At 54.8% G+C, this 121,896-nt stretch overlaps 3 protein-coding genes and 3 long non-coding RNA genes across 8 annotated transcripts; 3 read left to right on the top strand and 3 right to left on the bottom strand.

Moving 5' to 3' along the window:
• Positions 1-6,685: 6,685 nt before the first annotated feature.
• LOC306661704 lies at positions 6,686-11,795 on the bottom strand. Its single transcript, XR_013763944.1, has 2 exons — positions 11,692-11,795; positions 6,686-10,944 (listed from the first exon to the last, which is right to left on the bottom strand). It is a non-coding gene; the product is annotated as an uncharacterized lncRNA (long non-coding RNA).
• A 3,339-nt stretch (positions 11,796-15,134) lies between these two features.
• Positions 15,135-39,684, bottom strand: TAB1 (TGF-beta activated kinase 1 (MAP3K7) binding protein 1). The gene is given in 14 exon segments (XM_079140790.1): positions 15,135-15,373; positions 15,375-15,498; positions 16,893-16,906; positions 16,908-17,056; positions 18,185-18,407; positions 20,406-20,550; positions 23,156-23,267; positions 23,854-23,881; positions 23,883-23,968; positions 24,213-24,351; positions 24,792-24,878; positions 25,942-26,095; positions 26,447-26,583; positions 39,397-39,684. Coding segments are annotated over 14 exon segments (1,617 nt in total). The 5' UTR covers positions 39,532-39,684; the 3' UTR covers positions 15,135-15,289.
• A 632-nt stretch (positions 39,685-40,316) lies between these two features.
• On the top strand, positions 40,317-43,171 carry LOC306661699. Its single transcript, XR_013763939.1, has 3 exons — positions 40,317-40,456; positions 40,740-41,621; positions 42,353-43,171. It is a non-coding gene; the product is annotated as an uncharacterized lncRNA (long non-coding RNA).
• Positions 43,172-48,939: 5,768 nt separating this feature from the next.
• Positions 48,940-52,206, top strand: LOC306661890. Its single transcript, XR_013764003.1, has 3 exons — positions 48,940-49,056; positions 50,326-50,385; positions 51,034-52,206. It is a non-coding gene; the product is annotated as an uncharacterized lncRNA (long non-coding RNA).
• An 8,149-nt stretch (positions 52,207-60,355) lies between these two features.
• Positions 60,356-81,828, bottom strand: SYNGR1 (synaptogyrin 1). Of its 3 annotated transcripts, none has more exons than XM_079141194.1 (4): positions 81,652-81,828; positions 67,489-67,726; positions 66,305-66,450; positions 60,356-61,965 (listed from the first exon to the last, which is right to left on the bottom strand). In XM_079141194.1, the coding sequence occupies exons 1-4, from the start codon at positions 81,748-81,750 to the stop codon at positions 61,810-61,812; spliced, it is 639 nt and encodes a 212-aa protein (XP_078997320.1). In that variant the 5' UTR covers positions 81,751-81,828; the 3' UTR covers positions 60,356-61,809. The 3 variants fall into 3 exon arrangements, with proteins under 3 accessions (XP_078997320.1, XP_078997319.1, XP_078997321.1); XM_079141193.1 differs by having other exon boundaries at positions 60,357-62,031; XM_079141195.1 differs by lacking the exon at positions 60,356-61,965 and adding an exon at positions 64,342-65,105 and having other exon boundaries at positions 81,652-81,823.
• Positions 81,829-103,727: 21,899 nt separating this feature from the next.
• RPL3 (ribosomal protein L3) lies at positions 103,728-110,012 on the top strand. The gene is made up of 10 exons (XM_079139224.1): positions 103,728-103,858; positions 104,950-105,142; positions 105,597-105,765; positions 106,378-106,513; positions 107,668-107,854; positions 108,129-108,289; positions 108,763-108,864; positions 109,222-109,317; positions 109,643-109,762; positions 109,918-110,012. The coding sequence occupies exons 1-10, from the start codon at positions 103,856-103,858 to the stop codon at positions 109,960-109,962; spliced, it is 1,212 nt and encodes a 403-aa protein (XP_078995350.1). The 5' UTR covers positions 103,728-103,855; the 3' UTR covers positions 109,963-110,012.
• The last annotated feature ends 11,884 nt before the right edge of the window (positions 110,013-121,896 follow it).

Below are 121,896 nucleotides of genomic sequence, written 5' to 3'. Positions count from 1 at the left end.
ATTGACCAGGTTCCAGCTGTCCCCCAGGCTGGCCTCTGTCCTCTCTGCCCGTGGGGCTACCTGGCCTGTGCAGCAGGGCTAGAGAAGGTTCAGGCCAAGGAACTGTGCCAAGGGCTCAGTGTCTACGGTGGGGCTGCTGGCAAGCTGGCTCAGGCTCTGGTGTCCACCTATGTCAGCAGCACCCCGTCCCACCCACCCCTCGCCCCTCACTCAGAGCTGTTTGACTTCTGCTGGCTCCATACCCAGTCCTACCAGACACCCACCAGAGCCACCAGCATGGTGTTCCCTGGGGATGGAGTCAGACTGGGGTGCTGGAAGGATCAGGAGCCCTCATGCATGGCAGGCAGGAATTCGAACGGTGCTGTGGCCCCGGGGGAAGCCGGTGGCAAACAGAGTCAGCCAGGGAGCCCCAGTCCAGGCCTGCACATGCAACACAGAGAAAGGAAGACAGGGCTGCCCATGTTCACAGCAGCGTTATTCAGACACGGGAAGATGGAGGCCACCTAGCTGTCGATGACGGGGGAGAAGCAAAGGCCTATGTCCACGCGGAGGAATAGCAGCCTTAAAAAGAAGGGCGTCGTCACCCTGCCATGACGTGATGACCCTGAGGACGTGATGCCCAAGTGAAATAAGCCAATCAGAAAGGGCAAATGTGTCTGAGTCCACTTGACGGGGCCCCGAGGGCAGATCCACAGACAGAGAGCAGGATGGCCTTTGCCAGGGACAGGGGACAGTGGTGGGTGGCAGGGGCCTATTGTTGAATGGGTGCAGAGTTTCAGTTTCAGAGGCTGAAAAAGTTCTAAAATGGACGGTGTGACGGCTGCACAATCATGTGAAGGTACCTAACCACTGAGCGGGGCACTTGGAAATGGTACATTCCACTCCATGTATTTAATCGTGATCCTTAAAAAGCGGGCAGGAGCGGGGGCAGGCCCCAGGGACTCCAGTACGATGAACATGGTCATGGTGGTAATCGTGGCCACAAGTTGGTGGCGCTGGCCACCACTGGCTGGCTCTCCCCACACTGAGACACCAGACAGGGACCTGGGCAGAGCGGCCACCAGGGCAGGCTGGCGCTGTGTGGGCCCAAATCCCAAATTCCCCGTGACCTCAGACAAGTTACCTGACCTCTCTGTGCGTATCTCCTGTCTGTTAAGCGATACAGGTGCAGTGGACCCGCCTCTCAGGGCTGTGGGGGTAAGCAGGTCACTGAATGTAGAATGCCTGGCTCAGGGTGAGCTCAGGGTGAGCACGGTCCCCTGCCTTCTCTCGGTTTCTTTAGAGGAGGAAACTGAGGCCCAGAGAAGTTAGATGACTTTCCCAACATGGCACAGCTAACGAGCGTAGAAGCCTGTCACAGCTCCGCAGTCAACCGAGGATGGCCATATGACTTCCTGAGGCTTTCTAAGGGTGGGGGAGAAAGAAGGACCCTCCCATCCTCCCTAGAGAATGTCATTATCTTGGGACTTTTTCTCAGAACCTGTAAGGCCAGGGTGAGGCCAGGGTGGAGCCAGGGTGGGGCCAGAGAAGGAAGTTTCTCAGGGTCAGGGAGGCCCAGGCTGCGGGGCAGGCCAGGGACAACAGCCCTGAGCACCCTCGCCAGCTCTGTGCTCCCATCTAAGCCCAGGCAGGGCCCACTGAGTGTCGTCCCCAACAGGAGGAGCAGGCCCGTCCTCATTCCTCGCTGCGGCCTGGCAAATCACCTAGGTGGACAGGAAGCAGGAAGAGAAAGGCCCCCAGACCTGGGGAGAAGGGCCTGGCCAGGCCAGCTGACCCGGCCAGCCGCTGCAGCGGGCCCTGCCTCCTGGGCGTTCCCGGCACATCAGCCCTGCACCCGCTAGTGACACTCCAGCCCCAGGGTGGGACCTCGGTGGGAGCGTCTGCCAAGGTGGCTGCCGGCCGGTCTTCTGCTGCGGCCACAGCCTGCGCCTCCCGCTCCCTCCCCTGGAATCTGGGCTGGCCTGTGACTTGCCTCAACCAACAGGGGAAGTGACCTGGAAATTCCCAGGCCTGGGCCTCGGGAGACCTCACAGTGTCCCTGTCCCCCAGCATGGAGGCCGGAGGTCGCGGAAGGAATCTGATGGCCTTGGTGCTGGGGAGAGAGGTCACCAAGGAAAGAGCAGCCCTGGAGAGGACAGAGGGAGGACAGGGCCAGTGTCCTGCCCGCGTGCTGCAGATGATGAGCTGACAGACCGGGCCCGGCTGCTCCTCCGCGTGCCTGGGCCAGGTGCCCGCCTCGTGGGACTCCGTTGGCAGCACAGCGGGGCTGGGGGCCAGGGTGCAGAGGACTGAGGGAGGCTGGCAGGACTCAGGAGGGCAGGAGCCACTGTCACTACTATCAGAGGGTGGCCACTGGGCTCCTGGGGATCCCCACCCACGGATGGTGGCCTCTTCCGTCATCGCTCTGCCCAACCATGGCGGGTACTGGCTGCTTTCTGCCCAGCTGACCCAGGCAGGAGTTGGGGAAAGAGGGTCATTTTCTCCACCATCTCAGGGAAGCCATCAACTCCTGGACTTTGGGTCTTCTAAGGTCCATTCTTCAGGGCTGAAGCATGCAGACCCCTTTCCAGTTACAGTCCCCAGGGGGCTACTGCTGAGTGACATCGCCATGTGCCGTGGCTGAGCCTCCGGTGGCCTTGGAGGTGTGGGATGCAGCCCCATAAGAGGAGGTCCAGGTGAGGGACCAGGTGACTTCCCCACAGTCGTGGAACCTGAGCAGAGCTGGGCCCCAGCCAGCCTGGCAGGTCTGGTGGCCCCATGCCTGTCCTCCCTCTACCTGACCTCGGTCCTTTCCTGCTCCAGGGGAGGGAAAGCTGAGCACCTGCCACAGCGAGGAGAGGCGCACTGAGCTGCCCACCTGGCCTCTCTGCCCGCCCGCCCCGCCCGGCAGCCGCGTGCCTGTCACTCTGGCAAGGTGATGGAAGAGCTCAGCTAAAGCAGCCTGTGCTTGGTCGCGGGTGGAGTGGGGGCTGACGCCTTTCCCAGCCGGCAACATTCCTGAGAACCCTCTGAGAACCCGCGTCCGGAACCCAGAAGTGGTGCCACACCCCAGGCCACACAGCAAGAGAACCGCCGCCCGCAGGCCCTCTCCTCGCTGAGTCCCGCTCCCAACCCTCATCTCAGGCTCTCCAGTTTGAGGAACTGCCAGAAGTTTGGGGTGCCCAGTCCACCCAGAGGGTTGTGGAACCAAATTTCTACAAAGGAGGGCTTAGTGGGGTGGGGCCCGTGTCCTGCCTTGGCTAGGACGCCGGTCGTGTCTAAGCCCGAGGTAGGTGTGTCTGAGGCTGATGGGGACTGGAGTCACCAAGGCCACCAGAAACCTCCACGGCTCTGCCAGCACTGCCCTCGCAGGGCCTGCTTTCCACCTGGGGATCTGCACCTCCTCGCACCCGGCTCTGCCCACTCCCTCCCCCACGCCTCGGGCACTGTCCTGCCCCCATCCTTCCTGGCTGGCCTGGACGCTGCTCACTGCCCACATCTCCCTTTATCTTGGTCACCTCTACAGAAGATGGGACCCAAGCAAGACCTGGTCATCCTGAGCAAGGTCCAGAGCAGCCAAGCTGAGGGGCTCCCACCTAGTGACCCCTGAAGGGTGACAGAACATGCCCTCCCCAAAGATGCCATTTGAAGGATTATTTGGGACTTAAGGCACATAAAACAAACAAACAGACGGTACAAGATGCACTCTCTGACCCTCTCTTCTTTCCTCCTGAAAACAGGTGCAATTCCATGTGAGAGATGTCCTCTGTGACCACAAGGAAAGGACCCACGCTTAGCTTCAAGTTAGGGAAATTGAGATCAAGAAAGGTTTTTCCCTTCCAGTGCTGGGGATGGACCCCAGGGCCTTTGTACCTGCTAGGCAAGTGCTCAAGCCTGAGTCACAGCCCCAGCCCTTTTTATTTTAAAGATGAGACAAGGTCTCACCAAGTCGCCCCAGGCTGTCCTCCTACCTCAGCCTCATGAGTTGCAGGGAATGCACCACTGCTGGCTTGTGTGTGTGTATGTGTGTGTGGTGTGTTACTGGAGATGGAACCCAGTGCCTCACGCATGCTCAGCAAGTTACTCCACCACTGAGCCACATTCCCAGTCCCAAGACAGATCCTGTTAAATAATTCTAGTCTTTCCTTCGCCTGCCTGCCCATCTCCTCACTTCCTTGGGTCTTCCTTTCCTCGAGGGCTCCTGTATGTGGTCAAACTTGTATTAAATAGGGCTGGGGAGGTAGCTCAGCCGGTAGAATGCTTGCTTTGTAAGCACGAGGCCCTGGGTTCGATCCCCAGCACCAAACAAACAAAACGTGTATTAAATAAGTGTGCATGCTTTTTTCCTGTCTGTCTCCTGTCAGTTTAATTCTCAGGTCCGGCCAAAAAATCCCTAAGAAGGTAGAGGTAAATTTTTGCTTCTCCTATGACCTTCACTGGCAGGCTGTAATCTGGGGGCTCTACCTCTCTTTCAGAAATAGCAAACAGAGCAGGCGTGGTGGCACACACTTGTAATCCCAGTGGCTCGGGAGGCTGAGGCAGGAGGATCTCGAGTTCAAAGCCAGCCTCAGCAACAGCAAGGTGCTAAGCAACTCAGTGAGCCCCTGTTTCTAAATAAAATGCAAAACAGGGCTGGGGATGCGGCTTGGTGGTCGAGTGCCCCTTAGTTCAATCCCCAGTAACACCCCCCCCCCCCAAAAAAATAAAGAGACAGTAACCAGAGGCCCCAACAGGGTCTGACCTGCCTGTGTCACACAGCAGGAAAGGGCTGAGCCTGGGATCCCACGGGCCTGACTTTCTGATCTGATCTCAGCAGTCCACGGGGAAGGCTTCTCCTTCCCTGGGGCCGAAGGGAGGAGGTGAGGTAGCCCGACTGCTTCCATTTTGGGTGGCCGCCACTCCTCTGCCACCAGGATCGTCACCAACTCTTAAAAACCCTTGTTTTCAGTAGAAGATGGTTTATGGCTCCCCTACCAGGATCTGCTCCACCTTGCACTTGGGAGGGGCCTCCTCCCCGTTGCAGGCTGGGGTGGCCTGGCACGTGCTTGCAGCCAGCCGCCAGGCCCGGGCAAGGGGCGGCCAACTTGGCTTGGAGCAGGGAGTTTCTGCCCGAAGGAAGCCTGGCTCTCTTCCGCCTTGCTGGCCCCCAAGTCTGCTGGCACTGGGTCCTGGGGACAGGAGGAGGCATTGATGATCGCGCAGCAGCCCCTGAAGTCGCAGAACACATCAGGTACTGGACTCCAGCCCATGGGCGATGAATGGGGGTGGGCACCTGCCTCCCCACCCCCACATTTGTGTTCAAGGACAGGAAAGGGACTGTCTATAAATCGGTGTCCCTCCCTGGGCCTCTCCTCCAGCGTCCCGGGAGGATTTGGGATGCCGTGGATTCCTGCTGCGTTTTCTGCTGTCCAAAGCTGAGCGCCTCTTACAGGAGGACAAGCTGCCTCGGAACTAGAAAGTGACCTGCCCGAGATCATGTGCCACCCCATCCTGTACGGGGACTGAGTCCACCCAGAGGCCTGGCCGGGGCAACAGGGCTATGTGCAATATGGCAGCTGACAGCAGGCTGAGAGGTCCCGAGAGTCAGGCTGGACCGGCCGGCATCCCTGAGGGCACAGAGCTGTTACGAGGGCCTTCCTCCCTGCCACCTGTGTCCACTCATTGTGTGTGAAAACTTCACGGCTTCCTGTGTGCTCGGCTTTCTCTCCTGGCACACGCTAGGTGCTCAATGCATATTTGCCAAAGGAGCGAGTGAATGTCCACTGTAGACGGAGGTCAGATGGGGCAAGGATGGCAGAGGGGAGACCCCTGGGGGGTTGCTGGGTGTGGGGAGTCGTGGCTACGGGGGCTGGGGCTAGGGGGCCAGGCTAGAGAGGAGAAAACGCCAACAGGACCAGGCGCTCTGTGGGGGGGCTGGGGGAGGAAGGGATTGGGGGCGCTAACTCTGGGGGCTCTGAAGGACTAGGCTGCCCTGTGGCTGCCCACCCCTCAAACGGGCTCAGAGTCTGGGTTGCAGGTGTGACATAATGGGGACAGAGCCAGGTGCGCTCACACTTCCTTCCTTCCTGGGTCCAGGAAGCCCTCCTGGATTCCCCTCCCCCAGGGCCAGCTCCTCCTGGGGTTCCTGCACTGGCCCACCCCTCCCTGATGACTTCACACAGGAAACTGCCCTGGGGACAGCCCCTGGGGACACAGAGATGACCTTGCTTCAAGGGAGGCAGACCCAGAAGCCAAACCACAGCATTGCTCACAAACCCAGCAATGCTGAGTTTTCTTTGAAAGAACAATTCTCAGGACCCTGGGTTGATCCTCGATCATTTTTAGTATGGTGTTTCTTAAACATGCGCAGACGCTGGGCCAGGTAAAAACTGCTTGTGCGAAAGTCTGCCTCCCACGTTAGACTCAAAGCAAATTTAAATGAACATAGAGAAGGTGACTGACCCAATAAAAATTCCAATTGGCAGCAGGAAGGTGCTCTCACCACTGGCCAGGTCAGGAGCCCAAGAGGGGTTGGGGCTCCAGGGCCAGGTGGCCATGGCCACCATGTAGGGCTCATGGAGGCCTCGCTTCTCCCTGTCCCCTCCTGTGTCCAGCCAACCTGTGAGGTACTGGCTGCAACAGTGCCTGACAATTCACAGCCGTTCCGGGCACCTCGGCTCTCATTGACCTCTAGTGACTACAAAGTCCCTGGTCAACACAAACCCAAACACCCGGAGTAGCAGATTTTTCTTTTCTTTTTTTTTTTCCAATTGTGGTAAACCAGGCAAGTTGGCGCACGCCCGTAATCCCAGCAACTGGGGAGGCTGGGGCAGGAGGATGGCAAGTTCCAGGCCAGTCTCAGCAACTGAGTAAGACCCTGCCTCAAAATAAAAAAAAAAGAAAAAGGCTGGGGATGTGGCTCAGTGGAAAAGGGCCCCTGGGTTCAGTCCCCAGTGCTGGAATAAACACGTACATAAATGAAAAGATCTTGGTTAAACGCACATGGCACGAACACCATGTCGGCCACTTTTGAATGTATAGCTTGAGGGCATTAAGCATGTTCCACTGGTCACTTCCACCATCTCCAAAGCTCCATCTTCTCTCTCCATCTACTTTCTGTGAACTTAACTCTTGGTCACATCTGTGTAGAGCCATATGCTATCTGCCCTTTTGTGACTGGCTTATTTCGCTTAGCGGGGTCTCCAGTTCATCCAGGTGTGGTGTGTGCAGAATCTCCCCCTCCTCAGGCTGCATGCTGTTCCACCATTTGGACAGACACAGCTGGCTTATCCACTCATGCATGGTGTCCATGCCCACCTTTTGGCCATGGTAAACAACAATACCTTGCAAATATCACCACGAGCATCTGCTTGAGTCTTTGCTTTCAAATCTTTGGGGTGTACAGCCCAAGAGGAATTGCTGGGTCAAAAGGGAAGTCTTTTTTATTTAGGGCATTTTTAAGGTGGTTATTTAAATGGACTTAAATGGGATTAGAGCCAATTTGTTCTTATAGACTCAAAGATCCACCAAGTTAAAAAATCTTCACACTCTTCAGATTATGTCCAGAGATTCCAGTTTGAAAGTCTGAAGCTATACCATCGGGTGGGGTGACCTTGAACCACGGAGCCACACAGACCCAGAGGGTGGCCGGTCTTTCGGAAATGTTCTGTACAGGCAGAATATGGCCAGATTCTACAGATTTGGCCAAAGAGAATGTAAGGTCCCCCAGTAACACTCACATGGTTACATGTTGCCCTAGCCCAGGCAACCACTGCTGTTTCCCATCTCTATGGATTTGCCTCTTCTGGACATTTCCTTTAAAAGGAATCTTAGAACACTCGGCCTTTTGCCTCTGGCTTCTCTCACCGAGTATGTTTTTGTTTTGTTTTTTTGGTACCGAGGATTAAACCTGGGAGTTCTCTACCACTGAACTAGATCCCCAGTCTTTTTAATTTTGAGATAGTCTTGCTAAGCTGCTAAGGCTGGTCTACAACTTGGGATCCTCCTGCCTTGAATCGCTGAGAACACAGGTGTGCGCCACCACACCTGGCACTGAGCAGAAGGTTTCTAAAGTTCATTCACAGTGTTAAGGTGTGAAAACGTCCATTCCTTTGCACAGCTGAAAAATATTCCATTGTATGGACATACTGCAATGTGTTTGCCCTTTCATCTGTTGATGGATGTGTGGGCTATTTCTACATTTTGGCTATTGTGGGTGATTGCTGCTGTGAACTTTCTTGTGCAGGTTACGTATGGATGCACTTTTTCATTCCGTAGGAGAACTGAGGCTCATACAGCAATGGCTGGTTCCTTCTGTCTTTTTAACATTCACATTATCTATCAGTTCCAGATACACATCACCAAGGTCAAATTGCTCCGACACTTGTCATCCCTGAGGTGAGATGTGGAGCACTTGCTGGGCATTTCCCATGTCAGTATTTCAGGATGTGTTCCTGGGAAGATCAGATTCTCTAGCAAGTGTCCTTCCAGGAGCATATGGGCCTGGGCTGCCCACTAGTGGCTCAGTTGCTACCCTGAAACACTTGGGATATAGCTTTTTGGTGTCCCTAAGTCAGTTGCCTCTTTACCTCTACTTTCCAGCTTCAAAAATTGTGTGGATGGTCTGGCAGGGTGGCACATGCCTATAATCCCAGTGACTCAGGAGGCTGAGGCAGGAGGATTACAAGTTTGAGGGCCAACCTCAGCAACTGGCAAGACTTGTCTTAAAATAAATAATAAAAAGGACTGGGATGTGGTTCAGTGGTAAAGCCCCTGGCTGTTCAGCTCCCTGGTACAAAAACAAAAATGGGTGTTCTGCTCAGTGCACCCGCCCCCCTCCTTCCATTCTAGAGGGGTTTTGTTCTGTTTCCAGTTCTGGGGAGGAGCCCAAGGCCTTCTTGCAAGCTAGGCAAGTGCTTTACCATTGAGCTATACCCCAGCTCTACTCGTGGGATTATACCAAGAGGGAAGGAAAGAAGGAAGAGAGGGAGGGAGAGGGAGAGAAGGCGCCTGTCCCTTTCTGCAATTTTAATGGGTTTTAGGAGAGAATTCAGCCTGCCATCTGTAGCAGCCTGCTCAGGCCAGGAAGCCCCTATCCTTCAGAAGTGCCCCCCGCCCTGGTGCAGAGCCCAGCTGCTCTGGGAAGCTTCCCAGACCCTGGCAGCTGGAGGGCGCCTCACCGGGCCCGGCCCCGGTGCCCATTCTGAAGGAGCTGCAGGGTCTTCCTTCACCCGTCGCTTTCTCTCCTTTCTTTGCACCCTCCTGGTTGGGGCCACACAGTGCTTGGTGTACTTTGTGCTGGAGAACAAAGGGAGGGCACTTGCGAGAAGACACAGCCTGGGCCAACCTGGGAGGTCAGGAGGCCCTGTGTGGGCCCCACCCTGCCCTCATCTCGGGTCTCTTTTGGTCTGTTCTAGAACCTTTCCCAGACTCCATTCCTGGCCCTAGATGCAGTGGTGGCAGGCTCAGGAAGGCTGGAACCCACAGGCCACCCCACTGAGGACCGGCTTAGGCCCTGCAGGTCTGTGACAGAGCTGTCTCCCTGACCAAGCGCAGAGGTGCGGAGCCTCAGGTGCCTCTACTTTTAGGGAGCCAATGGCAATGTTTTATTTTTTTTTAATCAGAATTTAAAAAATAAACTTTTAGTTCAAAGGAGATTTTAGCTGGGTGCAGTGGCGCACGCCCAGTCCCAGCAAGTGGAGGCTGAGGCAGGAGGATTGCCGTTTGATGCCTGGGTAAATTGGAGAGACTTGGTCTCAAAATAAAAAATAAAAAGGGTTGTGGAAGCAGCTCAGGGGTAGAGCACCCCTGGATTCACTCCCCAGTACAAAAAGAAATTTTAAGGGTTTTAATATATTAATATATTCACCTTTGTACAGCACAAAGTTCAATTTTGAGGACTGGGTCAGTGGAGCAGGAGACTCAGGTCCACCCTGTGGTCTGAGTCCAGGAACTGTCCAGGATGCCTGGGCCCTGGGATCCGAGGAGGGCCTGGGAGGGGGATGCCCGGGAGAGGGAGGTGTCACGGAGCCTCAGCCTGCAGGGCGAGTAGCTCTCAGGATGTGTCAGCAGAGGCACAGCGCAGTGTCCAGGCCAGTCCCAGGCTGAGCGGTGGCCCAGCTGGCCGGAGCGAGGTACAGGGCCTGTTGTTTGGTCAGGGGCTCTTCCTATGCCAGTGGACTCCAGCCCTTCCCAAAATCACAGAACAGCTGGTGCACACGTCCCTTCCTGGGCTCAGTCCAAGGGGTTGGGAACTCTTGGCCAGGACTGGGCAAGACTGGAGATGGCGACCTCCTTCCCACACTCTGCTGCCTGACCACCCCCACCTGCCGAGACCACTCCCTGCTGAGCTCACACGAGCTCCCAGGCCTTGGGAAGGGGACATCCTGACCCCCTGGCCCCGGTGCCCCTCCCACAGGGGGCCGTTTCCCACTCCTTCTTCACCCTGCTGACGCCTTTTCCTTCAAGACGCTTCCCCTGGGGCACCCAGGTCTTGGCTGGACACCTCCAGGACAGGGTCATGACTAATTCTTGCTGGGTCTGCAGTCAGGGGCAGGCCCAGTGCTAGGAAGGGCTTGGTGCCTCCCTCCCCCACTGCAGTGGGCAGTCAAGTAGGTCACAACCTCAGGATGATCTCAGTTCTAGAGGGACCCTCAGGGCAAAAGCTTCCATCCTAAGCTAGAAAAGCTGGGGTGTTCCAGTGGGTTTAGGTGGCTTTGAGAGTTTGTCAAACTCACCTCTCAGGCCTGGAAATCAGGAGGAACCTTATGGCATGTAAAGTTCAGAGCTCAAATCCCTCTCCTGGGTGATCTCAGGTGATCTGTTTAACCTGAGTCCTGGTTTCCTGATCTCCATGGCGAGGCCGTTGATGTAGTCTCTTGGCTGAGACTTGATAAAATACCATGTCTGCTACACGCCTGACACATAGTCAGAACTCATTAAATAGTAGGTTGTTTTAAGGTTTTTCCAAAAAGCTGAGCTGCAAACCTTAGAGATAAGACCCAGGGAAGTTCATGAGCCTCATCTAAGGCCACCCAGCAGTGGACCCTGTGGAAGCACCAAGCCGAGGGCAGGAGCCCACAGCCACACATGGCCTCTCTGGAGGTTCTGATTTGTGAATCCAGGATGGGGCCAGGGAACCTGCACTTTAATAACCGCCCCCTCACTGCCAAAGGACTCAGCCAGGCAGCTGGGCGGGGCACAGCATGACCCCCTCACGGGAGGCCAGCTGGTGCGCTGCTGCTCACACCCAGGGTGACAGGAGGCTCCCTGCCTCCCGCCAGCTCCTGGCAACATCTGCAGGCTGACACGGAGGTGAGCCCTCTCCTGACACTGCTGGTCCTTGCCCTGAGCTAAGGCTCTTGAACACCTGGGGACACCCACACAGCAGAGCAGTCACCCTCTGATTAGGATTACCTGGGTCCCTCAGTCAAGACCCCAGGGGGTCTTCAACACCTGTATGATTTACAGGATACTTTTTTCTGATGCAATGATTTACTTTGATAGTGAGTAATTTGAAGTGTCATTTTTGAAAAAAAAAAAAAAAAGGAATGCTATTTTTGTATTAAAACTAACACAGGGGCAGTCTGAATTTGATCATAAAATCACTGATTCAAAATAAATGACAAGGGCAGGGGGTGAAGTTCTAGGGTGAGTGCTTCCTAGCATGTGTGAGGTTCCCCTCCCTAGCACCCAGACACACACAGGACAAAATAAATGAGAGACATTACTGACCCCAAACCCTGGTGGGCCAGGGTGGCAGCTTCACAGGGGGAAGATCTTCTGTACAAGTCCCCAGCTCTGCTCTGGGTGGCTCACCACCTGTCTGTGGTATTCCCTGGCCGCCATGGGCCCCCGGGCTGGTGGGGGAAGCTGGCAAAGCAGGTGCTGGTAGGAAGGAGGCTGGGCTCAGATGGCTTTGCTGAGGCCACAAGTGCCCGAGCTTCATCTTGGGTGAGTGTGGAAACCAGCCAAGGCTTTGAAGGCCCACCTCCGTCCCTGCCCCAGGCCTATTTTGTGACCTGAGAACAAGGGCAATAAGGGGGGTCTGACAACGGGCCACACAGTCTGGGGTCTCCAGAGGCAGGAATGGAGTCAGCACTGCCCAAACCTGGCTCAGGCAGTGTGTCCTCATGAGGCCACCCAGTCCTGGAAGTGAGTGCCCGTCTGCTCTGAGCTGCACATGCTTGTGCATGGTGTCGCTCTGGGGACTGGTCCCAGGCCCAGGCTCCACAGAGGTAGGGAGGGGATAGACCGAGACTGCTGGACAACCTGAAGAAGTGGGTCATGTCTTCACTGTACAGACGGAAAGGACACGGCTCAGCCCCGGCCACAGGGCCAGTCTTCCTTCCACTCGCTCACCTCACCACTGAGTCACTCAACACCTGTGGCAAAGACCACCAGGGTCCTTGGGGCTGGACCCAATGAAGTAAAGGACACCAAGTCCCTGTCCTCGCAGACCAGTGGGTGAGGGAGACGGCAGATAAAGGAGCAGTAAGGTCAGTGAGTTTCTAGGCAATCGGGGCAGGAGCGGCAGGCAACCTGGGGCGGAGCGGCTCCCACAGGAGGGGGCGTGCGAGGGGTCAGCATGCAGACAGCGCTCCTGAGCTTTCCCCTGTGACACAGGGCAGCCAGAGTCCCCACTCCTGTCCCCTCCCCACTGCCAACAGGGGGATTCCCACCAGAAGGGGCACCTTGGAACCTGCGCTGCACCCTTGAGGAAGGCCAGCTCGGGACAGTGGGAGGCCCAGGCCAGGCCCGGAGCACAGCAGCCAGTGGTGGCCGAGGGTGCCAAGGCGGCCTCCCTCAGAGCCCTCCTGCCTCAGCTGGGACATGCAGTGGCTCCAGGGGCCTGGCTCTCTGGGCTCTGTCAGGCCCAGGCTGCCTTCCAGGGACAGGTTCTGGCTGGTGGACTTCTCTGGTCTCTCCACCTCAGGGAATGAGTGCTCTCTCCCTGAAGCTGCGGGAGGGGGTCAGTGGCAAGAAGACCCTAGACCAGGGCCGGCTGCCTACCACCCATGTCAGACACCAGAAGAGGCTCAGCAGTGACCTGGCCATGGCACAGCTGTCGGGCTGGCAGGACGTTTTCCTAGTGCTGACCCTTGGCTCTGTCCTAAGTCCCCAAAGACTCCCACACTCTCACCTTGTCATCAGCCAAGGGGACCCCGGGCCTCCAGTGTACCCCTCCGTTTGCCCCAGGAGGACTCACACAGAGCTGCAAGATGCAAAGGCAAGGAACAGAGGCATGGACAACAGGGTGTGCCCAGGGCCTTGGGTTGGACGTGGCCATCTGTGGCCAGGGCCATGCCCCAATCTTCCACACCTGTTACTCATCAGAGAACGGCGCCCTCGCCACCTCCCTGGGGGGTGCTCAGGGCCACAGCGGCCATCCAGACGCCAGGGCAAGGCTGGGATTCTGAGGAGGGGACGGACCCGGAGGACCCAGCAGCAAGGCGGTGTGTAGGACCCTCTGACTGCACCAGCAGCCTGCTCTCCAGGGCAGCATTCCGGTCTGCCACACATGCTCTTCTAGAGGGGGCGAGTTGAGGCCCAGAGAGCAGAGCGGTGGGCCAGGGCCTGGTGTTCACAGATAGCCTTCACACCCAAACAAAGCCCCAGAAAGCCACCGAGCCAGAGAGGGCCAGGCCCCTGCCCTGGGGCCCGGGGCCCTGGGCAGTCTCAGCACCACCCACAGGCTCAGGAAGTGAGGCCAGCACAGCAGCCCTGCAGCACCTGGCATGGCCCTGCAGCAGTGCAGCCTGACAGCCCGGCACGCGGCACCTGTGCCCTCTGGGGCCAGATGGGCCTGCATACAGCCAGGAGCTGGCTCAACCCCAGCCCTGCCACGCACCAGCCTGGCTAGCTTGCTTTGCAGCATGCTGGGCAGGACATGAGGAGGCAGCCACCTCCCAGGGTGAGAGTTAGGTGGGACAGATGTGCCAGCACTGACGACGCACCATGTGATGCCACCATGTCCGACTTCACGTCATTAAAACCAGGACTCTATTTCTAGAGACCAAACAGCATTGGAGACATTCTGGGAGAAGTCCCTTTGTTCCAGAGCCCCTATGACTGTTTAAACCTGCTCCCGCAGGACAGATGGAAGGTTTCACAGTGGCGGGCAGTGGGCTGGCTGCTGAGGTCCCCTTTCTCCTCGGCTCAAGCGGTGACCTGTCCCTGGCATAGCACTGGGCTCAGCTCTGCTGCAGAAATGGACTGCGGGATCACGGAGTGAGCAGGGGACTCTGGAGCCGGCCTCCAGCACTGCAGAGAGCAAGGACACTGGGGGCTGGCCGGTGGGGGCGGTCCCTGGCCAGCTGCGGCCGGGACGTCATGGGTCGCAGCACAGGTCTGAGCAGCTCTGCCACTGCAGGTGTGACATGGGCCAGGAGCGAACCTCTCTGCTCCCTCTGGGAACGGGAATGGGGACCCTGCCTGGAGGCCTGGGGGTGTCCCTCCCAGAGGAGACAGACCCTGTGGACAGGCAGCAGTCCAGAGCCTGGCCGGCCAGTCCTTCCTCCTCAGGTTCATCAACATGGCGCACACACTGTAGACATCAACCCCAGGGCAGCAAGGCCTTGGAGAACCCCTCCCTCTTGGAACCAATGTTTGCTCTTTTCACTTTTGGCCAAGCCCTTGTCCTGACCCATGCCCGGTTTGTTAACCAGAGCTACCCCACACTTGTCACCAGGGTAAGGCCACTCCAAATGTGGCCTCCCTAGCACCAGCAGGGAGGATGCAGGGCAGGACCGGCTCAGCCGGACTTGGGCCTCCCTGCCTCTTCACAGCCCCACAGGGCCCAGCCTCACCTCCCTTGCACCTCTTGGGAAAGCCCAGGTGCCCAGTCCACTTCCTTCAGCAGCTCTGGGGCTTCTCTCTGGACCTTTCTACTTGACCTGTCCCTGGCTGGGGAGCATGAGGCTGAGGGGCTGGAGCGGGGAACCACTGCCCAGAGTGAAGGGGCACTAGCAGTGGCCACAAGCTATTGTACTGGAGGTGGTGGCCCTCAGAGTCCAGAGGACAGCCTCTTCCCATGCTGCTGCACGGGCCGAAGGAACCTCAGCAGCCAGCAGGCCAGCTGCAGCTTCCATCCTGGGGTCCTTGCTCCGAGAAATAGTGATGGTCCCGGCCGGCCGAGGCTGCGGTGGGGAGTGGCCTCCAGCCTCCTGTGCGGTGACAAGGCGTGGGCAGGCCCTGCAGCCCGCACGTGCACCTCCACAGCCAGGGGCCAACGTACAGGCTGAGGACGGCGCCCTGCTCCTCCGCAGGAGTCAGGAGGCTGCACCGGGGCTGCGCCTGCCCCTCCAGCTCCACAGTGTGCTCGCCGGTCAGGCTAGGGCGCAGCCAGCACGCTCTGCTCACCGTGGTCCACACTCCAGAGGCGATAGAACTCCGCGAAGTCCACGTAGGGCTCCACAACGGCCGTCCTCGCCGGGCGGGAGCGAGTGCGCAGGCCGCGAGCGGAAGAGGCCGCCGTCGGAGCTGGAGCTGCTGCTCTGGGTGTGCGTGTTGGTGGACTGCAGCGTCAGGGTGGGGCTCTGGCTGCGGGCAGAGGGGAGTGTTGGTGGATGGCAGCGTCAGGGTGGGGCTCTGGCTGCGGGTTGGAGGGGGGTCTGCGAGGGCAGTTGGGGGCCTCAGCTCCTGCACCGGGACAGAGCAGTCCCTGGGTCAAACCTGCTTCTTAAGTTCTGGCCACACACGGCGTTTAAATCAGCAAAGGTTAAGCAGAAGACCCAGTTCAAGTACAGAGACGGCCACTCCTCGGGAGCGACTCCATGGGGCAGGGCAGACACAAGCCCAGCTGTCCTGGAAGGGGAGCTCCACTCCACTCTCCCGCCCGCAGGACCCACGGAGCACAGGCACGGGTCCCTTCCCCACAACCGTCCTCTGCTCCCCTCCCCTTGCTCCCCTCACTGGCCACACGGGGCCTCTCCTGTCCTCCAAGGCCCTGGACACCCCCCGCCAATACCCAGCACACCCAGCTGCGGCTCAGGGACAGCCCTGGTGGGACCCAACTAACTTTCTGAGTCGGGAGGGAAGAGGCTGTGTGCGGTCCAGGGAACCAGAGGCAGAGGATGCTGGTTGTCCTGGGACCACAGCCATCAGGCTCTGCTTTGTGGACACAGCTGGTGGCTTCCTGGGGCAGCCCCACAGGGGTGGAGGAGAGGCCACCATGACCCTGTGCTCCTGCCTGGCAGGCTCCTACCCCCAGTGGTGCTGGGGAAGCAACAGCAAGGACGTGGGGGCAGGGGAAGGAAGGCCCCCTGCGGAGTGGAGAAAGCAGGGCCACTCCCTCCCTGCCAGTACTTCTAATTGGCCACATCCTGCTCAGCCACCCTAGGATGGGTTGGGTGCGGCATCTCTATTATTCTGTGCAGGGCTGGAATGTGGAAACCAGAGCTGTGGCTGGCATTCTGGGGTGGGGTGGGGTGCATATTCCACATTAGTGAAGGGGTATGGACACCAGGCCTGTCAGGCAGGTCTGCACTGGAGGGTGTCACCTGTGTCCCACCCAGGCTGTGACCTCCACCCCTGCCCGTTTTAAACTAGCTGAAATCTGGACATTGCAGCCAAGAGCAGCAGCTGTGCCAAGCCAGGCAATGTCCCCAAGCACAGATGCCCCGGGGGAGCCACTGTACACCACGGGAGAAGAGCAAGAGCATCTTCCCACTGGACAAAAGCCAGGACATGGGCCCTGAGCAGGCAGACTGGCGGACCCTCCTCGCAGCCCTCCCCTTCCTGTGCCTCCTCTGCACCCCAGGTCCAGCTTCATCCAGTTGCTGGAACCAATAGTATGGCCTCTTCCTGTCTCAGGGTCTAAGGAGATCTCCCTCAGCCAGGGTGAGGGTGGGACACTGGAAAGGCCCAGGGCCTCAGGGCCTCTCCTCCCACAAGAGTCCGGGCAGCCAGGATTCTCCCTGGGCACAAGGGCTTACTTGGTGAGGGTGGGGGGTGGCTTCGTCCAGGGTAGAAGCGCTGTGGGCCCCATTGACCATCTGGCCCTGGGAGGGCATGACAAGGGAGAGGGTCACGCTAGTCTTGCTGGTGCTCTGGGCACTGGAGTAGGGCACGGACACGGGGTACACGCGGCCCCCAGCAGCTGTAGGAGGAAGAGAGCGGGGGACACCAGATCAGGAGGTGGGGAGGGCTGCTCTGGGGCCTGACGGGTAGCTGAGGGCTGAGACTCCCCAAGCCTCGGCATAGCCCTCGGCCCTTGGGACAGCCCAAGAGTGTCCCTTGGCAGAGACTCTTCCAGACTGGGTGGGACCTCCCTTCAGCAGGGAAGCCCCTGGTGCTCAAAGCATGAATGGAATCAAGGGCCTGGCTTCCCACGAGCGTCTTGATCCAAAGGGTCAGTCTGCTCCCAGTTGAGCTTGACCCAACGCAAACATGGCGGCAGTAACAAGACAGAGAGAGCCCAGCAACCCGGGATACAGGCCCATCTGTGATGCTTGGGCTCCAAGGTTTCCTTGTTTAAAAAAAGAAAAGGAAACCAGCCCTAAGGGGCTGAAAGTTCAATGCTAAGCTGCTCCCTAAGCTAATCTGCTCAGGAGGGAACAACAAAAGGAATGGCCACCTCCTCTCCAAGTCACTTGTAATTTAAGAATTAAAAACAGAGCCAAACACTGGGGCCTGCCCATCTGTCCACGAACCTAATCTTACCCAGGTCCCTTTGCACTGAAACCCGTTTCTTCTTCCTGTCCTTAGGGCTGTTCACAAGAACTAAAACGAACAATGCGGGTTGTGATCTGGCCTAGCGGGCCCTTGCCTGTCATGTGCTCCTGTGACCCTGCACATGGCTTGTTCACTTGCTGGGTTTGTATGAGGACAGGGCAGGGGGTGCTATCTTTGTTTCAGACAGAAGGAATAAAAACAAGGGGCGTCCAGGCATCTTGGCGCAGGCCTGTAATCCCAGTGGCTTGGGAGCCTGAGGCAGGAGGATCGAGACTTCAAAGCCAGCCTTAGCAGCAGGACCCTAGGCAACTTAGCAAGACACTGTCTGTGTAGATTTGGTTCGGTGGTTAAGAGCCCCGGGGTTCAATCCCAGGTACCAAAAAATAAATAAATAAAACAAACAACAAAGGGCAGCCGAGAGGCTGGGGGTCAGGGGGCCTGAGTTAGAACAGAACACCAGGCTCCACCTGCCCTCTAGGTGCAAGGCCTCAGGTTCAGCTGCCCCACACCCATCTGCAGCCTCTCAGGTGTGCTGTCCACATGGTACACCTACCTGGCGCCTGGGCTGGTGTGGGTTGGCTCATTTCACCCAGCGGGTAGCCGAAGTTCCTCACCAGCAGGGTCATGTCCTCATGCCGTGGGCAGAACTTGGCGCGCTCCCCACCACTGGCAAAGGTGTCACCATGGATGCGCTTCACCCGGTCCACCACAGCCTGGGCCACCGCATCCAACGAAGTCTGCTTGGCAAACTCAGTGTCAATCATGGCAGCAATCTCCTGGGGACAGGACAGTGAGAACCTGGTGAGGAGCCAGGGGTGGACCAGGGACTGGAGACTATACCTCCAGAGCCTTCTTTGAGAGACTTAGGGGTCACCAGCCCAGCAGGTGAAGGAAGTACCTCATTAGCCCAGCCTGCAATCTGAGCTTTTCAAGGCATCCAGGATAATCCTTCTGGAACTTCCTCATTAGTAAAAAAAAAAAACAATTTATATGATCCAAAGAGAAACCAGAGTATTAAGAACTTTCTCATTAGAAAAGGTGTGTGACCGGGGCTGGGGAGATAGCTAAGTCAGCAGAGTGCCTGCCTTGCAAGCACAAGGTCCTGGGTTTGATCCCCAGTACCGCAAGGAAAAAAAAGTGTTTGACCTTTTGTGGTCTCTCTGATTGCTTAAATGGATAATCTCCACCTCGCTGGTCATTATGAGGACTACGTAACACGGAAGTGAAGCACTCTGTAAGGATCCCTTCCTGGAAAGACTTCATGTCAGCTACTATGCTTCAGATCAGGCACTTTATCAGGAATTAGGGACACAGAGCAAAGACACTGTCCTTGTCCTCAGCCAAGTCCCCTGTTCAGCATAATCTAGAACCTAGTAGAAGCCACTAGTAAATTCTATTGAGAAGACCAAACAATGAAAGAAAAAACCACACCGATGAAAACATCAAAAATGGATAAAATCCCATTTTACTCAGGAGTCTGTAAATTCTACTCAGGAGGATTATAAATTTGAGCCAATCTGGGTAACTTAGCAAGGTCCTCAAAATAAATAATAAAAAGGGCTAAGGATACAGCTCAGTGGTAGAGCACTGCTGGGTTCAGTCCCCAGTGCCAAAACATGAAAAATTAAAAGCACAAATCCTCTACATGAAAGCTGGCTACAGCCCTTGCCCTCCGGCTTACTGGGGAGAGCCCAAGGGTGCTCTACCACAGAGCTCCGTCCCCAGACATTATTAGTTTTCATTTTGAGACAGGGTCTCACTAAGTTGCTGAGGCTGGCCTTGAACTTGTGATCCTACTGCCTTGGCCTCCAGAGTTGCTGGATAACAGGTGTGCGCCATCACACCCAGTCTTTGGCTACAGCTTCTTGGAGGCAGGAAGGGAGGGCAAGTAAGGGAAATGACCCAGACCTGGACCTGAGGAACCCAGCTCCACTCCCACCCAGCCATGTCACTTCAGGCAAGATCCTGAACTAAGTAAGCCCCGGCGCCCTCTACGCTACAAGGCTGCTGGAATGAATAATAAGATAAAATGGGTGGAAAACTTTGAAACACAGGATCAGGGACAGTCAGGCACTTAAGATTTTCCTCATGAGTTTTAGTGAAAAAGGATGAGGCAGAAAAGGTAACCGTCCCATCAGAACCCACCGCTGAAGGAGGAACACACCAGAAAACACAGCCCAGCAACCCAAGGTTAGGCAAAGGCGGCTTCCTTCAAGTCCTCCTTAACACCTGCCTGCAAGTGCAGAAGCGAGCCACTCCATGTCCCCAATGTCTGACATCACCATGGGCCTTCAAGGGAGATGTCACCATCCCCACTACAGGAGGGAGGCCCCTCTTGGGAAGGGGGAGCAAGCAGACCCTGTGGCTCGGCAGCAGCCACAGCTCTTTCCGGCTCCCTCCTGGGCCAGGCCTCTCTCCAGCACCCCAGAACAAGGCTGCCAGTGGAACCGCCTGCCATCCCGCCCTGTGCTCAGTCCTGCTGCTCGCCTAGAAGGAGCAGAGCGTAGGGGTGGGAGGGGTGTTTCAGAGCTCTGGGCTTTTCTTTTGGTGTGCTTGGAGGACAGAACCAAGGCCTGGCATGTGCTAGGCAAGTGCTCCACCACATCCCCAGTCCGAGCTCTGGGTCTCCCCCATTCCCTCAGCTCTGAACCCTGGGAAGGGCGTCCGGGACGGCACCTGTGAATCAGAGCGCTGGGTTGCCAAGGGAGGCACACCACCCCTGCAGGCCAGCCACTCATGCCCTGTAGTTACCAGCTCTGTCCCAACCAGCTCACCTGATTGGCCTGCCCAGGCCCATGGGCGGCCTCCAGGGCCTTGTACAGCCCCTCAGACATCAGTACCAGGAAGCCGGTCACCCCGTCCAGAGGCTGTGCACCATGGACTTCTGGCTCTGCGATGATTGGTTTGGATTTGGCAGCACTATGGGGAGAGAGTGGAAGGAGGGCTTTGTGTGGAAAGGTCTCCAGGTGAACGCTGAGTCTGCTGAGGGGAAGAATCTACACCCAGAATGTAAAATAAAGCACAGGAATTGGTGAGGAGGAAAAGAATAGAAGAAAGAGAAGAACAGAACTGTCTTCTAAGCACAGCTGCTAAAATAAAGCTAAGAAGGCCAGGAAAGCTGGCAGGCTGTGGGTCAAGACAGCAAAGGTCCAGTGCTAGCCTCTGGCCCTGCTCCATCCTCCCTCCACAGAGCTCAGTCCAGGCAGTGTGTGGAGCAGAGCAGCAAGAGGCAGCCATACACGGTCTTCTTTTTATACAAGGGATTGAACCCAGGGGCACTTAACCACTGAGCCGCATTCCCAACCCTATCTATCTATCTATCTATCTAATCTATCTATCTATCTATCTATCTATCTATCTATCTATCTATCTATCTATCTATCTATCTATCTATCTATCTATCTATCTATCTATCTATCTAATCTATCTATCTATCTATCTATCTATCTATCTATCTATCTATCTATCTATCTATCTATCTATCTATCTAATCTATCTATCTATCTATCATCTATCTATCTATCTATCTATCTATCTATCTATCTATCTAATCTATCTATCTATCTATCTATCTATCTATCTATCTATCTATCTATCTATCTATCTATCTATCTATCTATCTATCTATCTAATCTATCTATCTATCTATCTATCTATCTATCTATCTATCTATCTATCTATCTATCTATCTAATCTATCTATCTATCTATCTATCTATCTATCTATCTATCTATCTATCTATCTATCTATCTATCGTGCTGGGGATTGAACCCAGGGTCTTGTGCTTGTAAGGTAAGCACTCTACCAGCTGATCTATATCCCAGCCCACCCGTTTTATTTTTTGAGAGTCTCACAAAAAGGCTTAGGGCCTCGCTAATGAGGCTGGATTTGAACTTGTGATCCTCCTGTCTCAGACTCCTGAGGCTGCTGGGATTACAGGCACGCACCACTGCACCTGGCTAGGAATGGCTATCTCTTAAAGTCTGCGTCTCTTGCTATTACTTGGGCTCACCAAAACAGGTACCCATGCCAACTAAGGCCCTAAACACACTCATCTGCATGGGGACCATTTCTGATGTGCAGGTCTTAGATGTCAAAGAACTCCAGTGTGTTTGTGTGTGTGTATGTGTGTGTGCACGAGGATGTGCCTGCTAATAAGACTTGGAAGTGAGAAGCCTAGAAATACCCTGAGGGTCAGTGAGTTGGGGGGTGCTACTCCAGGTAAGGATCCTGGCAGAATTCCAGCAGCCTTCACTGCAGGTGGACAGGAGTGGAGGGGCGTGCATCCTTCGTGAAAACAGAGGGAGCGTGTAAACTTGGCTCTTACCTCAACCAGCTGCACACAGGAAGTAAGTACAGCTTTGGTGTCAATCGGATCTCAGTAAAGGGTGAGATCAGAAGCGCAGGGAGGGCGTGCCAACACTTATGACTTTTAAAAAGGGCTGCCTGCTTCTCAGCTGCCACACCACACACACGTGCAGAGGCACACGTGTGCACACAATGGCACAGACATCTGTGGGCAGGACACGAGGAACCCGCAGGCTCTTTGCTTTCACAGACACACACCCCAGGACCTGTTCAAAGTGCTGTCGACCACGGACCTCCCTTCTCACCCTGTTCTTTTCCTTTTTCCTGTACTGGGATTCTGAGACGGTCTCGCTGAGCTTCGACCGAGTCTGGCCTGGAACTTGCAATCCTTTTGCCTCAGCCCCCCACGTCCCAGGGATTACAGGTGGAGGGCCACTGCACCCAACTACCACAGACCTACTTTCAAATGAAGCAAACAGAACACCACCAACTAGGGACAAGCTTCTAAACTTGACTTCCTAACTCTTTGATGAGTAGGGAGTTCAAACCAAGCCATAAGGCTGCCTGTGGTCGGGGTCTCTGGCAGGACCCCTGCAGCCCTGGCTGTGACTGGCCCTTCACAAGTATGTTTTCCTGTACAGGTCAGTGAGCAGGGGAGGAGACATAGCCTCAGCTGTCACTAGCCCTGTGACTGGCAGGCAGCCTCTAGTTCCTGCCGTGAACACACCTGTGGGGTGAGGAGAGTGAGCACACCCAGAGACGGCGGCTGAGGAGCATGCAGGCTGGGCACAATGAGGCTCGCTGCCACTCCTGCTGCTATCTGCTGCCATGAGTACCTGGGTGACACCCAGAAGGGAAAGGTCTCTGCAGGGAAATGGACGACTGGCCCCAGTCACAGGCAGCACCCACCAACCGCCCATCTCTATCCATGCCAGGTACCTCATGCCACCTCTTGCTTTCCTGCCAGGATCTGGGGCACCACTGCTGCCGTGGGCTTTGGCCCAGCTCTTCACTATGACGCCTTGCCAGTGTGGCCTCGCAGACCCACCTCTGCTGGGCTCAGGTCCCAACCTACGCCAAGCTCTCTGGGAGGAACAGAGCTACCCCCGTGCCCTGAACTGGTTCAACTGCACCCAGCCTTGGAGCCTGAAATCTGCTTCTGCTCCAGGCCCTCTAGTCCTACAAAGAACTGGGGGCAGCTGGGCTGGCCACCTACCTGAGCAGGTCAATGTCAGTGTAGCCGTACTTGACCTTATAATCCCCGATGCGCCTGGTACTCTCCTGCCCACAGATGATCCCCACTTGCTTGATCTTTCCTGCGTCCAAACCTACCAGAGGAGAACAGTGCACCGGTCCCTTCCTTACCGCGAACAAAGACGGGCGGACAGGTTCACGCAGACAAGGAGTGAGGACCCGCCAAGAAGGAAGTGAAGACGGCAGGGCGCAGACAGCAAGCCCCTCATCCCTTGCTGTCCTCAGCCCCACTCCCATCAGAATGCTCAGGCCCCTCCCACACGCCAGCCCCCAACACAGCCGTGCGCCTTGGTGAGCAGCAAGCCACCTCGGCCTCCGTCTGCCAAGGCTCAGGGGAACGAGAGAAAGTCAAGGCAACGAAGGGAATCTCAGGATTTCTTTGGCTTTTCTCAGTTTCCATCAGTAACAGCGAGTACCTACATTAGGAAGCATTTTCAGGCACTGACTCCTAATCCTCGCCACGCCCTGGGGTAGGTGTTACTATTAATCTCATTACAGAGACAAGAAACCAAGGCAGAGAAAACCTGAATATGCTCGGTTACTGGTAGGCTGGTCCCAGGTCTCCGGCTCTTCGCTTGCACCTCTCCCCGCCAGAGGAGGGCTGGGGAGCCCAGGGGCCAGTCCCTCTCCCACTTATCCTTGGCCTGGCGCCCCACTCACCCAGCTGTGAGAGGCGGAAGAGCTCATCCATCGTTCTCTGTCGTGTGGTCCACGTTTAGCTGGGTCACCTGCAACCCGTCCACTGTAGATTTGCACAGAAGTGCCCTGTTCGTGCCTGCAGCGGAATGTGTACAATGGACAAGAGACTTAGCTGAGGCAGAGTGGGACCCACAGCCCGGGGGGAGGCTGGCGTCTCTCGCCTACCCTGTCCGTGTGCTTTTCCATTTGGGACAAGACACATCATGGTGTAATGGCCTCAGGACACTCTGGGTCCTGAGTGTCCTCAGGCATGGAAAGCAGATGACACGCTGACCCTAGACTGACCTACCTCCCCGACCCTGGACGGGTGAGCTGCTCACCTACATTGGCGACGTAGAGTTTGGTGTTGAGAAGGACAGCCACCACGGCCATGGCCCCGCCCGAGGTCTCCCTCTCCAGCACCTTGAGCCTCTCAAGGATCTTCTGATACTGAGGAGGCAGCTGGTGCTGAGGGACACCCTGCAACCCATGGTCAGAGGGTCAGGGCAGGGCTGGTTCTCAGGAACCCCTGACCAACCCTCGCCTGCCCTCAGGAGCCAGGATGTGAGGCCGGAGGAGCGTCTGTGGCATGGTCAGGGTGGAGGCTTCCGCTCCACAGAAGCCTGCACTGACCCAAATCAGTGGGACATGCCAAAGGTGCTGGTGGGTGATGAGGCTGAGGACTGAGGCAGGCCCCAGGACCCGGAAAGGCCTTTCCTCCTGCCCATCGCTGCCTGCCCAAAGCACAGCCTCAGAGTGAGCTACCCACAGCCAGCCAGGGAGGCCCCTTGAGGACGCTCCCTGGCAGCTACCAGGCTCGCCGTCAGGAACACCCCACAACTCCTGCTGCTCCGGCCCCGCTTGAGTGACTCGGTGGAGGAGTCTGAGCCTGATCTCCCCAGGGGCAGAGGGCAAGTCACCTCTGGCAGCTGGGACTGGAGGCTGGCCTTCTCAGCCAGGGCGTCGTCAATGGACTCCAGGAAGCTCCTCTCCACCACATCGAAGGCCTGGACGGACAGGGGAAGGGCAAAGCTGGCTCAAACACTACTGCAACCTGACGCTAAGAATGTCCCTGCCAGTGGCACAAGTTCACTGCAGGTGTCACATGACGGGCTTTGCACACGCAGTTCTGCATCACAAACCGCCAGGCATCCGATGCTTCCTGCAAATCATCTCTGACAGGATGCACAGAGCCATTGCAGAAGGGACAGCAAGACAGGCTCAGGGAGTCAGGACCAGGGCACATGGCCTAGACTCAGACTGGCAGGGTGTGAACTCACAGCCCTGCCACTTCGGGCACCGCAGGTACAGATGCACAGCGAGGTCCTGGAGTGAGACCAGCCTCCCACTGCCCTCCGCACAGCCCCTGGCTCAAAGGAGGGCCTAGGCACAGCTGCTGCAGGAGCAGGTGGCCCTTTTCCAGGGCTTCCACCAAATCCTACTGCTTCCCAGGTTACTGGTGACACTGACACCTTCCCTGGGGTGGGGGTCTGCTGACGATAACCTGCACAGGAGACGCTGAGGAACGAAGAGGATGGGAAAAGGCCAGGGCTGTTCTCATGGACCAGGAGAGCAAAGGGCTCCAAGCTGTGGCTGAAAAGGAGCCAGCCAGGAGGGGCTCCCAGCACAACGGCTGCAGGAAGGCAGCCCAGCAAGCGTGGGAGGCCCCCAGGACATCTGGGGCACTTTCAGCAATCAGAGGTCAATTCGAGCACCTGACCACATCCGAGGAAAGGGGTCTCTCTATGGAGCCTCGTCCTACCAGGCCTGGCTCTGCAGCAACCACACCCTTCTTCCAAGTTGCCAATGCTGGCTTCCTTTCCACAGCACAGCCTCTTCCCCAGCCAGCCAAGTGACAGGAGGGACTGCTGCTCCTGCCCTGCCCTACGCTCCCGGGGGAGCAGGGAGTCCCTGCCACCGGGAAGGGTTTCTGGAGCTGACCCTGGGCAGGACGAAGAAGCCAGTATTCTTCAGAACAATCTTATTACATTTCATAGTCGTGGAACCAGAGTTCTGGGGGACAGGGAGGACATAGTGGGCTAGGTTGCTACGGCAGCCTGGGTCCCATACCTGAAGCAGCACACGCCGCACATCAGTCTCGGTGTGTTCCGCGTTGAGCTGGCCAAGCAGGAGCTCTGCAGACAGCCGCTGGGCAACAAAGTTGGTCACCCGGTTGCCATCGTAGCCATTGAAGACCCCATATAGGAAGCAGTTGTTGTCACTCCTGGCAGAGGCAGGGCACAGGAGGCCTGAGACCAGGGGCTCACAGATGACGGGGGCAAGAGCGAAAGGAACTGGGGAGGCTAAAGACAGACCAGCTGCGGCTTTAGGTCTCACCTAGGTCCCCCCACTTTGGCTACCACTTCACCCTAGCTCTGACCTCTGGGGATGCCCTTCCCCCACCTGTATCAGGACTTGGGCTGAATGAGAAATGGAAGGGACCACAGCAGAGGCCACATCTCACTGGCTAGTCCCACATCCAGAGGATGCCATCCAGAGACAGTGGCAAGACGGGCGTCCTTTCCTGCTTACAAACCAACTTCCTCTGCCAGGAGAGCAATGCCAGCACGCACACCTGAACTTGAGCCAGCTGTCCTCGGGAGGGTGGCCCTCGGTGCCCTTGCCATCAGCAGAGTAGACGCGGTTGGCGGCTGACCCGACCCCAGAGAAGTGGCAGAGCGGCAGGTCGTCTGTCCAACTCGGCTGCTGCTCCTGGAAAAGGACACCAGGAAACCGTGAGGTGCCACCTGCCCAGGGTAGACCCCACCTCACTGTCTTCTTCTTTCTCTCTTTTTTTGGGGAGGATACTGAGGATTGAACCCAGGGGTGTTCAACCACAGGCCACATCTATGGCCTTCTTTAGTTTTTATTTTGAGACAGGGTCTCCCTAAGTTGCTCAGGCCCTCTGAGTTGCTATCCTCCTGCCTCAGCCTCCTGAGCTGCTGGGATCACAGGTGTGCCATGGTACTTGACTTTCTTTTCCAACACTGCCCCTGCCCCCCCCCCCCCCCCCCAGGCATGCAGAGGGTTCCACTTCCTTCTGGAGAACAGTGATGTTTGTGTGAACAGACACCTGCGAGGGGTTTGCTAATCCACAAACTGGTTCCCCGGGAAACCTAACAAAGACAGCAGCATTCCCAAATGCAAGGCAGGACGGTGCCACAGGGAGCACACTCAAATGAGCAAGCACACAGCAGGAAGCTCTCCATGGCCCCTCGTCCCCCTGCCAAGCTTCTGATGTGCGTGTGTTGCACAGGAGTCCCTTGGGCACCAGTTACAGCTGCAGACCATGGAGAGTCTGACCTGGGCACAGCCCTAGATATCTGCCTGGTCAGTAGCTCCCCACATGTGACTCTCACTCAGGTGGCTGGGACCTGGCCTTGAGAAACTCCAACTTACCAGCTGGTCGCAGACCCTCTTGCGAACGCCGGGGCCTCCGATGTGGAGGCACTCCCTCTACACATGGTTCTGTCACCCTGCCTGTCCCTATCTGATTCCCATTCTACTCCACATACTATCAAGCCAGGCTGTTCAGCAGAATCACTGCATTTACACATGCGCACGCACACGCACACAAAGTTGTCCAGGACCAGGCCCACGTATGCTGACTGGATTCCCTATCCCTCGGGGGTGCACCTTGAGTAGCTCTATTTTGACAAGCCCAGAGATGACCCCAAACAAGGCCCAGGTGTGATTCCTGCTTCTTGCTGAGGAGACTCTTGCTTGCACACCTGGCCTCTCACCCGAGCACCCCTGGTTCACGTCAGCATTGCTACTGTGTTGAACTAGAGCAAGCTGAAACAACTGCACAGGGGCTTCTACCACCCAGCCACATCCCCAGCCCTTTTCATGTTTTATTCTGAGACATTTTTTATTCTTGCTAGTTTGTTGAGGGTCTCACTACGTTGCCCAAACTGGTCTCAAACTTTTGATCCTCCTGTCTCAACCTCCTGAGTAGCTGAGATTAAAGGCATGTGCCACCACATCTGGCTCTATGTCTAGCTTTTGCAACTATTTTCATCTTCTGTTTATTTACATACTGAGAGGGAATCACTGATTACCTTTTTTCACTTCAATTGCTTTTATGCTACGTTTAGCGTTTTAGTTCTGCACTTAGAACACTGGAGCGACTTTTGTAGGGTGTAGGAGTCTATTTTATTTTTAAACTAACATGTAGTAAAATGCACTTCAACAGTCCCGATGATAACACACACACAGATCACTGTGACAGTTGGGCAGCAACCTGGCAGGCTGAGACAGGAAGATCCTAAGTTCAAGGCCAGCCTGAGCAACACAGTGAAACCACCAACTCAAAAATTAAACGAGGGCTGAGGATGTAGCTCAGTGGTAGAATCCCTGTCGACCACGTGAGTCCCCAGAACCACAAGGAAAAAACAAAACAAAGCGAGGTGGAGGTGGGATCTGCCGTATACGCACCGCTCCCTTTGCTCCTAGGGACTGATCCCAGGGACACTATCACTGAGCTGACTCCCGGCCCCATTCCTTTTTATTCTTCGAGACAGAGGCTACCACTGAGCTACATTCCCAGCACCACTCCCACTTTTTTTTATTTTGGGACACAGTCTAAGCTGCCGAGGTTGGTCTTGAACTTGCCGTCCTCCATTCTCCTGCCTCAGCCTCCCGAGTGGCTGGGATGAGAGGCACGTGTCGCTGTGCCCAGCAGTATACCCTCTGAGACTGGCTTCCTTCATCTACCCCATGCCCCCGAGACCCCTCTGCATGCCCCTGCACACACCCAGCAGCTCCTGGTGCTGCAGCATGTTCTCCACCACGCTGTGTGGATGTCCATCCACTCATCTGCCAAAGGGCAGGGCTGACTCCAGGTCTGAGCGATCATTCAGAGAACTGCAGTAAACATGCACATTGGTTCTCTAGGGTAAACACCCAAGAGTGGGGCTGCTGGGTCACAGGGCACCCGGACGTTGATCAGGAACAGCCAAGTTGTCCCCAGCACTGACGCTGCCTGCCCCTCCCCATGGCATGCTGCTTAGACCTTCTGGAGGCCGCGGTCTCTCTTCCTGCTGTCCTTTGCACTTCCCTCGTGGTCAATGATGTTGAGTTTCACGTGCTGATTTGCCTACAGATGATCTCTGGTCAAGCTTCTGAGTCTTGCGCCCACTTTAAATGGTGTTATTTCCTTGGCTGTTGAGTTCTGAGGGTTGGATCTGAGTCCTGCGTTGGCTATCTTGATGCATGCCTGTGGACAGCCTTCCGTCTACAGCTGCTCGTTTCATCCACGGAGGAGTGTCTTCTGAGGAGCACACTTTAGCTTTGATGATGTCCATCTTATCAACTTTTTTTCTTTCATGGTTCATGCTTCTGGAGTCCTAGGAACTCTTCACTCAAACCCAGGTCACAAAGATCTTCTGTTTCCTTCTGAAAGTTTTTTGGTTTTACATTTTACATTGAGATCTGTGATCCATTTTGAATTAATTTCTGTAGAAAGGAGCTTGAGGTCAATTTTTTTTCCTGCACATGATATCCAGTTGTTCCAACACCATCTGTTGAAAAGATTAGCCTTTCTCCACTGAATTACCTTTGCAAGTCTGTCAAAAACTAACTGACCATATTGTCTGGGTCTATTGCTGGACTCTACTCTGTTTTACTGATCTATTTGTCTCTCCACCAATATTGCACTTTATTACCTCAGCTTTATTACTGTGGCTTTATGGTAAGTCTTAAAATCACATAATGTGATTCTTCTCATTTTATCCTTTTGCAAAATTGTTTTGGTTGTTCTAGTCCTTTGGCTTTCCACATAAATTGTATTTTAAAAATCTTGTTAGGATTTTGATTAGACCTGTTTTAAATTCATGGATTAACATGGGGAGAACTGGAATCTTCACTGGCTGGTTCTTTTAATTCATCACATGGCATGTCTCCACACTTATGATGTCTTTTTTTTTTTTTTTTTTGGTACTAGGGATTGAACCCAGGGGCACTCAACTACTGAGCCACATCCCCAGCCCTTTTTTGTATTTTATTTAGACACAGAGTCTCACTGAGTTGCTTAGGGCCTTGCCAAGTTGCTGAAGCTGGCTTTGAATTTGCAGTCTTCCTTCCTCAGTCTCCCTAGTGCTGGGAATACAGGTGTGCACCACCGCACGCAGCTTATTATGTCTTCTTTATAAAACATTTACTTATTATTTTTATTCACACAATTTCACAACAGGGCTTAAAGAGCCATTGGTAACTACTAGTAGCTTTTGAGAACAGAAAATATATCTAAGATCTACCAACGGAAATCAAATAGCAATGAGTGGTGAAATCTGCTCAGGTCCCAATGACACCAGGCACTTAACATTTCCAGGTCAAGTACCACAAATGGATGACTACATTCCAGTAACACAGAGTAGTTTCTAGTTCTAATTTTGACCTGTCTCTCTCTTTTTTTTTTTTTTTTTTTTTTTGGTACCAGGGATTGAACCCAGGGTGCTTAAGCACGGAGCCACATCCCCAGCCCTTTATAAAATATTTTATTTAGAGACAGGGTCTCACTGAGTTGTTTAAGTCCTCACTAAACTGCTGAGGCTGGCTTTGAACTGGAGATCCTCCTGCCTCAGCCTCCCAAACCACTGGCATTACAGGTGCACACCATCTGTAAAAGATCTCTCTCTTTTTTTTTTTTTAGATGTTGATGGACCTTTATTTTATTCATATATTTATATGTGGTGCTGAGGATCAAACACAGGGCCTCACACATACTAGGCCAGCTGTCTACCACCGAGCCACAACCCCAGCCCAGACCTGTCTCTTTTTGAAGTAAAATAAATGTCTCTCTTTTTTACATAAATGGGAATTAGGTCTTCAGAACCCACCTATGGTATTGGGTGAGTATAGTATATTCAACTAACATAGTCATTCAACAAACATCTAAGCACTTGCAACAGGCTGCCAGGAGGATCATCAGTTCCAGGGTTTCTGGCAACTTAGTAAAACCTTGTCTCAAAATAGAAAATAAGAGGGGCTGGGTGTAGCTCAGTGGCAGAGCACCCTAGGTTCAATCCTCAGTACCGAAAGATAAAAAAAGGGTGAACTGAACTCATCCTGGAGACGGACAACAAGCACGCTGCCCACGAGGTAGAGGCAAAGCCTGCCGTGGATGCTGCAATCACTGGCTTCCTCTGCCACACTCTAACTCCCACGGGGCAGGAACAGCCTGCAGGGGCTGGATCTTCCCAACAAATCCACACTTTCCAGCAAAAAGTAAATATCATAAAATTTATGGGCCAACTTGACATTAGAGATACACTACGAAAAAGACGAACCAAGTTGTCTAAGGAACGAACTCAGACAGGCAAGTGTGGGACTCGACTCCCTGGTGTATCCTGGCTCAAGGGCAATTCACCTTGGAAGTACTGCGCAAGGGGTGCCCAGGGTGATGCTAGCAGGGGCAGGAAGTTATACTGACAACTAGTCATGTTTGGCTGATGTGGGACTAAAAATTCTCCCAAACTAGAAAACCTACATGCATGACAATAATCAGTGTACTCAGCAGGCACCTTGTTCCTCAGTAAGTCTGCAGAATAGTAAGTCAGACCAATGCCTGGCTACAGCTTCCTTTCTTCCTTTTCTTTGTTTGGTACTGCGGATTGAACCACGGGTGCTTTACCACTGAGTTACATCCCTAACCCTTTTCATGGGCTGGATTTGTCATCTTGATAAAAATAATCAAAACAAAATGACCGATACTTTTTTGGCAGGGGGCAGGGATACTGGGGATTGAACCCAGGAGCACTGTACCACTGAGTTATATCCCTAGTCTGTTTTAACTTTTTATTTTTAAGACAGGGTCTAAGTCACAGAGGCTGGCCTCAAACTTGCCATCCTCCTGCCTCAGCTTTCTGAGTAGCTGGGATTACAGGCATGTACCACCACACCCAGTGAGCAATACTCTTTAAATGTGCTATAAATGTATACTTTAGTCAGTCCCAATGCCAGAATCTTACTTAGTAGGAAAGACAACAGAAGAAGACATTCCCATTACGATAGAAACCCATTATAATCTCTCCCCATTACTTGACACTCAACTGGAGTAACAGCCCAGGCACTTAGACCAGACAAAAGATAAGAGCATAAGAACTGGAGAAGAGGGAGGGGATCTATTTGCAGTTGATATGATAGCATACCTGGAAATCCTGAAGAATTAATGATAGGGCTGGGGCTCAGTGGCAGAGTACTTGCCTAATATGTGTGAGGTACTGGGTTCAATCCTCAATCACATAAAAATAAATAAAATAAAGGCATTCTATCCATCTATAATTACAAAAAAATTTTAAAAAGAATGATAAAACTAACTCAAACAATAAAAGAAATTAGGTGGCAGGATAGAAAATCAACACATGGAAACCAACAGCCTTTGTGTATTTAAATGAAAGGCAGGCAGCTAGCCACCCTGTGAAAATTCCTACTTGCTGTTCACTGAAATAGCAAGGTCTTCCTGTAAGTTCTGGCGTGTCAATGTCCCCCAGCTACTCTTCTGCAGAAAACTTAAAACCTAAACTCGTAAAGGTCGATTCTCCAATGCTCTTACCCCAGCCTTCCAGACTCTTAGCACAGTACTGAACGCTGCCCTCTCAAGCCAACAACCGCACACAGTCGTCTATCGCATGCAGATAAAGCCATCTACGCGGGGTTCCAAATGACTGCTATAAACTGTGACCAGAACAAAACTCCTGGGAAGCTAACTCACTCCTGGCAGGGGGAGTCCCCACCAAACACAGGAGAGAAGTAACATCCCCACCAAACACGCTGCACTCCTTGAAGAGCAGAAAGCAGGAGCTCTGACCCCAGAGGCACGGTCTCGGAGAGATGCACGGTCTTGGAGAGACACACACACTTTAACAACTATCTATGTACATGTCTCTTGCTGAGCAAAGTTCTACTTACTGTATACTGGCATTCTTTAAACATTAAGTTCCTAGCTAGTTTGTCTTGGTTTGCTATTAAAATAAAGAAGAAAAAAAATCATCCAAAGAGCCTACTTAAAAGCACATCTTTCTCGGTCCTATCCAGCTGGTGCCAGGGGCCCACGTTTCCCAAACCTCAATCATCTATGCACCATCGTCAATAAATTATCCACTTTCCATTTTATCTTTAAATTGCCACATTTTTTCTCAAATGATTTCACTTTTGAATGTAAACTTTCCCTGTATTATAAGTGGAAAACCAGTATTATTTGCCATATCTAGAAGATAAAAAAGTCAAAACAAAACAAGGTTATTCCATTCTAGCTGGACCTACTGCCTGCTACAGACCAAGCAGGAGTCCTATTCTGTTTTTTGTTTGGGTTTTTAGTACTGGGCGTTGAACCCAGGGTCTCAAATGTGCCAAGCAAGCGTTCTATCACTGAACTATGTCCACAGAGCTTTTTATTTTATTTTGAGACAGGGTCTCCCTAAGTTGCCCAGGCTGACCTTGAACTTGAGATCTTCCTGCCTCAGCCTCCAGAGTAGCTAGGATTACAAGTGTCACCACGCCCAGCCTATTTTATGTTTTAAAAAAGGGAGAATAGTAAATATCAGAAAAGTGTTAGGAATGTGGTAAGATCAAATCATTCTTTCCCTGGGTAACATCAGAAAATCTGAAGACTGAGAGATGAAGAGCCTCCTTGGTTTGTAAGATCAGTTTTATTCCCTGCCCCTCCAACACACACTGAACCACCTTGTGGAGCACAGAGCTGAAACCCCGGAGCCCCTGCCCTGAGACTCTCTCCCCACAGCCCCGCCTTGGAACTCTGTGGACATTCCACATGGGGCCTCTGGCCACTGTCGGGTTAGAGCCTGGTAGTGTTATTAGCTCCCTTAGTTCGCTGACGTAGGACCTGTGTTTTCCTGGTTTTAGGATGTATGGAGATATACTGCAAGTTAATTGGCATTTTCCCCCAAGCAGTACACTAAAGTACTGATATGCCCTTACAATAATGTGTCTTAGGTCCAATGACCAAAGGGAGATTTCTTATGTCATTTGGGCCCACCTGTAGTGGCAGTCCTGCCTGGAAGGGGTCCCAGAGCACCTCAGACACTGACTCAGTAACAGGTGCCCCAGAATTCCATGGGCCCCACCAATGGGAGACCTGCAGCTGTGGAGCCCACCTTTGCGCTTTCCCATCTCATCCTGGGCAGGGATCACGCATGCCAGGCACCCCAGGGCCTCCATCAGCAAGCCTGCCGAGTCGTCCCCCGGCTTCTGAACCACTTCTAGAAAGGTCATGTGTTTGCTACTCTCAAGCCGCCCACCCCGCCCCACCCTCACTGAGGCATGTTTTCTCCCATGTCCCCAAATGCCAGGCAGTGAGCTCAGGGTGCCAGCCTCCAGGAAGCTGAGAAAGGGTGACTCTTGCTGGCACCCTCAGCGTAGAGCTGTACACACACGACAGCGGGCACAAGGACGTCCACTCCTCTGCAACTCAAAGGAACTGCTCATGAAATTTACAAAAACCATGGTAGAAAAGAAGGCTGCTTTAAAGGGTCAGCTTGGTTTTAAGGGCGATTCCACCTGTTCTATTTTGGCATGAAGAGCTTCTGCTGAGATCCATTTAACCCACGAGGGGCTTCCCCAACACCTGAGCAGGTTTGTTTGAGCACAGGCTCCTCATGTGCATACATGCCTGGGTCACATCAATAGTTGCTACCGCCCATGCTCATCTTCAGCTCCTGGGCAGCACCAGTGGGTAAAGCCCAGCTCCGAGTTCAGGCCTCAGCCTCAAGTCAGATCATGGGATGAAAGGCCAAGGGTTTCTGTGCTGAGGCACTCTGGGAAGATGGTGCAGTTGGGGACAGTGGTTTCTTCTCTCCAGAAGGCCTCGGCCACCTCTGTTCTGCTGAATGACCCATTTCTCCAAGGCCAACTCTCTCCCCACCTCCCCTGCCTCAAGGGTTTCCATCAGAGGCCCTCTGTGCTGCCAACAGCGTCCCTAACACACCTGTAGGGGCACTAATAACTGCCGGGTGCTTATGGGGACCAGGGCAGAAGACAGACTGCATAACTGATTGCTGGTGAAATAGCTACAGGTGACAGTCTAATGAATTTTTTTAATAGATGTTTTTATTTTATTTTATTTAATAGAAAAAATGCATGACCAGCACCTGTGTTTCATAGATGTAACTGCTCAGAACATGCATGTCTAAGTTTTAAAAATTGGTTTCAACATCATTTTCTTGTATTTGTTTAATTTTTAGTTTTTTGAAGACCGGGTGCCACTATGTTGCCCAGGCTGGCCTCAAACTCCTGAGCCCAAATGGTTCTCCTGTCTCAGTGCCCAGAGTGGCACACATCAAGTGCCTGGTCAATTTTTTTTTTTTCTCTCTCAGTACTGGAGATCAAACCCGGGGCCTCATGCATGCTAGGCAAGCACTCCACCACCAAGATACATTCTCAGCCCTTGTCTTAAAATTTTATTTTGAGACAGGGTCTTACTAAGTTGTCCGGGCTGGTCTTAAACTTGTAAACCATGGCCTCAACTTCCCGTGTAGCTAGGAGTACAGGTGGGTGCCATGATTTTCTTTTTATACTTATGTAACAGTCTAGGTAAAATCAAACTCTTGTTCTCCATGCCCCCAAACCATAAAAGGCACTAGTGTTGTTCAAAACTTAACTTTGAAGTCTTTCTTGGCCTTTCTTCCTCTGCCACATACCCAACATCAGCAAAACATACCAGCCTTTCTGCCAAAATACAGCTAGACTGAGACTTTAAACCACTTCTGCCACCAGCTGGCCAAGCCACTGTCCTCGCCCACCTAGGCTATTGTAGAAGCTGCTTGGCAAGTACCAGGTTTCCTTTTTAAAAAATTTTTTTATTTGTTCTAATTAGTTGTACATGACAATAGAATGCATTTATACATTTTGATAGATTATACATAATTGGAGAATAATCCTGTTTTTCTGAGTATACATATTGTAGGGCCACATTGGCCACACAGTCCTATATATACATGAGGTAACATTTTTTTTTTTTTTTTTTTTTTGCGGTGCTGGGGATTGAACCCAGGGCCTTGTGCTTTCCAGGCAAGCACTCTACCAGCTGAGCTATCTCCCCAGCCCGCAAGGTAACATTTTTGCCACTAAAAAGAGGGTCTTTCTCCATCACAAATCATACTACATCAGGCCCCTATTCAAAACCACCCAGAAGCTTCACATCCTGCTTAGGATGGAATCCAAAGGCTATTCCAGTGCCCCCTGAAAGTGAAAGGGCCCAGCTTCCTTGGATGGAGGCGACTCCCTCTCTCACTGAACATGCTGCATTCCAGCCACACGGGCCTCCTTGGGGCTCCCGAAAAGGGCAGGCCTTTGCACCCCCAATTCCCCTTCTCTGTCCCCCACTTTGTCTTACCAGATGTTGAGATGTCATCCCTGACTACCCTGCAAGAATGTCCCTTCCACCCTCGTGTGTGTCTCACAATATCCCTGAGGCTGGACACAGATACTGTGCGGTCATGATCATCTGCACAGCTCACTGCTTACTGCCCGTCTCCCGGGCCAGACGTAAGCTTCACCACAGCAGTGCCCTGTACCTGCAGGTGCCTACCACGGGGTGAGTGCCCAGGGGCACCGGAGGGGTCAAACGGAAGATGTTCACCAGCAGGACCAAAGCTGGAAGTTCACAGCTAGAGTGTGACCATGCCGGGCTGGGGAGTACCGTGTGAGTTCACTAACACCAGCGACACTCCCAGGAACCCTCTTGGTTTGGGGAAACAAACCAAGGCTCAGGGATAAGGGACTTGCCCAAGCCCATGTGGACTCCCACTGTTTTATCAGGCTGAAAGGACTGGGTTCTTTAGAACATATCCAGCTTTTTCTTCAAAAGATGTTTTAAGTACCACACCACCTGGGGAGCAAAGGTGAAACTCCTCAGGCGATGTTCCACCAAGTGCCCTACCGACCACCTGGGAACAGCCTGGCAAGCACCAAATCAGCAAGCCCCCACCCTTTCCCGCAGTCCCAGAGTTCCAGTCACGTGAGGCCACTGCAGAGCTCAACACACAGACTTGGGGTGCCCATTCTATCCTGTGAAGGGCTTTCCAGCCACCTGATGCACACATATTTAAACACACGTCTTTCTGGAATGTCCCTCCTTTCCCCTGCCTGGCAAGCTTGTGTCCTCTAAAGCTCTGCAGTTCTCTGCTACCTGCCCAGGGCTCCTAACTGATCCAGGTCCACGGTGGCCCAAGAGTGCTCACACACTGTGCCAGACTGTGCCAGTGGTATATACTCCTTCACCCAAACTGGACTGCACACAGTGAGGGTGGACACCAGGCCTCACTCATCTCACACTCACAGCCCAGCAGCCACAGAGCAGGTGTCTGAGCTGCTCTTAGCAGACTTGGGTCAGAGGAGGCCAGGTCAGCAAGCCCTACACTCTGGACTGCACACTCAGACCCCCTGTAAGTAGAAATGTCCTGGTTACCATGAGGGCAGGAAGGACCTTGGATAGACAACCCTGTCAGTCAGTCCCTTGCCTTACATCAAGATCCTATTTTTAATGCTATTCTAAATTATTTATTTATTTGGTACCAGAGATTTATTTATTTGTATTATTTGGTACCAGAGATTAAACCTAGGGATGTTTCAACACTGAGCCACATCCCCAGCCTTTTTAAAAAATCATTTTGAATCAGAGTCTCACTAAGTTGCTTAGCACCTCACTAAGTTGCTGAGGCTGGCTTTGAACTTACATTTCTCCTGCCTCAGCCTCCCAAGATGCTGGAATCACAGGCATGTGCCACCATGCCCCACACGCAAATCTTTCTTTAAAAAAAGTCCACCACAGGGCTGGGCATATAGCTCAGTTCACAGAGTGCTTGCCTTGCAAGCACAAGGCCCTTGGTTCAATTCCCAGTACCACCACCAAGAAAAAAAAGTCCACCACAGGGTTGCACATGTAAGGAACTGGGTTTGATCCCCAGCACCACATAAAAGTAAATAAAATAGAGGTATTGAGTCCACCTACAACTAAAAAAAAAAAAATTATTAAAAAAACAGTCCCCCATCATCCAGAGCACATTCTGGAGCTCATAAAGCTGAACTTCTATCTAACTCAGGTCCCTTGGGCCCCATTACACTTAGGAGAAAGGGTAGCTGGCAGCTACCCTGCTTTGTATGATCCAGGTGACTGCTCTCTCCTCAGCAAACCAGCTCAGTCTGCCCCATTTACCACCTCTTCCCAGACCCTCTTTCTCAAGGGCACAATCGAGCTAGTGTTTCCCTGGTGCTTTCTACAATGGGGACATTTATACAAGGGCCCTGCCCTCCAGGAGCTTATAGAGCAGAGGGCCAGACCTCTCTGCTTCCAGAGTCTACACAAAGCCTGTATTAGCATGCAGCAGTGACCGTCATCCCTCATTCCCCAATTCCAATGCTTCAAGACCCTCACAAACAGGACCAATGTAAATCCATATCATGTACAACCCCAAGAATGGGAAGTTATACCCCATGTGTGTATATGTCGAAATACATTCTACTGTCATGTATAACTGAAAAAAAAAAAAAGGGACCCTTACAAAGAGGAGGCCTGCTCATTTCTGTAAAGGAAAGGCTTAACACCAGGCCTGGCTTTACTCATTATTTCACAAATATTGATTGAGAGCCCAGCACACAGGGGTAGTAGGTGGAGACACAAGGGGAAGCAAGAGATCACAGATCCCTGTTTTCCAGGAGTCCATGTTCTTGTTCAGGGGCAAAGAAGTCCACAGGCAATTCCCACAGAGTGCCGTAACTGGGGAGCACTCGGGGACTGGCACCTGCCCTAGCAGGTCAGAAGAGTGGGCCACAGTGCCAACTTATGTGTGCACCTGTGCACCTGCATGTGAGGAACATGCAGGGGGTGGACACCATGAGGGTGACTGGACGAATGGGAGCATCCAGGGCCCCACTCTCACTTAGGCCAAAGGCAAGGTGAGTTATAGGGTGGACCAAGACCCACGGCGCCAGCACTTGTCATTCCTTCAGCACAGCCCAGATCTGGATTAAGGGGGCTTAACCTAAGGGGGGAAAGACTGCCTGATTTTACCCTTTCTGCCACTTACCAGCTGTGTGGCCTGGGGCAAATGACGGCCACTCTGTGCCTCAGTTTCCCCATCTGTAAAACAGGAGTGACTATAGCACCTAACTCCCGAGGCTGTTATGAAAGTTAAATTCACAAACGTAAGACAATTAGCACGCCAGGCCTTGCCAAAGCGGAAGCGGCTACTGTTATTACTGCACGCTCGCTCGGTCCCGCAGCTCGCGATGGGCCGGCTCCGGGGCGCGCCAGTCCCCTTCCGGCTCGCGGACGCCCGCGATGGGCGGACCCCGGCGCCCTTGAGCCCCGGCGGCCTGGCCCGCGGCGCGCACGCGCGGGCCTCGCGGGGCCGAACCTGTCGCGGGTCTCGCGCGCGCTGCACGCCCCGCCGGCCCCGAGAGGGGGTCGAGGGCGGCGGTCACACGCCGCCACCGAGAGGAGCGGTGCCTGCACCCGACAGCCCCCCGCGCTCCCAACCCCCAGTCCGGGAGCGGTCGGTTCCTCACACTCTGCAGCAGGCTCCTCCTCTGCGCCGCCATCTTGGAGGGACCCCCGCGGCGCGCCCGCCGCTGGGCGGAGCAGCGAGTAGGGCGGCTAGAGCGGCTTAAGGAGCCGTGGAGGACCGCGGCGCCGGGGAGCATGCGCACAGTGCCGCCGCCGACCGGAGGAGGGGTGGGGCGCGCGGCCGTGGGCGCAGGCGCGCCGGGCCACTTTTTTTCTGGAGGGACGGAATAGGCGGAGTACGTTACTTAACCCTCCTTACATGATTGTTCCTCGCCGCTTTCTTTTTTTGTACCGGGGATTAAACCCGTGGTGTTTAACCACTGAGCCACATCCCAGCCCTTTTTTATATTTTATTTAGAGACAGGGTCTCGCTGAGTTGCTTAGGGCCTTGCTAATTGCAGAGGCTGGCTTTGAACTGGCTATCCTCCTGCCTCAGCCTCCCGAGCCGCTGGGATTACAGACTGCGCCCCTGCTCGCAGCTCCTCGGCGTCTTTTAAGTGCTCACTTTGTGCAGGATGTCTTTCTGAGGGAGCGCCGAGGGCCCTGGCTAGGGCTCTGTGAACCAGGGGGCCAGGTGGAGTGAATTATTCACTCAGTGAACACATGCTCTTTGTGCCTGGCCCCGTGGTGAATTTCACAGCCAGCAAAAGGGCCTTCGGGAAGCTAACGTTTTAGTTGGGAAGGACAAAATTTACATACCCAAGACATTTCAGGGGTTCTGAAGGCTAGAAAGAAAAGTTTATTAGCGCTGGCACGTGAGTGTGGTGTTGGTGGTGACATGCGCGCAGGCCAGGTGCAGAGGAACTAGGGAGAAGAGCGTGTGGGTTCAAGACGCATGCAGGTCGCAGAGAGCCACCAAGGCGGGACAGAGACGGGGAGAGGATGGAGGGGATGGGGGCCCCAGGCCGGAGCTTGGATCCCTCTTGAAGGCAAAGGCAAGCTGTCAACCCTTGGGAAATCATTGCCCATCCCGTGGGTAGAGTCCTTCGACGACTGTGAACAAAACATATTTCTACGGGAATTGGAATGGGGACAGGAAGACCAATTAAGGGACTCTCATAGGTAAGAGTATTAGCAGTTGTTGACCCATGGCATCGGGTGAATTTTATTTAGGAGGTGAATTGATCGTGGATTGGTTGTGGATGGTTGGTATGGTTTGAATGTGTCCTCCCAAAATTCATATATTGGAAACTTAAACTCCAAATTCATGTGTTGATGGTATTTGGAGGTGGGGCCTTTGGGACTTAATAGGGTTATGTCGATCATGAGGGGTTGCCCCACGATGTCATTAGAGGCAGCGTTATAAGAGGAAGAGACTGGATTAGCACACTTCCTGTCTCAGCAGGTGATGCCCTCCCCCATGGTGTGATGTGGCATGGGCCCTCCCCAGATGCTGCACCAGGATCTGGAACTTCCAGTCTCCAGAACTGTGAGCCAAATAAACTTCTATTCTTCATAAATCACCCAGTCTCAGGTGTTTTGTTACAGCAACAGAAAATGGTCTAGATAGTGGTGGCAAAAAGATGTGTCAAAGATTCTCCCAGACTTCTGGTAGGAGTGGCCAGGTTTGTGGGGAGAGCTAAGGGAATGACCATGAGTTCTCTTTGAACATGTGGAGTTTGAGGTGTTTTCCAGACAAGAAGAGAATTCAAGTTGGTAGTTAGATGGTATAAAGGAGGAAACCCCAATTCAGTGTGTCACCCCACAAATAGGCGTCAGAGTTTGAACCTGGGACTTCTGGCTCCAGGTCTTGCCTGGCACCCTTGTGAGGTGAGTGGACTCTCCAAGGCCCTTCCCGCTCACCTCCAGGTAACTACTTGTCATTTCCCAAAGAGCTACTTTGTTTCCTGTCTCTGCCTGTGGACACAGTGCTGCTCCTGACCCGAATGCCTTTCCCACATGCCCAGAGACTGCACGCTGAACTTCTTCTGCTCTTATTCAAGGTTCTTACCTAATGAAATTCCTTCTTGGAAACTTTTCTTAATCCCACCCCCCCCACCCTCCGCCATATGAGCCCCTCCGTCACGTGTAAATGTTGGCAGTGAACTTCCCTAGAGTAGGAGCTACGCAGACTCAGCACTGGGTTTCTCTACAACCTCCAGGAAGCTGCTTGGGCTGCTTGGCAAATGTTTTGCAGCATCGAATTGGTTAAAGAATCAAAACAAAGCCAGGCCTGGTGGCGCACACCTGTAATCCCAGCTGCTCGGAAGGCTGAGGCAGGAGGATGGTGAGTTCAAAGCAGCCTCAGCAATTTAGCAAGATCGTAAGCTCAGCAAGACCCTGTCTCTAAATAAAATATAAAATGGACTGAGGATGCAGCTCAGGGGTTAAGCACCTCTGGGCTCAATCCTTGGTACCCAAAACAAGGACATCAACAACAAAAAACCACATTGGTAAATGAGGAAACTGAGGCACCAACATCCCCAAGAGATTTAGATTTAGGGGGAACTGGGACTGTAGTGTGGGACTTCTAAACTCCCCTCACGCCTCTTTCCACCCCCATCCCCCTACTCAATATAATCTGGCAGCTTCCCCTCCAAATTTCCTGGGTCAGGTTTTCTAGGAATCTCGGTGGCCAGGTGCCGTGGTGCACGCTTATAACCCCAGCGCTCAGGAGGCTGAGGCAGGAGGATATGGAATTCAAAGTCAGCCTCAGCAGTTTAACAAGGCTCTAAATAACTCACCAAGACCCTGTTTCAAAATAAAATATAAGAAGGGCTGGGATGTGGCTCAGGGTTAAGTGCCCCTGGGGCTCAATTCCTGGTACAAAAAAAGAAGACACCCTGGGCTCAGCTTGGACCTTGGAGAATACACATTTAAGTCAGCACTTCCTGTTTGCAGGGACTGAGCTCAGGGGCTGCGGGGACAGATACAAGGAAGTCTGCTGTGGACGGGCCTCCTTCCCCTCTGGGGACAGTGTGCTTGGAAACCAACTAAAATGGGTCCTTTTCTCCCCAGGACGATCGTATGTGTCACGTTGGAGTTTGCAGTCAGTTCAAGAAATGCTCCTGCCAAGGGAACAAAGACACCACAACACTGGCACTGATAACCACTTAAACAACCAGAAAGGGCTCTGGGCCCTTCATGGGTGTCTGGATGGACAGGCTGGCCGAGTTTGGAAGGCGCACCTGCCTGGAGTATTGGGTGACGGCACTGTGACCTTTCCGGGCCCAGACACCTCTCAGCCATGGGTGCAGTGACTATCTAGGAACTGAGAAGGGTTTTGCAGGGAAGGTGGGGACCACCTCCTAAGTCAGCAGGGAGGATTCCCCCTCCTCCAGCAGCTCCACCCAGCTAGCAGCTTCCCGCTGCTGCAGCCATCTGATTTGCAGACAGTGCCTTGAACAGATGACACACCTACACCAGAGAAGCTCAAGGAAGGTCGTGAAGGGACAGTCAGATTTGCCCCTCGCCGGATCCCCAGCCTCGGCTTCCTCCGCATCGCTCTGACCAGGACTCAGACCCACGCTTTGGCCATCGCCAGATGAGGGCGAGGACCACCGGACCGGGCCCAAGCTTTGTGTCCTGCAGCCCAGTGTCTTGGCATTGACCATTTTAATGGACGCATGGAATTCCTTTGACTGGACACACCATCATTTTGAGATGGTTAGTTAGAAAACTTCTCCCCATTTGGGCGCCATTATAAAGAGCTCGGCAGTGAGGAGTCATCCACGCGTCCAAAAGCTATTTATTGAACTTCTGAGAGGAGCACAGCGAGATACTGGGAGGATTTGTTTTCATGATACTCCAGCGCAGGGAGAAAGAAAAGGGGGCCATGGGAGCCGGGGCGGGATCTTGATCTGGGGGCCTGGGGTGAGGGGCGAGGGGGTTCCTGTTGGCCTCTCTCTTTTTTTGTATATATTTGAAATGTCTCTTAATAAAAAATTAAAAATACAAAATACCCTCTCCTGTCGTGTATAGCTAAAAAGAACAAATAAAAATTCAAAGTAGAAGCATGAACAGTCCCTACCCTCAGGGAGCTCACAGTCTAGTGGGGAAACCAGGAAGCAGGTCCCCTCGGGGCAGTGAGGACTGTTGATGGGGTAGGAGACCCAGCGGGGCCAGTGGGGCCGGCTGACCTTATTTGGAAAAGGTCAATGCAGACGTAATGAGTTGGGATGAGGTCACACTGGGGTAGGCTGTGCCGCTGATCCAACGTGACTGGTGTCCTTGCAAAGAGAGGAAATTTGGACCCAGAGACAGATGCATATGAGGTGAACACCATGCGGACACCAAAGCAGAGACTGGGCTGAAGTACCTCCAAGCCGAGGGACACCAAGGACCATCAGAGCCAGGAGAGACACAGGAGAGCGTCTCCCTCATGCCCTTGGAAGGAACCGACCAGGACACTGCTCTGGGACTTCTAGTTACAGTCCAAACTGCGGCCAAAACAAACGTTGCTCTTCTCACAGCCCTAGTCGGTGGCATTTGTCACAGCCGCCCAATTCAAACAGGTGAGGCACCTTTAGGAGCAGCTACCACAAAGATGTCAGAGGTCTGGGGCTGAGGGGCAGCTCTGGGGTCAGCAGAAGGAGCTCCAGGGCCGGCCCTGGTCTGTGGACTTGCGGGTGGACCTGCTAGGCCCCCGCCACAGGTAGGCATAGAGTCCACAATGCTGTGGGGGTGTTTCCAAAGGTGTCTGAGCTGCAAAGGTGACAGTATTGCAGAGAGGGAAACTGATTCCCAAGGGATGGACGTGACCAGCTGGAGCATGCCATCATTCGAACGGAGTCCCCGGAACCCAGCTGGACTCTACTTCCTGTCTCCCCTGCCAGCTCCCTGGAGAGGGTCAAAGGTGAGGAGGAGAGAGGCAGTTGGCTCGGCAGGAATCTCCCCCTGCCTGTGCAGGCTGGGATCTGTTCCCAGGCCTGGGTCCAGTGTCTCCCCTTGGCCAGCTGCATGCCTGGCCAGTGTGTCCTGGGCAAATCCACTCCACTCACCCAGCCTTCCAGGCAGGCTATCCAGGCAGGGCCACACTTGTGGCCAGTCAGCCTCAGGGCAAGGGCTGGTGTGGCCACCCTCTCACACCCTGCCCTCAGCTCTGTCCATGGAGCCCTGGCTTCTGAGTGGTCTTTCCCAAGGCCAACCTGCAGCTGCCAGGCGCCCATCTGCCAGGCAGGCTGTTCTTCCACCGGGAGGCCCCAGGAGATGAAGCCTGTCCTTTCAGCCACTTCAGACACCTCCCTCAGCCACCTGTCCTCCCCAACCACCTGCCCCCTGCCTACTCCTGGCCCTGGGCCCCAAAGCAAAGGGAATTTGCTAGAAGATGGTCAAGTGTGGACCAAAAGGTGTCTTTCCAGAGCATCCAGAGGGCTGTGGGTAAGGGGAAGTCAGAGTGTAATCCCAGCCGGGTGACTGAGCTGGGTGACACCTCCTTTGCCATCTCTACAGCAGACAGGAGCACCTAGCAGACCATTGCAAGGAGGACCTGTATGCAGCATGGACTGAGTGCACAGATTCTGGACTCAGGAAGACCTGGATCGGGTCTCAAGTCAGCCAGTTACTCATTTTGTGACCTCAGACAGGTTACTCTGCTTCTCTGGGCTTCCTTTGCCTCAACAGTTAAGTGGAAGTAATCTCAGCATCCTCTTTGCAAGATTGCCACATGGGGACAGGGTCTAGCATGCACCCACCACTCAGCAAAGACTCCATAAATGGCTTTGTTACTATGGGAGGTGCTGGAGGTCGAGCCAGAGTAAAGTAGTGTGCCTGCCCTTGAGGAGCAAACAGGTTGAAAGACAAGTGTGACTCAGTCATTCCTGCCCCACACCATGAGTGAGCCACAGAAGAGGCTGGACCGGCTGGGAGTGGGGGAATGAAGAGGATGGAGGGGTGAAAACCCAAGAAGTCTTCCTGGTGGAGGAGGCAGCCTTAGGCACCTCGGCTAACTTCTTTAAGAATCGGGTCAATTGTTCCTTTCTTTTTCCTTCTTTCTTTTTTTACAGTGCTAGGGATTGACCCAGGCCCTTGCAAATGCGATGCAAGTTCTTTACCACTGACTTACACCCCAGCCCTCCTTAAAAAATGAGGCAGGTCTTGCTAATTTGCACAGGCTGGACTCAAACTTGGGATCTTCCTGCCTCAGTCTCCTGAATTGCTGGGATTACAGGCACACCAACACACACTGGTTATTTTCTTTAAAAAGTAACTGAAAGCACCCAGAAAACCACTCTGGACATGGGAACTCATGCAAGAGATTTTATTAAGCAGACAGGCAGAGTGTCTGCCTGCAGGGTGAGAGAGAGAGAGAGAGAGAGAGAGAATGACAGGGGAGCTCTTCTTAAGCTCTTTTTAAGAAGTGAAATTTTGTAGGCTGCTAACAATCTGGACCAATGACTGACCAGGAAGTTTGCAGGCTAGCAATCTAGGTTGTAAAATGGTGTGGGGGAGGCAGAATAATGGCAGCAGCAAAATTGCAGAAAGAAATGATTGCAGTGTTTTTAACCCAGCGTCCCTTCATTCCCCCATTTTTGTTTTTATAAGAAGATTCCCTTTTGAGGGCAGCATATGGGCAAAGATCCATCTTCAGTAACTGCTTCCTGCTGGGCATGGTCTAGTGAACCCACAGGGTTCACTGGAAGATTGGAAGAGATGCACCTGGAAGCAAATTGGAAGAGAGGCACTCCTGATAATTTTGGGGTGATATCTGCCTGCTCCATGGGGATGCTGTTGAAAGTCAAAGAGCTGTTAAAGTCTAGGACGCTAGCCAGGAGATGAGAGAACTCCGCTGTCATGCACATCCAACATCCCTGTGCCATGAGAGGAGTAGTTAAATTGAGTATGTGGCATGTGGTGGTGACTCTGTGTTAAGAGTAGATCCTGTGCGCATTGGCTGTGAATGTACGTGAAGTGGGTAAAACATCCCTGGGGACAGCAGTCCTGCGGGCAATCTGGGAGGGAGAAAATGGCTAGCACCTGGACAGATCTATTGGGGAAAAATCTGATCATCAGGAAAGCATTAGACAGGGCGAGTGGCAGGGGAGGCAAGAATGTAACTGACAGTCAGTCCTCGTGGCTGGGGGTGGTTCTCTGGTGCCTCGGTGTTCTGGTCCTCACCCTCCAGAATGGGAAGAAAGGTGGAGGGCTTGATGGCCTTCAGCTTGAGGCAGGGAGGTCCCCCTGGGGAGGCCAAGTATTGGTTGGAAGAGGGTTAGAAGCTGGAGAGGGGTTTATGGATTGAGAGTAGAGCTTCACCCAAGAAATGTGTAGCCATCCTGGTAAACCTCGCACCTTGACAGCCATTGGCATAGACAGGATCACCATATGGGGTCCCTGTCATTTGGGAGATAGAGGGGCTGTAGCCTCCTGAGGAGGAGAGATAAGAACTTGGCCTCTAATTTGAAGAGGTTGAGCCGGGAGGTCAGACAGGAGTCTAGGCAGGGAGGCATCAGTGTAACCCCACAGGAATGCCCAAATGTGGTTTAGGAGAGGAATGAATATACAGAAGGAAGAGGGGAAGGAAGGGGCAATAACCCCGGGGAAGGACGGAATGACCGTCCATCAGCTCAATGGGCAAGATATTGGCAGCTTTCTTTGGGAGCGAGCAAAGACATAGAAGAGCAAGGGGCAGGAGTTTGACCCCAGTCGAGGTGAATTTCTAAAGAAAGCTTGGTTACGACATTTTTAAGAGTTCGGTTTGTTTGTTCAACTTTTTCTGATGACCTTGGGTGAAAGGGAATGTGGAAATGCCAAGGGACTCCAAGAGCCTTGGCCAGTTGTTAGGAAACTCGGGAGATGAATTCAGGCTCTTTATCTGACTGGAAGGAGGTAGGCACTCCAAAGTGAGGAATGATTTCAGGAAGGGTGAAGGCAGAGACAGTTAGTGCCCTTTTGCTGGAGGTGGGGATGGCTTCAACCCATCCTGAGAAGGCGTCCACCATGACCAAAGGCATTTAGACTTTCTTACTGTGGGCATGTGAGTGAAGTCAAGTTGCAGTCTACCCCTGGAATGGCACCACGGGCCTGGTGAGTCGGAAAAGTGGGGGGTCTGGCAGCTGTAGGACTGGTCAGTAGGCAAACTCCACATGTGGAGGAGAGATCCTTCAGAAATGAGATGTCGGGGAGGAGAGTGCAGATGAGTCTTAGCGAATTGTGAGAGTGAAGAGAGGTCGGGGTGGAATAGACGGTGGAGGTAGGAAAGTCTCTCCCTGTTGGGAGGTGGTGGAGGCGAGGGATCATGGAGATAAGTGTAGATTGTGAGGAATTCTCCCTGTGTGAGGCTGAGGAATTCTCCCTGTGTGAGGCTGAGGAATTCTCCCTGTGTGAGGCTGAGGAATTCTCCCTGTGTGAGGCTGAATGCGCAGGTGAGGGCGACTATATCTGCCTGTTGGTTGGTGGTCCTGACTCTACAACTTTTTCCAGGGAGACAACAGCATGTCCAGTCCATCGGATCCCTTCGTGGATCAAAGAGCTCCCATTAGTGAACCATATGAAAATAGGGTTGTGTAAGGCCCCCTCCTGAACATGGAGGGGCAGGGAAGTAACTTCCAGAATCTCAAGGCAGCTATGGGTTGCTGAAGCATGTATGTCGGAAGGCAGGGTAAGAGAGTGGCTGGATCTAAAGGAGGGCACGTCTTAAAGGAAATGGAAGAGTCCTCAATAAGAGCAGTTTGCAAAGCTAACACCTGACAGGGCGGTAGAGTTTGCAGACCTTATAAGTAAGGAGCTCGGACAGATGATGAGGGAGAGCACTTCAGTGGGAGCCCCAAAGGAAAGTTTCTTTTATTCCTGGGTTAAGACAAATGCTGCGGTCAATACCCTAAGACATGGTGCCAGCCTCTTACGGTGCGGTCTAGCCTTTTTCATAGGTATGCCACTGGGCCGAGCGTGGGACTGAACATGTGCCCTAAGACCCCCAGAGTGAGCCCACTTTTCTCAGAGACAAACAGGTAGAAGGGTCTGGTGATGTCAGGGAGGTGTAGGGCGGGGGGTTGAAGAAGGGCTTTCCTTAGGGTTGAGGAGAGGTTCAGCGGGAGCGCCCTTTGCAGCCTCATACAAGGGGGTCACCAGGATGGAAAAATTTGGGATCCAGGATCATAGCTATCCTGCTGGCCCTAGGAAGGAAAGGATTGCTTCCTTGGTGATGGAGTGGGCATGTCCTGCAGCAATGCTTTTCTCTTACAGTAATGGCCTTAAATCCAGGTGAGAGGCTGACTCCTAAGTAAATAACCTGAGGCTGGGAAAGTTGCACCTTTTCTGTCAGCCAGAAAATACCCCCTGTGAGCCAGAAAATTTAGAAGCTTAACCATGTCCCCTTGGGAGTCCCTGAGAAGACTATGTTGATAGAAGATCATCAACACACTGTAGGAGAGAGGAGGAAACGAAAGTGAGAGGTGAAATCATGAGACAGTGTTTGGCCAAACAGGTGACGGAGGTCCCGAAATCCGTGGGGGAGGACTGTCCAGGTCAGCTGAGAAGAAACCCGAGGGAGAGGGTCAGTCCGGGTGAAGGCAAAGAGATCTCGTGAGTCAGGATGAAGAGGGACAGGGAAAAAGCGTCCTTCAAGTCCAGAGAAGCATGTGGAGGGGGGCCAGAGGAAAGCAGTGTGCGGGGACTGGGTACCGTGGGGAAGATGGGGCAGCTGCCGAGCTGATGATGCGGAGATCTTGCACCAAACGGGAGGATCCATTGGGCTTTTTAACAGCCAAGGGGAGTGTTGTGAGGTGAGTTGGGGGCGCAGGAAGCCTTTCTGCCTTAAATCCTGGATGGCTGGTTGAAGCCCTAAGAGGCTCCTTTGGGGAAGGGGGTATTGGGCCTGGGTTGGGCAGGATGTTGGGTCCTTCAGGTGAATGAGTACAGGTGAGCATGTGGCTACAGTGGGTGTGTGGGTGTCCCAGACCTTGGGGTCCGCTAGGGGGGCGGAAGGGGCTAGGAAGACTCAGGTTGGGTGGAATATTCCTGCAAGGTCGTGAGGAGAGGACAGCAGAGTCTCGGCGGAGGCACATGGTGGTGAGAAGGAAACAGAGGCACCCAACTTGGCTAGGATGTCCCTTCCCAGGAGGGAAATGGGACACATAGGAATTATCAAAAAGGAGTGAATGGAGAAGATCTGTCCTATGTGGCAACTTATTGGAGGGGTTTGTAGGGGGTGGTATGGTTTTCCCACTACCCGACAATGGAGGATTTTGCAGGGGAAGTGGGCCCCCAAAACTCCTGCAGCACTGAGAAGGTGGCTCCAGTGTCTGCAAGGAAAGGGAGCTGCCTGCCACCGTAAGGGTCACCCGGGGTTCCTGGATGGTGATGGTCATCGGGGGTCTGAGCATCAGGGCAAGCCACTGCCCAGTGTCCTGGTCGGCGGCATTTTAGACAAGGACTGGGGGCTGTTGGGGGTTGGGACAGGCTCGTGCCCAGTGGCCCTCTTTTCCACACTTGAGGCATGGCCTGGAGGTCTTCTGGGAGCTAGGGTGACCCTAATAGTGGCTGGCTGGGCAGGTCTAGCTGGCTGAAAGGCTTTGATCAGCCTTTGGTATTTTAGGTTTTGGTTTTTTTTCCCTTTCCTTTCCATATACATCCCAAATGCCACCGCTAGAACCTCTGGTTGTGGGGTGATGGGCTCCCTATCCAACCACCTCAATTTAGTCTTTATGTCTGGATAGCTTGGGGGAAAATAGTAAGTCACGAGTAGCTGCCGTCCCTCTGGAGTTTTGGGGTCCTGGTTAGTATATTTGATCGTGGCCTCAGTGATGAGGCTCAGAAAGGCAGAGGGTTTTCAGTTTGTCCTGTGTTACTTCCTGAAGTTCATCATAAGTAATGGGCTATGGCGGCCTTTCAGAGACCTGCAAGGAGGCAGGTTTGGGGCTCGTCCTCTGCAGATGCCCAGTCCCTGTGTTATACTCCCATTGCAGTTCCCTATCTGATACTGCTTCAGCCCCAATGGGGTGGGTCAGGGTTGATGGTGAACCTCATCTGCATAATTGCACACCTGTTCCCAGACTCCCCTGCGCTCCTCAGGGGTCAAGATGTTGGACATGATCTTATGAATGTCATGCCAGGTAAGGTCATAAGACTGGGTAAGATACTGAAATTCCTTAATGAAGTTTGCAGAGTTGGAGGTGAAGGAGCCTAGTGGCTTCTCTATCTGGGAAAGATTGGACAGCAAGAAAGGAACATGGACTCTGATCACTCCCTCCACTCCAGCCACATCCCATACGGGGGCCAGAACATGTGTGTGGGATCATGTGGCAGGAGGACTGGGCTGAGCAGGGCAGGGGTGGGGCAGAAGCAGAAATAGAACAGGACAAAGGAGATGGAGGAGCAGGGGCCGGAGGGGCCTCTGATTAAGGGACTGGTATGGAGGTGGCTCATCAGTTAGGTCCAAGTCGGAGGAGGAGGAGGAGGGATTAGGAAGGGAAGAAGCCAAAAGGAGGTGTTCGGGTTTGCAGGAGGAGCAAAGATCAGGTTTAGTGTGCAAGAACGTAAAGGCTTGAAGATAAAAAATCTCTTTCCACTTGTCTGCTTGCTCACAGAAGTTGTATAAGTCCCGTAAAATATCGGGGTCCAGGGTGCCATTACTTGGCCGTTTTGATCGACTATCTAAAGGATATTGTGGCCAAATATCATTACACAAGCAAATATGCTTTGGTGGCTCTAGGTCGCAGATTAGGTGAAGGGATTTAAGATTTTCTAGTAAATGTCCCAAGGGTGAATCTGCCGGAATGGAGGACCCAGATCCCACGGTGGAGACTGATGCAGCCGAATCAGCATCCAAGGTGTCCGGAGGTCAGACTGGTCGGCTGGAGACGAGAAGGCAGCACAATGAGGGGGATCGTCACCCCCGTCAGTGAGTGCCGGGCAAAAGCCGAGAGTTGAGGACCTGACGTCAGGATTTTCAAGAAAGAAAGTGAAGAGGAGCCTCAACCCTGAGAGAGAATCCCCACCATAAAGATCGGGGACCCACCGATCAACTAAGGGGGCCAGTGGAAACGTAAAAAGTCGTGACTTTTATGTTAATCTACCAATTTTCAAACATTGGTTCAAAAGGAATGAGCCCATTGTGGGGTGCCAAGGGAGAAGGCGTTGTAAAGGTGCTGAGCTCTACGCTGCCATTTTGAGGTGATGGGCAGCTTTTGCGTTAAAGGGTCAGACAAGGAATCTGTTCTGAGGAGTCCCTCCCTTTGTTCTCCTCAACTGCCTCGCCCCCACTCCCCGCCTTCCTCGAGGGCGCTGGACGATCATCGTCCTGTCTCAGGTCAGCAGAGGAGGGTTTAAGTTGACCTGGGGGTAACTCACCCATCTGAAGCCGGGGTCTGGGTGTGGAGGAGAGCGTCCAGGCGAATGGAAGGTGAGCCCAGCGTCTGGGGCCTGGGTGGCAGATGGAATTCCACCCGCCTAAGTGGCGGTAGAAGAGCCCCTCGGAGTCACAGCACCAATGAAAGCACCCAGAAACCACTCCGGGGAGGGGCCCGGCGAGAGACTGCGCATCTTCCAGTCAGGCAGGCTCCACCACTCTGACGGTTTTTTGTTTTGTTTTGTTTTAATGCCACTGTGACCAAAAAGAACTTGCAAGCACAATTTTAGAGGAGGAAAAGTTTATTTTGACTCACGGTGATACCACCATTTATCGGTGAGGAGTTCTGCTTCCTCAGATGGTGCAGTATAACGCCAGAGAAGCACCTGAGGCGAGCCTACGAAGCAGGCGCCATGTAAAGGTGGTAACACAGACTTCTCCTGGGAGGGAGGCGGGGCCATGGCTGGTGTTCTGGAAGCCCAAGACATGAGCGCGCCCTGAGTCCTGTATCAGTGAGGGCCTCTTTGCTCTTCTGTGCTCCCCACTTACCTCTCTCCTTCTGGCCTGTGTGATGGGACACCAGTGAGATGGCGGGGGAGGGCCACAGGGAGGGTCCAGGCAGGTCGGGCCTGGGGCATTAATTAGCAACTCCCTGCCTCAGCCCTGGGAGGGGCAGTTAGGCAGGTAACCTCGGTGACCCCAAGGGCACTGGAGACACAGACATGCCACTCTCCCAGGGGCGGACTCCAACTTCCCAGACCCTGATGGCCTCCATTCCCCCATTTGACCCGATTTCCTGTTCTACACTAACTGCCTGTCCTCACTTCCAGCTTCAATGGTTTCAGAGGTCCCAGTTCACAAATGGCCAACTCCATCGCTCTGGGCTGGAGGACATCCAGGTGGAAGGGTATGGCGGAGGAAAGCAGCTCGGAACATGGCACCAGGAAGCAAAGAGCGCTCCACTCAGCAGGGACAAAACATATACCCCAAAAGCAGGCCCTCAGTGGTCAGCTCCTCCAGCCACACCCTACCTGTTACCACACAGTTCATCTATCCAATGCACTAGCAGGCGGGTTAGGTTAAGACTCACAACCCCAACATTTCACCTCTAAACTTTCATGCATTGTCTCACTGTGAGGTTTTGGAGGACAGCTCATGTCTAAACTATAACACACCCTGAGCCCCCGCTCCAGCCCAGTGCATCCTTGCTAAACTTGGGCAGCCTCCCCCAGTATCCTCTGGTGTGCAAACAGTGGTTACAATATGGGCATGTGCGAGCGAGCGCACGCACGCATACACACACACACACACACACAAACACACACTTTCCTGCAGATAGCTGTCAACATGTTTTTATTCTTCAACATACCAAGCAACACCGCAGTCTGAAATGCCTTGCTCTGGGCTGCTTCTACCCTCCGGCTGCCTGATGGAGGCCTTTCAAGAACAAAGGGAGGGACTCCTCAGAACAGATTCCTTGTCTGACCCTTTAATGCAAAAGCTGCCCATCACCTTCAAAATGGCAGCGTACAGCTCAGCACCTTTAAGATGCCTTCTCCCATGGCACCTCACAATGGGCTCATTCCTTTTGAACCGATGTTTAAAAATTGGCAGATTAAAAATGGTACTTTGGCCGGGCGTGGTGGCTCACGCCTGTAATCCCAGTGACTCAGGAGGATGAGGCAGGAGGATCACAATCAAGGTCAGCCTCAGCAATTTAGCAAGACCCTAAGCAATTGGGGAAACCCTGTTTCAAAATAAAAAATAAACAGGGGCTGGGGATGTGGCTCAGTGGTAAGTGCCCCTGGTTCAATCCCTAGTGCGCACCCCGCCACACACAAAGAGGTACTTTGATTTGTTTTAGTTTGCATTTCTCCGATTGCTAGAGAAATTGGAATTTTTTGGGTACGTAATGTTGTCCCATCTGTGTTTCCTCCTGTGTGAATTATCTGTTTCAATGACAAGCTTAGACTTCTGTCACTGATGTGTTGGAAGCATTTTCCCCAGGTTTTCATCATCGCTGTATTTATTTCTTGACATACTAACATTTACATCTACGTGGCCAAGTCCGCATTTCCCTTTATGACCTCTGCTCTCTGTGTGATCCTGAGGAAAAAATTCTCCCTACCTTACATTCATGTCAACGCTCATTTAAGTGGCAACCTTGGTTCTTGTCCCGGGTTTTAATGCAATGGAAGGGATACAATTTGGCTTCTGAAGAGAAGAACTAATCTAGGACCACACCTGGGGGTAGCAGGTGGACAAAGGGGAAGGAGGAGGTTTGGTGGGCAGATCCGTTCATTAACCCATCAATCTTTAATTACACAGCTGTCGTGTGTCACGGACGTCAGCATTTGGATAGAGCAATATCCCTGCCCTCTGAGACTTACATTCAGCGAGGACAGACAGACAATAAAGAAATCAACAGTAAACATGTGTCAGATGGTAACAGGTGCTGTGTAGGGAAGTAGAGAGGGACTGCACGTTTAAAGGGCGTGGCCAAGGGAGGGGGTCCCAGCTAAAAGGTGTCATTGAGCAGAGGCGGGGGGGAGGAGGGAGAAAGCACATTCCAGGCAAAGGGAACAGCAAGTGCAAAGGCCCCGAGACAGGAATGTACTAGGTGTGCTCTGGAAGTACCAGGGAGGGAGACAGTGGCAGGACGTGGGACAGCAGGAGCAGCCCCGCAGGTCCCGTGGGGCCTCACAGGCTGTTGTTAAGGCCCCGGCTTCTGCGTAAAGAGGAGAACACTTCTGGGAAATTTTGAGCAGAGGAGGCCGTGAGCCAATCTGTTCGTGTGTGTGTGTGTGTATTTTTGTACTGGAAGTTGAACCCAGGGGCACTTAACCACTGAGCTACATCCCCAGCTCTTTCTTATTTTGAGACAGGATCTCACTAAGTTTCTAAGTCTGGCCTTGAACTTGTGATCCTCCTGCCTCAGCCCCCTGAGTCACTGGATTACAGGTGTGTGGCAGCACGCCTGGCTTTGATTTGTATTGTAAATTCTTTTTTTAAAAGTAGTTTTAAATGAACACAGTGCCTTTATTTTATTTATTTATTTTCATGTGGTGCTGAGGATCCAACCCAGTGCCTCCCCTATGCTAGGTAAGTGCACTACACTGAGCCACAATCCCAGCCCCGGTATTTTACATTCTTTATTTTTAACATTTTTAATATATTTTTAGTTGATGGACCCTTTACTTTATTTATTATTTTTATGTGGTGCTGAGGATCAAACCCAGTTCCTCACACATGCTAGGCAAGCGCTCTACCACTGAGCCACAACCCCAGCCCCTGTATTTTAAATCTTAATGCTTAAAACTTCCCTGGTCTTTGGATCCCAATTCTGCCACCCTCTGGATGAGTGAGCTTGGACAGATTATTTAATTTCTCCCTGCCTTTCATCAACTGTAAAATGGACTCACTCTGTATGGTTATTTGAGGATTAAATAAGGTTAACAGAAGGAAAGTTGATGTCAGGACTGTGTCTGACGCATTCCGAGACTAGATGTGTGAGCAGTTATTATACTAATGCCAACCATCACGCTGCGGCGGTGAGCTCATGCTGGCAAGGGTCAGGGTGGAGACGGGCATCGTTCAAGTGGCTCCTGCCATGGGGCAGAGTGACAGGTGTCATCTGGACCAGGGCGACCGCAGCGGAGCTGGCAGAATCTGTGGACAGATCTGAGCACCACTTCAAGGACTCTGTCCTGAGCTGCCATTTGTTGGGACGGGAGGCTGGGGAAGGACCTGAGAGAGGAACCTCGGAGCCTGGTCTGGAGCGCGTGGACTGGGAGACGTGAACGAGGTGTCTCAGCTGAGGCAGCTGGAGATGTGAGTGTGCAAGGGACGACAGCCAGGACGCGATGAACATGCGATGCTGGGAGACCGGCTGGCAAAGCAGGTGTGGCTGGAGAGGAGGCCCAAGGACGGGCCGGCCTCCGTGTGGAGGCCAGGACTCCACTGCAGCTGCTGGGCAAGGGGCCTCGAGACGGCTTGTGCAGAGGGCTTTCTGTGTTGCCTGACGTCTCTCCAACATTTGAAGAAGCATTTCTAGGACACATGATTGGGACAGGGCTTGGGAAGACACCAGATCTGGGGACGCACAGGGGACAGATGGGTAACCACAGCAATAGCTTTCGCCACTCCAGGAACACGCAGAGCCGGGAGGATTTTCACATTAAAAACAGGCTTTCAGGATGTGAGTTACCAAAAATGTGCAGAACGATTTGACAAAAGACAGCGGAGCGACCAAGAGCGCGGCTTCAAAGCCAGGCACGCTATGGTTTGAGTCGGGCTCTGCCCCGTGTGACCCTGGCTGTGGCACGCGTCCTCGCTGGCCCTGCTTGTCTGTGGAACAGGAGCACCAGGGCGCCCCTATCACAGGTGTTGGAAGCTGTGAACTGGATGACACTTCACAAAGCGCTCCACACAGCTCTAGCCCACGGTCAAGGGGAGCTACCTAAGTTGACAGGGAGACTGGGAGAAGAAAAGACCCAAAATAGAACAAAGGGGAAAGGGGCAGGGCTGGAGTCGGTGTTGAGAGCAGGCTGGATCCTGCGGCGCCACCCTGAGCATCCAGGCTCCACTCTCAGAATAACGCTTTACCTGGGCTGTCGCGGGACACTCCATAGTCTCATCCTTGAACTTGGGTTTTGTAAGCAACTCCAGCCCGCAAGGAAGTATGTGCGGGAGCAGAGAGAATATGCCAGGTGGCATTGAGCAGGTTGAGGCCAGCAGGATTGACTGGCGGTGGGTAGCACGGTGCCCAGCAGTGGCCCTGGCCACCTGGCATGCACCCACATGGTTAGACAGTCTGGAACACTGCGGGGCTGCAAGAAGACGGCAGGGGCCAGAATCTGTGCCCAGACTGGAAGCAGTAGAAGAAACAACAGTGGTGGCAGCCCACCACGCCAAGGCAAGAGAACGGCACAAATCGAGCTCTCCAGCCCCAACATGGGGACAGGTGCCCCAGCACAGGGCGGCAAACTTTGCCATGATATGTGATTTACTAAAATGTAACATGTGAATTATTAAATTCTTATAAAATAAAAGCATCCACCTGGATGTTGCAATAAAACATAACAGAACTGTCAGAATTCTCCAGAGTTTAGAGTCTCTGGTTTTGAAAACTGCTGCAACATTGCAAAGCAAAAATCCTCAGGCTTACACATGGAAATTAAGTAGAAAGATCCTCACATCTTATAGAAAATAATTGTATGTTCATAAGAAGCTTCATTGTTAATGAGGAAGGCAATTTTAAGATATTTTCTTGTAATAGAAGATAAAGCAGGTGAATCACATAAATAGGTTATTAAAATAATACACAAATCACACACGGTGAGGTAGTAGTACACACCTATAATCCCAGCAGCTCAGGAGGCTGAGGCAGGAAGATTGCAAGTTCGAGGCCAGCCTCTGCCAACTGAGTGAAACCTCGTCTCAAAATAAATGAATAAAAAGGGTCAGGGATATAGCTGAGTGGTAGAGTGCCCCTGGGTTCAATCCCCAATACCACCATAAACAAACAAATAAACAAATAATTAAATTTAAAAATCACAGTGTGAACGACTGGTCTGGTCACCCAGAAAGGCTGGCACATTCCACTGGAGCTCCAACTTTTCCAATTTGTCCTCCCCACTATCCATTTTCGGAAGCTCTCAGGGAAACTCCTGCTTCGGAATTGCCCTACTGGGGGCAGATCCGGGTCCCTGGCGGGTAACACAAGTGACAAGTGCTTTGGTGTCTATGAAGGGTGCAGCAATGCTTGAATGACAGCGAGAGGAGGCAATGTGCACGTGGGGGTGGTGTGACCATCAAGCAGGGCGGATGGCCTGGCCATCCCGCGGACCCCAGGGCTTGTTCCCTGAGGCGGGATGCAGCCTCCTGGGCGCGTCTTCCAGGCCCCTGGCCCTGAGGCCTCTTTAAAGGGAAGGGTTAGCGCCTGGGGACCCGGAACTGGGGCCCCGGAGGCCCGCAGCCCGCAGCCTTTCTCTCGGAACTGGCTCCTCCCATCCCCGCCTAACCAATCGTTCTGTCCCATCCTGGAGAAGGGCGACCTGATTGGCTTAGCCGACTCCGCATGTGGGCGTGGTCACGCCGTGACTGACAACCCCGTACCGCAGACCCGGCTTACTGGCTCTTCCACCCCAACCTGAGCTCCAGCGCCTCCTGTGGTCAGTCGTGACAGCTCATCGTTAACTGATGGCTCCTCCAAATTCGTCTTGACCTGTCCCACTCTTTCATCATCACGGTGACCCTTCTGCCTGCACCACGGGCGGCATCCTTTGGTGGTCATTCGGCCAGCAACACACCGCCTTCAGTGGCTTTCCATGTCACTGAGAGTGAACCAGCCCCCTTCCCGAGACCTCAAGGCCTCAAGGCCTCTAGCGATGGGTCCCCTTCAGCCTGTCCCTTTTCATTCTCTTCCCACGCGCCTGCCCCTCCCTCCCCAGCCAGGTCCTGCTTGTTCCATTTCTTTCTGGTATCCACCAGCCCGACCCCTTGCTGCCTAGAGAACTCGGGTTGTCACGTGCTCAGAGGACTGTCTCTGGGCTCCTGGTGGCGCCTACATCTTCTGGCCTTGGTGCCAACACCACCACGGTACTTCTCAGAGTTTCTACTTTGTCATGATGCTATCTAACCCAGACTGCCCCCACCGGAGGCCCATCTCTGCAAGGGTGGGGACTGGCCTGATGTGGAACTCCTAGGGCCCAGCAGAATCTGGTACTTTATGGGCGTTAGATAACTCAGTGGCCAACTCAGGGCCACTAACTTTAAAAACAGAGTCCTGTGTCCATGCAGACTGAGGAATATGGAAAAGATCTGGATTGAGGCCGAACTACTTATCTTGGCTACCTGTGGGGCTGGAGAATGGACGGGGACAGGGAAGAGTGTGTGTGTGTGTGTGTGTGTGTGTGTGTGTGTGCGCGCGTGCACACGCGGGCACACGTTTGTGCACATCAGGGAGACTGGCTTCAACTGCAGTGATTTTATTATTTTACTTTTAAAAAGGAGAATATATTTAGGGCTTCATGTAATTAAAAGCTTCATGTGTAATTAAAAATTAACTGAACAATAATTAAAAAATAAAATGTGGCCAGGCACCATGATGCACACCTGCAATCCCCGTTCCTCAGGAGGCTGAGGCAGGAAGATTGCAACTTTGAGTTCAGCCTGGGCAACTCTGTGAGACCCTGTCTCAAAATAAAAAGTAAAATGGGCTGGGGATGCAGCTCAGTAGTGGAGCACCCCTGGGTTCAGCCCCCATACTGCAAAACAAACAAAGCATGGCCAGGTCAGGGGAGACAGAGGCAACGACAACCCCAAGCCACAAAGAAACATTGACAACTTGTGATCCACTGGCGGGTTCTGAGTCTTCACTTTATTAGTATGTCACCAGAAGTCACCACCTTCACTTGGTTCACCACAAATGGACGGATGTCATAGAGGAGGGTGCCACAGGGCCACTGGGTTCACTCTTGAGAGACTTGACCAGGTGGTGGGGGCTCTAGACGGGGGCCCAGGATGGGGACCGCCCTTCACACGCACACACACACGCGCGCACACACGCACACACAAACAGATATATCTGTGGAGCCTTATATTATACATCTTATATATAGAAAATATATATATTTATACTATACACAGGCAGTAACGCTGCGGGAAGGGCCAGGGCACCCAGACAAGGGCTGTGGGCACCAGGGGGTGGGGAGTGTCAGGTCGGGGGCAGCGCTGGGAGATGGCTGGACCAGTCCATCCTCCGTAAACTCTGGGGGGTCCCCTTCATGCTCCTTAGAGAATCAAAAGGGTCTTGGACCAAGGCTAGCAGCCCCCCAGGGTAACGAGTGGGAGCTCTTGGTTCAGAGAAGCCTGGACCCCCACGAGTCTTTGAAGGTCAAGAATCACCGGGGAGGGAAGCTGATGCCGGCCCCTGGGAAGCAGCCCCTCAGTCATCACACCCCAGGCGGATGAGGGGTACCCAGGCCGATGAGGGGTACCCAGGCCAGACAGCCCGATCGCGCAGGAGGCTGTCAACTCGGGAGGCAGAAGAGTGGGCTCCCCTCCTCTTGTTCTGTGCTTGACCCTGGACAGGTTACTGCCTTCCCGTCCCAGACTGGAACCTTTCTAAGGGTCCTTGCAGCCCTGCACTGGAACTCCTTTCTGGGCCTCTTGTGCTTGATGGGGAAGAGGGAGTCCAAACTCTGCAGCGTCCAGCTGCAGGGCAGGGGCTGGGGGCGTTTCTCCAAGGACAATTTGGAAACAAAAGAAAGCAGAGATCAACAAAGGAGGTAAAGGGGGTTCCGGATGCCAGGGGCCTTTGGGCTCGGGGCCCCAAGGGGCTGTCCTCAGTCAGCAGAAGGGGAGATGAGCCCTCCAGTAGCAGTCAGGAGCCCTGTGTCCCGTCCAAATCCTGCCCTTGGACGTCTGTCACCCTCCATCTCTCACTTCCACCATGGAACCCAGATGTGGAAAAGAAGTCAGCTGCAGTTCAGCCCTCACTGCTGCCCCCTGGGAGGACCTGGACAGACCAGGTCCACACCCACTGCCAGCTCACCTGTGCTCCCTGAACCCCTTCCCCCTCTGTCAAGTGGGGACAGTGCTACTCCCCCCCACCACCACTTGGGACCCTTGCTCGGGAGCCTGCAGCTTCCACCCTTAATGGGCGCTCTGTACCTTTCTGGCTTAGTGCTCATCTTCCCCAAGACCATAAGCTCTGAGGGCGGGGACCATGCACACCCTCCTGTCCCCAGCACAGGTACCTGACAACTGGCTGCTGAAAGTGAGCGCGAGTGAGGCAGGGTGAGGGTGGTCACCAGCACCGTCCCTGTGGCTGGCCCACAGTCCCCTCTGCTCTGCTGCCTGAAGGACAGGCTGGCATGGCCCGGGCAGAGGCAGGAGGATGGCAGACAAGCCGCCTCCCTGCAGTTCCCAGCTCAGGTGGGGAACCGTGTGCAAGAGCCTTCCCTCCCTGGCTCAGGAGGGCCTGCTCTGCACCCGGTCCCACCCACACCTCTGCGCCTTTGGGGTCACCTGATGCTCTCCCCTGAGCCACTCTGCACCAGTAGCCCTTCCCTGGGTCATCTTGGAGGCTCTGCACTGCTTCCCACAACGGACCTTCTGGAAAGCCAGAGAATTCCAGGTTGCTCCAGCCTGGAATCCCTGGATGACCCCCAGTGAGAGGAGAGATGAGTGTCCCAGATCAGGTCTGTTTCCTGGGGTCACAAAAGCAGGAATCTGGCGCCTGCTGGGTGACTGGGGTCAATTAACCCAGGCAACAAACCCAGCCCCACTTGCTCACTGGGACCTTGGGCCAGCCCTGCCCCCCCAATCTGGGCCTTCATGTCCGTCAGTCCTGGGCGTGGACAGGTGAGCCCTCTAGGCAGGGACTGCAACTTGGGAGACACAGAGGGAGTTGCTGGAGCTCCCTGCAGGACACATGGCAGGGAGGGATGCAGGGGTCATGGGCCAGCAGGGTGAGCACCCCTGGGAAGGCCAAGGCCAAGGCCAAGGGCAGGCACCGCAGGGAGCAGGCCCTGGGCTTGCAGCAGGCTCAGGGCTCTCAGGGCTGAGTGCCCACGGCCCCGGGATGAGAGTAATACCGAGCCAGGTGGAGGGGGTGGGTGGGACAGGAAGGGCAGACAGGCTCCATCTTGGGCTGCATGCCCAGTGCCCTGCCTCCACTTCCAGCCACTGAGCCTCCTGGGCCTGTGGCCTTGACCTTCCAGGTTCCAGTTTCCTCAACCACAAAATGGAGACAGTCCTGCCAATCCTAGCAGGCTGGCTGTGCTGACAGGGCTCTGGGGGGTGATAGCCTGAGCCCCATGCCACCAGATGTCTGGCATCGACCAGTCCTGCCTCGGTGCCAGCAGGCTCCCTCCACATTTCATGGGTCTCTGCCTCCTTCACCCATGTGCTGGGCACAGGCCTGACACATAGTAGGCGTCACTGAGTGCTTGAGGACACAATGAACAAACGCACCCCCACCACCCAGGTCCCTGCCGGCAGACAGACCCCGACACCTGGCTGCTCTCGCCCCTCCAGAGCTCCCTGGGACCTCAGCACAACAGCGTGGAGGCTGCGGGGGTGCCAGGCAGGGCTGCCTGGGAGGGAGAGGGCAAAGGTGCAGAGAGCAGGGCAGAGGGCGGAGGGACAGGGCAGGCAGGGCGGGGCAGGCGGTCACTGCGGCTTAGTAGCCCTGCGACTGGTAGCCCTGGGGCTCAGCGTCAAAGGCGTTGGCTGGCTGCTGGTAGGTGCCACCCATGCCGGCAGGGTCCGGCCCGGTGCTGGGCTCCACGTAGGGGGCATAAGGCATGCTGGAGTCCTGGCTGGGGTCCATGTAGTCCTGGGAGAAGAGGGCCGAGTCGGCGCCGATCTGGTATCGCTGGAAGGCCAGCACGGCCTGGCCCGCCTGGGGTAGGGGCCGGCGCGACAAGGAAGGTAGGAGGGGACGGTTAGGGGAGAGACAGACAAGAGCACGGGTTAGTGGAGTTAGTTTTCACAGGACAGCAGAAAGTTAAAGGTCCTCAAGGCATGGGAGATGAAGACAGGAGGTCCCGGCGGCCGCCCTGCCTGAGGCCAGAGCCCCACCAGCCAGCAAGAGGACTCAGCAGCACCTGCCCCATGTCGCCCAGGCCCAGAGGTCACTCTGGGCCACCAGGAAGTCTTGACCTCCACTGTGGAGGGTCAGGTTGGCCCAAAGGCCCATTGCCCCCTTCTCAAAACTGTGCTCTGGGACATGGGGCTGGGGCTGGGGCTGGGGCTCACCTAGCATGCATGAGGCCCTGGGTTTGATTCTCAGCAGCACATAAAAAAAAATAAAACAAAGGTATCGTGTCCACCTACAACTAAAACAAAATATTTAAAAAAAAAAAAAAAAAAGTTTTTAATAGGACAGAGAACTCTTTCTGTCTCTTGCGGCTAGGCACAGACATGTGACTAAGCTTTAGCCAGTGTGGCACTCCCATGCTCTCTGTCCCACTCTCTGCTCTGATACCTGGAACACAGATGTGATGGCTGGAGCTCTAGTTGCCAAAATGGACCACAAAGACCATAAGCTACACTGTAGAGATGGAGGACACCTGGGCCGCTGAAGCTCTGGAGCCACTGAGCTAGTCCTGGGCCACCTCCTTAGACACCAACTTTGTTTGAATCACGGTTATTTGAGATTTCCATCACTTGCTGCCGAACCTAGTTCTTGCCGAAACACTTGGTCATGCAAGTTTGGGATGGAATTAAACAAAGTGAAACTTGTTTCGGGACCACGCGACTTGCCAGATGTGTGCTGGAGGACAGACAGTATGTGAACTCCGTAACCTCACCTGACCACACGCCCAGATCCCACAGGGCCCGGCCTAGAAGCCTCGGCTGCGGCATTAGGACATTCTTTTTCATTAAAAGCAATCACATCGTCCTAGGACAATGCCGCTGACCATTCTGAGCCAGGCAGTAAATCAGATTTGCCATCAGAAACCTGCTCAGGGGTTCACGGTGAAGCCTTCCCCAGGACCTTTACCGCCGGGGAACCCGCCTGAGGGAGCACTCCCGTTGCAGGGCGGGGAAGGCAGGTCCCCCAACTCCTTCCCGTTTTTTTTTTTGGTACTGGGGATTGAACCCAGGGGCACTTGACCACTGAGCCACACATCCCCAGCCCTTTTGTATTTTATTTAGAGACAGGGTCTCACTGAGTTGCCTAGGGCCTCGCTGTTGCTGAGGCTGGCTTTGAACTTGCCATCCTCCTGCCTCAGCCTCCCAAGCCACTGGGATTACAGGCGTGCGCCACCGCGCCCGGCCTTCCCTTTGACCCCTGAAAAAGCACCAAGTCAACCAGGAACCCCACAGGCCAGTGAGTGAAAGGGGGTGCACTCTGCCTGGCCCTCTACCCTGGAGGTGCCAACTGCGGCAGCCTTTGCTGAGCAGCGGGTGTTGAAGCAAAGCCCGCGCGCTCTAGAGAAGCTGGGAGAGGCGTTAGGGTGGCCTCAGGGCTGGTCTGAGGTCCTGCTGCTGGGCCTTGGAGGTGGGGAGGGAGGTGCTCCCAGGCACCCCGGAGCTGTCAGGGAGCCCTGCTGGGAGCTCACAGGGACAAGCAGACGGACCCCGAGGACGAGGCCTGTAGGCCTGGCACCTCCAGCACTCCCGCTTCACTGTGGAGACGGGTCTCCTTCAGAGAGGGCTGGCCAGGTGACCTCTGCGAACCTTCTGGGGCTCTGCCACAGGCACGGAGGCTGCGGCTGTGGTCAGCACTCCCGTGGGGTCAAGACCTCCTCTGGCCAGCCAAAAGGGGCCACCAGACCAGAGCAAAGGCAAGGCCTGGCTCCCACTGGCCGGGCTGCAGGAGGCTGGGGTCCCGAGCAGAGCCAGGGGCCCGCGGGCACCTGGCCCTCTTTCTCAGAGCAAGAACACCCCCACAGCACCTCTGCGGGCAGCCGGCTGCCCGCACCGCAGCCCCCCAGTGCCAGGGAGCCCATTCAGCCTGCTCAGCTCAGGCAAGGCTGAGGTCATGCCTCAGGCCCAGGTTTGCCACGGCCTCCTGGCTCCTGTGGAGTGGAGGACTAGGCAGGCTCCCGTCCAGGAAGCTGAGGGCACCGGGGAGGCCAGAGTCCTTTGGCAGAACAAGGACTCACAAGAGGCTCACTCCCAAAGCACTTATGGAGGTGCCCCTGACTTGCCAGAGAGAATGAATGAATGAATGAATGAATGAATGAGTGAATGAATGAGTGAGTGAATACAGAAGCTGACGTTTATTGAGCATTCCTGTGCCAAACCCTGTGTTGGCCTTTATTTCATTTGCATAACCACCCTGAGAGGTTGGTCCATTACTACCTGTCAGTCCAGGAATATGGACTGAGGCTCAGAGAGGCACAGGGATTGCTCCAGGTCACACAGCACACAAGAGCAGAACCAGGTCAAAAGTCCTCTGACATTCCAGGCCAGGCCCCCTTGACAGTCAGCCTCTAGGGAGACAGTAAGACCATCCTTCGTACCACAACTGTGGACACAGAGATCATACGGTGCCTGCTGCTTAGCACCTGGGACCATGGATATCCACTGGCAAGTCCGTGGACAGAGCCACTTCCAGCCTTCTAACAGCCTGTGGCCCATCAGGGGAGGTTTTTTTTGACTGTCCACCCTTCTCAGCCTGGGGGTTCCTGAGGGCAGGAACCCTGTCTAACTCATCACTAGGCACAAAACAGCTGCTCAATAAACGTTTACTCAACGAATGAACATGTAAAGAACAGGCGAAGGCAGCAACGTGTGAACGGACAAGCCACGGAGCATCCGAACTGGCCCTTCCGGCCAGGTCCCCTGCCCTGGTGTCCCGGGCATCTCTGGCCCTAGGTGCAACCTCCCCACCCGCTGGGCACAGGACTCCCTGCTCTGCAGGCCGGGGGACTACGGCTGAGCCGAAGCGGGGAACAGTGTGCTGTATTCCTCCTGGAAGGTAAGTTCCTTGAATCTGCGCACGGCCAGGGCTGCGGTCAGGCTCTGCCAGGAGAGAGCAGGGGTGAAGCCGCTGGAGACGAGCCGGAAGGGCAGCAACCGGCAGGGAGGGAGGCACCGGGCAGCTGGGCCAGGTGCGCGGTGGCCCAGGCGTGCTCTCCTGTGTGGGCCCCACCCGCCCTCTGGACTGGCTGCTTCCCAGCTCTGCCTGCGGCTGGGGGGCCGGCCTGAGGGCCTCGCCTGCACTGAGATCCCCTGTCTTCGGCCCACAGGGGCTGGAGCTACGGGTTTCCCTCTCCAAACTCCAGCTCCCCAGAGTGTATTGGGGGGCTGGGTGTCCCAGAAGAAAGTGGGCATCCAGGGACCCTCAAGAGAAAGAAGTCACCCCAGGGAGGGTGGGGGAGCAGGGAGACCCCCAGGCACGCACAGCCGAGGGTCTCCGCGGGAGGCTGGGCTGAGGCTGGACGGGCAGGGGCTGCAATGGTGGGGGCAGGGGGGAGGGATGGGCCCGGAGCTGAGGCAACCCGGGATCTCTGCAGGACAGAGATCGAGAGAAGAGAGAGAGACCGCCTAGGCCTGCGGAGAGAGGCCAGCCCTGCCGTGGGCCTGCGCCAGCGAAGGACTGTCTCCAGCCTGGGGCCAAGGGACCTGCTTTCTTCGACTCACGATATATCTTTTTAAAAACTTGAATAAATTCCCAATACATGAAGATCGGAGTTCGTGTGAAAATTCGGACGTCTGCTTTCTCTGGAAAAACTGGACGTGCTGCCTCTGTGGGCGCCCATTTCTGTGTGGCCACAGCCTCAGCAGAGGCGCCCCTGAGGACACACTCACGCCACCTGGCTGCTCCCTGCTCTCGGCCCTGCCCCAACACCAGGGCTTCTGGTCCCCCCACCGCCTCCCACCCCCATTTTCCAGAGGGGAAAACAGAAGCTGGGAAGGTCAGAGGCAGCCCCGGGTGAACGGGGCCTCTGACTCCTGGGAGCCTCGGAGCCTCCCAGTCCCACCTTTCTGCCTAGGGCTCTGCCTTCTCGGCTGTAAAGGGGACGTGAATGTCACCCACCAGAGCGGCCGGGGTGTCCGTGAGCTCGGGGAGGCTGCTCCGCACCAGAGCCAGGGCCTCAGCCTCCTGCGGGGAGGCCAAGCCTGCAGGTGGAGCCCGAGCAAGGCCCAGTGCGGCCCCGGAGGCCACAGAGGCCCTGCCAGAGAAGGCGCCGCCCGGGGCTGGCGGGCGCTGCACTCACCCAGGTGAAGATGGAGAAGAAGGAGAAGGCGATGGCGGCCCGGGCGGCGTCGGTCCCCTCGCTCAGCGGGCTGTCCCTGGGCTTGGAGACCTGCCACTGGTTGGCCAGGTAGCAGAAGCCCACAAACCAGAGGAAGGCCCAGAAGGCTGGGGGTCCCCAGGCCAGGCAGGACAGTCAGGGCGCATGCATGATGGACAGGGCGTGCGGGCAGCGAAAGGGGAACCGAGGGACAGGGAAGGTCAAGGGCAGGCGTCCCGAGCTCCCCACCCCCAAAGGGCGAGCGGGGAGGGGAGCGGAAGGAGCAGGTGGGAAGGGAGGAGGCGAGCCAGGTCGGGTGGACAGGACAGGGCCAGGGGCAGAGAGGGAGGCCCAGCGGGGGCAGGGGGGGAGAGAGAGAGAGGGAGCGCGGTCAGCTCAGGCCAGGGTTCTCCACCCTGTCAGGCACCAATTTCTAGCCACTTCCCCAACTCAGCCCCACGGCCTGAGGACAGCTGCTGTCCAGGGAGGAGGCTGGGCTGTGCCCACCTGGGGGGAGAGGCCGGGTGGGGACAACTCTGTCTGGGTGTGTTCACAGCCTCACGAAGCCCCCATGTTCAGAAAGGGGCCTCTGCGACCTGGGGTGGGGGCTGTGGGGGTCTCGGGGCACCATGATCTGCAGTGCCAGGTCAGCCCAGAGAGCAGCTGTGTCCTGAGCAGGGGACATGTGGCGGCCCAGCCCACCTCCCAGGAGCACTGCCCGGGGACCCTGGGCTTAGAGAAGTTTGAGAACCACTGATCTGGTTGTAGTTCCTTCTAGAAGGCCCGAGGAACCTGCGGCCTGAATCGGGGCGGTCTCTGCTCACAGACCTGAGTCCTGGGCTCAGGTCTGGGCGGCAGGACTTGAACTCATGGGACAGGGGTCAGGGGTCATGTCACGCTGCCTAAGACCAGAGGAAGGGATCAGGCTCCAGGGACCCTGATGCTGGGGTCCAGCGCCTGCTGGGCTCCACCAGGAGGGCGCGGCAGGGCCGTTGAGGCGGGAGCCCACCCCAGGCCCGGCCCGGCCTGCGCCCAGCAGCAGGGTTGCTCTGGGGTCTCAGGCCTTGCCAGCCACATGTCCCCAGTCTGTCCCCCTCACCCGCCTGCACCTCAGTTTCCTCTTTGCAACATGGGGGATGGCGGCCGCGTCCCCGGCCGGAGCTCACCCGAGACGCCGATGTCAGACAGGACAGCCTTCTTGCGGTCCTTGACGCTGCTGATCTGAGGGAAGTAGACGTCCAGGGCCAGGTAGAGCAGGCAGGTGAGGAAGGCCAGCACGCCCACCGTCACGCCGTAGCCGCAGGCGCCGGGGTTGCGGTTGTAGACGCAGAACTCCTGGCCCTCGGAGGGGCTGTTGAGGTAGCCCTCGTTCACGATGGAGCCGAAGACCACGATGGAGAACACCTGCGGGGGGCCGCTCGCCTGGGGTCACACGGCACGAGCAGGGTCGCCTGCTTCCTTCCTGAGCCCCACGCGCCCGAGCCAGAGGCCCTCCTGGGCCTGACACCAAGGTCGCCCCGGGACTGCACGGCCCCAGGACAGGGAGCCCTCCGCCCTCCAGGGTGAACCTGCCCAGCCCCACCCCAGGGCCACTCCTCTGGGGCTCAGAACTGCCCAGCCCCAGCCTGTCCTTGCCTCTGGGGTTTCGGGGCTAACAGTCATGTCACCTGTGCCACCTCATGTAGATCCTCAACAACCCTGTGACAGGCATGTTTCAGCTGGGTGGCCGGCGGCTGAGGGGGCCCCAATGACCCCACCTCTAGCGATTCTTGACCTGGTGTCCCCAGCGTCCCCTGAGAGTGCTGGACCTAGCAATTGCCTTCTAACAGACAAAAAAATAGGGCAACAAGTGCTGGGGTCTCCCTTCTGGGCTTAGGTCACAGAAGGACCTTGCCCACCCCCTGCTTCTGCTGCGCACGGGGTGTCGGGGGAGCCAGCTTGTGTTCTGTGCTGCCAGCAAGAACCGCCAAGAGCTGGCGACCGAGGCCTCTGCTGGCAGCCCACAGGGGTTGAATCCCTCCAACGCCCAGCAGTGAACTGAGACTGGATCTGCCCCAGGGGGCTGCCAGGTGCTGTGGACGTGGCCCTGAGAGCCACAGCACCCAGCAAGGTCAATTCCTGACCCACAGAACTGCCAAGAGGCATGTGCGTGCTTGGGACATGAGTTTGGGGGCAATTTGTTACACGGCAATAGCTTTCTTTTTTTCAAATGGAGTATCGCTCCATTCACAATCTTTTTTAAGGAGATTTTTATTAGCTGTTGATGACGGTGCTGAGGATCGAACCCAGGGCCTCACACGCGGTAGGCAAGTGCGCCACCAGAGCCCCAGCCCAGCCCAGCGACCACTCTCAGTGCATCAGCACCACCAGCATTTCATAGACGAGGGGTGACGGCCACAGGTGTCAGCGAACGTGGCCAGAGTCGGCCTGGCCAGGGACACCGCGGGGCTCTAAGCCCAGGGGACCTGACCCCAAAGTCCACGCTTTCTCCCTGGGCTGCCTGCCTCCCCTGACACCACAGGAGGAGGCCCAGAGTGGAGAATGCATGTTCAGAAAATTAGGCCCCAAGATCGGCCCTTGATGGCAGGCCCTGGAGGGAGGACGTCGGACACGGCCACGTGACTTTACTTTGCATTTTCCTGAAAGCGAGGCAGACACTGGGCCAGGACGCCGTCCCAACCCAGATGTGCGCAACAGGACCAGAGAGAAACAAGCAAGGGTTACTGTTCGGAGATACAAAGGGACAAAGGACTGATCCGTAAACACACACACACCGTACTGATTCGCGCTACAGGGGGACGAACCTGGAGAACAAGTGAAGGGAAGACAAGCAACAAGAAAGCCAGACACGGGGGAGGCTGGCGTTGGCCAGAGGTGGAGTGCATGTCTGGTGTGCACAAGGTGCTGGGTTCATCCCCAGCACCAAAAGAAAAGAAAAAAGAAACAGCCAGGCTCTGCTCCCCCCAGCAGCCCCCGAAACCAGCAGGGCGACGTGTTCAGCCCCCCCCACACGAGTCCCGAGGCTCGCGGGGTGAGGGGGACGCTGGCACCGGCAGCACGGGCGGAACCAGGGCTCGTCCACGGTTCCAGCGTGTGCTCCTTCCACCTGACCGAGCGGCACTCAGCCCCAGGGGCCTGAAGAAGGGGTGCTGGTTCCAGAGACCAGGACCGGCAGCGGGACCAGCGGGCACACAGGCCAGCTGCCCAGCGCCACTGGGATCAGGCAGCTGGACCTGGGCCCAAGCCGGAGGCTCAGAGGACAGACAAGGAGTGACAAGAAGCCGCACTTCAAAACAACTGTCAAAGGTCTCCTGAGGGCCCGGGAACTGCGGCAGGCGAGGCAGACCCCACAGACCACAGAAAAGGGGCGCTCTGACGGCTGGCTGCCCCTCAGCTCCTGTGAATTGTGGTTTGGGCCCCCGCACTGAAACAGGCCCCAGGTTGCTACCCAAAACGACCAGGGCAGGAACGTGAGGTCCAGTCCTGCATGTCATCAAAGTCACCAACCAGCGGAAAAGACTTGGTTAGAGGAAGATTTCAGACAGACCTGCCAGACTTAAATCTGAGGGCTGCTGCTCATGCTGTGTGGTCCTGGGCAAGCGATTTAACCTCTCTGAACCTGAGATTGGTCCTCTATAAAAGTTAACTTCTTGGCTGGGGTGGTGGCTCAGTGGTAGAGCACTTGCCTAGCATGTGTGAAGTCCTGGGTTCCATTCCCAGCGCACAATTGAAAGCGACCTCTCCTCTGGGGAGACTCACATGCAAGGACCAAGAGCCAGGCCGTGTCCCCTAGGGGCTTAGTCAGGGGTCACTTCCTTCTCCAGAGGCCCCAGGAAAGGACCCCCTTTGAGCAAAACTTCCTCATAGACCCACATTCCCTGAGGCTGAAAAAGACGCCACTGCTGCCCGAAAGGACCCCCTTCAAAGCAGGAAAAGCCAGGCTCTCCCAGGCCAAGAGGGGAGCACCGAGGGGAAGCAGGAAGGCGGGAGTCTGGGCCTGGGAGCAGCAGAGGAGGAACCACTGAGACGGGTCCTCCTGGGAAACAGGGCAGGCAGTCCTTGGAGAGGCCAGGAGGGAAGAGCTGGAGACATGTCCCCGAGAGGGGGAGAGCAAGGTCAGAACACCCCGGGAGGGACAGGGCGGGCCGCAGCCCCCAGCTCAGGCAGGCTCCAGTGCAGCTGAGGGCCTCCCCAGGGAGGGCTTCCACCGGAGGGCTGGGGCAGGAGCCGGGCCACGTGCCCAGCAGGTGACCCCAGACCATGACTGAGCCTCTCTCCAGGAGCCACAGCAGACTTAAGAGCTGTTGAGTGACCAGCTCTGACTTAGGGTTGAAAAGACCCCCCGGGGGGCAGGCAGCATGGAGGACAACACCACAGGGGCCCCCGCAGCGCCCGCAGAGGGAGCGGGGCCGGCGCTGCCGCACGGGTGGAAGGTGTACCCCCGGAATCTGCCAGCAGCCCGCGAAGTGAGCGCAGGGAGAGGAGGCGCGGAGAAGGTGGGCCGGGAACAGACGGCCTGCCCCTGAAGACGCGAGGACCCTGCGGGTCTGGGGTCTAACATGGAGGCTCAGAGGGGAACAACGTCTCCAGCGAGCATGGCAGCCGCTGGCCGTCCCTGAACCCCTGCAGGGCTCCTGGGCCTCCCTCCGCACTGACCTTTAGTGTCTTGCTTAGCTGCTGTCCCCACCTCAAGGGCAGCCCCCCAACAACAGGTCATGGGCCTCAGGTTTCCACTGTTCGGCCACCCACGGTTTGTGGCAGGAGGGAGGGGGCTCGCTGGGATGCTCTCTGGGCTCCGCCAGGTCATACTCCAATGCCTGGGTCGGGGTAGGGTACCTGAACCCGAGTCTCTGAATCCAAGGTTCCCTGTGCTGGGCGGCCTCCCCGCGTGACTGTTAAGGCTGGACTGCAGGGCAGCGAGGACGCCCAGGGCGGCCCAGGGAGACCCCAGAGAACCGGACACGAAACCAGAATGAAACCCTACGCTGGCCACAGTGGCATGGAGGAAAGTCACGCAGCCAGCAGGCCTGCTGTGGACAGAGGCAGAATGGGCTGAGCAGGGGAGACCCAGGGGGACGGCCAGGCAGGACCCGGGGAGGTCGCTGGGCACCCGCAGGCCCGGGAAAAATTTCCTCCTTCCCTGGAGCTAAAGAAAACGCTAAGAAAAAGCAACAAGCAAGCAGCCGGGCCTCTTCCACAGCTTTCCACCTCTTTTGAATCCGGTCCCGGGTCTTTTTAGAAACAGCTCCAGATGGTGCTTGGTGCTTGGTGCAGGTCTGCGTCAATCGCGGAAAAACAAATCTGCAGGAAGCTCGCTTGGATCCTGGAATTTCAGGATCTTGGGCTCTGAGTTCAAAGACACAGAGAATCAGGGACCCTGGAAGTACCAACCTCTGTGACCCGCAGGCCTCTGTCCCTGCCCCTTCCCTGTTCAGCCATCCCACAGGGACAGGATGGCACAGACGGGCTGTCAGAAAGTTCTGCGCCTGCTGTCCCCTGCCCGGAGTGTGTCCCCCCTTTCCATTTGTCAAATAGGAGCCAACGCCTACTCACCCTTGGAGACCCCCCGGGATGTGGTGACACCCTGGCTACCTTCTGGGACACCACCTTCCCAGTCACTCTCCCCCACACTGACCCTCCTGGTTGGGACTTATTTACGGGCCTGACTCCCCCAGGAGATCCTGGGCCAGTCGCAGCCTGCTTGGACCAGGCACTAACCAGAAGAAGTCAACCCACTCATGCTCGCCAAGACCCTCCGAGGGAAAGCCTCAGCCACGGCAGGGGGGACGCTGAGGCTCAGAGAGGCCGAGAGGGGCGCTGCAGCAGGAAGCAGAGGCGGTGTCCAGCAGCGTCTGTCCATGGCAGCCCCACTCCAGATGACAGCCGCGGCCTCTGGGATCAGCTCCCTCCCCAAGAGAAGCAAACTCCAGACCCCAACTCCAAGATCAGCAGGAAACCCAGGAGGGACCCTAGTCCCAACCCAGGCCCCAGCTGCTTTTCTTGAGGGACCAGAGGGTGGCTCTACTGCAGATGGCGCCCGCAGGGTGTGCCTGGGGCTCGCGGCAGGTGGGCGAGGGCCAGCCAGGCTGCTGGAAGAGCTGCACACAGCCGGTGGGGGGCGGAGGTCACTGCTCCACCAGGAATGTCCCAGAGGTCAGTCTGGGTTTAACGTCTTTAGACAGATGTGGGGTTTTCCCAGAGAAGTTGCAGAGAAGTAACATCTGAGGTGTGGTTCGGCTGTCCCCCAGCATCATCTATCTGGTCCTGCACAGAGACATCTGTCCCCAAGCCAGGCAGCGGGGAGGAGCCCCTGGTCCCTGCAGGCACCCAGGCGGCCTGCTCAACAACGCTCCACCTGTGGCCTTGGCCACTGCCCACATCCAGTGCCTGAGACCATCTCAGCCTCCTCTTGGGCCTCCTCCCCTCCTCCAAGGAGGCCCTGGCAGCAGCCAGGCACATCCTGCCACCCTCTGATCTTGCCAGCCCCCAACCAAGGTTGGAGTCCACTCCCTACAACAGCTCAGAGGCCCTGTGTGGGCCTCTTGCCTCCTGCCACTCCTGGCCTCCCCATGGCCTCAAGCTGCCCCTTCATCCACACACTGACTCCCCGCAGCTGCCCAGGCCCAGGCCCCACTCTGTCCTGGAACCCCATCCGTACTCCAGCCTACCCGACGCTCCCCAGCCACTCCTGCCCCCCACCTGCTCCAGCAAGGACAGCCAGCTGTCCCCTGGTGGCAGCCAGATCAGGTCACTCCCCTGTGGAAGCCCTTCCCCTGGGGCTCACCCACCCCAGAAGAGCAATCCCCTCCCCCACGAACCCCAGACCCCTGAAGCTTTCTTCCACCCTCTCCCCTGCTCCTTGCAGCCTCAGGACCTTTGCTCTGAGTGGCACCTAACTTCCCTCCTGCCACCTCCTCCGAGAAGCCCTCAGCAGACTCCAGAGCTGCAGGACCCCCAGCACCCCAGTGATCTCCTTGACAACGCTGCCACACAAGGTCCTCTGTTGTTCCTCAAGGGTGAGAGTCTCTTCCAGACTGAGGGAGGGCCAGGAAGGCCTCCAGGGGAATGAAGGGGGGAGCCAGGATAAAGTGCTCCCTCCCAGTACCCGGCCGGCCTCAGGGCTCAGACAGAGCTGGACCCTGCCTGCCCCCAGCACCTGTCCCAGACCTGATCCCACCTCCTGGGCCTGGGAGAGGCTCAGTGCTGAGAGGAGCCAGCTGCCAGGGCTCCCTTCATGGGGCGGGGCTGCCCCTCGGGGTCACGTGCGGGACATGCCCCTGTGAAGGCCTTGCCTGCCCCAAGCCTGGGAGGGACCTGCAGGGGATTAGGCGGTAATCCTCACCAGGCTGTCCCCAGCAGGCCCCTGACTCCAGATGCACCCTCAGACTGTCCCTCTCTTCACCCTCCCTGGGCTGTGGGACCACAGGGGACCCTGAAGTCTCATCAGCAAGAGGGGAACTGGGACCCAGGGAGGGCTCACGTGGCTGGCCCAGGACCCGCTCAGGGCAGAATCACCTGCACTGCTGTCCCTGAACCGAGCCTCCAGGCAGCACCTCGGCCAGCCCAGGCCCTTCCCGCCCCCAGTGGCCTCAGCACTCGGCCCGGAGAAGGGCGGTCCAGGCCACCCCCGGCAGCCTGAGCCCTCGCTGCTGCACCTGGCCCCGGGGCTCACGAGGTGGGCAGCAAGGCCTGCAGGCTCCGCACCCTGTCTGTCTGCTCTCCTCACGGGATGCCCCTGCCGGCCAGCCCACCCTACCAGGCTGGGTTTCTCCTGTGGACGCCCCAGGTCTTCAGAGGGAGAACCCAGACCTGGGCCTGCCTCCCCTCCTGGAGAAGGAGACAGGTGCCCAGAGGGAAGCCCAGGGCACAGGGGCCACGGGGAGTGGGGCGCAGGTCAGGGAATCCGCTGAAGGGGGACAGCGGAGGAGGGAGGAGGGCAGGGCACGAGGGCCCTACCCCGGGACAGCGACCAGCAGCCCCAGCGCTCCAGGGCTGATGACCACACGGCTCTGTCACACCTCGGCCTCGGCCGCTGCAGCTGCTTCCGCTGCCACTGCCCCCTTCTCTGCCCGACTGGCTCCAGTTCTCCCGACTCCAGTGTCCCCATCTTTGAGCCTGAGCTGTGTCACCTCACGCAGGTCGGTGTCCGCCCCCGTACTTTCCCTGGATTCTCACTAGGAGCGAGCCCTCCCTGGCTGGGGAGCAGGCCCGGACGTGGCCCAGGTGAAGACCCAACAAGCCCGCAGGGGCTCGTCCTGCGCGGCTGGAGTCAGTGGAGGACAGGAGGACGCCCTCACTGTGTGCCAATGCCGCGCAGAGATCCGCTCACGACAATCAGCCACTGGAGCTGGCGAGATGAAGGTCACGGACGACCCTGACAAGATGGGGCAGCCGGGACAGCCTGCTGAGGGGGTGCGTGTGGGGAAGCAGGTGGGACCCTGGAGACAGTGGACACGGCTCCGCTGAGGGCAGAGACACGAGGGGCACCTTCCTAGATGGCGACGTCACCCATTTGTAAGTTGACGGAAGAGCCAAGAGCAGAGGGTGACGCTGAGAACGGCAGAGGAGAGGGAGGGACGGAGAAGCTCTGGACGTGAGTCCTCGAGCACGAGAGAGGGACGCATCCAGTGGCCTGGGCACAAACAGGAACTGACCTAGGAGGAGGGAGGCGGACCAGCCAGGCTAAGCCAGGCGGGTGCCACTGTCAGAAGGGCCGGAGCTGGGGCTCATGACCTCCCGGGGCCCCGGCAGACCAGGGGCTGAGGGTGGACAGCAGGTGGGCCAGAGGCCCAGCGGTCCAGGCCCCAGGAGCTCTGGAGCCAGGGTGAGCATGGGGAGCTGGACGGGAGGGGACGAGGGGCCCGGGAGGAGGACGTGGGCAGCCTAGGCTTGGCGGTGACAGTGGCAGAGTCCGGTGACAAGACTGTGGAAAGAGGGAGTCTGGATGTGGGAAGGACCACAGAGTGGGCACGGCAGGGACCAGGACTGAGGCCAGGGGTGGCATGAGGGACGTGTCCCGGCTGTCTGTCTGTGAGGAGGGAAGCTGCGGGGAATGGCCCCTAGTGGCCTCAGGAGCCGGGAGGGGAAGCCCCACCTCCAGGCCCCACTGAGAGGGAGAGTAGAGGGCCGGGGACAGGCCAGGCTACAGTGCAGCTGACACAAAGGCCACAGGTGTCAGGACGCTCAGGAGCGGTGGAAGACCTGGGGCACAGGCCCTGTCCTGCTCCGTGGGCCTGGAGTTGCTGGAGGGGCCCCAGCTGCTGGGGGTGCTGGCAGCCTGGTGGCTGGGGGCCAAACGGACTGGCAGCAGCCCCTTCCCTCAAGTCCCCTCGTCTGGCACCGGCCTTCCCAGCAGAAAGGGGCTGGGCAGCTCCATCTGGGAAGAGAAGCTCCCAGAAACACGGGGCACGGCTGCCTTCCAGACCCCAGTAACGCTGCGCTCTGCGCACACGAGGACCCTCCGGGGAGCTCCGCCGCAGGCCACCAGAGCATGGGGACAGTCTCGACGTCCTTCTTTAAAGATGGACAGGCCGACCCTCAGCTTCCCTGCCTGGAACCCTCCAGGAGCAGGAGCAGGGGTCCGCAGGGCAGGAGGGTTGGGGACCACAGGCCCCTCCATCTGGCCTTTTCTCAGGACAGATGGGGAAACTGAGGCCGGAGCCCTGGCATCTTGCTCAACCCCGCCAGTGAGGGCCGGAGGGGCTGCACCAGACGCTTCCCACGCCCCGCCCGCCCGCCGCTCCCCCAGGACAGCCGGTTCTTCCGGTCTAGGTGCCAAGCGAGGCTGCTCCCAGCGGCCATCTGCCTCCCCTCCTGCGGGTCCTTCCTCCCTCCTCGCGGCCTTTGTTCTTTCTTCTCCAGCTAAGACTGCAGCTTGGCCCAAGCGGTCATGTGCGCTGTCAGGTGGGGCTGCCCCTCGGGCAGGGGCTGAGGCTCTCCACCTGGCACCTCCCGAGATCCTCTCTGGGCCTCAGCTTCCATCTAAAGCGGGATAACAGAGCCCACCAGGGCTCCCACTGCCAGTCCCGGGTCGCCGATGAGGAAACTGAGGCCAGGAGAGGCAGGGGTCTTCCGCGGTCCCCATGAGGGTCCTGTCTTGAGCTAAGCCCAGGGTTTCTCAGGCTTCCCGAGCCCTGGCTGCTCAAGACACCTGGCAGAAACCCATGGGCCCCGTCTCCTGCAGCGGATGGCCCCCAACAGAGACCCGAAAGAAGGAGCAGTGAGGAGCAGCCCAGGAAGGGAGGCCGGGAGGACGCCAAGATGGCCAGCCACCTCTGCCTAGGTGACAGGGCTGTGCCTGGTGCTGAGAAAGGGCAGGCCGGACACGACCATGCATTTCCACACGCAGCCAGGACATCTGCCCAGAGGCCTCTCCAGGTCAGGCTACCGAGACCGTCAGACACCTCCAAAACCACCTCTCCCCTGCCCTCTCTCTGGCTTCCCACCACCCTCAGATGAAGTCTGACTGTGTCAGTCATCCAAGTCCCCTCCAGAGCCACCAAGCAACCTCTTGACCCCTATCACTGTTACCTATACTCCCTGGGCCACCCACAAATCGTCATTTCCAAAACCCAGTCACACCTCAAGTCTCCAGGCAATCCACAGGCTGTTCCTTCTGCAAGGGAGTCCCTCCTACTTTTTCTTTCTTTCTTTTTTTTTTTTTTTGGTAGCAGGGATTGAACCTAGAGGAACTCAACGACCAAGTCACATCCCCAGCCTTTTTGAGACCAAGTCTTGCTAAGTAGCTTAGGGTCTTGTTAAGTTGCTGAGGCTGGCCTCAAATTTGTGATCCTCCTGCCTCAGCCTCCCAAGTGGCATGTGCCACTGTACCCAGTCTTCCTACTATTTTAACAGAAGCCAGATCAGTAGTCACCTCTCCTGAAAGTCCTCTACAACCCTCCAGGCAGAGGGACCCACTACCCTTTGGGTTTCCTTTTTTGTAGTGATCCCTCCTGGAGAGTGCCTGCCAGCTCAACTCTGGGTGGGACACACGCTGGCACTGAGCAGGGACTTGGTATTTGTGGAATGAACGAGCCAGTTGGCCAGGGCACTCTGCCTTCCCCTTTCTGCAGACCCCTTTCTGCTGCAGTGGGCTCCAGAATTCCTCTAAAGGACGCCTCGACATGCAGCCTGATGGGGAAAGGGCGAGTCTCGTCTTGAAACTGCTGCACTTGCAAAGACGCTCAGTTTCTCAAGTCAGTGGTCGCTTGGGATGACGACGGGGCTCATAAAACAGGGGCTGGAAAGCTGCCCCCTCAAGTCAATCCCTTAGTGCTACGGCCCCCCCAGAGAGGGAGCCTCAGGAATTCAGAGTGAGGGTCCGGCAGTCGCAGGCTGGAGTCACCTTTCCAGGTCAAGTCGATTTACAGAAGCCCTGAAAGACCAATCTTGGGCCTGGCGCTCAGCGAAGAGGATGTCCCTGCCTGCTCAAAGCCCTGGGTTCGATTCCCAGCACCAATAATAATAATAATAAAACACTTAAAGTGGCAAGATTTCTAAAATTTTATCATGTGATTTTGCCAAAATGGAGCATTTAAAAAAAAAAAAAAAGAACCAAAACCTCTCATCGACCAGCACTGACTCTTTCCCCATAGAGAATTCCAGCACCCGAAAAAAAAAGATTACAAATTCCAAATAAAAGGTGGTCCTTCACAAGAAGTGCACACACTTCCCCACCGAAACTCCTTTCCCCTCTGGCTCCAGAACAAAAAAGTGAGTCACTACTGACAGGCTGCAGGCACGGAGCTGGGATTGATCTGGCACCTGTCACCTACCCAGCCACCCAGCTCAGTCGGGGAGACCAAGGCACAGGAGTGAGAAGGGGACATTTGCACTTGCTGAAGGTCACAGCTGCTGCCTAGAGGAGTCGGGGTGGCAGCCAATCTCCAGCCAGCACTGGCACGTCTCCCCTAAAACCCAGGTCAAGGTGGCAGCTCCCAGTCTGTCCTGGACCATGTCCCACCTTAGCCATCCCAGCCTGGCGCAGGACAGGGAGGCTCAGGCCCAGGCCCAGCCTTGCCCAGCCTGGGCAGTAGTGACAGAAGGGCTGAGAGCACCCCGGGCGAGGGACACACCAGGTCTTCTTCAGCAGCCAGGCTGAGAGTACGGGACGGGTCTGCCTTGGTGCTGGCCTGCAGCCTGTGAGGTTTGGGGCCTCCTTAGGAAAAACAACGGAAAACGACCTTTCTTGAACAGAGCTTACAAAATCGCAAGGCCATGTGCACAGATCAGAGGTGACTCTCCGGGGCCACGGTGGGGGCCTGGGTAGTATTGGAGTCCTGGCTCAGTTCTTGGAACTGAGGGGTTCCCAGGGTACAGAGCTTCCAGTGCTAAACCCAGGAAAGCTCTGGCAAGCCAGGATGGATTGTCACCCTAATCTTAAGAGTCCAAGCTCCATAAGGGTGGCAGGGAAGCCCTCGGCGTGTAGGGCGACTGGGAGCTGGCTGCATTTACTGCCAGTTCCTGAGTGCACGAAGAGGTCTCCGTACATCAGAGACTCTTTAAGAAGACTGGGAAGGACACACAGACTGTCTGACCAGCAGCTCTTCCTAAGCAATGGCTATCACACGGGATGTTTTCTCCCAATTTTCTCTATTGTGGTAAAATACATATCACACGAAATTTACCATCTTCGTTTCTTTTCTTTCCTCCCTTTGCTTTTTTGCAGTACTGGGGATGGAATCCAGGCCTTGGGCATGCCAGGCAAGTGCCCTACCACTGAGCTGCACCCAGGCCCGTCTTCACCATTTCTTAATGGATTGTTGAGTGACATTAAACTCGCGATCCTCCTGCCTCAGCCTCCCGAGCTTCTGGGATTATGGGTGTGAACCATGGCACCTGGCTGGGGCAGGTACTATTCTGATGACCAGAAAAAGAACTATTTATTTCTTGCAAAGCTTATTTACAGGTGCACTCAGTGAGATCTTATCTCAAAATAAAAAATAAAAAGGTCTGGGGATGTAGTTCAATGGTAAAGTATCCTTGGGTTCACCCCTCACAAAAAAGGAATTTACTTATCTATTTTTTAAAGGTGTCAGTGAGCCTGTATCAGATGCTTCCACTCCAACAAAGGTGAGGAGCACCCGGTGTCCAGGTGTGTGAGCAGTGCTGGGAGGTGAGGGAGAAACCTGGGCATTGAATGGGGGCTGTTTTGACACTCCTTGTGTCTTTTCCAACCCTGAACTTCCAGGATTCTGCCCTCGTCCTTTATTTATTTTTATTTTTTGGTACTGGGGCTTGAACCCAAGGGCACTGTACCACTGAGCTACAGCCCCAGTTCTTTATTTTGAGACAGGTCCTGCTAAGTGGTCCAGGCTGACTATGAACTTGCCACCTTCCTGCCTGTTTCCCAAGCTTCTGGGATCACAGGCGTGCACACCAAACCAGGCTTCCTCTGCCACTTACACACTCAGTAACCTTGGGCCAGGGACTTACCTCTGGGAACTCAGTTCCCTCAGGTGGGGGAGCTGCTGCTTTGTACACAATGGGTACTACATCCAGTTATTTTTCCTTTCTCCTGCTTGGAATGTCCTCCTGTCATCCCGATGTGCACAAGTGCAAACCCTCCTCATCCTGCCAATTTGACATCCCCTTCTCCATTCAGGTCTCCAGTGCCAGGTTGGGGATCCTCCCCTGGCTCCTACCACCTCTGCCTGGGGGCACCTGGCCCCCTCTCAAGCGGGCTCTGGGCTCCCTTAGCACAAGGGCTGCGTCTGAGTCATGCTGCCTTCCCCCAGGGCCTAGCAGACTCAATAAAGCTCTGCTAAATGAAGCCATCAGGGGCAGAAATGACCCAAGCAGATAAAACACCCCGCGCCTCACAAAGCCAGCGGCTTCCTCTCCCAGGCCAGAGACCCTAGGGCCCGCAAATGGGAGCAGGGCACCCAGCCTTCGAAGCTAACCAGACAGATCCCCAGGGCCCCCACCTTGCTTCAGGCCAGCTGGAGTCTCTGGGAGCTGGGAATTGTCCCAGATGAACGAATTCAGTGTCACAAACCTTTATGGATGTGCCTGGGGGGCCAGGACACAAAGACAAACAGAACTGGGCTTCCCTGCCCTTAAAAGGCTCATCTGGTGGGCATTGAAACCTGGTCACCCTTCCAGTGGCCTCAGGAAGGAGTTTTAACTTTTTAGAAAACGGAAAGATAGTTTCCTTCCACTTTGGGAGGCCAGAGATAAGTACCCAAGCTGTCTCACCTACCAGATCCATATATGGCCCCCAAAATCCCTAAGAGAAAGGCACTTCAGCACGCCTGGGTCACAGGCATAATCCCCTAGGGCCCCTTCCTGCCAGTATCCCTGCCCAGAATCCCCAGTGCAAGCTCTTCTTGTCTGGGCCAGCAGTAATGGGCCCCAAGACTACAGAGACAAGACCTTCTATGACTGTGTCTTGCAATGACCAACCAACCTCAGGGAGCCCCAGGTACCCCCGAGGCCCCAGCAGGCCTTCTTTCCCTGGGGTGTTGACCCCCCACTCTGCTCACTGTTTGGGGGTTCAGACCCCCCAGGTTTGAACAAGAACCCACTCAGCACTGGGGGTCCTGGGCTTCAGTGAGCTGCAGGTCCAGAATGGGCCTCTCTGCTCTTCACTGTGGGGAGGGGTCCTTCCTCCCAGACACTCGCGCCCCGGAGACCTCCAGGTGTACACTAGGCGGTGTTAGGGATTCATAAAATCTCAGCGGCAAGGGGGCCCCAAGGAGGCTCCGCCCACCCTCTCTACAAATAGGGAAACTGAGGCAAGACCGAAGCGGCGGCACTCCCCACCTCGGATCTGAACTCCTCCTTTCCAGTTAGCAGTGCTGGGTGGTTCCCAGTCCAAGGTCACGCCGCGAAGGAGACGCAGTTCCCGATGGAAGCCAGGTACCCGGCTCGGCTCGGACTCATCGCTCCGCACCTTCCGAGCCGAGCCACAAAACCCGGTTCCCTGTCCCCTCCTCGAACCGCCCCGGCAGGCGCGGCGTGCGCCCCGGCGAGGTGATCTACGCCCTGACCCGCTCCCCGCAAAAGGCCACCCGAGCCCGGGCTGGGTCCCCACGGTCGCGCGCAGCCCGAGCCGCTAGCTGCACAGCCGCGGCGGGAGGTCACGGCGATGGGGGCGGGGGCGCACGAGCCCGGGGCCCGGGGCCAGGCGCCCCGGGAGCCGGAGCCCCGCGCACGGGCCCGGGAAGGAGGCACGACGGCGCCGGCCCGGCCGGCAGGGCAGCTCCCGCCCGCTGCCGCGTCCCTGCGGGTCCCGGTGGGGTCGGGGTCCGGGTCCCGGTCGGGGTCCGTCCGGGCGCGCCGCCCTCCACTTCGCACCCGGCCTGGCCCTGCCACCCACCGGTCCTTACCCAAGACACGACGCGCAGGATGGTGTGCGGCTGCCGGACCAGGGTGTGGGGGTCGAAGGCGCCCCCGGCTTTGCCCGCTCCATACGCACCCCCTTCCATCGTGGCTGCACCGCGCGGCGCCCCCCGCTCGGCGCGCGCCGCCGGCCCGTGCGCGTGCGCGGCGCCCCCGCCCCCTCCCCTGCGCGCGGCCGGTGCGGCCCAGGGCTCCCGCCAGGGGGCGTCGTGCGCGGCGGGCGCAGTTCGCGGGCGGGGGCGGGGCGGCGCGCGCCCGGCTCGCGGGGGCGCGCGTGCTGCGGCCCCGGGCGGGGGACGCGCTCGTCGCTGGCGCGGTGACCTCTTTGCAAAGCGAGGGGGAGGAGAGGGGTGTGCAGCCCGTGCAGATGCGTCCCCGTCCCCGGGTGCCCTCTGAGCCCTTGGCTCTGCCCGAAACCATCTTCGTGATTATTTATGTATTTGCCGGTGTCCCGTGTCCCGTGACTCTGTCCCAAATAGAGTGAGAGCGAAGGGGGCGCCTTCGTCCTCGTCACCGAGCGTGTGGCACCCCGTGGGCGCCGCAGGGACATCCACCCAGCGAGTCAATGAACCACGAATGCATGACCCCTCTCGGCACAGCCGCCCCCGCCTCCCGGGACCACCTTCCACCTGCTCTTAAGATGACGTCATGTGAGTCCCTGCGCCCGCACCTGCACCCCCACCGCGAGCGACCGGCACAGCGGCAGAAGCTGAGAAAGGACAATAAATTCTTTGTGAGACTTGGGTCCACCGCCCCACCACCCTGCCCCTTTCCTTAATTTGTAATGAATTATGTAATTATTTTTGGTTGTCTTCGCTAGTCTGTGTGCTGCCGATGCTCAGGTTTTTGTCTGTCTTGTTCACTGCTGTCTCCAAGGGCCTAGCACACAGTAAGTGCTCACTAAACACACCCTAGTCCCCATCACGCTGTCACAGCTCGGGCTACAGCTCCAGGTCTTATGGAAACTGAGGCTGGAAGGGAGAGTTCTGGTTGCAGTGGAAAGAGCAGCGTTCCAGGGCTGGTGCTCTCTGACCCGGAGTCCTTATGGTCTCTTTGCCTTTCTGGGTCCAAGAGATGTCTGCAGGGACTTTTGCCACCCTGGTGTCCTGTCATCATAGGAGGATCTGTGCCGAAGAAATGCCTGAGGCACCTCTAACATCCTGTAGGCAGATTGCATCTTAGACTCAATTCATTGTTGACTTTCTACCTGGTCTGCGCGGAAGGCTTTTCATTAACTACCACATTTAGTCTAGCAAATTTATGAAGTAATACTCACGCTGTATAGAACTTCTAGAAGCTTTTCAGGAGGCAGGAGGGTTGCAAGTTTGAGGGCAGCCTGGGCAACTTAGCAAGACTATGTCTCAAAATAAAAATATATATAAAAGAAGGCTGGGGAATGTAGCTCCGTGGTAGAACACCCATGGTTCAATCCCAAGTACCAAACACAAAATCAAACACAAAAACAAAACAAAAAAATCGTCCAGAAGAAAACATAAGAGAAAATCTTTGTGACTTGGGAGTTAGGCAGAGTTCTGACGTACAATACCAACAGCACGTTCCATCGAAGGAACAAACAACCGACAAACTGGACTTTGTCAAAATTATAGAATGCTGTTTGAACAACACTGCTAAAAGAAGGGATGAAGCCAGGAACGGGGGTAGTCATTGTGATCCCAGACTCAGGAGACTGTGGCAAGAGGATCTAGTCAGCTTAGCCAACACAGGGAGACCCCGTGTGGGGGAAAATTAAAACAACAAAAAAAAGGGAAAAATGAATGAGAAGAAGGAGAAATGAATTAATGAATGAACAGACAAACCACAGGCTGAGAAAAAACATGTGGAAAGCATATATTTGATAAGGAAATTACATCCCAAATGTACAAAGAACTGTCAAAACTCAATGATAAAGACACAGCACACTTTTTTAAAAGTGGATAAAAGATTTGAACAGATGTACACTCACCAAAGACATACAAATGACAACTTTATTTATTTTGTACCAGGAATTGACCCCAGGGGTACTTAACCACTGAGCCACATCCCCAGCCCATTTTTTAGATTTTATTTAGGGACAGGGTCTCACTAAATTGCTGAGGTTGGCTTTGAACTCCAGATCTTCCTGCCTCAGCCTCCTAGCCAATGGGATCACAGGCCTGCGCCACTGTGCCTGGCCTACAAGTGGTAACTAAGCACATAAAAAGATGTTCCAACATCGTTAGCCATTAAAGAAATGCAAATTAAAACCACAATGAGGACCAGGGACATAGCCCAGTGGTCAGCTGCTTGCCCAGCAGGCTCAAGGCCTGGGTTCCATCCCCAGCACTGCAAAAAAATAAAAAGCCAGAATGAGACACCACCACACACCTATTAAGATGGCTAAATATTTTAAAAATTGACATTACTGAATGCCAATGAGATACAGAGGAACTGGAACTCTTATCAATCCCAAAGAAAATACAAAATGGGATAGCTTAAGAAAGCAGTGTGGTCATGTTTTCATAAAGTTAACTGTTCATTCACCATAGAGTCCTATAATCCATTTCTAGATACACTTGAGAGAATGAAAGTTATGTTCACACAAAAACCTGTACAGACATTTGTAGAAGTTTAATTTGTAGTAGCCCAAACCTGGAAAAAACCCTAAATGTCCTGCAACTAGGGAAGCTATAAACAAACTGTGGGACATACAATAGAAACCACTTAGGAAGAAAAAGCAATGAGCAGTCAGGCACGGTGACACATGCCTTGCCCCTTGCCGAGCCATAATCCCAGTAACTCAGCAGGAGCATCGGAAGTTTGAGGTCAGCCTCAGCAACTTAGCAAGACTCTGTCTTAAAATAAAAAATAAAAGGGGCTGAGGATGTATCTGAGTGAATTCAATCCCTAGTACCAAAACAAAACAAAACGAAAACAACTTTATGAACTTAAACGCTCCTCCTTCCGCAGCCTTCCAAGTAGCTGGGACAATAGGTGCTCTGCACTTGGCTTGGCCTTATGTGACATTCTTGCAAAGGCAAAACTGTCAGGACAGAAAAAAAGATCAGTGGTTACCAGGGGCTAGGGGCCTGGGAAAAGATTTACTACTAGATTTACTCTGGGGAGATGATGGAAACTTTCTATGCTTGTATATGAAGCACAATAAAATTGCTTATTTATTTTATTAAGAAAGTAAAGCATATTTATTTATTTATGGTAGTAATGGGGATTGACCTGAATTTCACTCTACCACTAAGCTATATCTCTAGCCCTTCTTATATTTTTATTGTTATAACTATTTTAATTTCATTTGTGTATTTATTTATTGAGACAGGGCCTCACCGAGTTGCCAAGCTGGCCTTGAATGTGCAATCCTTCTGTCTCAGCCTCTCAAGTAGCTGGGATTACAGGCATGTGCTACTGTACCTGGCAAGTATATTTTATTAATAAAATGTAAAATGTATGTTGAAATTTGCACAACTTCCCATTAAAAGGGTTGATTTTCATCGAATGTAAATAACTTTTTTTTTCTTTTCTTTTTTTAAGTCCTGGGTATTGAACCAGGGGTGCTTTACCACTGAGCTACATCCCCAGGCCTTTTTACTTTTCCTTTTGAACCAGGGTCTCACTAAATTGCCCAGGCTGGCCTTGAACTTGTGATTTTTCTGCTTCAACCTCTCAAGTGGCTGGGATTATAAATTTACACCTTGAGCTGGGTGCAGTGGTGCACACCTGCAATCCCAGTGGTTTGGGAGGCTGAGGCAGGAGGATCACGAGCTCAAAGCCAGTCTCAGTAATTTCGAGGAGCCCTGAGCAACTGAGCAAGACCCTGTCTCTAAATAAAAATATAAAAAAGGGGCTGGGTATATGACTCAGTGGTTAAGCACCCCTGGGTTCAATGCCTGGGACCAAAAAAAAAAAAAAAAAAAAAAGCAGGTATGCGCCTTAATTTGTTTTTAATGGTAAAAAAAATGTGCAAATGTAATGGGCTGCAGACCAATGAGTAATATCACTTTTTAAAATTCAATAATTAGTTATTTGCATTAGATTTTGTGCTAGTTATAGGGGCGTAGGGTGAAGAATTTAGACTGTCCTTAATCCTCTGCACTAAATTTGATCATACAAATGAATAAAATCTCAGAAAGGATGTGGTGTTTAGAATTCTGAGCTTCAGAATCAGATATTTGGGGGGGATGGGTGGAGGTCCTGGCTCCCCCGCACAGCTGTGTGATCTTGGGCATTTGGCTTCACCTCTCTGACTTTGTTTCTTCCTCTGAAAAATGGAAATAAGCACAGTCCCTTCCTCTGAGGATTAGGGTTGAGATTAAATGACAACACACCACGCATTTTCTTAGAACCCCAAAGCTATGGAGAGTGAGGAGGTAGCGGGCTCGCGCATGAACCTCAACTTTCTGTCATTGCACATTGCAGAAACATTCCCCCGACCATCTGTGCTGATGAGCCTTGCTAGTGATGAGGCCAAAGGAGGAAGTCAGGCTGGTCTAGCAGGTCAGGCTGTTGCAAATCCGGAGCTGCCTGGATCGCGTCCGGTTCTGCCGGACTTCACCTTCCCCGCCAGGCCGAGGCGCCGCCGGGCTCGCTGCCTCTCTCCTGCCCCCTTGAGGCCAGTCTGGCCATTGACGCGTCAGTTCTGATTTCTGTGGGTGTAGGTGGTGCAGTTACCGGGCAGAGGAGGTCGTTCCCTGTGTGGGTGGGCACCACAGCGTAATCGCGGTCTTGTAATGCGCCCCCGGGACCTTTCTAGATTGCTGTTTGGCGATGTGTTTCAACTGACCTAAGAAAAACTCTGGAGCCCCAGGGATCTTGAAATAAACTCACTGTTACAGCTGCTAGCCCGAAAAAGACGGGTCTGGGCCAAGTTCCAGGACTAGAGCAGCTGGGAAAATGTCGGCGGCACCTGGAGCTAGGAGTTTCTATAAGGAAGACTCGGAGAAAGACAGACCCAGGACCTACACTGGCTACAGATGAGGGGGGGATAATGTGAATCAGAGAAGCACGGGGTGGGTGGGCAGACCATAGGAAGGACTCACGGCTTCTGGGTTGGTTGGGGTTGTTAGCAGGATGTGGAGGCCGGTTCAGGGTGGCAATGGGATGCGAGTTAAGGTTTAACATACATTCAGGAGTGTGAGCTGATCTTTTTTTGCTTTTAAGTGATTAATTTTTCATCTCTCCCCTACTCCATCTTCTGATCCTTGAAATGAAATTTAGGACTTCTCGAGAATATTTCTCTTAGCAAACACAGTGGTTCCATTCCCTTCTCAAGGAAGGAAAGAAGGACATTCACACAGATGCAGTCAGCTGCCAGCCTGTGTGTCACAGGCTCAGCTAGTCACTTATTCAATGTATATGGAACACGGCTGGCACCAGGCCATTGAAGACTCCTGGGATCCCACAGGGACACTGCGCATGATCCCTGCCCTAAAGGATCTCATAGTCCAGGGAGGCAAAATAAGCAAGGTGGCAGATGAAGTATGGACACATATCCTTCGGAACTTCTCCTGGGCCAGGCACGGTGGCGCACACCTGTAATCGCTGCAACTTGGGAGGCTAAGGCAGGAGGATGGCAAGGTCAAAGCCAGCCTCAGCAATTTAGTGAGGACCTAGGCAACTTAGCGAGACCGTCTCAAAATAAAAATGAAAAGGGCCGGGACTGTGGCTCCGCGGTTCAATGCCTCTGGGTTCAATCCTGGTACCAAAAACCAAAACGAAACAAAACCAAAAAAGAAAGAAAAACACTTCTCCTACCGAGAGGAGGGGTCTGTGTCTCCTGCCCTTAAATGTGAACCGGCCTGTGACCGGTTGATTGATAGAATGATAGACTATATCAGCGTTCACTTTCCATCTCCTGGAACACTCTGGGCCTGAGCTGTCATGTGACAAGTCTTGACACCACAGAGACCTCCTATAAATACTCCCTCCAAGGGTCCCAGGGAGACCAGCTTCCAGACATTTCACACCTTCTGGCACCCTCCAGACTAACCCGCAGAATCAACCTGATACGTCCAAGTGACCTCAGCAGATCCCTGGTGGAAAAGAAGAATGGCCTGGCTGAGCCCCGCCCCCCAGCGCACCACACAGGTGGGAAAACGCAGTTGTTTTGCATCACTAAGCAGTTGGAGCGGTGTGTTGTGCAGCAATCATAGCAACCATAAGGACAAGCCAGCAGAAGCTTCTGGTATACGCCCAGAGTGACAAAGGACAAAATATAAGAAGGGAAAAGAAAATAGACTGAGCCAGCTCAGAAACGAATAACTCTGTGGGGTAGAAAGCAGGGCACGGACTCAGGGCCTACACAGCCTCCGAAGAGGCAAGTTGTTTTTTATTTTTATTTTTATTTTGGTACCAGGGATGAAACTTAGGGGCCCTTAACCACTGAGCCACATCCCCAACCCTTTTTTATATTTTATTTTGAGACAGGGTCTCCCTAAGGTGGTTAGGGCCTCACTAAGTTGCTGATGTCTGGCTTTGAACTTGTGATCCTCCTGCCTCGGCCTCCTAAGTAGCTGGGGTTGCCAGCAGCTGTCACGGGGGCAACTGAGTTGGACTCTAAGCTTGGCTGGTTTACGAGCCCCAGCTGAGTGGTGTGGAGCCATGTGCCACCCTCCCACATTACCTGGGGTCTTCACGATCACCCCTGTTTCCTCTTCCCCTGGTTTCTGATTCAGAAGGCTCCAGGAGGTATCTATAATTCAAAAGAACTCAAATGATCCCCTTGCTTTGTTTCTTTTCAGAACACATTTATTTTTAAAAATTGCACAAGTAATTAATGCTGAGTACATTCTCACTGTGAAGAATATAGCAGGGTTTACAGAACCGTCTGGAAAGTTGCTTTCACACCCACCCCTTATGCCCACCGTTTGGTGAGTCCCCCTTCAGTCAGTCCATGCAATACTCATTCTGTATACGTGGGCCTTATGAAATAATACGAAAATGATAATGATGTCTGGGTCCTGTTTCCTGGCACACAGCTCCTCAAGTTCTGAGGATGTCCTAATTGATAGATCTTCTCCTGTGCTAACGAGATCACCGGGGGCTGCTGGAGTAACCAAGGGAACCAGTAACCAGGTATGCGAGGGTTGGATTCTCAGGCCCAGCCCTTGACCTCCAGGGAGGGGAGAAGGATTGAGGCTAAGTTGATCCCCAGTGATCAACAATGTAATCAATCATGCGTATGTGATGATGCTTCCATAAAAATACAGCAGGGCCTGGCACAGTGGCACACGCCTGTGATCCCAGTGGCTCGGGAGGCTGAGGCAGGTTCAAAGCCAGCCTCAGCAAGAGCGAGGTGCTAAGCAGCTCAGCGAGACCCTGTCTCTAAATAAAATACAAAATTGGGCTGGGGATGTGGCTCAGTGGTCGAATGCCCCTGAGTTCAATTCCTGGTAACCCCACCAAAAAATATAGCGGGGCTCAGAGGCTCCTGGTTAGGGAATGGATACAGGTGGCACATGCCAACCCCAAGGGGACAGACATTCCTGCCCACAGCACCCTGCCAGTCTTTACTCAGTGACCTTTTCATGTGACTCTTCATTGGTGTTCTTCTGAGATGTCTTATAATAAGCCATTCAGTGTAAGAAAGCAGGAGCCTGCTGAGCCGTCCTGGCCATACTGGAGCCCTGGAGGAGTGGGGATCCCTGCTTTACAGTGGGTTGGTCAGGAGACAGGTGACCACCTGGACTGGAGACACATCTGAAGCAAGGCCAGTTCCGGGAGGCTGGGCCCTTCGCCTGTGAGGTCTGCACTAATTCCAGGGAGTCAGTATAAGAACGGAGCTGTCTGCACCCAGCTGGTGTCTGCAGGAAAGGAATAAGAACGTTGCCAGGATCAAGATGGAGTCGCTTGCATCAACCCTGACAAAGGAGGCAACAAAGCCAGGAGGGCGTGAGGAAGGGATCTTACACACAATTGCCAGAGACTCTGCCAGAACCAAAAGCTAGCAAAGAAGCCACTGCAGCCTCACGTAAGAAGTACTTCCACAAGGACATCTGCCCAGCCGCTGCCTCAACCTCAGGTTACCCTCACCTCTGTTATCATCACTGTGGCCGAAGATCATCAATTCGAAATATCTTGTGTCATCCTCCCCATTTTTGCCTTTAAAGACTTCCCCTTGACTCAGTCTCTTTGTTTTTGTGGTGCAGGGATAGAACCCGGGACCTCAAACGGGTCAGGCAGGTACTCTCCCACTGAGACCAGTCCAGCCTCCTCGGTCCCCCCTACCCCGCCCTTTTTTTGTGTACTGGGGATTAAACCTAGAGGTGCTCTTCCCTTGAGCTATATGCCCACATTCCCAACCCTTTTTTTTTTTAAATTTTTAAATTTTATTTATTTTTGATAGTGGGAATTGACCCAGAGCCTCGTGCTACACCCCTCAGCCCCTTTTTATTTTTATTTTGAGACAAGTTCTTACAAAATTGCCAAGGCTGGCCTCTGCTATCCTCCTGCCTCAGCCTCTGGAGTCCTGGGATTACAGGCATGCGCCATCATGCTTGGCTTCAACATGTGATTTCTGATGACACCGCAGAACACAGCAGACATTAAGAAAGAAAGAGTGGAGCGGGTACAGTGGCACATGCTTGTCATCCCAGCAATTCGGGAGGCCGAGGGAGGAGGATTGCAAGTTTGAGGCCAGTCTTGGCAGTTTAGCAAGACCCTCAGCAATTTAGTGAGACCCTATCTCAAAATTTAAAAAAAAAAAAAAAAAAAAAAAAAAAAAGAACTGGGGCTGTAGCTGGGTGGTGGAGCACCCCTGGGTTCAATCGCCAGTACCCCCCCCCCAAAAAAAAAAGCCATGGGGTTGGGGATCACATGGCTAGCACCAGCACAAGATCCAGGGTGATTTAATCCACAGCCCAGGAGGGGAAAAAAAAGCAAAGCACGAAATTAAGTTAAGTGATGGGTGCTGGGCCACATTCCATCGGCCAGAGTGCAGTCACTGGCCACACCTAGCTGCAAAGGAGGCTGGGAAATGGAGTCTTTCTGTATTTTTATTGTGATTTGTAGTTCTTTTAGTCTTCCTACACAGCCCTTGCCAGCAAATAATTTCCCCAGTCAGTGGTTGTATTCTTCTGGGTCACCAAATCCAGCTTGCTGCCACCTTTTACTAACTCTGTAAGCTAAGAGTGTCTCTTATACAGGTGCAGTGACACACAGCTATAATCCAGCAACTCAGATGTATGAGGCAGGGGAATTGCAAGGGTGCAGGCCAGCCTGGGCAACTTAGTGAGACCCTATATCAAAATAAAAATACACTCTAAATAAAAAGAGCTGGGAGTGAGCTTGGGAAGCTGAGGCAGGAGGGTCACAAGTTCAAGGCCAGCCTCCCTCAGCAACTTAGAGTGGCCTAAGCAATTTAGACCCTATCTCAAAATGAAAAATACAAAGGGCTGGGATGTGCCCTAGCCCCAGCAAACTGGATTCTTTAGTCCAATAGTTCTCAGTTTTTACTACACCTTGGAATTACTGGAGAGCTTTAAAATATGCCTGCTGGCAGCCAGGAGTGGCGAACAGGCCTGTGATCCCAGCCATTTGAGAGGCTGAGGCAGGAGCATCACAGTTAGAGGCCATCCTGGGTAACTTGGTGAGATCCTGTTTCAAAATAAAATACAGAGGGCTGGGGATGTGGTTTAGTGTTAGAGCACTTGCCCAGTATATGTGTGACCCTGGGTTTAATCCCCAGCACTGCAAAGACAAAAGAAAAAAGTGAACAAACAAGCAAACAAACAAACAGAATTCTATTCTATCCCTGCTTCTCGCCTCTAGAAATGGTACTTTAGTTGTTCTGAGGTTTATCCTGGGAGTCAGATTTTTAGGATCTCCTTGGGTGACTTTAATGTGCAGCCAAGGCTGATAACTTCTGCCTTACTCTCTGTCTGAAACCCCCCTCAATCTCTCTGAGCCCAGTAATCTGGGCTGCAAAATGGGAATGATTAATAAGATATACGTAGGACCTTGCTAAAGAGTGTTCCAGGGCCTGGGGCTGTGGCTCAGTCATGGAGCACTTGCCTAGCATGTGTGAGGCACTGGGTTCAACCCTCAGCACCACATAAAAATAAATAAATAAAATAAAAGTTATTGTGTTCATCTACAACTAAAAAAACTTAAAAAAAAAAAAAAAAGTGTTTCAACTGACAGCCTCAGCAGCCTAGTCCTCCTGGGTCAGAACCCCACATTTGAAGCTCGCTGGGGGGTGATTTATGGAGGTTTCTCCTGGGGGGCGTAGCTCAGTGGGGGGCCCCTTGCCTAGCATGCACAAGGCCCTGGGGCGGATCCCAGCATTGCAGAATCAAATGAAACAGGTTTAGGAGCACTGTTTCAGGGGACTTTGAAGGTTGACTGAAATAGTCAACCTTCAACTTATATTAAAATTATATAATGAATATATAATAAGATTATGTAATGAATACTATGTAATGTCTGTCACAGAATCCGGCATGTGACCAGCACTCAGTGCATATTTCTCCAGGGGATCAGTGAATGAACTGCTTGATTTAGACAGGGTCTTTCCCACTTTACACCAGAGAAAACAAAGGCTCAGGTGGCTATTTGGTCAACTGATCAGACTAGCAAAGTGCTGATCACCACCATGGTGTTTGGGAAGGGAAAAGGGGCGTTCCTGTCATGGGCTGACAGATCTGGCCCCACGAGAATGTTACAGGCCAGACAGACTCCATCTTGCTCTGAGACTCCATGTTATGTAGGATATAAGCTTCTCCCGTGGGAACACCCCACCTTGCCTCCATCATCCCTTACTTAGCGTGACATGTTTAGCAATACAAGCTGACAATTCTTATGTAATGAAAAACTGCTCTCTTTTGATTCCTATTGCTCCTGAACAATGTACCATGTGAACGGTGATTGTGTGGCTGTTAGTGACCATTCTTTAGTTTGTACCTAGGTAAGGGTCATTTTGACCCACTTCCCCCTTTGTTGATGATCTCATGATGTTAGTTTGTAATTTCGAATCATAGCAACAGACACTTATGCTTGATGTGATTTTTGGTATAATAACCCCTACAACCCTGTGGTCAGGGCTGTTCTCCCAATAACCATTTTTGGGGCATTGTGTGAGACAGTCAGCAGCCGGATTAATAAAGACGCTCACATTTGGACTTCTCAGTGGTGATGGGTCTGTTCTTAAGTTGCGCCCCTTTGCACTTCCCAGAGACTTGAAGGCCAGGACACAAAGCCCACTATCCCGGAGGAAGGTCTCTCAGCCTCCCCCAGAGGCTCTGAGTGCCCAGAGAGGCAGCTCAGCCTCGAGGGAGGGAAGGAGGGACGGAGGGGACCCGGTCTCTCTGACGATGTCCCAGGTCCCAGAGACAAATGCACTTACCTGGCATTCCGCCACAAACGCTCATGAAGCCCTACTGAGAGCTTGGTTCCGGGCAAAACAGGACCGGATCTCTGGTGGAGCTGACAGTGACAATTTAGAATCTCCAGAGGGGCATTGGTGCTGAGAAGAGGCCGGGAGGGAGGAAGACAGATGAAGTGATGGGGAAAGGGTGCTGGGAGAGGGGAAGGAAGGTTGGAAGATTCTGGAATAACCCCGGGATTGTCTAGTCCCATGGAGATGACAGGCTCTTTCCCTTAAACTATTTTGGGGCTCTGTCCATTGCCAATAAGGAATAGCAACACAAAGAACTTTATCTATGGACCTGCAAATAAATTCTGCCCAGTGGAAGGCTGTTGTAACACAGTCCCTTTAAAATCATAAGCACCAAGAAAAATAAATAAATAGAAAGATACCCCCTGGCTGGTCGTGGTGGCAAAGGATGAACACCTGGAGGCCAGGCTCAGTGATTAGCAAGACCCTGTCTCAAAACTTAAAAAGCAGATAAAAAAGGCTGGGGGTAGAGCTCAGTGGTAGAGCCCACCTGGGTTCAATCCCCAGCACCACACAACAAATAAATAAATAAGAAAGGAAGATAAGGAAAAGTAAAGCCCTTGGCTCCCCAATTTCCTGATCAATTGTTTTGTTTTGTTTCTCTGCAGCCAAGTTTCCTCATGCTGAGAATGGAATCTAGGGAACTGGCCCTGAAGCCTGGGCAAGCACCAGCAAGACTCAAAAACTGAGCAGGCGCAGTGGCCCACGGCTGTTACCCAGCAGCTCCGGAGGCTGAGGCAGGAGGACCACAAGCTGGAGGCTAGCCTCAGCAACTTAGTGAAACTCTGTCTCAAAATAAAAAGCAAAAAGTGCTGGAGACATAACTCAGTGTTAAGTGTCCCTGATAAATCTCCAGTGCCAAAAAAATTAAATAGGCCTGGGTTGTGGCTCAGTGGTAGAGTGCTTGCCTAGCACGTGTGAGCCACTGGGTTCCATCCTCAGCACCACATAGAAATAATAAAAAAAGATATTGTGTCCATCATTTAAATATTTTTTAAAAACTAAAAAATATTTTTTAAAAAATAAATGAATAAAATAAAGGTACATCGACAACCAAAAAAAAATCTTTTTAAATCTGTTTGTGTCCCTTCCCTCCTCCCTCCGCCCCCCGCCCCAGCCCCACATAGAAATTTGATACCAACCTCTGTCTCCTGAACTTGGTTGAGTAGTGAGCCCCGGAACCTTCCATCCTGGTAACAATGTCTCCCTTCCTCCCTGTGGAAAGAGCCAGTTTTCCCTCCATTTGTAAATGCGTTTGAACTTTTCTTTCCTCCATATAAATACAGAGTTCTTTCTCTTCCTTCAACCAGATGTGTAATCTTCCTGGTTCCCTTACTAATTAATGACTTAAATGAAATCTTTGACATATGTTTCTTCCTTGTCTGAATGACAGTCAGTTTTAACTGGGTGCAAATGCCTATAATCCCAGCAGCCGGGGAGGCTAAGACAGGAGGATCTCGAGTTCAAAGCCAGCCTCAGCAAAAGTGAGACTCTAAGCAACACAGTGAGACCCTGTCCCTAAATAAATACAAAAAAATGCTGGGGATGTGGCTCAATGGTTGAGTGACCCTGGGTCCAATCCCCAGTACCAAAAAAAAAAAAAAAAAAAAGAAAGAGTGTTTTATCTTTTTTCAAAATGTATTTTTTTGAAAAACTTTTTTAGATGTTGATAGAACTTTATTTTAATCATTTATTTATATGCAGTGTTGAGAATCAAACCCAGCACCTCACACATGAGAGGCAAGGGCTCTACCACTGAGCCACAACCCCAGCCCCCAAAATGCATTTTTTAACCTGAGTTACCGGTGCTGGGAAGCCCAGGGATGTGCCTTGGACGTAACTCCAAGTCCCTATGTGACTCAAACTCTGGAAAGCCACTGGAGGTACTAATCAGCGGAATGACGTGGTCTGAATCACAGTATCACTAAAATATCTCTGGGCGCTGGCTGGGGGTCGGGGGCAGGAGGAGACAAACCGGAAGCTGGGAGAGCGGAGGGGTTCTCCCACCTGATGCAGTCTGGGGCTGGTGCAAGAGTCCAGCACGAGGTGGACACAGCCTGGGTGTGGTGGGCTAAGTGAGGAAGTGACCAGTTTCCCCAGCAACAGGTTGAATGGCAGGGGTCGGGAGGGAGCCCAGAAGGGCCTCTGGCACCGCCACCATCCCACAGGATGCCCAGGCTGGGCAGGCACTGCTCTGGGCCTCAGGGACCCTGGGAACTCAGCAGAGCCCCATTTCTTGTGATGCCTAGATGTTAATGGAGGGTGAAGAGTAGGAAACGGGTGCAGGAGGAGCCCTGGGGAGTCACCAGGCCGTGGGTCAAGGCAGGAGCTTGGCACCTGACTTGAGGAATTTATAAGCCTTTCAAGACTTAGTTTCTTAGATATAAAACAGATCAACAGAACTGTGCTTCCTTCAAAGAGTTGCTTGGATGAGAAAATGAAATAAAGGGTTATTCTGCCTTCAAAAATAACTATTTTTTAAAAATGGCAAGCTAAAGGGCTGGGCCTGCAGCTTAGTGGCAGAGGGCGGGCTTAGCCTGTGTGGGCCCTGGGTTTGATTGATTCCCAGCAACCAGAGAAAAATGTGGCTAGTGTTATTTCCCTAAGAAAACAAATGTCTTGGGCATACAAAATGACCTTCATGCTGGTATGACACTTTAGAAAATGCGTTTTGGAACTTAGGTGCACAGTCGAGGTGCGAGGTGGGGATCAGATCAGCTTCCCGTGGCTGCTGTGACAAACTTCCTGGGATCTGCGGCTTAGAACAGCAGAGAATTTACCCTCTCAGTTCCGGAGGCAGAAGGTCCGATATCAAGTTGTTGCCGGGTCTCCTTCTGCAGGCTCTGACAGTCTATTCCATGCCTCTCTCCCAACTTCTGCTGGCTGCCCGCAGCCCTTCGGCTGCCTTGGCGCAGTCACAGTGCTAACCTATGACCATCCTCATGTGGCTTCTCCTCTCGGCTTTTCCTCCTCTTCGCTCTTTTTTTTGGGGGGATTGAACACAGGGCACTTAACCACTGGGCCACATTCCAAGTCATTTTTATATTTTTATTTGGAGACCGGGTCTCACTAGGTTGCCTACAGCCTCGCTAAGTGGTGGAGGCTGGCTTTGAACCTGCGATTCTCCTGCCTCAGCCTCCTGAGCTGCTGGGATTACAGGCCTGGCTTCACTTTCCTTGTGATGTGAGGGTTAGGGCCCATCCTAATCCAGAATGGACGATCTCAAAATCCTTAGCTCAATTCCACCTGCAAAGATCCTTTTCCCAAATAGTGCCACCCACATCCACAGGTTCTGGGCGGATTTATTCTTTTTTTTTTTTTTTTTTCCCTTTTGGTACTAAGGACTGAACCCAGGGGTGCTCTACCATTGTATTATCCCACCAGCCCACATTTTTTGAGACAGAGTCTTGCTGAGTGGCTGAGGCTGGCCTCAGATTTGCCATCCTCCCACCTCAGCCTCCAGTTGCCCGGGTTGCGGGTATGTGCCACTGTGCCAGCTCTGGTGGCCTTACCTTCAGGGAACACGACTGACCCCTACGTATTTCCCTATTTCTTCACGGAGTGAATGGCTTTCTCCAATCTCACCTGCTAAATAGTCCTGCCCTCCCTGTTGATTTGGGATGTCCTTCTTTTGGGTGCCTAGTGCCCATCTGTGCCCTGCGTCCGGGCTCAGCATTCTGTTCCATTTGTCTGTTATTCCTGCCAGTACCACATTGTTTTCTTCACTGTGATTTTGTAATAGATCTTAAAATCTGGTAGACAAGTCCCCATCTTGACTCTGTTTTCAAAATAGCCCTAATTTTTCAAGGGTCTTGATTTTCTGTACCTATTTGAGTCAGTTTGAGTCCCACCCCACCAGAAAAAAATCCCTTGGGATTTTGGTTGGCATTCTAATGATTATACTGATCCATGTAGGGGCAATTGACTTTTTTTTTTTTTGCCAGCGTGGCTACAAGGGATTGACCTCCGGCGCTTAACCACTAGGCCACATCCCCAGCCCTATTTTGTATTTTATTTAGAGACAGGGTCTCGCTGAGTTGCTTAGGGCCTTGCTTTTGCTGAGGCTGGCTTTGAACTCGTGATCCTCCAGCCTCAGCCTCTGGAGCTGCTGGGATGACAGGTGTGTGCCACACGCCCTGCCCAATTGACATTTTAAAGACGTGAAGCCAGTCCATTTGTGAATTGGTTGTGTCCTTCCATGTATTAGGGGCTTCTTCTCTGTCCTTCAGTATGACCATAAAACGGTTGGCCAGAGAGGCTTCGTGCACTCTTTGGGGCACCTAAAGAGAGAAGAGCACTCCACAGCTTACAAATGGCACATTCTGTACGTCCCCCCCCGCCCTGGAGCCCCATGGCCTGTGCTTTACAGAAAAGGGAGCTGAGGCTGAGAAGGCAAAGGAACCTCCCGAGGACTCGGGACTGACAAGCCGAGACCCGGAGCGCAGCCCAGATGCCGGTGGGCAGGCGGCTTGCATGCCAGGCACCCCTCCTTGCCCCTGGACTGGCAAGGGCAGAAGGCTGCATTGCTCGCTGACAAAGCCAGGCAGGAGGCGCGGTCGAGGCTGGCCCACACCGGATCACTTTATTTTAAGATCTGCACGAAGACCGACGCGGCATAGATATAGAGAAGGACGACGAGGACGCAGGAAGCCTTGACCTGCTGCGCCAGGGCCTGCCGGCACGACCACCTGGAGGCCCTCCGGCTCACCCGGCTGTTCCGGAACCTGGTGCTCAGGGTATGTTGGTAGCCCCCGAAGCCACCCTCCTCCTCCTCCCTCCCTGATGTCTTTGTCCCCATCCGCTACACACAGGCTGATGGAGGCTGAAGGCAGCTTACTCAGGGAGGCTGGGTCGGGCCCAGGGAAGCGCTGGCTGAAAGGGACGTTGGTGGCTGGGAGGCTGGTGGTGACGGCATCCAGGTCTTTGGAGGCTGCCCAGTACAGCCTGGCCGGCTCCAGGAGTCTCAGGCCGCTTCCCCGAATGGCCCGGGCCACCCACCCCGCAGCGGCCCACACCCTGTCCTGGCAGCGGGCCAGCAGGGCCATGGCCAGGGGCTGCAGCACCACTCGCAGCAGCAGCTCCACGGCCTTGCTGTCCTCGTGCTGGGAGTCGAGCAGGCTGCAGAAGCCCCACTGGGCCATGGAGAACCAGGGCCAGGCTGGCCTCCCACGCAGGTGCCGCACCAGGTGCAGTGTTGCCGTGGCAGGCTCTGTGGCCAGCGTGGAGAGCAGCCGCAGGCTCCCAGACCCGGGCGAGGGTCAGGCGTCGCCACAGGGCCCGCTGCACAGGCAGCAGCCCCTCCATGCACAGCCCGTGGACCAGGATGAGGGTGAGCGCCCCCCCCCACCGGCAGGCTGCCGCACCACCAGGAGCAGAGGCCCAGGATGGAGATGGAGACGCAGCGCGAGGCCATGCTGGTCATCTGTGCCTGCAGCGCCGGGAGGGGCACACAGGAGTTTGCCAGGCCCAAGCTGCCCAGGAGCAGGGGCAGAGCGGCCAGATTCTCCTGCCCGTCCAGCCCCCTAGGGCCTCTCCCGGACAGGGGGTGGCAGGGGAGCAGGGGGCGGGCTCTCATAACCTGGAGGCTCTGTGCCCAGGCTCCCGCCCCCGCCGAGTGGGGCTGCACGAAGACCACGAGCCCATATTAACTGACCCTCAGCGCCAAGTGCCCCGCCTGCCAACTGGGCTGAGTGATTTGCAACAATCAGTGACAGCACAGAAGTTGAGGACCTGAGCTCCTGTCCAAGGGAGGGCATTATTGCTTCACGGGGCGAGGCAGCTGCCCGGAGAGTGTTTGGGCACCTGTGTTCCTTTCTCTTCTGACAAATGTCTGTGCGTGCAAGGCTTTGCACCGGGCTGCACGTGCAGTCTGCAGGGGAGGAGGCCACTGAACAGCCGGGCGAGCAGGCTGCCTGCTCAGTCCACTGCAGTCCTTCCAAGCCCTCGGTTCCTGTCCTACAGGGGTCCGGGGAACCCTCTACGGCTGGAGCACACACCTGCGGTTTTACCTGGCAGCAGAGAACCTTCATCCTTCAGGTACTTGAGCAAAACCTGGGACCTTTCCCACTGCTTACCGGAAGTTCCTTTTTGAAAAACAGTATTGACGGAGGATCACAGCAAATACTCCATCCATTCCTTTCCAGACTTTGGGTTTTGCTTTTGAATTAAATTAGCAATCAGCAATTATGCAACTCAAGCTCCTTGTTTTGGCCTCTTATGAACAGCTTGCACAGACTGACGTGTTGCCAGGAAATCTTCCGTCTGTCCTGAGTGTACACAGCCTTTGTGTGATCACTGTGGGTTATTCTGGGGATCATCAGCTGAATTCCACTCTGGCCCCTTTAGGAGGAACCCCCTTGCCCAGGAGAAATATGTAAAGCCTTATTTCAGGCACAGTGGACTCCTTTGGGTGCTGGTTTGTTTTTACATGTGGATGCTGTGAATCATGTTAGTAATATTCACTTTTTGTTTGGCTACGTGGAGGTTCAGAATTGAATGGCAGGGGGACTTACCTCACACAAAAACAGAGATCTTGTATTTTGACAATGTATATTTTGAATGTGATCCTACGTATGGATGGCTCTCTCTCTCTCTTTCTGATTGAATCCAGGGGCACTGTAGCATTAAGCTCACCTCTACCCCTTCTATGTTTTATTTTGAGACAGTCTCACTAAGTTAATGAGCCCTCAGACTTTTCAATCCTCCTGCCTCAGACTCCTGAGTCGCTGGGATCACAGGGATGTGCTACTGCACCCTGTAACTTCTTCTTCCTTCTCTCCCTCCCTCAGTAGCAAGGATGGAACCAGGCCCTGCATGTGCTAGGCAGGCGCTCTACCACTGAGCTACGTCCCCAAACCCCAACAACATTTTTCTGGATGAGTTGCATACATCTTGGTAAGTAGCCTTAAACCTGTTCTTGCAGGGAGAAAGGGTACAGTTAACTTCATAACTGCATCCATACCGACTTATACAAATTACACGCTCCACCCAATATCCCCAAGTGGATATCCTGACTCCCAGCCTCACGCCTCCTCTCCCCAGTACTTGCCATTCACACAACTGCTCTCCAGATCTGGCCGTCCTAAATATCTCCGGGGTGTCATTTTTCTAAAATACAGGGATGCAGGCATGCCCTCAGTGCCTTCCGTCGCCCTTGGCATGAAGTTCAATCCCTTAAGGCTCCAGGCACAGGATCTGAACGCTACCTTCTTCCTCAGCTGGCCTGCCACTGTCCCCTACTCTGACTGCACCAAGTGACAACCAGTCCTTCAGCTTGTCTTTTGACTTCCTCACACACCTTATTCCCAGGGCTGGAAAGCGGCCCTCTCTGCTTGACAAATGAACCTTCTTTGAAGCTCAGTTCCATGTACGACTCTGTGGGCTTTCCAGGTCACCCTCCCCACGTCTTGGCGAGCTACTGACTTTTCGCGCAGGACAGTTCACAGCTCCATCCTGGGCAGACTGGTCCAGGGCAGGGCTTCGGCCTCACGTGGACTTCACCTTCCTGCTGCAGAGCCTGCAAGGCGGAGCAGGCTCAGGACCTATTTGCTGGATGGTGAACCAACGCCTCCTTGGCTAGATGGGGAAACAGGCCAGTGAATAGTCCAGTGAACAGCCGCACAAACTGCGGAGACAGCAGGTCTATGGATGGTGGTGTCTTCTGATTGGAAAGGGAATTTCTTTGAGGTTTGCCCAGGATTTATTTAATTAAATTAATTAATTAGTTAATTTATTTACTAGGGATTAAACCCAGAGGTGCTTTACCACTGAGCTATATCCCCAGCCCTTTTTGATTTTGAGACAGGGTCTCACCAAGTTGCCCAGGCCAGCCTCCAACTTGTGATCCCCCTGCTTCAGCTTCCCAAGGAGCTTGGATTACAGGTGAGTGTTACTCTTCTTAAACATTTTATTTAGCATTCTGCTCTAGAGCTCTGCCGTCAGTGCAGTACATGGCAAATTGCAGACTTTAGTAAGAATTTTCTTCTTGAGTCAATGAATGGCCTAGGACCCCAGAGGTTTTTTGTTTTTTTGTTTGTTACTTTTTGAGACAGGTCTTGCTCCATTGTCTAGGTTGGTCTCCAACTTCTGGACTCAAGTGATCCTTCAGCCTTAGCCTCCCTGGGAGCTGGGACCACAGGCACGTGCCACTGTCCGGATGATGAGGGTGTTATGGGTCCCCAAGTCAGACATTGTGAAAACCCAATGGCAGAGCCAGAGTCTTGGGGTGTACTTCATTAACTGTGTGACTTTTGTCAAGTTATAAATCTCTTGGCCTTAAGCTTAGTTTTATCTGTACAAAGGGGTAACTGCGGTTATAATCCCTTATCTGCAATCTTGAAACAAAACAACAACAACAAAAAAATCAAAAAACTTCTTAGTTTGGCAGCAAAAGCTAAACTGACCTGAAATGATTAGGTGGTACTGTGGGCTGAAATGATTTTTTTTACTAAGCTATCTCCCCAGCCCCCATTCACAGTTTTGCTAACCAAGGTTTCTGTTATTTGTGGAAAATTCCAGAAAAAAATAATTATTAAGATATTTTGGTTGTTTTAGGGCTTGGGATTGAATCCAGAGCCTCACGTATGTTAAAGCACATGCTTTTACCACTGAGGGAAAGCACTAAAAATTCATAAGTTTTAAGTGGTTTTTATTAGTGTACATTACAGTACACACACACACTGTTTTTTGTTTTTTTTTTCCCCATGCTATTTACCCAAATGACAAGACTGGGGATTGACTCCAGGGGCGCTGTACCACTAAACTACACTCCAAACCCTTCTTATTTTTTGAGACAGGATCTAAGTTGTCCAGGTTGGCCTCAAACTTGTGATCCTCCTGAATCAGTGTCCCACAGGACTACAGGTGCTCCCCACCTCGGAGGCAATATTTGTTCTATTTTATTACTTGTTATGGTCGTCAATCTCTTACAATGCTAAACTTATAAACAAAGGTGTGTGTGTATCTCTATATGTATAGATGAGAAACATGGTGTATACAGCATTTAATACCATCTGCAGCTTCAGATGGGAGGGGGATGTCTTGGAATATATTTCCTTCAGATAAGCAGAGACTATGTATTCAGGTTTCCTTGTAGAAATATTAATGCTTCTTTTTAGATAACATAATATACAGTATGTGTGTGCATCTTTCTTTCCTTTTTTAAAAATTTTTTTTATTTTTAGGTACCGGGGATTGAACCTAGGGGCACTGGACTGGCTTTGAACTTGAGATCCTCCTACCTCAGCCTCCTTCAGCTGTTGTGGGGTCCGGTTATCAACGCATAGTGAGACCACCAGAAACTAAAGTAGGAGAAAAGTTTATTTGGGGAAAAGAGAGAAAAAAAAGAAAAGAAAAAGAAAACAAACTGACATGTCAGGACCACTACTCCATATGGGGCAGTCATAGTGAGTGACTTCAGCAAGCTCATTTTTAAAGTGCAAACCATAAAAAAAATCTTGGCAGGCTGATAATAGGGGTCTTTTTCATTTTTTCCAAGGAGTGTAAGCAGCCAGCTCCAGCTTATCTATTTCAGGCTGCACCGGCGGGTGAGCAGGGCGAGCTGGGCAGGGGTAGGGTCAGAATACCCATGTCTGAAACTGGCAGCTTCTGGGGCCTCTGAAGGGATGGGTGGCTTCACAGAAATGGTCACAATGTCTTAACTCATGGCCACATTATTTTATCTTGGGTTACTGTCCTTGTATTTGCTACAGTCAGCACAACTTAATGATTTTATTTGCACCCGTTTTGGTTTGGTCAATCCTAACTAGATATATTTGTTTTATATCAGAGGGTCTCTACCTTTTTCTAAGGGGGTCTCTACTCTTTTCGCATCAGCCTCCCTCGCTGGCATTACAGGCGTGCACCACCGCACCCGGCATCTTATTTCCTTTCTAAACAGTGCTGAATTTTGAAACACACCTGGCTCCAATGACTTCCAGTAAGCGATCGAGGGCCGATCAAGGCTGCCCCTGGGGAAGATGTGAGGGTTAAATGAGAATGGTTTTCAAACAACAGTGGGTGCAAAGGCCATGCGGAGTCAAGAAGCGCGGGAGGAACGGAGGCTGAGAAATGGGAGAAGCCAGGCGTGGCAGGCGGGCGGCGGCCTCGGGAGTTAATGCTCAACGCTGGGGAAGATCCGCGTGCAGGGGCCCAGGTCCAGGCGCAGGCCTGGGACGCGGAACCGGGCGGCTGGGTCCCGGAACGACCCGGGCAGGGTTCGGGGGAGACGTGCCGAAATCCAGAGGTAGTGAACGCGGGTGGGCGACGCGGCAACGGCACTGGGCTGGTGGCCGCAAACCGGGCTTCAGTCTGTCCCCCCAGCTCAGCTCGCGAAAGCGGTGCAGCCAGTTCACCCATCGAGCTGCTGCTCCAGCCACGCTGCAAAAAGGCAACGACGCCGATCTGCGTAGGGCTCAAACTGGCTAGCACGCCTGAAAGAAGCCCACAGTGGGTTTCTTTCGTCCAACTGCAAACGACTACAGCCACTTTTCTCTATCATAAGTTTGGCTGTTGCAGAACGCCGTAGACCAGTCACACTCCCCGCGGTCACTCAGCAGTTCAGCGTCATTTTGAACTCCACCACTCTCCGTAGGGCCTCTAAGTAGTTTTTTTTTTCCCGTTGACGCAGACGTCCTCCTAAACTTACGCAAGGCGTGGGAAAGCGTGCGTGGTAATGGCGCCCCGTACGCTCCTCCGACCCGACGTCCGCCGCGGGCGCGCGCTCGCACGCCGGAAGGGGCGGGGCCAAGAGGCTCTTTATATATCGTGTACTGCGGCCCGGCCGACCTTTACCGGCGGGATCTGGCGGCGTGATGGTAAGATTCGTCATGGCGGCTTCCTTCTTACGTGTGGGATTGGCGTGGCAGAATCCGCGGCGCATCGTCGCCATCTCGGCATGGCGGGTGTCGGGATCTTGTTGGAGGAGGACGGGGGGTACCGCAGGGACCGCAGTCAGGCCTATTTTCGGGAAACTCGCGAGGCCTGTGGAAAAGAGAGCGTGGAACGCCCTGGGATTGCGAGTTTGCCACCGAGAGGCCTCGGGTCTCTGATGTCCTCCTGGCCGGCTCCCGCCCACTTAAGCCATAGGTGGTGCCTGGGCTCCGACCTCGCCATGTTTTGGCGATAATTTATGATAGTCTTCATGAGCTCTTGCCAGGCCAGGAGCGTCTTGAGTGGGAGCACTCGGTGTTTGCTAAACGGGGAACTCCGCGTGCGAAAGGGGAGATTATTGCCAAGGGTTCTTAAGGTCTTTTGAAATTCCTGGTTCACCGTAAAGGCCTCTGGACTTGCCAGAAACCTCAGATGATGAACTTATTGACGGGCGGACAGAATCTGTGTGCTGATTGTCAATGTTCTGATTTGGCTCTGTGAGTTCTTTTGGCCTACTGTGTACCAAGCTGGCTGTCCCACGAGCTGGAGAGTCCTATGGTTCCATTTCTTAGTGCCCAGCTATTGTCCCATGAGTCACCTTGCTGATGAGAATCGTGGTGATTATCTGTTAAATCATTTTTAACACATTGAATGGTTTTTCTTGTAAAAAGTTTCCAATAAACATTCAGAAAGTCATGTGATGTGGGTGATCCTAAAAAATGATCAATAACTTGGGCTTACTGGGTGTCTACATAAGAGTCAGCATTGCCAGCTTGGAGAGCTGGGTCATGTTTGTAATCCCAACCACTCAGGAGGATGACACATGAAGATTGAAAGTTCTAGGCTAGCCTCAGTATCTTAGGGAGGACTGTTTCAAGGTAAAAAATGAAAAGGGCTGGGGATGTGGCTTAGTGGTTAATGTCCTGGGTTCAATCCCCCCCAAAAAATGCATGGCTGAATATAGGTACAGTAGCTGGGAAGCAGTTAAGTGAGAGCTGCCTCTTGGTTTGGGTGCTGACACTTTTTTTTTTCGTAGTCTCACAGGAAGTTCTCTGCTCCCCGACATGGATCCTTGGGCTTCTTGCCCCGGAAGCGCAGCAGCAGGCATCGTGGGAAGGTGAAGAGTTTCCCTAAGGATGACCCTTCTAAGCCTGTCCATCTCACTGCCTTTCTGGGCTACAAGGCCGGCATGACCCACATCGTGCGGGAAGTTGATAGGCCAGGATCCAGTAAGTGTGGTGCTGCATTGTCCACGTTGGGATAGGAATGTGAAGTTTTAGGACTGATAACTCTGAGGGTACCTGTGGAATCACAGAATGTGCTGTGAGGATATTTGGTAAGAGCCACAGTGGAGTATGTACCGACTTGTGATTATTCACTGCCAAGCTGGAGTAGACAGTGCCTTCATTTACACTATTCTGGCTCACACAGCACTGGTTATTGGTACATAGTTTATATTGTCTACTCTGAGCCAAATTTAGATGTTATTACACCCCATTGCACTTGGGACTCTTGTCCAGGCAACAGATTTGTCAGCTAGAGACTGCTTAGGTCTGGAGAGAAATGAAGCCATATTAGAGTCCTGAGTTGGGGGTTTAGTGAAATGTGAACACGTGCAGAGGGAGAAGTGTTGTGTGGTCATCCTTGTCAGCTCACTCTGGTCCTACTTTATGCTTGCTTCAGAGGTGAATAAGAAGGAGGTTGTGGAGGCTGTGACCATAGTGGAGACACCGCCCATGGTGGTTGTAGGCATTGTGGGCTATGTTGAAACCCCTCGAGGCCTCCGAACCTTCAAGACCATCTTTGCTGAGCACATCAGTGATGAGTGCAAAAGGCGCTTCTATAAGAACTGGTAAGAGGGAGATCTGGCAGTTCTGCCATTGGGCTGCAGAGCAGAAGCCCCCTGCACAGAGCCTGAGTTCCAGTGGTTGGGAGCTGCTCTGTCTGCTCCTGAAAGGAGACCTGAAGGCAGACTCAGCAGCACTGGTTCTTGAGTGGAGAGCTGACATCTTATTCTTTGGTCAGCCTAGTGGGCATGGGTGGACTGAGGACCCAATACTCCTTCGGTTGTTTCTGAGTCCAACCAAAAGCCAGGAGAGATGGGCAGGTTGGGTCTATCAGTAGTATTGTCAAGGGCTTCTTGCCCTGGCTTAGGACCCTGATTTCCTCACTGCCCTGAGAATGGCATCCCTTAAGGTAGAGAAAAGGAGCTTTTTGGCACCCTGGAGCAAGAATAGCGTTTTGAATGTTTGTGACTTCCATTAACCTGTGGACCTCTGCTTAGCTCCGCTCGGCTCTGCCCGATGAGCTTCATCCAGGCTCCGCTTGCCGGTGGAAAAGGCTCCTTAGAAGCCGGCAATGAGCCCCATCCCCTGGTGGTGCCAGTGTGCCTTCCGCTCGCCCCTGAAAAGGGTGATGAAGGTCTGCACCCGGCCCCCTCCCCAACTCTGCTCTGCTCCTGAAGGCATAAATCTAAGAAGAAGGCCTTCACCAAATACTGCAAGAAGTGGCAGGATGACATGGGCAAGAAGCAACTGGAGAAGGACTTCAATAGCATGAAGAAGTACTGCCAGGTCATTCGCATTATCGCCCATACCCAGGTAAGCACCTGCACTGTGCCATGTGGCATCTTGGAGGTGACATGCAGGATCATGTGAGGCTTTTTATTTTTTGTGGTGCTGGGGATTGAACCCCAGGGCCTCCTGCGTGGTGGGCAAGCAGGTGTGACTAACCTTCCAGAAAAAAAGTGCTGCTCTTCATTCATCTTCTTTTCAGTCTCAGCTCACAGGGATGTTGTACCGACTCAGGTTGTATGAGACTTGTTCCTCAAGGAGATGGGTCAGCTAGTTAGTAAGTTTGAGCATTACTTGAATTTGCCCCCATGTCTGGATTCACTCAAGGACATTCTGTACCCTCTGGAGGGTCCCCACATGGGAAAGTTTCTCTCCAGCAGAGGGCACTGTGTCCTCACTAGCTGTTCGAAGGAAACCATACCTCATTTCAGGAAAATCCCTTTCACTTGGGTTGAGCCAGCTGGATAAGTTGGTTGTGAAATGTCTAACTGAAGGTGGTCACGTGCTGAGGTGCTAGATGGCTTTTGTCTCGAACTAGGCTTGATGTGAGCTGAGGTGTCTGGTACTGTCCTGTCTGTACATCTCTGGCCTCAGGGCCTCAGTGTAGCCCTGCAAGGTTAGGGATCACTAGATGCATGGCTAAATGGATGGACAAGAGAGACAGGTTCCCCCACCTCCCTGGACAGGGATTGGACCCAGAGGGACTCTTCCACTGAGCCAAATCTCAAGATGGGATTTTGTTTTTTTAGAAAAGGGGTCTTGGCTAAGTTCCTCAAGCTGACCTTAAGCTTGCTTGTGATTCTGCCTTACTTCCTTGGGTAGCTGGGATTACAGGCATGGGAAACTGAGCCTGGATAGGGACCAGCATAAGTGCAGATCCAGGATATTGCTCAGCAACACTTAGTTGAAAGCTTGTGCTTGAGTGCATTTTTTCCAATTTTTAACAGTTTGTGTGGGTTTTTGGGGTTCTTTTGGCACTGGGGATGGAACCCAGGTGCTCTGGTACAGAACCACACCCTGTGTGTGCTCTTGACCTTGCTGTCCTGTTCAAATCACACTTGCTAGTAGGTCAAGGGTAGAGTGACGGCTAAAAGTGATGGGGCCAGGGCTGTCTCAGCCTCATTTCTCCACTACCAGAGGGACTTGAGGGCAGAGTTAAGCTGTGTCCTCATCTTTCCTAGATGCGGCTGCTTCCTCTGCGCCAGAAGAAAGCCCACCTGATGGAGATTCAGGTGAATGGAGGCACCGTGGCTGAGAAACTGGACTGGGCCCGGGAGAGGCTGGAGCAGCAGGTCCCTGTGAACCAGGTGTTCGGGCAGGACGAGATGATTGATGTCATTGGTGTGACCAAGGGGAAAGGCTACAAAGGTGAGCTTCCTGTGGCTCACGTTGCTGGGTTGAGCCTGGGGTGAGGGCAGTTCCAGCTGTTCTGTGATGAGGCCTGGAATGTGCGCTGGGTACGGCGCCCGAGTCAGACTGAGGAACCATTCCCTGTTGCCTTCCTTCTGAGAACAGCCCTGTGGTCAGCGAAGGCTGGAGTTCGGGGATGTCCTGGCACAGTTGGATTTCAGTTGGGCACTCTGTAGGAGAGGCCCAGAGTGAGTGCCAGGCCGCTGGTATAGCAGTGCCTTATTCTCTCCAGGGGTCACCAGTCGCTGGCATACCAAGAAGCTGCCGCGCAAGACCCACAGAGGGCTGCGCAAGGTTGCCTGTATCGGGGCCTGGCATCCTGCCCGTGTGGCTTTCTCTGTGGCACGGGCTGGGCAGAAAGGCTACCATCACCGCACTGAGATCAACAAGAAGGTGAGAAGCCCTGAGGGTGGCTCCCACAGATGGGAAAGATGATCCCACAGATGGGAATGTTGTGCTGATTGTGGCATTTGAGTGTCAGTGGGCCTCAGATCCTCACGTGGTGGGCACGGCTCTGGGTTTCGGCTGTGATGGTATTTGTAAGGTGCTGTCACATGGTTCCAGGAAGGGATGCCATGCCCATTTATTTATAGGCCCACCCTTTGCAGCCTGCCACTGGCATGTGGAGACTGAATCCAGGGGTACTGAGACAGGGTTTCACCAAGTTCTATATTTTAATTACTTTTATGTGGTGCTGAGGATTAAACCCAGTGCCTCCATGTGTTCCGCAAGCCCTCTGCCCCGAGCTGCGCCCCAGCCCTGCTGCTTTCCTTTCGACTCTGTCCTGTTGGGGTGGGGCTGGCTCTCCTCCCCCAGGCTCTCAGCTGGTATCTCCCAGGTGCTGACAACTCACGTGTTTCTCTCAGATCTACAAGATTGGTCAGGGCTACCTCATCAAGGATGGCAAACTAATCAAGAACAACGCCTCCACTGACTATGACCTGTCCGACAAGAGCATCAACCCTCTGGTGAGACCTGGGACTGATGCAGGCCTGTGGTAGAGGCCCCATGCCCCATGACCCTGTCCAGGCCTTTGCTGTGGGGCGCAAGGCCTGCTCTCTGGTTTGTGGTGTGGGTGCAGCGGTTCATTGGCCCCTTCATGGCACCTGGTTGTGTTTTGTAGGTGGTGTATCTTAGGCTCTCTAGTAGGGGTTCGGGCCCAGCTGTTCTGTGATGAGGCCTGGAATGTGCGCTGGACGCAGCGCCGAGTCAGACTGCGGAACCATTCCCTGTTGCCTGCCTTCTGAGAACAGCCCTGCGGTCACGTGCAGGGCAGTTGCCTCCATGCTTAACCTGCTGACCCTGTGGTCTTGTTTTCTTCCCAGGGTGGCTTTGTCCACTATGGTGAAGTGACCAATGACTTCGTCATGCTGAAAGGTTGTGTGGTGGGGACCAAGAAGCGAGTGCTCACCCTCCGCAAGGTGAGACTGGGTGACCTCCAGCATTCTATCAGGATCCCCCCTGTGGAGGATCACAGGCCCTCAGGTGGGGCTGAGCCTGGCGGGAGGGTTGAGGAGGGGGAGGCTAGTTGGGCTGTTTGGTCACACGAGTAATCCTGCTCAGGGTCCTCATGCTCATCCGCCTGGTGGGACAGGTTCAGAGCTTGAGCCAGTAGGTGGCGCTGTGTGGGCTCTTGGCCTCAGGAGGTGGTGCTTGGTTTCTCAGATGGGGCACTGTGAACTAAGATGTGCTAGGGAAAGCCTGGCTGTTCAGTGAATCACAACTAACTGCTCCTCCCGGCCACAGTCCTTGCTGGTACAGACCAAACGGCGCGCTCTGGAGAAGATTGACCTTAAGTTCATTGACACCACCTCTAAGTTTGGCCATGGCCGCTTCCAGACTATGGAGGAGAAGAAAGCATTCATGGTGAGCCCTTTTGCCTGCCACCTCTACTGGGTTAGGGGCTCTGGCAGCCCACCTTGGGTGTTCCCCTCCTGCCTGTGGGGGCAACAAACCTGTCCCCCTGGGGCATGCTCACTGCTGCTGCCCCTGCTTCATCTCTGACCTCACTGTCTCCACAGGGACCACTTAAGAAAGACCGCATTGCCAAGGAAGAAGGTGCGTGATGTCTGGAGCGTGAGCAGCTGTCTGCAGCAAATAAAAACTTTCTCAGTGACATTGGCCTCTGGTTTTTCCTTCAGGGCAGTAGCCGGGACTGGGAGACAGAGGTCTGTGCACAGGAGCCTCTGCTTAGCTCTCTGACCTATGCACCTGGCCCGGCTCTGAAGCAGACAGTGTGAGGGGAGCTAAGGCCACACCTGGGCTGCTCCTGACCTGCCAAAGCCAACCTGGGAGAGTGCATTGTGTTGATGTGTTTGTCACCAGGGTGAGGTGCCTATAGAAGCCTGTTCTGTTTGCACAGCTTGGGTGACGCCAGGGCTTTGCAGAGGGAAGAAGCACTTGGTGTTCTGGTGCCTTCAACAGACTCTGGGTCCATGGAGTGCTCAGGGATTCAGCCTAATCCCCACAGGGTGCCTCCCAGTTGGGACTTGCTCAGGTTCTTTGTGATGTGCAGTGGGCGGGGGTGATGTCACACAGGAGTTCATAGCTTCTGGAGGAATTAGGGGTACCCTGACATTTGCTTACCTGGCATCCAGGTCCTTCAAAAGTGACCATTTTGGGCCGAGGCCTTTCCCTCTGGGACAGGCCCTGCTGTTAGAGCTGGTGCCACCTGCTCCCTTGCAGGAACTAGGAGTGCTCGCCCCAGTCATGAGCCATTCTGCTAACAGCAGGGATTCCTGCTGTCAAGCGCAGTGCAGCCCTACCTACTTGGGTTCTGGTAGCTCTCGATAAATGGGTTGCCTAAGTGCTCAGACCTACTGTGGCCGCCAGGGGGTGGGAGTGCAGCACTGGTCAGGACAGCCCCTCTGCCTTGCCCTTGGGCTTTGCACAGCAAAGGGTGCTGGACTGAGTGAGGCGAGAGACCTGGTCCAGGGACTGGGCCTTTCCTCAAGCCTCTGGTTGGTCTTCCTGGCTGTCAGGCCTGCTGGGGCAGCTGCAGGAGCCCTACCTCAACCCTCCACCCGGCCTGTGGGCCTTCACCCAGCTGGGGGAGGCAAAGGCTTCTCAGGTCTGAGGTGCGCTGCCTACATGCCTGCAGGCCACAAGCGGAAGCTGACAGCCCCAAGTTACCTGTACAAGTGACAAGGTGCCCTTGCCAGGTGCAACCTGATCGACAGGGCAGGGCCCTTATGTTGACCCTCCCTACCTCAACTCTTGTCCCTGCCTGGGGGGTGGCCTCAGTCACATTCCACAGCAGTTGAAGCTTAGGCCTCAAGTCCCAGCTTTCGATTTCAAGGCTTTTTCTGGAAGGCAGGCCTGCCAGGGTGGTTCCTGGGAAGGAACTCAGGTCTGCCACCCCAGTGGGGGCTGTGAAGGCCAAGCGTGGGGCACCGGCCTGCGCGGCAGGGCTGTATGTTTTTATGATGAGGTCTGTGTGGGCGGCAGGGAGACCTCGCCTGGGGAAGGATCCCACTTCACAGTGCAGGAGAAGCCACGGGACTTCCGGGCGACTTCCCTCCAGGGGCCTGTGTTCCAGTAAGGGCCGGCAGACATACCGCCCCTCACTTAGTGCTAAGCTGGGACCTGGAGGAGGGTCCAGCCCGCCAAGTGCTGCAGGGACAACACCCCAGGCAGAGCCTGTAGCTTCAAGGCCCTGGGGCAGAACGAGGCCTCCTCCCACCGACAGCTCCAGAAGGAGGCGCTCCAGGCGGGGGACCCAGCCCACCGCTGCAGGAGCCCCGGCCCGCTGACAGCCTGCCCGTGAAGGGTGAATGCCGGAGGGCCGTGCTGGGCGGTTCCACAGAGGTCCCTGGGACTAGCGTGGTCCTGTGGAGGGTGCAATGGCGGGTCCCTGGTTCCCGTGCCATGCGCCTCCCAGGGCCCGTGGTGTGCACTTCCTGTCGCCAGGACTCCCAGACCCGCCTCTGGCATCTGTGGTGATGGAACATGGAGTCTCATTCCAATCCTCCTGAAAAAAGAAACCTGCTGGGAATTCCTGAGCAAGTGGGAACAGGGAGGTGGTGGCAGAGCCGCCATTGCCTTAAAAGGTGCGACAGAGCCAGTCTGCAGAGCTCACGGGGATGGCCTGGGGCAGAGCCGAGGCCAGCTGGCTGCCGCCAGGTGCTCGTAGCCCTACCCCTGGCGAGGTCTTGGCAGGGCAGGTGGGGCCCTCACCCTGCCCCAGCGCTCTGCGGGCCCTGCCTCCGTCCCCCAGGCGATGCCCCCCAGCTGCCTACCCACCCTGTACCACGGCCCCTTCCTGGGTGCAGCCTCTGGTTGTCTTCCAGGAGCCCAGACAGCTTTCCCTTCCATTCCAGGAGCCCAGGTTAGACCATGGAGTAGGGGAGGCAGGGAGGGAGGACCCATGGGCTCCTCAGACTGCAGTGGGGAGGAAGCATCCAGAACCTTCCAGGGCCCAGCCTCGCACTGACCTTGCGGCTCTGGGAGAGAGGTGGTCCCTGCTGTGACTCACTGGTTCCACACCAGGCACCGAGCTCGCGTGCACCGGGATCTCAGGACGTTCCTCAAGGCACGTTCTGCCCCCACTCCAGCCTGCCGCTCAGAAACCGAGGCTGAAAAGTGAGTGAGTCCCCCCGGGGGCAGTATCTAACTGCCAGGGGGCTTGAACCAGGCAGGCCCGACCCCCACCCTGTGCCACGGGGGATGTAAGGCATATTTTGACTCATTTATGAGCACCTACTGTGCGCCACGCCTTGTGCTAGACTCAGTTGCCTGATTAATCCCCACAGCCAGCAATCCCACTTCACAGATGGAGCAAGGCCCTGGCTGGTCCCGAGCCTTCTGAGATGCCCCGTAGGACACACGTGCCAGCACCGTAGATGCTCGTTCTTCCTGAATGAGCCCAAAAGTACACATGGAGGGAACTGAGGCAGAGAGATGAAGCACGGTTCCCTCAGGGCAGACTCTCAGGGGAGGGGAGGCCAGGATTCGAACTCAGGCTGCTCGAGGGCCGCACCGCAGCCCTCACTGGAGAGCCCGGGCCGTCTCTGCAGCACCCCTGTTCCCTGCTGTCTCAGTCACCTTATGGCGCCCTGCTCTCTTCACAAATGGGGTGCCAGGCTGCTTCCCTGATTCCGCCCACTGGCAGGTGGGGTGGGGGTCCAGGGCCACAGCCAGCCCCTTCTTGGCCCTGAGTGCCACAGGGGCCTCAGGTCGTGGGCTTCACGGGACTGTGGAGAAGAGCCCCCTCGGCCAGGCGGAGGAAAGGGCTCTGAGCGAAGGCGCTAAAGACAGCTGGCTCGCCCACTTCCCCATCCTGCTGGCCTGCACCTCGGGGCCAGTGCCCTGCAGCAGGCCTCCACCCGGACGTCCGCACCCAGCCAGGCCACAGAGCCTGGACACAAGCCTGGGGCATAACCAGGGTCCCGGGTGGCGTTCACGATGATGGCCGCCATTGCTGAGGCTTTGCTGCACCCCCGGCTGGGGCCAGGCATGGTGCCTCACCCCATGGGCCCCCCCCCACGGCCCCTGTGAGTCCCACGAAGACGCCACACCTCCCTCCTCCATGAGCGAAGCCATTGCCCCATGCCTGTGGCAGAAGGGCACACACCATAAACCAGGACCTCTCTTCCAGAGAGGTGGTTGTTAGACATTTACTAGCACAGCACTGGCCTCACCTTAGCCACTGGGTCCCCAGGGGCCCAACCCCACTGGAAGCTGCACAGACGCCAGTGAATGCCACCATCATCCCCGGAGACCCGTGTTCTGGGGCACAGAGCAGGTTTGGACAGGCAGGCTGGGGACGTGGAGGTGCAGACCCGTGGCCCGACCCTGCCCTCTAAGCACCTGATGTACGCCCCTCCTCAAAGGCAGGGCCCTCCCTGGCTCCGAGGCCTTCCTGGGCTCCACTGCACATTCAGTTGCTCACGTCAGCCACGTTTATCAAGCACCTACTACGTGGCAGAATTAAGGCACCCCACAACTTGGCCCCCGTCTGCCTCGCTGCTCATCCCAGGCTGCTGTGCCTCAGCCGCATGGACTGTGCCTCAGTCTCCGTCTACAGTCCTGGCACGTGGGGTGGGAAAGAGCTGGCCAGGGCCAGACCTGGTTCAGTTTCTTCCTAGCAGCACGATACTGCTCCCGGGGCTGTTGTGATTAATTAATGGATTCAATTATTTTTTTGCCATGCTGGGACTCAAACCCAGGGCCATGGTGGAGATTAAATGATGGATAGATTGAGCATCCCTCATCCAAAGTGCTTGGACCCAGAAGTGTTTCAGATTTTGGAGTTTTTCAGATTTTGGAATATTTGCATAGATTAGCAACCAGTAAGTTTGAGCATCCCTAATCCAAAACTGTAAAGTGCCCGAATTGGGAGGTTGAGGCAGGAGGATTAAAAGTTGGAGGCCAGCCTTGGCAACTTAGCGGCCCTGTCTCAAAATTAAAATAAATAAATAAATAAAAAGGGCTGTTGCTGTAGCTCAGTGGTAAAGCACCCCAGGGTTCAATCCCCAGTACTAAAAAAAAAAAAAAAAAAAGAAAGAAAGAAAGAAGAAGAAAAAGAAAAATCAGGAGCTTTCACATCAAATTCAAATTTCTATTTTCCCTTGAAATGGAACAATGGCATTATCAGCCTGGAGTTGTGATCTGCTGTCCCCTCACCTGTGCACCTGCCCCTGGCCTGCGGGTCTCAAAGTGCTACGGCCCCAGAGGCCAGCAGGGCCCAGCACAAAGTAGGTGCTCAGTGAGGGACTGCAGGAAGCGAGGCAGGAGAGGGGTGAGTGAGGGGCCTTCTGGTGTCCTGGGAGCCCTGCCCAGTGAGCTCGTGTTGCACGGGCTTTGGATTCAGGAGTCGACAGGCGTTGTGTCCATCTTTGAAAGCCTGATCAATAGCGCCATCCTGGGGAGGATCGGGAAGTTCCCTGATGCCCGAGGTGATCAAGGACAGCGTGGCCTCCTGGGCCTGGGAGCCCCATTCAGCAGCGCAAACCAAGGAGCTGGAGCTTCTTGTGCCCCACAGGAAGGACGAAGGACCCCCTGAGCAAAAGAGCGAGTTGCAGGGAGAAGTCCGGGACGGGGCGATACCTCCCGCGTCCTTGGTATGTGGGAAATATTTGATAATCCCCTCCAGACATCCCAGAGGAAAGCTGGATGTGACGGGTCCGCCTGTGGTCCCAGTTACCAGGGAGGCTGAGGCAGGAGGACCACCTGAGCCCAGGAATTGAAGGCCAGCCTGAACAACAGAGGGATGCCCTGTCTCAAGATAAAAAATTAAAAAGAGAAAATACACAAATGGTGAATCTGATGGCTGGGGCGTGGTGGAGTGAGCAGGCTGCATGTCGGGCGGCCCGGCCCCGTGCCAGCTCCTCTGGGAACGCAGGGTGAGGCCAACCTGGGCCTCGCTTCCTCCTCTGCAGCATGAGGTCTTGGGGAAGGCTGAGTCACGTGACTTCTCCCCGTCCTTTCAGCTCTGAGGCTGGACTCGAAGGCCAGAGGCCAGTGCCGAGTGAAGAGATTGGAGAGATTCACAGTTGTGGCAGTCAGGGAGGGCTTCCTGAAAGAGGGAGGCTCATGCGGAGCTGTGAAGGCTGAGCGACACCTCACCCGGCACTAATCTTACCAGCAACGGATGGTTCTAGAAGGGCAGGAAAGTCACAATTCCAAGGAATGTTTGTAAGAGGCAGGCTTGTGGCTGGGAGCAAGCAGGGGAGGGATCTGGAGCGGGGCTTCTCCGCCAGGATTGGGGAGAGGGGTGGGAAGGCCCGTCTCTGGCTTGTTCCGCTGCTCCTGGCTCTGGCCCTGCTCCTCACCTGGGGGTTGGCAGGAGGAAGAAACCTGGGAGGGAAGGAGGAGGCCAGTGCCTCAGAGCCTCCGCGCAGGCTGTTCCCCTGCCTCGAGCGCCTTTCCCCCTTTTCTGGAATGGGCTTACCTACCCCGGCTGGCCCTTCTGGTTTCGAAGTCACCTCCTCTTGGAAGCCTCTCCAGACTGCCGCCTGTGCCAGGGTCCTCGGATGTTGCCTTTCGCCCCCCGGCCTTCCCATGACTGTCCCCCCTGTGGCTGCTTTCTCTGCTTTCACCGCTATGTCCATCTTTCTGGTCACATGGCGACTTGCTTGAGCCAGGGCGGCATCTATCCTGCTCCTCTGGGTCCCCTAGGACAGTGCTAAGCCCAGGGTCACCGTTCAAGACAGTGATACATGCCTGCAATCCCAGAGGCTCAGGAGGCTGAGGCAGGAGGATCTCAAGTTTGAGGCCAGCCTCAGCAACTCAGTGAGGCCCTAAGCAACCCAGTGAGGCCCTGTCTCAAAATAAAAATTAAAAAGTGCTGGGGGTATAGCTCAGTGGGTAGAGTGCTTGCCTCACATGCACAAGGCCCTGGGTTCAATCCCCAGCACCATTTGAAAATAAAGAAAAAAATAAAAAGGGCTGGGGATACGGCTCAGAGGTCGAGCATCCCTGGCTCTGACCCCAGTACCACAGGAAAAGAAGATCTTGTTGAAAGACCGATCAACTGCAGGCATGAATGAGTGGGCGCTGTATTTGCCCTTGGTGACCCGATGACCTTGGCAGTGGGGCTGTGGTGCAGCTGTAGTGATCTCCTGGCTGGTTCCCCCACCTCTGCTCCAGACCCCTGTGTATTCCCCACCCAGCAGCCAGAACCCAGGCCAAAGCCAGGTGCAGTGGTGTGTGCCTGTCATCCCAGCTGCTGGGGAGACGGGTGACCTCAAGTTCCAGGCCAGCCTGGGCAATTTGGCAAGACAAAACAGAAAATAAGAAAGGGCCATGAGCAGCTGGGCGGTGGGGCACTTGCCTGGCATGTCCCAGACCTGGCCATGCCCCGCACTGCGGAGAACAAGAACCCAAGATGAATCGAATCCCTCCTTTGCTCCCAGCCCCCCACAGCACCTGGGTGCGGAGTAAGCGCTGGAGTCCGCACCTGGCCCTGCCGCCTCCTGGTCTCAGCCCTCAGCCACAGCCAATCCGGCCTCCTCCCTGTCGCTCTAACAAGGCAGCTTGGCTCCACCTCAGGGCCTTTGCACTGGTGCTGCTTGCTTCCTGGTCTGCTGTGCCCTAGACTCGACAGCCCCACCCGCCCTGTCCCACTGCCCCTCTCCCCGTGCCACGCCACCGCCTGCTCCCAGCAGGGGAGGGCAGGACCCTTTCTTTTGGCTGCTGTCCTCCAGGTTCCCAAGAAGCGGGGGTGAGAAGGATGTGGCGGAGCGCGTGCGAGCGGGCAGAGGGCCACTTCCTCAGGGCCAGTTGAAAAAGCTGAAGTGAAACAGGCTCTGGCCGAGGTTCCCTGCAGCCCAGGCCCAGGCCCTGTCCGGTCGGGGGAGCACGTGTGAGCATGTGTGGGTGGCCAGCTGGCTAGGCGGGTTGGCTAGGTGGTCTCCGGCCTGGCGGTCAGTCCGGCTGCCAGCCGTCCTGGGGCTCCACAGTGCTGGGGACCCTCTGTCCTTCCCCTGTGGGTGGACGGCCGGAAGCCACGGTGGGTGGGCTCTGGGTCTCGGCTTTCAGGGTCCCCGTCCCTGCTGTGCCACCCACCACGTGGCCTGAGGAGGCCATTTAACCACACTGGACTTCGGTCTCAGCTCCAGAACCTGGGAACAAGGCGGGAGCTCACTTCCAGGTGCTGTGGCCCCGCCACCCTGAACGGAGGCACAGAGGCCCTGGGTCCATCTCCACAGCCCAGGATGCGGCCGAGGAAGCGGGTGCCCAGTGCAGGGGGCCTCCCCAGGCCGGTGGCTCAGGAGGCAGGAGACCTGGCCCGCTGAGAGGGCACAGGGAAAGGGTGGCAGGCCAGGGGCAGAGGACAGAGCCCCCGGGTGGGGAAGGCTGGGGCTGTGGGATTGAGGCCCGTGCCTGGCGGGAGGTCAGCGCGGAGCTGCGGTGTCTCCCAGGCTCTGTCTGGGCAGTGGGGAGCCATGGCGGCGTTTGAGCAGGACACCAGCACCACTAGGGCCGACGCTTCATACAACACGCCCAGAACCCAAGGCCAGAGCAGCTAGAGCAGCGGAGAGGTGAGGGGTGAAGGCTGACAGCCAGGGCGGAGCCCGCTGTGGAACCCGAGGGTGTCCTGGAGGCGGGGGCCTGAAGCCGGCCTCAGGGGAGCTGTAAGGGCAGGCAAACGCCACCCTCTCTGGTCTCAGCTCCCACCTGCCCTGCCAGGGGCAGCTGGGGGCCGTCCTGGGGTCTCTCAGCCCACTGTGCAGTCGGGGCCAGGGACGACTGGAGTCTGCCAGGGACTGAGTCCGCTTTTTTTTCTTTTTAAATTTCGAGACTGGATCCCACTAAGTTGCTTAGGACCTCCACAAATAACCAAGGCTGACCTCGAAATTTCCATCCTCCTGTCTCAGCCTCCTGAGTGGCTGAGATTCCAGGCAGGAGCCACCACACCCGGCTGAGTCCAGATTTAGCTTGAGACCCCACCTGCCTCGGTTTCCCCTCTGCACAGGGCTGGGGGTGGAGCAGGGAGGATAATAATGGTTGATTGTCAAGACCTTACCGCCTCAGGGACCAGATGCCAAGGATTGTTTTCCATCCTTAGGAGGGTGGGCCCTTCCTGCCAGGAGAAAATTCCAAGCTCCTGCCACCCCCAGTGACCACACACCCGCTGCCAACCCTTGGCATTAACCCTGTTCTTTCTCTTGGGCTTCTCTCTCTCTTGGCCAAGGTGATGGGGGCCTCCGGGTCTGGAGGAGGGGCCCTGGGCTCCTGGACTTGGTGCAGAAGCTCCCTCCCTGCTCCCAGCCTCTGTCAGTGCTGCTGGAGGCCCGAGCTCACAGCCAACGGCCCGCCAGCTCCTGGCCTTCTCCTCCGACCTCTGTCAGTCGGGTGGTGGGAAGGACCCCGCTCCTGTCCTGTGAAGCAGTGTGATTATTTAGCCCTTTTCTGGTCCTAAGAGCCCCTGCTTCTTAAAGTCCCTGAATCCAAGTTTCTGATCTTCGTCTGCCAGATGCTGTGCCCCTGAAATGACTTGGTTCTAAAATTTCTTGGAACTGGAACAGAACACGTGCCAATATCCAACGGTCCTGGAACATGTGGTTCTAGAATTTTCTAGTTCAAAGGCACGGTGGTCCTGGAAGTCTCATTCCGGTGGTCCATCCCGATGCCACATGGCAGGTTGGGAGTGTCACTGAGCTGGGGCGCCTGGAGGAGGAGCTGGGGCAGGGCAGGTGGCAGCGGCAGGCCAGATGTGCTGGTGTGGGGGCCAGCGACAGAGGCCACTGCCTGAGCTCTCACAGCTGGCCCTGACCCAGGAAGTGGGGGGACAGACCAGGAGGGGACCCCCAGGCGCCAGGCAGAGAGCCTTCTGCTGGCTCTGCCAGTCCCTTCTCTCCTCTGTGCCTCCTCCTGGTGCCGGAGGATCTCATGGGGCTGAGCAGGTGGGCAGTTCGCCACGGCGTGGGGAGGGGCTTTCCTGGTCCCACCGAGCACCGAGGCCACTGGACTCCCTGGGCCAGTTAGGGCTCCATCCAGGTAATAACCAGCCCTCAGACACCCTCCTCCCTGGGAGTAGGCATCTGGCAGATCACCCCCTCCCCAGTCTTTTCCCATGATGTCTCTGGCCATTTCTGGGAAGAGCTGGTTGCTGATGTTGACCCTTGGGGGCCTCGGTTTCCCCATCTGGCACTGGGGCCATCTGCTGCGGCCATTTCCCCTGGGCTGGCTCTGCCTGGTCCCCTCGGGCTCCCGCGCTCTCCTCAGGAGGGCTCTGCTCCTCAGGCCCCGCCTGGCCGGCTCCCAGCACGAGGGGGCTGGAATGCATGGTCCCTGGCTGCCTCCTGCTGCCTGCCGGGACACCTCCTCTGAAGGCCAGGAATTCCTCCGCCTGTTCCCTGCCGGCCTCCAGGGAAGGACTTGCTGTGGGAATTGCCAGAGCACATGCTGGAAACGGGGACTGGGGAGGGACGGAAAGGGAGGCAGGACCGGGGGCGTCTGGCAGGGGGCATGAGGAGGGGGCACAGGCTGTGGCCTGACCCCCCACCCCTTCCCTTCGGTCCCATCGATTCAGCCCTTCTGTGTGCACAGGTGGCCACAGTCTAAGAGTCCTTCTGTGGTTCCGTTTGCTGATTCTAGGCACTTTGCGGATGTCAGTAGGTGTTCAATAAAATTGCCCGCGCAGATGCCTGAGAGGGCAGTGCAGAGAGAGCTTCGGGTGGACAAGCAGCGGGTGCTGGGCAGGCAGCGGCTGGGGCCTGCTTCTCAGTGGGCGCAGGAGCATCTCTTGATGGAGAGGCCAGAACCCTCTGGGGGACGTGCAGATGAGCCAAGAGACCCTGGAGCTGGGGTGGTGGGAGGACAGTCAGGCGCCTGTCCCTGAAGATCAGGGTGTTTTCTGCAGCTGAGTGCAGAATGGGCAGTGGCCAGGCAAGGAGGACAGTGGGGTCCCTGTGAGAAGGGATGCAGACCGGGACCCAGAGGGGTAGAGGTGTCAGCCTCTGGAGGCGTCCCAGCAGGAGAGCCCCGCTCACGGACTGCCTGGAGTTGTGGGGATCAGTGACTAGCGACTGCAGTGTCTGCCAATCTCAGTGGTGTGAATATACCTACCCCAGGGCTGAGGACGCACCCCAGGGCGCTCTCCCGCTGAGCTGCCTCTCCAGCCCTTCAGTTGGTTTTATTTGGAGACAGGGTCTTGCTGAGTTTCCAAGGCTGGCCTTGAACTAACCTCAGCCTCCTGAGTTGCTGGGATCAGCAGGCGTGTGCCCCTTTGCCTGCCAGCCGGGGGTCAATTTCAAGCTACTAAGCTTAGTAGGTGAGACATGCACGGGAGCACACTGTGACATCTTTATGCAGCATTGCCACCGCCAGGTGCAAGAGACACCAGGAACCTCAAGAGCACAGGTAACGGGAAAGAGCAGCGAGAGACCTGGGCGGCGAGGAGGAGTGTCTATGTAAGTGTAAGTTCAAATACTTAAATGTTTGCTAATGGCTGTGTTTAAAAGCTGGCTTGCAAAATTCCTGAAAATGTAGCGGCAGCTGAAGGAGTTAAGTCGTGGGAGGAGCAACTTGGAAGGAAGGTTCCAGAGATGCTGCCAGCTCTGGGTCACCCTGGAACCCAGCCTCCCTACCACCCCAGCCCAGCAGGGTGGGAAGGAGAGTGGCCCTTGGGAGTGGGGCATGATGTCCCGGAGCTCCCCGAGCTGGGATCGGGGGTGGGCTCCTGTCCTGGACCTGCCCCTCTTGCTCTGTCTCCTCGGGTGGTGGTCGCCCTCCGCAGCCCCAGGTTGTCCTGTCTGTAAAGTGCCTCCCCAGCCCCATGGCCTCCCACTCTGGTGTCCGAGGCTCGCGGGCCTTTGGCCCCCGTAGGGCTTGGCCCAGGGCTGCTGATGTCTCGCTCTCTCTCTTCAGGTGATGTATTTCTAGACACCCACCTGGCCCTGCCTCAGCTTGCCTGGTCCTCCAGCTGGGTTGCCCTGGGGCCGTCTGGCTTGCTAATGATGTCACCCCGGGGAGACAGTGACTTCAGGTGGGGGTTACCCTGCCTTGGGCTCCTCAGGCCCAGGGCCATTCCTGCTTCCTGGGGTGGCGGGTACCTGGGCTTCCGCTCCTTTCCCAACACTTCCGGGCTAACCTGGACCCTGGGCATAGGCTGGATCCTACACGGTGTGTGGTGGGCCTCCCTAAGCCCACCTGGAGCACCTGGAGGGCAGGGCAGAGATCTCCAGAGCAGAGCAGGGAGCTTGTGCTCAGCCCTACCCGGCAGCGTGACCTTGGGAAAGTCACTGTCCCTCGCTGGACCCCAACCTTATCTTGAAACAGGGGTCAATTTCCATACTAGGGCTCATCGTGGTGGAGAGGCCAGAGGTGGCTGGAGCGGGTGGCCCAGAGCTGGTGGCTGCAGGGACGATGCCGTAGCGATGGATGCTTCAAGTGGCGCTCCACGTCAGCCTGGTCCTGGTCCCAGGGGCCTGCACCCCCCGAGGCTGCTCCTGCTGGTGCAGAGCCCTGTCCTCCCCGCCCAGCCCCACGCTCCGTCGCCCTGGCTCCCCGCCGCCGAATGTCAGTCTCCCCGGGCACAGAACGCCAGTGTGCGT

Source organism: Sciurus vulgaris, assembly GCF_902686455.1.
Source record: "Sciurus vulgaris genome assembly, chromosome: 5".
Taxonomy (NCBI): Eukaryota; Metazoa; Chordata; class Mammalia; order Rodentia; family Sciuridae; genus Sciurus; species Sciurus vulgaris.
The sequence above is the reverse complement of the archived record's forward strand: the minus strand, read 5'-3'. Positions and strand labels throughout refer to the sequence as shown.

Excerpts from the sequence above, each read along its gene's own strand:
- SYNGR1 (XM_079141193.1), bottom strand. The coding sequence starts at position 81,750 with ATGGAAGGGGGTGCGTATGGAGCGGGCAAAGCCGGGGGCGCCTTCGAC. Across the intron at positions 67,727-81,651 it reads TCCTGCGCGTCGTGTCTTGG|GTGTTCTCCATCGTGGTCTT; the intron begins GTAAGGACCGGT and ends GGCCCCCCGCAG. Across the intron at positions 62,032-66,304 it reads TCTTCTCCATCTTCACCTGG|GCGGGCCAGGCCGTGCTGGC; the intron begins GTGAGTGCAGCG and ends CCCCTACCCCAG.
- RPL3 (XM_079139224.1), top strand. Across the intron at positions 105,766-106,377 it reads AGGCGCTTCTATAAGAACTG|GCATAAATCTAAGAAGAAGG; the intron begins GTAAGAGGGAGA and ends CTGCTCCTGAAG. Across the intron at positions 108,865-109,221 it reads ACAAGAGCATCAACCCTCTG|GGTGGCTTTGTCCACTATGG; the intron begins GTGAGACCTGGG and ends TTTTCTTCCCAG.